This window comes from Pagrus major, chromosome 11 (genome assembly GCF_040436345.1).
Source record: "Pagrus major chromosome 11, Pma_NU_1.0".
Lineage (NCBI taxonomy): Eukaryota > Metazoa > Chordata > Actinopteri > Spariformes > Sparidae > Pagrus > Pagrus major.
The window spans coordinates 18,077,783-18,221,961 of record NC_133225.1 but is presented as its reverse complement, the minus strand read 5'-3'; the positions used below and the strand labels follow the sequence as shown (position 1 = coordinate 18,221,961).

The 144,179-nt window shown below is 41.0% G+C and overlaps 1 protein-coding gene across 1 annotated transcript; it reads left to right on the top strand.

Annotated features, from left to right (window-relative positions):
* The first annotated feature begins 35,066 nt into the window (after positions 1 to 35,066).
* On the top strand, positions 35,067 to 132,376 carry adgrl2a (adhesion G protein-coupled receptor L2a). Its single transcript, XM_073477040.1, has 22 exons — positions 35,067 to 35,131; positions 56,231 to 56,415; positions 75,651 to 75,864; positions 87,990 to 88,099; positions 95,020 to 95,820; positions 107,150 to 107,446; positions 108,242 to 108,345; positions 109,030 to 109,215; positions 109,787 to 109,825; positions 111,839 to 112,022; positions 112,759 to 112,881; positions 113,478 to 113,683; positions 114,334 to 114,507; positions 115,781 to 115,990; positions 116,720 to 116,940; positions 117,558 to 117,624; positions 121,554 to 121,645; positions 123,977 to 124,145; positions 124,343 to 124,471; positions 125,175 to 125,271; positions 127,008 to 127,136; positions 129,825 to 132,376. Exons 2-22 carry the CDS (start codon positions 56,340 to 56,342, stop codon positions 130,673 to 130,675), a joined length of 4,479 nt encoding a protein of 1,492 aa, XP_073333141.1. The 5' UTR covers positions 35,067 to 35,131; positions 56,231 to 56,339; the 3' UTR covers positions 130,676 to 132,376.
* The last annotated feature ends 11,803 nt before the right edge of the window (positions 132,377 to 144,179 follow it).

The following is a 144,179-nucleotide window of genomic DNA, read 5'->3' as shown; positions in this document are numbered from 1 at the left end:
CAGCTCGTTCCTCACCACACACAAGTCATCCTTGACAGTTTTCACTTTTTTTGAAATGGCTTAGCCATCTTGGAGCTACTGCCTTCAAAGTTAGACAAGTTGTCTGTCAAGGAGGAGAGTCTGAATTTTATTATTACTGCCTGTTCAGTCCCCTAGTAGAGAAACGTGTGCAGATTTAAGTAGGGCGCAACACTGCGTAATCAAGTTGGACAAAATGCACAGCGGGTTTTACTAAAGAGAAATATGCATTCCTAAGTGTCCTAAATTTAGAGACTCATTCTGGTTTCTATTGGCTGTTTATCTATTCAGTTACAGGATGCTGTTTGGGCCACGCATGCAGGAAGTGCTGACACAGAAAGATTTAGCTATTATTGCATATCATTACATGAATAAAATATGTGTATGATTACATGCAAAAGTTTGTTCAACGATTCTCCAATTTAGGTTTGTTGGGTTAGAGGGAGGGAGGCGGACGGGGGTGGGTTTTGTCAATAGCTTGAGAAGTAATAGGTCTATGACCCGTGTTAATAATGAATAGAGAAATTACAAAAAGCAGTTTTGTAATTTTTCAATAGACAAACGGTTGCATGAATTATAACTTTTCCTCGAGTCGCCTTGAACCTTGATTTGCATACATTTTCAACAATCATGTGGTTAGATAAGTATTAAAGAAAAAATCATTTGCACTCTGTATACCTCCACATGAGAACCTCAGTGGCTTTGATTCACCTCCTCATTGTGTTCTCCTCCTCCTCCGCTCCTTCAGCCTACACCCGCTACATTGTCATTCATGTTAGCCTGACTCTCGGGGCTCTAAAACACGTTCTGCTTTTATCTCATACACTCTGGTCATTTCCTTTAACACAGTAAAGACCTGCGGTGCTAAGAAAATCATTTATGGCTTCTTATGTCCTGTCCAGTCCTCGAGGGGTCCTGCAGTGTCAGGGGAATGTAGATGAGTCCAGCTTAGACCTCGTTTTGCCATTTTTTGATAGACCTGCAGATGGTTCCGTGCACACCGAGACCCCCGACGGGACCTTTTATCCTTGTTCTAAAAATGACCGTCTGAGCTCTTGATCATAGGTGGTTCAGGAGAGGGTGAGTCCTCATTTCAACCCATCATTTTTCTGTAATTCCAGTTGCCCATAAGCGACGTTTCACATTAAGAAATATTTGCTTGGACAGAGAGACATTATTCACCTGCTTTTTAATATCTTAATGCCACTGAATTTGTATTCAGCTGAAAGTTTTCTGCAAGGAATTCACACACAAAAGATTTATGTTGTAATTACTTGAGCATAATTACCGGGGAAACAGTTAATCAGCATAAATTAACGAAGCAAATAGTTTGGAACATGTACTTGAGGAATAAACATAATATCCATTATAATGAAAAACAGAAATTCAGGGTGCTCAAAAATGGCTTCAAAAGTCTTTGTTCCACATTTTTCTTGAGGGTGGAAAGTTGAAAACGTATCTGTATTTATTTGTGTTTAACTTTTTATAAAAAGTACGATAACAATTGTACAGACGTGCTTTCTTTTCTTTTGCTTGGTATTACTTAAACGTCTCTCTGGATTGCTGTTACTAAGCCTTTGCATCTTACAAGCACATTTTTAGCATTTACAGCCACACAACATCCCTGCATTTGATCCTCATTATTATTTAAGACCATATTAAATGTCTACAATGATGGGTTGTAAAGCTTAATGCATAAAATAGTTACTGTTATTCAATGTTTAATAGGTAATAAATATGTAATAAATCATATCCTATAAGTGTGTAGTTTGGGTGATGGAAGTTAAGACTTGAATGTGATATGAATACAGTTTTCATACTGATATTTACTATTCAGGTCACTGATATTTTGGTCCCAGTTTCTTCATATTTTGACCAAACTTTGTGCCCCAAACCTGCAAAGGTGCCACATATTTCAAGAGTCGAGGGAAACACCTGCCAGTCTGTCACAGGGCGACTGCATTCACATTCACACCTACAGGCAATTTCCAGTCTTCAGTCAACCTGAGCTGCATGTCTCTGGACTGTCGGTGGAAACTGGAGCACCCGCAGGAAATACACAAAAAACACAGGAACAAACACGTGAACCTGTTTTGCTATTAAGTGTCAATGTGCCTCCCCCACTGAAATCTAGACTAATGCAATTCTTTTACAACAGCCGTTTCTGTGAGGCATAGTGACGCGCCACGCCTACTCAGTGGAGATGCAAATTATGAGCTACATTATTGTCCTTCCTAGAAAAAAGAGTTTTTACTCAGCCATTACTGCTCACTCACAGTTCGGTTGACCACAAGCTGTAAAATGAAATAATCTCACATGTCCCCTTGCTAGCTTATTCTGGAACTTTAAATTGTATCTCAGTCTTATTCAGTGAAAGGTGTTGGTCAGGTCTCAATGTTTGTACTTTTACCCAACTACTTAAATTATTGACTTTTTGATCTTCATAAAAACTCCAACCAGTGTTTTTATTAAAAAAAAATAATTATACTATATTTTATTTTGATGCAGTCTAAAGCTGTGATTCAAATAAGAAAAGAGAAAGACATTATCTTCAACAACCAGAGAAAAAAAATCGGATATTTTCTCTGTTTTGTCGAATGCCTGATGCTATAATCCAATACATGACAATATGGCAGGATTACCACTGAATTCATCTTAAAGTAGGTCTTTGCAGCCTTCCTTTGCAGATTACAGAATGATTTTGTGAAAAAGGATTTAGAAAAATATTAGTAGATTAAGGTTAAATCCTGAATTGTAGATACACAGGAAGAGGATGGGCAGGGAAATGCTGGAGTTAGAAGTAACTTTCACATTTTAGATGCAGTGCCTCGGTGGCAATTTCTTGTAAATCCAACCATTTAACATGTTGCAAAAATCACCGGCTTTGTTCTTTTTCCATAAAGTGAGAACTGAGTGTTAGGGATGTAGGAGTCATGCCTCCCCCAAAATATGCTATCAAAGAGAAGTTGATTGAAACTAAAATTGAGGTAAAACGGTTGAAAGTGACTAAATGCTGATCAAACATGACAACCGAGCACAGAATATCAATTTTAATCTCTGTACCTACTCAGGAATTCACTATTTTAGAATATTAAAGGTTCAAAAGCATTTACTCAAGAAGTTGCAGTAAAGCGCTAAATTGTGGCTGAGCATGAGATTGGATTTCATTCAGCATAGATTTCTCTCTGAGTCAGGTACTGTAGCATGGATCAGCCCTCCTCAAGAGTACAGTTAACAAACTTCATGTGTGGCAGGGGTTAGCGCTTATGTGCTCAGACAAGGTGCTGTTTGTAGTGACTCCTAAAGGAGGCTGAGCACTGTGGATTACAAGCAACGTTTAGCTCCCACCCCAGACAACATGAGTCATAAGCTCTAAAGAGCTGCCGCATATGTCTGCATCGCAAGACCATTTGTGATATGACAAAATGACCTTTGGATTCAGACCCCATCTGCCCTGCCTCGAATGTTTACAGAAGAGCGAAGAAGTGCTTTGTGTTTGCACAGGCTGGAGTTTTAGAAAACATGCTCCGCAAACAATCCATTTTTAATAAATCTTGTCCTCAGTGTAACAAGCTGCGAAGTCAAGAAAGTCACTGTAGGAAAGCTGCGTTGCACTTTTGCCCGATATGGTCATTTTTCCTCCAGTGTTAGATCAACATTTCACTATGCTATGCCTTCTTGGCATCTTCTTCGGTAAAGCTGTGTCTCAGAGTTTAACTATGGCCGTGTATGCAGTGAGAAACTCATTAAGATTGGTTGTGTTTGTTGTTTCAAAGGCACAATGTTGTTGGAAATTTCTGCTTTAACGTATCTGGCCTCTTTCAAACACAGTCCTGACATGTTATCGCCATATAAAGTTGATGATGGTGAACCTTCCAGCAGACACAGGGCAATATAGGCACTCATTTGGAGTCATGATTCGGGCCATCTGGCCAATACAAGGCCCATTTTTACTCTCCTTTGCCTCTGTTTTTGGTCTCCACTGACTCCTGAGGGAATTGTCTGAAATATCTGACTTAGCAGCTACATGCTTAACTATTTTCACCAGCTAGTCTCGTTTAGCGCTGGGCAGGTGGCGTACAGTGGATTTACGAGAGCATTTTTGGGCCGAAAACAGCTGTCTGCTGCAGGTGTAAACAGGGTGAGAGTGAACTACAACATTAAAGTTGATGGCTGTAAAACCAAAAGATGAATTTAGTCTAAAGATTAAATAACTCCATATAGAATTAAGGGGAGCTGCAGAGTAGTGTTGTCGCAATACGGAAATTTCCAACTTCAATACAATATCTTGAAAAATCTAAATTCGGTGCCATATTCAATTATACAGGAAAAATAGACACAGCAAAATGACACTAGTTAACATTAAATATCACACTTTATTGGAAACTTTCATTTTTTCTCTTTAGATCTTTTGCACCAGCTATACCCGAGTTCTGTCTTAAGTTAGGGTGCAGAGTCTACACTAAACCATGCCATGAAACTAGTTAGTTTGATACTAAAGCTGTGCCGATGTTTGGTTGCACCACAGAGGCGTAATGTTCATCTTAACTACTCCTCACACAAAGATAGCCTGCACTGGCTAACTGTGTTGAAATAGTAGACCTAGTTGTTCGTAATTTTGGGTCACCCAGATATCAAATTTGCGTTGGTGTCTACTTACTCTCAATGTTTCTGTAATCAAAAGCGCATCCACTGTGTGGGGGATTGGCTCGCCCCGCTGGCCAGCTCGTTCGCATTGCAACTGTAGCGGCCTGGGTAGAAACCATACATACATACATACATACATCATCCTGCTTGGTAATCCCATACTTTGCCTTTCTCCGCCTCCTACGACAGGGATGTGGGGTTGGACTTGCGGGAGGCTTTAAAGGCTTTAAAGACATGATGAATGAAAAAAAATATATATCTAATCCTGTCTCCATGTTTCAATTATCTCCTAGTTTTTGTCAAATATATGTAAAAATTAATCTTTTTCATTATATACAGTACGTATATGTATTAAAGTCCTTTCCCTGCCGCTCACATTTTGAGGACTCCTCTTTAATGAGGTGTGTATACACAAAGTTTATCCAATTGAATTTCGGTTGACTGGCTTGAACCACCCATCATGACATGAAAAAAAACCTAATTCGACTGCGTGGGTTACCGTAGTTAGGTGTTTGCATCTCAAAAACTTTGTTTACGTCTCCAAAAGAGAGTGGTCGTACTCTGATTTATTAATTACTTCCTCACCCTCGTCTTAATTCAACACTGTGGCTGAAGTAGGGCAACAGTCCTCCACAGCTCCATGGTGCTGTGTATTTTCTAAGCGGTGAACACTTTTGAATCTACTTGAAAGTACTTCAGGTGTATTTAACATTAGTCCATGAAAAAAGAAAATCACTTTTTCTATCAAACTCTTATTTTAGGAGTTCAATAATTGAAAAGAGACATTTTAATTAAGCTACGATAAATTAATAAGTTGCATCCTTTTCTCTCCTCCTTGCCTGGACGTCCACCAGGCCCCCCTGTGCTTTTTATTTTCTTCTTCTTCTTTTTTTTTTTTTTAAATAAACTGCCCAAACAATAAAAACAAGAGACATACAAGTATTCAAATTAGAATTATGGTCTCTGCGGGCCAAGTGTAAAATTGCTTTCACCTCCTCTGTGTTGACCGGCAGGCCAGGTCATTACTGTAATTCCGCTGTGAAAGTATTTTGCTGCAAATCAACTTATAAACTGTGGAAATTAACAAATCAGTCTAGGATGGTTGAATTTGTATGGAGAGTACAGAGATTGTCTAAAACGTATGATAATTAAGGTGAAGCCAACCAATAAGCCTGAAAAAAAAGGCAACAGTCAAATTTTATATTCCACATAGAAAATACCTCGCTCTTACTGCTTGTTACTGCCACTGTGTTTGGTGTTGTTTACCTACAATATCTGTAACACTCCGCATATAAATACAAATATTACATTATTTAACTTATCCTCCAGATGTGCACTGGTTTGTGTATCTCCCTCGTTTTGACATTTGACATAAAGACTACACAAATTAAAACCTTGTATATCACTCGTTAGCACCATCAATCAAACGTGTAAAAAGGTTTAAATATACAACACTGCTGACATGTGGAACTAGCTGTTGACATAGCTCCGATACATTAGGCCCCTAAACAAACCATTCCTTGGGAAATCATCCGTTAACGTCATGCTTTTGGCAAAAATGTGTTTGCGTTTTTAGCGTAGGCGGGTGCTCTGCTGTTAAATCAATCGGTGACCATCATTATTCTTAACTGTGCTATAAAGGAAGGCTATTTGTTCTTGCCAAATATGTATACATTTCTCATAAACCACGACACATTTGTTTAAATGAAATGTTTCATATTGTGCAGAGTTTTGTAGTAAATCAGCTTTCATGTACCCCCTCATTTTCTGATTTGTTAGCATCCATTTGAGCATCATATTGCCATAAAACCACACAGTAGTTAACGTTCTCACTCTTTTTTCAAGGTGTTTTGAGTATACGGTCTGAAATACACACAAAACTGAGATAATAACAGTTAATCAGTCAGCAGTAACTGCTTTCCACTGACAAACGGGACTGACGCCCGCCCTGCTAAATCACTGGCTTGTCAGTTGGAGTCATCACAGTTTATTTGTTACGTTTATCTTACTGAGGAAACTGATAAGTAAATAGGTCTCAGGGGAACGAGTCCTCTGATAATAGAAAAGAGTTCTAATGGTTTTGATGCCTCACTGGATAGTTTGCTTTTGGACAGGAAGTGGCCCCCGTCCTGGAGAAATCTGACCTGGGCATGGGGGGTCAGCAGCTTGTCACAATTATCCTCCAGGTCCTTTGACTTCCACATTGGGAGAAAACAAGAGTCGGTGTCTCCTGGAGCTCTTACTCTGCTTTTGGCCAATCAAGAATGTCACAGGAAGGGAAGAATCCAGTTGGCAAAACCTTTATCAGCCCATCAGCACCACTGCATGACATGGGAAGACAGCCAGACATTCTTCTCACAGGAGATCAGTTTCTTGGCTCAGCCTGTGTTTAAGTGGGTCCTCTGCCACTTCTCTGTTGCTGATAGTAACCCATTTGGCAGCCAGACATGACTCGGCTGCCTGGAGGAGGGCTGAGGTGGAGGCAATGAGCAAATCCAGTCATTGTAAACTTCTCTGCAGTCATTCTAGGAATGTTTTGAGAGCACTTAATTTGGCCTATTACTCACATGGCTTCTCAGAGTCTCTCTCTTTACATCTCTCTCAGAGATAACGCAGATCTCTCTGGCCCAGAGCTATTCATTTAGACGGAGGGATCAGACGGTGTGATCACCCAGAAAGCTGTACACCTGTAGTGCGGAGGGCTTCAGTGTGTTAGCTGATGGACACTGTGACAGGGCACTCATGCTTTTGCCGAGGGCTGTCACTGCCCAGTCGGAGACGAGTGTTTCAGAGAACAAAGTCACATTGAAGCCCAGCTTTTCCCCTCTGTGCTTTCAGTATTTCTACAACAAATCTAGGTTCTAAATTTCTGAACATTTCATTAAACTAAGCTGCAAAATGTAAGGTACAGTAAACATGCGAAGACTTTAACATCAGGGCTAAAACGAGCAGATTTTTACGATTTTTGCTTTAAAGATGACTGAAATGATAAATTGATTAGTTGGCGGTTATTTATTTTTTTTAATCAACAAATCCATTAATCGACTAATCGTTGCAGCTCTTATATAATGTAATGTAATGTAATGTATACCGTCATTATCTTAAGGGATCGATAAGTAGGTTTGTTTCTCTTGGGTAAGTTTCACCAAGTTTGTGTTCTAAATCACAGCAGTCACAATGCAATCATAATAAAATGGCCATGTTTACTGCGGATGTATTTTGCATTTACGTATCTTTTGATGTATCCACCAACCTCTTTGCATTTTGTTTTCAAATCTGTATTATTTTGCATGTTTCATAAACATATATTCACATATACATATTAGCATTCAAAACGTTTATTTTTGCACTGGTTTCAATTGATCTATAGATTTTTGTTTACAGTAATTGAAAATAAACAATTTCATCACAGCTTTCTGTCTTCAAATTGCTTGTTTTCTGTCCAACCGAGACACCGAATCTCAAAGATGCAAAAAACTACAGCAAATCTTTACAACTGAAAAGCTGGAACCAGAGAATGTTGATGATTTAAACAATTAATAGAATGATCAGAAAAGCAGATTCATTTTCTGTTGCAATTAATTGACCATTTACATTGTTTAATCAAGACAGTTTCAATTTTATAAAGAATTGTTGCCAATATCCAACTAAAAAGTTGTTTAGTGTAGCTTACATTTCAAGCACACATCAGTTTGTTAAATTACGCTGAGTGAGACATTGTCCTCCCAATTCCTAGCTAATAAGCCAAAAAAAGATTATTAGTCATTCACTAAACCTTTACGTATTTCTGTAAGCTCTCAGTTAGATGAAGTGTGTCACACACTAAGCGTATCATTCACTGTGTGATGAGGCCATGATTATGCATGTCACAGCACTCAGTCGTTGTTAATCAATTTAAATTTCTCGATGATCCACATTACAAACGTGAAACAAACGATAATGGTTTCAACGTGGATAATACGTAAGATGTGATATCTTTCTGTCCAGTGTTAAATATATGATTGTCTGTATGTTCTTTTACCTAGGTCATGCCCATTTGTACCATGCGACGTTGGTTGGCGCCATGCATTCTGGGAAAATCTCAGTCCAGAAGAAGTAGGCAGGTAAAGGAAATGATTCAAATACTCCTTTTTCACAGCTTTAGAATAAGAGTGTGTGTGTGTGTGTGTGTGTGTGTGTGTGTGTGAGAGAGAGAGAGACTATACAGACTTTACTGCATCAGGATGGGGCCAAGTGCCACATCTTTTCTGTAAACAGTTTTTTTTGCTTGTTTGTGATTTGTGTAAACCTTATTTCATTGTGTCATCTCCAGAACAAGTTTGCTGCTTCAAAGCCTCAATCCAGAAGAGTAAATCTTTTTTTAATTTCCCTTATTTCCAACCATTGACCACTAATCAATAGGGTTTTGCCATTTTTCGTGGGAGCAACAGCAGTTTCCTTTGAGGGTGCAGTTGAGCAGTCTGTTTGTTTAACAATTTGTGGGCAGCCTCTGTTTATATGCTCTCGTGTGAGTGAGGCAGCTGTTTGCTACTGTGATTGATCAGTTTTAGACGGACTGGTCCGGGCAACAATGAAGTTTAGAAAGCTGTCTCAAAGATAAATGTGCCAGTCCAATGACTCCCAGCATACAAATGGTTTGGCTACGGCAAATTAGTGCCTAACAATTACTGAGGAGGGGGAAAAAAAGAAGATTCACTTGGATTCAGGCTACCTCTTCTTTCCACCCTGCTCTACGTCAGCATCTCTCCTGGCTCCACTTAGCCACACCATCCTGACTTTCCTCTGCCACTCTGCCCGGCTCCAGTGCCATCCTGCATCCTGCCTCTTTCCACTTCTCTGTCAGAGAGGTAATTATAACCAGAGCGGTGGGAAAGAGTCAGTGCTGGAGGGTTAGCCTTGGACCTGCCCTCTGAGTTGTGAGCCACGCCACCTTCTCTGTGTCCATCTTCTGGGATGGCTGGCAGAGCTTTATAAATGACCCTGCCACCGGCCTTTCAGAAGCAACCGAACAAGCCAGAAGTGAGCCAAAGAGCCACTTTACAAGTTGCCTTTTGTCAACGGCAGTAAAATGGATATTTCTCTGAGCACCAAGCCTAAATGTTGTAATTGGCTCGAGTAGTAAGTAATTTGCGAGATATAATTTCAGCAGCTGCGAAGCTGTCAGTGCTGAGGTGCTTTTACACTGACACAGTATTTCTCCTCAGACATTCCTTTAATGTTATTTGAAATAAATTGAAATGCAATATTGTGTCATTTTCCCAAGAAAAGACTAACCTACTTATCGGCCCCTTCAGGGAATAACACTATACATTACATTACATAAGAGCTGCTAGATAAGTCGATTAATCGATTTGCCGATTTAAAGAAAATTAACTGCCAACTACCAAATTAATCATTTCAGTCATTTTTCAAGCAAAAATGGTAAATACAGCAAATAAAAAAGATAACTGGAGATATGAGGTGGAATTACCAATACACAGTGATGGAATGTAACAAAATACATTTACTCAAGTACTGTACTTAATTGCAAATTTGAGGTACTTGTACTTACCTTAAGTATTTCTATTTTCTGCTACTTTATACTTCCACTACATTTGGAGGCATGGAGGAAAATATTGTACTTTTTACTTCCTTACGTTTATTTGATACCTTTAGTTACGAGTTACTTTGCAGATTACATGCTGCATCAGAGCCCAAGTCGAAAATTTTTACATTTATTCATTTTAACCGCAATCAGATAAATGAAATTGATTCTGTTAATCTGAAAAATGCTGAATATCAGATTGTTAATTGGTTGACCCATATTATACAGTATATGCATACATGTAAATATATGTATAATTATTATTATACAATAATGTATTATTTTTACGCGTACTTCCGATAATCCGAAGCCACAAAATAACTTTTGATAAAAATACTTTTACTCAAGTATGACTTTTGGGTACTTTGTAATATGTTATGCTATTTCCTGATAGACAATAGCTAAATTCATTGATATGATAATGTCACAAATTATTACTGTTTGTTTGCCTTGTCACTCAGGTGATTGTGTGTGTTAATAATTTGCTTTAAATTTTGTAGTACTACAATTAATGACATCCATTCAACAATGTGTGTTTGGTAGCAGTGCAGGCAAAGTGGCAGATCCAAACAGTAAAAAACTAAATCCTTCCACTATTTGCGAGACATCCATAGTCTCATTCCAATTTAATGTTCATATAAAAAAAACTTTTTTGATCGTAAACAATACTATATTAGGAATAAACCAAGCTAACATGGGAAATTATTGCTGCTCAGTGACATATATATTCAATACTGTGTGGAAACGATGCTTTGTTTGAGTCGAGCAGTCACAGGATTTAGTTACATAGCAAATTGGACAAAACCAAGCTAATCATTTTAAAGGTGAAATAATATTAAAGGGAGAATTGGTGCTTTGTCATAATTAAAATATATTTGAGTAGTAAAATGAAACAGGAAGGAGGGGAATGTTTACCTATTTCAACTTTAATTGAGGACAATATCCATTCACTCTTGTCCCCACAGAACCGAGGTGCTATAACGTTCTGCTACTCTCATGACAAGTTTAGATCCGGGGCCTCTAGATCTTAAACCAAATATATAGCTTATTAATAGAATTTATGTGCCATATACGGTCTTCTCAGGGATGGGCTGCCTAATTATCCCAGGAGCTGAATGATATTGGTGTGCTTTATTAATGTTCCACGGTATTGCCAGGGACAACCAATAAATACGGCACTGGGGATTCCACCAAATGAAATGGGAATACTTCAGTCTTTTAATGAAGCACTGTCAATGTGCACCACATATACCCTTATTTAAATATGCACATGATCCTTCAAAGACATATTATACAAAGGATGGGTAAGTGATGGTAGCTGACTTGCCTTTTACAACCCAAGAGCTGCTTTGAGTCGCCTTGGGTCCTTCCTTGTAAGAAAAACAACAGCATTGCATACAGATAAGATTTGCCGCATCTTTTTTATTACGATGATATTGTTTGCTAGGTGGACTTAATGAGCACCTCGGGGCCTTGGCATGGCTTAACTATCTTTTTCAGGTTCTCTAATCCTGTTGGAATTAATGGGAAAAGTTTACATTACGGACATGGGCACTTACAGCAGTCGGTCAGGACATGGAAGCACCAGCCCTGGTTTCTCTCACCTTTCATTGGAACATAATGGAAAATCAAACATCATTATCAGTACATCGAGCCATAAAAGACAAATGTGTGTATTACTGCTCACACTCTGTTTTCCTCAGTGTTTTATGTGCTCCCCGAGGAGATGTTAAGGCCTGTTGCAGAACGGCCATAAATCCCAAACTTTGTCTTTTTTTTATCGCAAAGGGAGGTTGCTGTCTGGCTGAAGATTGACCATGGCTCAGGGCTGGATAGAGACCTGTATGACAGGCCCCACTGAGGACTGAATGGACAGCAGTGTCTGATGAATGGCTTGCCTCCCTTCTTAATCACAAAGCACTCACACCAAGTGAGACACCAACAAAGGCAAGTGTGGCAGCACTAGGCAAGTCCAAGGTTCCCAATAGACCTTTGGTGACACACTTTGACTTTTTGTGGTCGATCAGTGCGGCACCTTTTTCTCAACTGGTCCTTGTTAGTCAGTTCACATGGAAAAGTTTCTATTTGAGTATGTTTCTTTGTGTGTACCTGCATGGCAAAATACATAAAAAGATCCAGGCCAGCAATGAATTGACACTACTAAAAAGTCCCGTCTGTCTAGTCAAAGCCTCACATAGCTTATTCCTCTGCACCACTGTGGATTTCTATGAAACTTGGATTGAGGATGGGTCTTGACCTAGAATAGACCCCAATAACGTTTGGTGCGGATCTGGATAAAGGGATGGATCCAGAATTTTTTTTTTCTCACTTTCTTTTACATCGTGTTTTTCAAGAATTTCATTAATTTCAACAGTAACAATGCATGGATCTTGATAAGTAAATACAATTTGAATCAGATCCTAGATCTGGTGATAAATTATGGGAAAGAAGTTGGGGTGGTTCAAAATTTAAAGTGATGCAGTGATATCGAGTTTGATATTGGATCAGGCTTGACTGAATTAAGGGGGACTGTAGGGCCTTGGGGGAGTTATGCCCTCCACTGAGTGCCATTCTAGTTTTAACTGTATTTTTATGGCATCAATAGGAAGGAGCATTGTTGGCATTTTCAGGGCATATATTGACATTAGGGATGCATAATACTGGAATTTTTGCCTACTCATATTATAATGGCCCACCAGCAGATGTAGACATACAAGACCTACTTAATCAATGCGTAATTAAAGTGTCATTTTATATATATATATATATATATATATATATATATATATATATATATATATATATATATATATATATATAAAGCATTTATCGGCCCATACAGGACCAATGGCGTGCCAGTATTTTTGTGCATCCCTAGTTGACATCAACAAAATTATAGAATAACTGCGGTCTTACTCTTTAAAATGCTTTGGATTTTCTTACAGATTTGAATAGTAGATTTGAACAATATTTCACAAATACAAGATGCATTTTTTTCTGTCTCCTCCCCTCCATAGTTGCTGTGTGTTTTCAAGAAGATTTTCTGGACTTGATGTGAAAATAATGTTATTCTGACTCCCATTTAACATTTATTGCAAAATGTAAATCCTAATAGTCAGAAAAAAGGCTTGTGTCAGTGGGAATAGGTGACCCTAAATACATCCTTCAGTGTCTGCACATTGATGAGTAGAAGGAAGCAAAATTGTCCTTCAGAGCCTTTTATTATTTGAGCAAGCTATTGCAATGCACGATGCACACTGAGCCCGGAGCATGGCTTGCATTTGCTGTACACTCCACTGCAAAATGAGACTAGTCGAGCCCTAATGTAACCAGCAAAAGCTGGATAAAAATCTATACAAACTCAATTATGAATCAATTTGAGTTTGTGTCAGACAGTCTGGTGCCAACAGAGTGGATTTTTTATTAACTTATGGTCTGGGAAGAATGAAACACTTTTCATTTGTGTACTTCAGTATGTTGCTTCATGATTCAGGGGAAGGGTGTTCACACTTTGTCTTAGAGGGACTTATCTCTCATGGTGGACTGGGGTTGAGAGGCACGCAGCGTTCTGTGTCCTAATTGTGAAATCAAAAAGGTTTATTTTCAGTTTGTTACTTCACTGCTTAAGATTGTCAAATTATAAAGATGTGAGGAGATAGAGAAGCTCTTTTCGCAGAGCAGAAGGTAGCTCAACAGTTGAATGAGTAATTAAAATTAAATCCCTCCCACACTGATTCATATTACCACACTGCTACGTTTGAGTTCAGATGGATTTTTTACCCTGCACCCCACTGTCCTGCTCTGGCGTATCAAACTAGGTCACATGCTTGAATATTCATGATCCTCTATGACAACTTCCCGCTATTCCATGTCAAGACCTATGTTAATTTTGAGATTTGCACATTTGAGCCCACTCGAAACTCTTTAACTTCACTGCCTCAGATTTCTGAGCACCCTGAGAGCCAGTTTGACAACTGTAGCTTCTCTGAAAAGAAAATATTGTGCTGAACAAGACTTCATATTATCAGTGTTTGCTGCAGTTATTTCTTTGCTTTACTGGACATATGGCTGCCATTTTGGATGGTCAGTCAGGCTCCCGCTGTGATGGCCTGAGATGTTATTGATTCGAACAAGATAGCCAGGTGGCCAATGGGATTTCCAGAGAATGCACATAGATAGATTGTGCTCCGATTCTCATGTGTCACCGGAGAAATGACAGTTGAGACTTAAATATTCTGAAGTGCAATGGCCAGTTAGACCCACGGCTCATCAACATCACAATTCATGTGTCAATCATTGTCAATCACGTCGTTATCATCAGCCAGTTGCCGTCTCTATTATGTTGTAGCGTGCGTGCACAGGGACAAAGCATTCGCACGTGCACACAAACACACACAGGTCCCATTGGTTCCATTAAAAGTTGCCCTACAGTAGTTTGTCCGTCTTGGTCCCTAACTCATACACCTGCCACTTGCCAGGAAAACCTGCTCCGTCCCTTAAGGTCAATAAAGCACGAAAGTATTTCCCAACAGAAATGACAGCGTTTTCTCCTGACATTTCAGCCCAGCGTCTGATGACCTCTCATTAGTAAGAAAGTGGGTCATATAGGATCTAGTGGTTATCTATTCTTAAGTGGGAAACAGAAGTTGTGTCAACTCCATCTTGGGAAATAAAACAACCCTCTTGCTAGTCATTTACTATTTTGCTGCCAAGAGCAGCATCATTAATTGGAAATGGTGTGGAATGCTTGGCATGGTCCTTTTCTAACAAGTTGACTGAGAACTGAGGCTTTCACAGCCAAACTGTGGGTGCGTTCAGCACAGACACAGTAGGGAGGGAAAGCAAAATGTGATGGGAACGCGCAATGTTAGATGACAAAGAGGAAAGCATTTTAAGAGGTAGTTAGGAGAACCATAATTCTATATACAGTACCGAGCGGCCTTCAAATATACTGTCCAGTTGTTTTATTTCACTCCTCTCCCATTTGCTTTCTTCCTCTATCGTTTCTGTTTTCGCGCTTTGCTTTTTTTTCTCTTCAGTCGTTCAAAATTACAACCGCCCTGTTGATGTATCTTGAAGATGATTATCCACTGAGATTGGGCTTCTGTAGCTGAACATGCCCAGGGGAGCCTCATCACCCCCGCTGTAATAGACAAGAACAAAAGGAGTGGAGAGGGAAGGAGAGGAGAGAGGCAAGAATTCCACAGAGCTACAACAAAGAACACAGTCAAATCTTCAAACCTCACCACCACCGCCGCCCACCCCCCCTCCCCGCTCACGCCATCTACGGCAGCCGTTCAACCTGCTTGCCGTGAAGATAGCTCGATCCTCATCTCACCCTAGGAGAGAGATATACTGAGGCATATTGATCATAGTCTGCTTACAGCTGTCATTAATTCAGACAACTCGGAGCTTAATGAGAAGTTTTATTTCTGCCTCTCAGTCCCTTTGTTACTCAGTTGCACGAGATGCCCCTCCACCCGCCCTCCTCCTACTTATTGTGACATAGATGCTGCCCCTCTCCACCTCCCCCTGCCAAATCCAACATTTAAAGATTTATCTCTTAAATGAGAACCTGTGGTAAACAGGCTAATCTGTTTGGCAGCACTCACGGTCATGGCTGAATAAAACATTTGACAACGCTAAGCCCCTGAATCTTCCTATCTCTCTCTGGCAAAAGGCCTCTCGCTGCCTCCCTTCAGGGCTCCTTCATTGTTAATCCTACCGATCGCATTCTTCTAGCTTTTTGCCGTGCTGCAGGGGTGTGGCCGGACTTTTGTCTCGTCTGACAGAGAGTTCATTATGTGATTGGCGAGGAGCTAATGCAATAACGCTCATCACGTGCCGCTACCGGGGCCAAGTCCAGCCATTCATGCAGCACTCTGTTCCTCTTCCTCTCCTCTCTCTCCCTCCTGTCTTGTGGAGGCAGTCTGCCACCTCTCCTGTGGTGACAGGTTCCCTCTGAGGTATTTAACCACTTGTCTTGCAAAACCCCTTTTAATTGAAATTACCCATTGGCTGATAAGCTTTTGGAGCCTTATCAGGGAGGAGATATAGTGGTTAGGGTCTTTCATGCTGGAAGGTTTTGCTGTGGCTTGCTCTTCTCACTCGTTTTCTAATTGTCTTCCTCAGGCTTCAGTTCTCACCTCCAGTCTGTCTTTTTTTTTTGTCCAACTGGACGATCTTTTATTTCTGTTTATTGCTATCTGTTGCTCACTTTGTGTCCTCCTTTTTTTCTTCTCCTCCACTTTTTTCCAGCTTTGAAAGTTGCCCAGTCAAGCGTCCTGTCCTGTCTCTTTGGTGATATAGGTGGTGTTGTCGCGGCCTCGTACCGTGCAATATACTCCATGATCCAGTAAGCACTTTCGTTTTTATCTGACACACACAGACCTATGAACCACTATGACACGCCTCCCCTGTTGTGAGCTGTCAGGAGTCACCGGTTAACACAGCTAATGCTGCTCCAGCCAGTCTCACTAGCCTTGTGTGTTTTCAAATCCAATAGCTTCGCAGCGGTCTCGTCAGTCAGCTCGCTCAGGCACATTACGCACTAATGCAGAAGTACCGTAATTAGGTCACTAACAATCTGCTATTTCAATGCTGTCACAGTCAAAACTTGACAAACCTCCCTCCCACACACATGCACACTACTACTACGAGTGAGACAGCAGAATCAGCAGCAGAAGACAATTTAGTGATGGCATCATTTCGTATTAAACAACTCAGTCAGCTTCTGCCGGGATGAAACCATCTCTATAGGATGAGCTCCTTGGATTGGGTTCTCTGGAGCATGCACACTTCTTTTGTGTAGGACTGAAAGAAGAATGATGTTATCAAGTCCTCTACAGTGCGTTGGTTTGGCAATAGAAAAGCACATGAGCTTGGTTCAGTATCCACTCTTTCTTGCTGCAGCAATGGCACACTGCACTTCTGAATGGGCTCCAACTCGGCAGGCTAGATTCAATATGAAAAATGCAATCTGCATAAAGCAAGGTAAACAACCTCACCCGTATTCTTACTCTCCCAAAGATGACATGAATACATGCGCGGCAGGACGTGCTCATGAGCACAGTACACACAGCTCAAAAGGCTGCTTCTATGTTTAACAAAACACATCGCAGCTACCTGGAAAGAAAGAGTCAGAGATTTCTATTTTTTTGTTTGATATTCAAATACTTCTCCTGTGAGTCAGTAAATAAACTTCAGCCCGTGCCCTGTTGAATATAATTTGAAGGCTATGGCCCGGCGAATACAATTTGATGAGTACTTACTATGCTGAAACCCACATCACTCTTCAGGCATGACACGAATGAGCAATTCAGTGGTCATTTATAATGAAGAGGCTGTTTTTATCACAACTCTTGGTACGAACAAATCAATGTGACACCAGTGTTACATCTGAATAATTCATCAGCGGTTATTAGGCCCTTTCATTTACATGTAATAATTGGAGCGACTGCTGCACAAGCGCCTGTATGATAATAGTTATGCTTAAGCTGTCAAGTGCATACAATGGCCAATAGATCTCTTGTACTTTGTGCTTTATATGTATGTGCTTAACTATTTGATTGCTGAAATGATGTGTCAGAGTAGGGGATGTTTGATTAGCAAGCAGCACATGGCAAATTGAGCCACAAATGAGGGTTTTTTTTCCTTTCAGATTTCTTTCAGAACATTAAACACAGATTGAGTTCAGCCTGTGCTAAGTCAGGATGACTCCTACAGTGAATTAGTTTATTTTCAAATTAAAATATTTAAGATTTAGCTAAAACCTGGCAAAACCAACACAAGAGAAGAATTACACAATATACTGTAGGTGTAGAGCATTTTATCTTAAGAAGTGCAGTCTCTACAAGTGATATTTATATAAAACTAGTTTAAAACAGCAAATACATTTTCACAGAAAAGATGTCTCCTGGATTGTATGTCCTATGAGCAAAAGCAGGAAATAATTGCTAAATATCATATTTGCCAAGTCACAAACTATTGATGTTTAACATATCATAGTTTTTGCATGATTGAATGATTTTTTATGGTTATGTTGAGGCACTCACAGCACTTGGTTTAGGGAAAGTTTGTGGTCTTGGTTAAATATTGAAAAACTGAAAAGCGACATTTTCACTTAATTAACATTTAACAACAACACACACACACACACACATACACACACAAACCCAAAACAAAATATTTTCTTAGCCTTAACCAAAGCGCATTTGTTGCCTCAAGCAAAACACTCGCTGGACAAGGAATAATGGTTGACTGAAGACATTATTATGTTTCTCCTCAAAACATAAGAATACACATTAAAAAATGAAAATGAGAGAGAGAGAGACAAAAAAAAACAACAAAACCTTAAGAATACACATTAAAAAATGTATCATCTCACCACCACCCATATTTATCTTTTGACCCATTGGTGGAGGCCTGACCACTAGGTTAGGAACCACTGAACTAAATTACCCAACTGTATAAAATGTAGTTAAAGGTGCAATATATAATCATTTTAGATTAAAACTAAAAAAATAACTAATATCAACAAGTTTCAACAGAACGTGAAGAAATAACAGTTTTCACATAATGTAAAATAAGACGTCTGTGTGTTGTGTTGCAGAGATATTACTGAGGTTAGTATGCTGACGACCAGGCCAGAGTCCGATGATATAGCTAAGCCCCTCCCCCATATTATGTAGGAGATGTGTGTGAGTGTGTGGTGAGTTTGCTACAATGTCAAACCTGTCTTAGCGGTCGTAATTACAAAAAAAAAAGACTCACAAGTTGTCAGGAAAGGAAATATTCTTACACCTGTTTTCTTCACTAAACAGTAAGTACAACCATACAGCCTCTCAATTTAAGTTTCTCTCTTTCACCAAACTAAGATGAGCTTAATTGTCATATTAATTGTCTTAATTGTCATTCAAACTTGATAAAAACAAGATAAAACTTACCAGCACAGTCTTGGTTTGTCTTTCCACAATCACCTCCGGTTTGGCCAAAATAAATCCTTAATTCACTGAGTAAGATGTGAAAATATTCTGGCTCTAAATGCTGTTTGCCCTGCTACCTGCCTCTCTGATGCCCGAACTCCCTCTCACTCCTCTCCCACTTCACGCCTCTCCTGTACCCTCCTGTGCCCTTCATCGTTCACGGAGTCCGACTCCTGGTCATATCTGCTATAAATCACCTTGGCGCTGTTTTATACTGTTGTCTAACTGGCCTGTGTTCACTGGGAGGCTGCTGAGTCCGCTTCCGTTGCCAGCCCGCTGGTTGCTTCGGTACTGGTGCCCATTCTGGTGGTGTTCCCCGCCATCATTCCCCGCTGGGTCCCCCACGCCGTGGGCCTGAACACTTCCGTCTCTCGGCAGTCCAAAGCTTTTGTACTAGCAGTGTAAACACAAACACTATACTCACGTAACTCAGCTAGAGAATTTCTTATTCTGGCATATTCTGATGATATGCCACCCCGTTGTTTGTAGGCCGGTTCTTACATATTGCATCTTTAAAACTACTGTAGTCCTACCTTGATCAGCTATAACAGTAACAGAGAAACATAATACTGTCATACATATGAAATAATAGATCAGTCACAGAACAGCTACTTTTGATGCTTTCAGTACATTTTGCGAGATTAAAATGCAGGACCTTTATTTAAGAAAGGATCTGAATACTTCCTCTGCCACCGAACATATCACACCACATACTTTTTTATAAAAAGCAGATTTGGTATTTTCCACCTGTGTGCATTCCAACAGATGAGCTTACAGCATAGTTGAAGCTGTGGTGGAAGAAGGTATTTTTGAGTGTGACCAACAAGCTAAGTGAAAGCCTTGGGCTTTCATATTTGCGATTTATTCAAGCATGTTGCACGGAAACCAACACAACTCAGGAGTTGAGGTGGTAAAATGAGCAGATTGAAGACAGGGAGGGAGAAGGAGCAATGTTCTGCAGATGGAGGAGGGTGTGGAAAAGCACCAGTGTACCGGACGGGCGTGACCTGAGGAACACCATGTGGAGGCAGAAGGGCCTGCTGGAGCCACCTGAGCCTTGACTCTGTCTGAAACAGGAGTGCTCCGTTGACAAGCCATCACTCAGAGACTCCGACGGAGCTTTCAGCAGACCCCCGTCCTCCCCACACCAGCCCCCTGACACACACGCTCGAACCCTACACCACAATGTATGTCAGCACAGCCATTAGGGTAATTGCTGATTACATACACAATTGTCTCACACAAGTCTGCCAGACGTGTGTCAATCCACAGCTAGGTTTTCTTACATTTGGTCTGAAAGACGATTGTTCAGAATGCTGACTTTTATTTCTGACAAATTGTGTTCTCTGGTGAAAATGGAGTTTGTTGTTTTTTTCTGGACAGAATTTGTTTTTAGTGCAATATTCTCACCCTTCCCTCGCTTGCAGAGTGAATTGTCGTGTGAGATATGACTGGCCAGACATCCGAGGCAAGAGATGAAAACTCACGGCAAATGCTTTCGTTTTTAGGCCCGCTGATGGATAAGTGGACAATGTGTCACGGACAGGTAGCTGTGAAAAATTGTCGTGTCATGCCTGTAGACAGTCAAGTTATCTGCGGAATTCAAAGCGGTGGAAGTCCTTGCAGGTTTTTTTTGAACAATGCTTTATATTAAGTTTGTTGTTTTTTTTGTTTTTACATGGTCCATCTGCTCTCTCTCAATTTAAAGTGTCAGAGAATAGTCCCGTCATAAATCTATTTTTTATTATATCTTAATTTTCTTCCAGAATCTGTTTTTAAAACTTTTAACCAGAGCTTTGGCAGACCTAGTATTGAATGTTGAAATTAAAATCATAACCAAAGAGCTTCTGTTCAATCAAACTCCAGTGCCTGAGTCAATTTAATTGTACATTTTAGGCTGATGCTCACAGAGAGGCTTACAGTGAGGAAGACATTCTGTGCCTTGTTTAGGGAAACTTTGAAACAACAAAGTCTTGTTTAGTTGATTGCACATGTGACCTTTTTGTTACAGGACACTCTCTTTTAATGGAGAGCAGGTTTGCTGTATGAATAAGGCAGGAGCTTCTTACATTCTTTGTCCAAACCCTCGGATTGATCAGCTATGTTTTCTTAAGGCTGGTGCAGTCACACCGATGAATATTTCACTTTGTATTTGGGGGCAAAAATCAGCTCTCCTTGTTAAAAATGCATGATTTCATAACAGCTCCATGATAACAATATTAACCCATTCAAACAAAGGCTCACCTTTGCAATTACACCAATCAGAGGTGATATGAAAGGGAGGGCATACTGATCTGGCCTCCTGCATTCAGGCAGCGTCTTCCATTTCTTTATCATGTTGATTTCAGATGATCATGCTGAGTTGTCTTCAAATGTGTTATTCATGGCTGTTTGTGAACATCACTTGAGTAGAAAATTGCTTCTGCCTGTGACTATGTGGTCAGGGCAAAAACTGATGCTGGTGGTGGTGATGGCGGAGGTATAGAGATGGCGGTTAAGGTCCTCCATCAGTACCAGGTGATGAGTTTATGCGTCCTCACTCCCCAGAGGCCCTGCGGCCATGACCTCCCATCCGTCCCCTCACGCTCTCATTCATTTCACTTTCATAAGGACCAGTAATGACTTCCCTCCAATGAAAGGGAGCGAGGAGGAGGCTGAAACACTTGTTGGGGAGAAGTGGAATCTTCTTCCTGCGATGGCAATTGGTCGTGCTCTTAGAAAACGCTGCAAGGGGGGTATATAGCTATTACTGAGGTCACACAGGACAGGAACAACAATCATTTTCACCTTCTCATGTATGCACACTGCTTTGTGCAGCTGGCATTCAAACAGACTGACACATGCCTAAACCTACACATGCATGCACGTAGACCGATAGCACGCACACTCACACAGTGGCTGACGGACCGATGGCTCTGTGCATTGTAATATGCTTGGGAGCCTGTACACGGATTAGCAGCTCATTTCAGTGGCTGCACAGTTGGCCTTCACAGTCTCCCAGAGGAGGGAGACAGCTGTGTGGGGGTGCTGTTTAGAGAGTGGTTAGCAGTGTGTGTGTGTGTGTGTGTGTGTGTGTGTGTGTGTGTGTGTGTACATTGTGGGGGAGGGGGGGCAAGGCGTATGCTTATCTGACACCAAGGGGCAAATTTGAGATGGTCCAATACCAGCTTAACCAATACACACCGCTGCACTTAACTGAAACGGGACCAAGCAGCTGACTCCCACCTCTCTGGAGATGTCTTATCATATTGCTCCTCACTTTAAACAAACTACAACTTTGCGAGGATTTAAAAAGGCTTCAGCACGGACTTGTGACGAAGCATGAACGCATGTGCCAGAGAGGATTTGTGATGATTAAAAAAAAAAAACGACCCTCAGAGATCCGAGTTAATTTTAAAGCAGGTTCCAGCTAATTTGAAAAGATAAACACAAACATTGGTTTCTTTTTTCAACAAAGTACTCAGGGGCGCACAAGGCCCTGACTTTGTTGTGATAATTACTTGTGAAACCACTAACTTTAATTACATTTCGCCCCGACAAACCGCTCTGGCGACTCGTGGTGATGGGATCCAGGTGGACCTTATTATGAAAATCCGAGAAAGGTCTTGAGTGACGAGAGGTCATGTGAAGATGTGCGGCGGTGATCTCACATAAACCTCGTCTGGAAAGAAACAGGAGTATCTGCAGACGCCTAAACACAAATAAATATTTAAGTGGAAGCTGGCTCCTCTGTCAGCTGGAGACTAGGCTTCATGACTTACAGCTTCTGAAGTGACGAGGTGTGAGTTCTTAGATTTGATGACCTTTACTTGAGCCTCTTTAGCTCTTCATGCAGCCATCCTTTCTGTCTATTTGGCTTGGCTTGTGCTGCTGCTGAACATTTCACTTATGAGGATTAAAAACAAGTTGACACTTTAACATGCCAACATGTTTTTAGCATCCACGGGCGAGGTTGTCAGTGTCGCCAGTGGTATAAATGTTGAATCACAGCGACTTTGTTGTTACAGGTTAAGATTTCATGCCTGCTGGTGGGCCGCTTTCTGGAATCCTAAAACGTCAAGTGTCAGCTCCAAAGCAAACACCGCCGACTCCAGGACGGAGAGGAAAAAGGAAACAGAGAACAAATCCAGAGTTTAGCGCTCCAAGAAAACCTCTAGCAGAGTAATACAGTATGACATGAGTCAGGGACTCACTCTTCTGGTTATTTCCCAGGCGCTCTGAGAGTTTTACAAAAGTGAACAAAAAAGAAGAAAGATCCTCACCAACTGATGTCACCGTTTGTAATTTTGCAGACAAAGGAACCCTTTACTGTGTTGTATCCATTCTATTATGTCGGGCACTATGAACTCTTGTGGCATTTACATGAGAAATAGGACTGGTGGTGAGCCTGGGCTCCATCTCACAGCCAGTTGTCTCTCTAATCCAATCTAGTGCTATGGTGTTGGCATTGCAGTACCAAGGCTGCAGCAGCAGGGGACTGCTTTGTGAAAGGAGGAAGGGTGTTATAATTTTGAGACCCCCACACCATGGAGAGGTCACCGGCTTTGCTTCTCTGGCTTCCTCTTACTGCGTCGACATGAGGCGTGGGATCGAGAGGGATTTTGAATTCAAAGGAAGGTTTGGCCAAGAAATCACTTGAGGTATCCAGATTAGAAATAAGACTAACATGAAAATACAGTAGAATGAAATGTTTTCTCCGTTGATTGTGAACTTTGTGCAGCATGAAAGAAATCGTCAACAAACGAGTACATTTTCATCTATTCAGCGTATTCAAGTAACACCTTCCTGTTTCTAATGCCTCTCGAACTTGGACACAAAGACCCATAAATATTCCTAAGTCCTCAGAGACAAAGTTAAGACACAGTCGCTTTCTGTCAGACCTCCCCCCCGCTCCAACAGCACATCCTTTGCTAAGGTTTTTAATGTTTGGGTGCTGGAGAGGTTTGAGAAGAGTCCTAGCCGCATTGTTCCACAACAACAGCTGTGACTTAATGAGTCCATTCCAAAGTGCTCACCCCTTTGCCCAAAGTCTGAGCTGCTTCCACCGCTGCCTCCTCATTGACCACATGACCATTGTCACCAAGGTATTCACTGGGTCTTAATGGTAAGACACACAAGAATGCAGCGGTGGCTGAGCCTTTGCCACCTCGGAGCGATGGTGGGAAAGCTCCTGAACTCAATTCCAACGGCTTATGTTTACCATGACAAACCAGTGACCTATGGGTTCACTCTAGTAATTTGGAGAAAAACCTCCCACACACACATACGCAGACAGACACAGACTCAACCATCTCTCTCAGTCTACAGCTCCATTTAATCGACCTCGTGTCTTTCTGTCTCTGTATCCTAACAAGGACATTTACAAATAAAAAAAGCATCTGTGTTACTTGCCTCATTTTTGAGAGCTAGTAGTGTCTGAAATGGAAAATTTGACATGGACAAAATAACAAGGGTGAAATCCTTGGCTCTTTTCCCGTCAACTACATAATATCATTACTCGAAAAACACGCTAGTTTCTAACTGAAACTAGATCCTCTGTGATCTTCTTGGCTGCAGTTTGTGTCGAGCTGAAAAGGAGCAAGACATGTGATGTAGTACAAAACCTGCAGCCTGGCAAGGGAAGTTAGGATGTTGCCATAGCAATTGAGATGAAATGCACAAGTAGTGTTTTAATTAAATCCAGCCTCTTTTGTAGATTTGACAGTGAGTAGCGTGGTGACAATAGGCGCCCATAATATTAAAAGTCCATCATTAGACAATTCTTGTGGAACCATGCAAGTAAATTCATTTTACTTCCTCGCTGAGGCGATTTGACTGGGGCGGCTGGAAACAAGCTTTTTACGAATGAATTATTCACACAGATGTGGTGATCTTATAACAGAGTTGCAAAACAAAAGCCTTACACAACCATAAACCCTTTATACCGTCTTTTATTCCGCATACACTTATTCAGTTATATTTATGTTACAAGGTCTAATAGTGTTGAGTGTTTGGCTCCCGTTTATCCTTGAGGAGAGAAAGAGCGCCTGTCAGTCCACCGCGTATGCATACAAAGCGGTGTGCTTCTTTATTAAAGACTATACAAACAAGACTTTATTAAGAGCCGGGAGCAAAGATGATGCTGAAGAGACTGGAGTTACACATCCTTAACCCCAGGAATAACACAGCATGGAGCTGTCATTTGAGTCAGGTATCATTATCGCGGCAGGTCTGACTTCTTAGTGAAGGCTGACAGCTTTATGATTTGAGCTGTGAAGTAATTAAAAAGGAGGGTAATGTTTGAAACTCTCAAATATGTAAAGTAGACACTGGTATTATTTTGTGTAAATCCTATATAAGCGCTTTGAAATTATCTGTGCAACCTGTTAACAGTAAATCTGTGTTTCTAACCATACTGCATGTACAGTAAAAGATACATATCATGACATATTTGTGGATTAATGGAATCAATTACTGGAACAGCATGCTTTGAATCTTTTCTGTTACACCCACCTCACAGCATGCTTCAAAGATGTTAATAATTACCTTTTTAAAGACATTTTAATTAACATCGACCATTTTCTGTCACACCACCGTCATTGGAGATCATGTGGGATTGAATTCCAGTCATGTGTCCTCCATACATACTCAGAATTAGCTGGGGCAAAAAGTCAGCGTGTTTGACCCTGGACATGAACCTCAAGAGAAAAAAGCTTGTTGAAAAACCAGACAGGCAAAATTCATGATAACCTTTCCCCCCTGAGGTGGTGCTGGAGAGGTACTTCTCTCCGTCTCCACTCAGTCGTCTCCTGGACATGCCATGCAAAGTGAATGACACGATATTAAAGCACTTCCTCATCAAGATTGAAAGGCGTACATTCTTTTTTTGCCTTCAAGCAGTCAATTATTTGACAAGTACACATAATGAACAATGCAAGACTAGTCGGAATTTAATCAAAAGGCAGAGACAGGGGCCCAGTGCAGATGGGAAATGATTAACACAGTTAATCAAACATCCCAGCGTTAGGTTAAACATGGCAAGCCTATCCCATCATCTGTGAGAAGGATGGAATCCATTGCACATTTCCATTTTTCCATTTCCTTTTGCCTGTGGAACATTTATTGCATTTATTATGTTGACCCCTATTTATTCAGTTTTTTTCATAAAGGTATTTATGTTAGTCTGATGCCTCTGACTAATTTCCTCTCTTTGGTGAACCCTAATGGAGGCAAATGTGATGAAGCAAGCTTTGAAGACATTGTCAAGAGCAGTGTAATCCAAGTGGTATTTAAGCAAAGGTTTGTTTGGTTTTAGCTCTCAGAGGGTTGAGTTGAGAAAACTTTTGGAAAAAAAACCACCCACACAGAGTTTATAACACAGGCTCTCTAGATAACATCCAATGCATCACGCAGGTCAAAGCATAATAGGTGAGAAACTGTACAAAAGCTGAGACGTTTATCTTTGATCCATAGTTTTTCTTTTGCATCAGACTGACAGAAACTCTGAACAAAGAAGGGTCAGCTTTCTCTGATAGACCAAAAACCTCTTTTTTTATCAGTGTTTCAGTAGTTCAGTGTAAGCATATACACTATCCTCAAGTTCTGACTCTATACTCACTTCAAATATGATTCACAGAGGGAATTTAGTAATCTTTTACAGCATTAGGTACTATATAAGACTGCTTTATACATGACATGTGATCTTGAAACACACTATTGTACTGTTACTATTACTGTTTTATATCATTGTTTATGAAACAATGATATAAAACAACTTAAAATAAAGAGTGATATACTAGTCTGTAGCCATGTATATGTGCACACATGACAACACTTCTCAGGTCTCACACATTACCACTGGTCTCGAGTGAAACCAGATACACAAGTGTGTATTCTTAAGAAATGCGCACTCCTTATTAAAAAGTCATCTTTTTTACATTTATTTTCTCTTGTCTTTATTTACATAGTAATCAAGTTACATTACTTTCATATTGTGATGTTTGGATTACGTTACTGACACCTTTTAACAGGTTATTAGTAATGGTACCGGAATCCATTTTTATTTTTATTTTTAATTTAACTTTAATTTTAAGTAACGCTCCCAAACCTGATAACATCCAATACTTTGCCAACTACAATAATAAATGCTACTTACACATAAATGGATCAGGAATAATTAGGGCTCCAGACTAACTTTTTCACCATCGTACCAAAACTGCTGCCTAAAGCAACCCTTTACTTTTTTTAAAATATCATCTATATCTATATATCTATAGTTAGTTAAAAGTATTATCATTTAAAAAAAATTTAATGTGTTAGTTTTTTATCATAAAACTTAATGTGTTGTCAAATTAAAGCTTAAAGTTCCTCTGAAAAAACCTCTTAGTCCCACCATGTTTAGCTCCATTAGCTGTTAGCTTTGTAAAATCTATTTGTCCCTAAATAATAATCCAGTGATACAGTATAACTCATACAGGAGCTTTTTCAATTTTTCAATGGAAAATATGTGTTAAGACATTGTTTTTTAACTTAAGGGATATTTTCAGTACCTTAACAAATTGCTCCTATTACAAAATTAAAGAATCTTCTTTTTTAAACTGTTTAAAGGGGCTCTGTGTCTTGCTGGAAGCTGGTTGTTAGTTTAGGGAAGCGGACTCCATTTCTAAACTAACGTTAGCTACTGTTGCTCTCTTTTAGCAGAGTGGAGAGAGGCACTGAGACGAGTCAATCGAGAACATGCATAAAGTCACATCCTTTGGACTGTCATGGAAATTTCGACCTGAGTCCAGCAGGATTAAACTACTTTAACAAATCGTCAACCTGCTTGAATAGGCAACCAAGAGAGATGGGAAGGGTCTAAATATTCACATCACATTACAATCCACTCACATATGGTCAATAAAAAAGTGATTAACACATGTAAATTACTATAAATTAAAAAACTTAAAACTGTCTTTCACTTAGATTCACTCTCCGTATCCTCCCAGCAGCCTTAAGGAAACTCAGACATCGTTAATGATGGCGGACCTCTGTTCTGTAAAAAGGTGAGACATTAACAAATCAGTGGAGATCTGATTTCATGTTGTCCTCTTCAGTGTTGAACTCGTGACAGTCTTGGGTGTGCAGCAATGAAACTTTTTGCAAATCTTCATAATATCTCTCTATTTTGCAGACTCTTGTTAAGTGTGGAACAACGAATATTGTTCCTTTCCCACTTTACCACGCAACAATAATTAGCCATGATTGCAAAGTATCTCTTGAGAAATTGGGACAGAACAATTTAGTTCATTGTCCTCAGAAATTGGAGTTGCCCTTCCTTTCCATGTCTCTTTCCCCTATTGGATTAATCTGTTCTTCCGTGTGCCAGGAAGAACACACCACTAATCAAGGAAACTATTTGATTGGCTTGGAAAGATTTCACTCGGACTAATTTGGCTTAATAAACAGTTGTGTTAAATGATTTGGATGGTTGCAGTTCCAGACCTATTAACGAATGCGTATTAAAGAGTGTACTTTCGGTCTTGGCAGTATTTACATACGACCTTGCACATTTGCAGAAGCCTGTGCTTCCTGAGGTGTGTGGCTGGAAACACACCTCTAAAAAAGTAATCAGCCCTCAAGAAAAAGTTGTTTAGTCATATGTGGAAGTTTTGACAAATTGAAAAAACCTTTAAAGATTGTTGTTGACTTGGTAATAAGTTGAAGCATCTACAGCAATAGCCAGCATAATTTTGGCCATGTTTTATGCCTTGGTGAGCAGCCTCTGTATTTAGAACGGTAATGTTTTATGGAAATAAGCTATATGTATTTAAAACTTATAATTGTGTTCCTTTATACTGGCACAAAGCAGTTACTTTTAAATTAGTGGAATTAATCGGAATGCAAAATTGAAGGGAGGAATGTCTGTCCACAATGATGAATGCTTAAGTGAGATTTTGCTTCAATTAAAATTTCAGGCAATTATTCTAAAAGATTATTGACCTCTAAAGGGACTGGTGAGGTCACATGTTTTCATCTGTCTTTGCCGTATAGTATTCATCTTCATTAGAGAGAACAATTGAAGGCGTTTTCCTCTCGTACTGGAGGGTATTAACACAGACAGATTATCCCCTGCACACTTCACTAATAAAGTTGATTTCTATTATTGTCTGTCCAGGTAAGCGCCGATTTTGAAGCATTGTCTTCCTTACACTGACCTACTCCTCCTCCTCCACATCAGACTTTCTCGTCCTTACAGCATGCATACGAAGGTCATTTTTGTTATGGTGTTGTGACTCCTACTTGGGGTTTAGACTTTGGCAAAATACATTCCAATACTGGCTAGGTTTAGTGGAAGTTGTGTATGTAGGGCTCTGCTGAAAATTTGTTAAAGTTAATCATGAAGAACCAGACATATTACGTCTTTTCAGTACATCTGATTGATGCAGTGCTGCAACTTGCATACCGTGTCTGGAGTCCTACACTTTTCTAAGTGCTCACAATACCTGTTACAATACCTCGAAAAATATTGATATTCCATACCACGTGCGGCACGACTGGAAAAAAATTGATACAACATTGAGGGCTTTGAGGAAAGATAAATATAGCAGGGCTATAACATGACAACTTGACAACTTTCCTATTCTGGGCTAGAAGCAGACAATAGCAGAAAGACAAGTAAACATTAAATTTCAAACTTTTTTGAAACATTTGTTTTTTTCTCTTTAGATCAGCATGTTTTTCTCAACTGGCTGTCAGAGAGATTAGAGAACAGGAGATTGAAGCTGGAACTGGTGTATCAATAGTGCCGAAAATGAGTATTTAACCATTCCAGAATTGATGTGTATCAACATATTGACATTTTCAAACACTCATATTAACTTGAAATCTGTGAAAGAGTATTGAAAAGCCACTAAGATTCAACCCAGTCATTTCAGAGTATACTTCACATTTCACTTGGTTTACAGTGAAAATGCCACATCTTTTGTTTGAAAAATATGTCCACTTTTACACAATACAGAGCACAACACAGCAAAGTGAAGCAAATTGGAACCGTTGGCCTCTGTTGAACCATATTACTGGTGACCATATATCATTTTTTTTATAGGTCACAAGTGAAGCACATCTGTTTCCACTTGGCTAAGTTTCCATACAAAACATTTGAATAGAGACTCCTCACCTGCTCAATGCTCTTTTTTAAACCGTCATGTGTCTCATACATCAAACCTCAGAAAGAGCGGAAGGCTGTTTGGCACCAGAAAGTATATTTCTGGAAAGATTTGATCAGAGAACAGAGTTTAAAGAGAGCTGAGATTCTTTAATGTTTACATCGAGACACAGTTTTCTTTAAATGATTTGTTTATGTAGTGCGGTCTTTTAACACTCAACTTATTTGACAGTTGTGCAAGCCAGAGCCCAACATGCCCACACTGGACCTTGCTTTTTTTCCAATTTGATCTCAAAGCCCCTCATGTGTTTGACTTCTTTTTAATTGCTTCCTGTCTGCTAGGTCAATTATAAGTCCTGGGCCCTTTGTAAGGGGGGACTGACTATAGCAGCATTTTTCAACAGACAGAGTGATTAAATAACTGAAATTTGAGCAGAATGATGAGATCACTCATTGGGGTTTGATTTGATAATATTTTACTTGGTGTGCCAGCCCACAGCGTACACATGTTGATTTACGTTCAGACAGCGGGTGATTGCTTGGGATTTCTGTCTTAGGTCTGTTTAATGAAAAAAAGGGTGGGAGACAAAGACAGTCTTACTCTTTAATCCGTTATTGATTTTGGGTCAGGTGCACTCCGGTGTAAACACCCCATTGGTATTGTATTTAACACAAAATATGAGCCTTGAGAACAACGCTCAAAAGATTAACCAGTAGTCAGTGAGCAAATTAAAAATACATAAAAACAGGTTTTCATTAACATATGGTAATTCATTCATTTTTAATTAACCCCAGCAGCAAAGTAAAGGCAAGACAATGTTTGGGTCGACCTGCACTCTGTCTAGTTTCAGATACTTGTGAAGGTGATAAGGCATTGTTTCAGAAATTTCTGGGAACAAGTTGATAAAATCTGCAAATGTAAAACGTGTCTTAACACGGAAACAAACCCTCAAACTCTCCATAGATAACACCTGTTGAATGAAGGTAGCATTCCGCTCTCCTCTCATGTCAAAATCCATATTTACAAGCAAAATTGAGAACAAAATGTCAGTAGTAGAGCCTTGAATTATATATTATTTATACAGCACCAGCCACAGGTTGAAACTCAACATCCTCAAACATAACTAACACAAAATTGCAAGCACTCAAGCTCCCTAAATTAGCAATATCCACCATGAAACCTCAGTTTTAAAAAGATTGACTGTATACAGGCCCTGTTGCTTCCCTAAATAAGCTCTGTGTCTAGTTGAGCCAGTGCAGAAACGGGGCAGCTCCTCGAGGTGCTGCAGAAGTGAGGTCAAAACTCCAAGCTGCATGGTTGCCCATGGCTACATAAATATTAACCAAGTCTGCACTGTGTGGAGAGGCCTTCTTTGATTATGAGTCTGCTCCGAGAGTTTGATATCCAAGGAGACCACCAAAGCCAGCTTGACAAAATTGATGAGAGAATACCAAGAAAGTCGGTGCAGTTGTGATGTGGAGGAGTTTCACTTGGTTTGGGGAGCAGATCAAGCTGCTGGATTTCATGCAAACGAAGCAGGGGGAAGAAACATCACTAGTTTGCAGTTCACATACTTGAAGCTTCACTTTGAACTTTTGCTCCACTGGTTGGGAGAGATGTGACGGGAGGAAAATAGGAAATTGAAGCCATTTTTAGTGTCCTGAAGCTGGTTCTTTTGTCTGAATAGTTCAGTAAACTGTACGCTTAAATAATGTCTCAATTATAGCAGCAGTTCGCCCAGTTTTTTAAAATTTTTTTAGTCACTTCAAGCAAACTCTGTTGATGTATGTCTAGGTCAAGCCCCGTGGCATTTAATGAAAGGACAAATTAAAGAAGGTCAAAAATACTAAATGAACGAGTGATTGAGTGATCCAGGTTGAACGTGGCTTTGTTAATTGTGCTCTGAAGCACGTAACCTGGCCAAACCTCTGTCCGTCATCGGCAAAAGGACACTGATTTGTCGGGGTCAGCAGCAGTCCTGTGACTGGTCATGTGTGCCTGAAATGTCAATCATGTGCAAATATTTTGGGAAGGAACCAATAAGCATTGTTAGGTTAACAACTGAAGGTTAAGAAGCAGGCTCGGAGCCGCATGGGAAATGGGGAGACATGTTTGCCCTCACCATGGATGACTGAAGTCCATCCAAAGCATCTGCCATCGCTTTCGACTGAAACGCCGCAGTCACATCTTTACTATCCTGCAACCACACGCTCAAGATTTTTTCAGATTTGTTGGAGCTTATGTGTAATTGATACTTTAAAACGCTGTCATAATTTCTGTCCTTGTTTTTCACCTTCTGCATGTAAAAGAGCCAGCGTTTATCACGCACCATTTGGCGAGTGATTACGTGCAATATTGTGCTGCGTTTGCAAGATATGATTATATCACAGTTTATCATAAACACTTGCACATAAACAATTTATGTGCAACCGCTGCGACTCGTCAAAAGAAATGAGTGCACAAGTGGGGGTCACACACACACCAAGGTGGTCTTTAATTAGCTAAATAGAATTGAATGAGTGCATGAGTCCAACAGATCTCTCTGCATTCACCTGTTTATATTTCTTCTGGTGGTGGATTTTTACAGTCCTGTGAATTATGATCATTCAGAAGAATAGCAACAAAAGTCTAATGCCCTCTGTTGACAATCTGAGGAAGCAGATTCAAATGAATTCATGCAAAATGGCAGTTTAAGCTGCTCAACGCCGCAGCCATGGAGTGACACCACATGTGTTTTTAGTCTCGGCTTATAAATAAACATTTCTCCAGATATGGATGCCTGCCACCGGGTGACCTTTTATTACATCTGTTTTCTCTTTTTTGTCCCTCGCAAAAAACACAGGCCATATTATTATGTAAAATTATGCTTATGAAAACATAAGTCTGCCCCTCTCTTGCATTCACCTTCACCTGGCTAGCATGACTCAACTTCACATTTCCCCCCGTAGTGGGTGAAAGACAGTTTTTATTGAAGCCAGGTGTGTACCCACGTCCTGCCTGATAATGTTTCTGGACAGAATTCCTCAAGCAGATCATAACACGCTCCAAGTTTTCGCCGAACGCAGAAACAAACATGAAACAGTTGTGGCCTGGAGTGTTTTGTTTATTTTTCTGAAATATTCTGATTTTGAAGATAGAGATGGAAATATGAAAAATAGCAGCTGCGTACTTGGAGACATAGATTTTTTTCACTTTTTATGAGGGTATAATAAAAATTAGAATTATATATTACATCTCAGCCTCATTTCAAAAGGAGTGTCCCTTAGAAATCTCGTACAGAACAGCGAATACCAATTGTGGACCGGCAACATAACAAGGAGCGCAGGGGTCAAAACCGTGGCAGCCTGACACAAAAAAACAATAAAAAACAACAACGACCCTTGAATGGTATAATGAATCATGGGAAAAGAAAAGAAAAACACAGGCTCAATATTGAAGAGAAATTCTTGGTTTTTGAAAAACTGCTTGGCTTCACACACCACATGCAGCAGCAGCAGCAGCAGCTTGACCACGGCTGCCCGGGCCAGTGTGTGATCCTGTGGGGCCAGTTGCAGAGAGAGAGAGAGGGGAGGAGGAGGGGGGGAGAGAAAAAGTCTATCTGTGCTTCCATGTTCCTTTTGATGCTTGGTAGTATTACAGTAGAATAAGTCCTCTGTCATTGGTTGAATAGGCTGGACTGCCTACTGTGACAGAGCGTGGGCCTCTCATGCCCAAAAGGAAGGCAGTGTTGCATCTCTAAGCAGAAAAAAAAGGGGCCAAAAAATGAGAGAGAGGAGGGGGATGTATTGATAAACTCCTTACTTTCTCTATGACGTAGTTGAATCTTCTTTTTGGTTTTTTTAAAAAAAAAAAAAGAGCTGATTCCTGCCGGGTATGATAATAAGTTGATGTGATTAGTCTCCTGCACAGATCCCAGACTCCAGAGTCCATGCGGGAGTCCATGCCGGGTTTTCAGTGGAGCTCTCCGCTCAGACGGCTCTTGCAGACGGCAGCCTGCTCTCCACTGCACTGGCGCTGTTTACTGGAAGCCCGCTCCGCGCTGCTTCCACCAAGTGTCTCAACACTGTGAGCGGGATCTTTTCCAGAGGCGAGCCGCTGAGAAAAAAAAAACAAAAAAAAAAAACTTCACACAGTCTCACTCAGGAGGAGCCAGGGAGAGAGAGAGAAGGAAGGAAGGAAAGAAAGAGAGAAAGAAAGAAAGACATCGGCGGGTGCGAGAAGTAGCGAAGAGCGGAGAGTCTTCTTCTTCTTCTCCCCTCCTCCTCCTCCTCCTCCTCCAAAGCCCCACTCTTGTCTGTCCCTCTCAGTCACTCTGTTTTCTGGGTCCCCGGGCTCCGCGTCTCCTCCGCTTGTTTTGCCGCTCCGGGAAGTGAAGGCGCAAACAAGGAGAGCCGATCAGTAGATGAGGTGCATTGTTAAGGTGTTGATGAGGCAGGACTGAGCAGCAACAGCATTTTTTTGTGTTATTTTTCTTTGCTCGGCCATGGAAGTGTGTGTCCGGTGCAGGGGAATGTACGGGCTGAGAGGGGGACCTGCCGCCTGATAACCAGCCTCTCTGTCCCAGATAAGGGGAGCATGCCTCAGACCTGCAGACTCACTCTCTTCGCTGCAGAGGAGTTCCCATCAGACTCTCTTTCCACAATCTGACGTTTTTATTTTTTTATTTTTTTTCTTATTATCACTATTTTCTTTTTTTTAATATATAGGCTATATAATTCACATCCTTACCGACTTCATCTCAGCCCGTTAGGCTCCACTGCTTTTCACGAAAGGTAAGTTGTATTTGCTTCTCTTTCTTTCCTCATCAACAGTTTATAAATCAGACCCCTAAGCAGCATTATGACAAGTTCGCCGTGGAGTGTTGGCAACTTTTCTCTCATAGCCAAAAAAGAAAACAAAAAAACTAGACAGCGCTCAAGTTGTAGCTACTTTTGTCGCCCTGAAAGTTCAAAATGTGAGATTTCATCGGGATAAACACAATTAGGTCTGAGCAATGAGTAAAGCAGGGCACCTCTTTAAATGGGGATTTAAACAGCCTGAGTGGCTCCGTGGTTGGTTGGGGGGGAAAAAAAGCTTAATCAGAACATAACCAGATGTGATTGATTTGTTCGGCTGCAGACTTTGCCTGATAGGAAACTATTTAAAAAAAAAACAAAAAACAAAACAAGTAGCGCATTCATGTGAACCAGAGCACTATTTAATCTGAATCTCTGCCTCGCTAGAGGTGAAGTGTAGTTTGTTGGTGGTGGTGCCTGGTCACCGTGGTCCCTTTTTCTTTTTTAAATCCACTGCTGCTGGTGTTGCTGGTTTGAATGGGGGGTGGTGGTGGTGGGGATTTATGCTGGGAGCTGTGACCTGAGAAGCGATGTCGGTGTGTGTGATTCCTGAGAGCATTCACAGGCTAATCCATTATAATTGGGACTGGTGCTATTTGTCCAAAAAGAAAGAAAAGAAATGGAGGAGAAAAAACACACACACGCACATACACACACACACGCACAGTCAAGCTTCGTCTAGCGATGTAATAATTAGTTTGGACCTGAGGAGAGCTCATGATGCAACGGCGCTACAAGCGAAGGAAATGTCATGGAAATCAATCAAAGAAGAGAGGGGAGGAAATCTAAAATGAAAACACGCACAAAAGAGGACGGGTTTGGCAGCTTAAACTTAACTCAAACCCGGTCGGCGCAGAGTGGCAGTAAAATTAGATCCTCTTACTGCACATTTATTATTTAGGCCGACCGATTCCGAACGCGTCTTGTCAACCATGTGTTAAAGAGTAGGCAGCGAGGAGCGCACACGCGGCGCGGTGTGTGCCTCCCCCGGCCCGAGAGACACACAGCGGCCAGCCGCTGATGCATGGCACCCTGGAGCAGGGCAGCAATCTCGTGATCGATCAGTGGATTGGGATAAATTTAGCCCCGGTCCTCACAGATGCATTTTGGTTGTTGCTTTTAGATTGTGCCCCCTGATCTCAACAGGGGGAAGCTACGAATTCCTGCTAGGATTAGTCCATGAATGTGTCTCATTTGGTCTCTAATGTCCCTGTAGGGCACATTTCATCACAGCTGTCCACAGCTACTGTAAGATGTGACATTTGTTGAGCATTTTGTCAAATATGCATTTTAATGATCCAGTCCTGATCGAACAGGCTCAGCCTTTTTCCAAGGCTGTATTTGTGACATGATGGAAAACAAAAGAATGAACCAAGTGTCTGCAGGATGAAGTGGCTTTATCTCCCTCTCCACACACAACAAAGTTGCATTCAGTTAAACACAAAGGCAGCCTGTTTGCGAATAAGTATTGAGTTTTGAGCAATGTGCAAGAAATAAGCCAATACAAGCTTTTATCAGGCTCCAGGAGCTACACTTCTAATTCAAGCCTCCGTATTGGGGGAACTCCATTTTCACGTGTTTGTGCATAAAAAAAAAATGTTTGAATTAATGCAAGTGCGAATTCCAGCTGTTTGGAAGGAGCATATTAGCATATCAAAGTGGTCAGAGCCCTTACACAATGCAAGGAGTCGTATTTTATGCCCCTGGTTTTTTGGCTGAGCCTGAAAGGCTTCGAGAAGGAGTGTGTGAGCTGCTAAAACTGAAAGACTTGTGTATCTTCGAGCCCTTTTCTTGTAAGTAGGTCCGTATGACATCTTGTGTATAACATAATCTCACTTGCATTTGTTTTCACACAACAGGGTAATTGTAGAGAGACCCATAAAGTGGTGTAATGCCGGAGGAAAACATTTGGTTCACAAGAAATTAAAAAAATCTAAAACATTTAATGCACAGCGCTACTTTTTTATTCTTAGTACAGAGCAGAATTTAAAAAAAAAATGTATTCATATTGCGAGCGGCTGTAAAAACAGGTGTGTCTACTCGCATTGGAAATAACACACACTACTTGTGAGAGCGGACAAAAGAAGGAAACTATCTTCTCGGATGTCTTCGTGTCCTTAGACCGAGCATGCCATTATGAGCATTTCACCGTCAAATCCAGCCAGAGAGAGTACCTTTTTCAGTCTATAGCTCGTTTCAGTGGAAGTACGTCCGGTTTCAAAGAACTACAGCTGCTCTTGATCTGCCAGAGCACCAGATTGCCCCTCTTTGCTTGTGCGTTTGTGTCTACTCGCAGATCAATACAGCCCAGCTCACTTCTATATGGGGTTTTTTGGGGGGAGAGACAGAGTGCTACATTTCACTCCATTCTCAACTCTTTATATCGCACTCTCGCAGCACATGAGACTCTTACGAATCACTGAGTGTGAATGGGCGAGTGGGTGTGAACGCATCAAAATTTGTTGCTTCATTTTTCTGCTGGCATATATTTCACCCCCCCCCCCCACCCCAGAAAGAGCAGCTGAGGTTTTGTACTATCGGTGGATATTGGACTGGTGCATTAAACAGATCATAACGCAGCTTTCATAGCCTCTCCAGATTTTTGAATTATAACAAGGAGCCAGGCACTTCCACTCTGGCTTTATTAAGGTAATTTGTTATTTATTTAATTTAATATAAGTGTGCACACACTGACCGGTGGCAACATTTCCTCACTTTATGTGTCGTACCCTCTCACACGCCTGCTGTCTTTGTCTGAGCTGCGATTGGCGAGTCCATATGATTGTTTTAAAGGTTCCGGTGTGGATGGATGGATTGTTAGTGCTGCTGTTACGCTGTAGGGTTGTCTTGCTTTTATCCACCACCAAATTCAAGCTCACCCTTTCTTTTATTATCTTCACCATCGCGGTCTTTGTTGCCCAACAGGAACAGGGACCGCTTTCAAGTTCTTTCAAATGGTGTGTTAGCTGCTCCATAGCAAAATCCAGCAAATGATGGACGTTGCGGGTGCGTCTGAAGTGGAGTATTGCAGGGAGTTAAAGCATTTAGATTTACATCCCATTGCTTATTTGCCGTGTAAATTGTGGGTTTGTGTTCTCAGATGCAATCCTTTCTGCTGCTAAACCACCTACATGGAGCCATACTGTGCGGATAACTGCTCGCCATTAAGGGGAAGAAACAAGGCTGTAAAAGAAAGCTATGGCAAATTTTATGTAAGGTGCAGGCCTTCAGTGGGCCAAAATACCTCCCCTTTCATGACTGATTTTATTTTACGATTGGCAATCAGTGAAATGTTGTGTGCGCCAGCGTGTTCCCCTCCCTGCCATTTTGTGAAACATTTGTTTCCACTTGCCAAAGGCCCCTGATGCAGCGGGGGATTTGGTGCCCCTGAAATGGCAGGTGAAACTTTCTGCTTGCCTAAATAATTTCCTAGCAGAACATTACACAGCAAGGACATAGGCGGTGGAGAGTGAGGGTCAATTCAAACTCCGGTGACAAGAAACAACATGGATATTAGCCGATGGCTCTCGCATAGCTCTGTGTGCACTGGTTAAGTGGCAGCCTCCCTGAGCTTGTCTGGCATCTCTTGTTCATTGCGTCACTTATTTTTGTGCGTCTCTGAAAGGTGTTTAGAAGAAAGGGAAGTGCAAAGTGCAGAACTGGGCCATAAAAACTGTCCTCCGGTCATAAAACAATCGGGCATAACATATTGACCTGGTTTCTGATTGTGACTTCTGCATTTTACAACATGTTTAAAACACTACCTCTGAGATATGTGTGTGTGTTATTAGCAGTGTGTGTTTAGGTCACTCCCAACACGAGAGAAAGAAATGTCAATAGCGTTGTGCGATAAAATTAAGGGATTTTTTTTTTAGTACTATTATTTTATGGATTAGAATTATGTCATCACATCAGTAATAATTTGTTTTTATCACTTTTTTTTAAATGATTAAGAAATTGCAAATACACTTATAATTATTGTAAAGTGCTCAAATTATATTTAATATTTTTTCATGTTATGCGATATTCTTTTTCTAATTTAAGGACGACTAACATACATAACACAACAGACACACACACACACACACACACACACACACACACACACACACACACGCTCTGACCCTGTCTCATTCTTTGTGCTATGTGAACAGGACTTGTCCTTATCTGTGCACAGCTGCAACACTATTTGGGAAAATATTCAATTTCTGTGTGACAGAGGAGAACCTGGGAGGCAAGGCTCTGAGCAAACAGCAGTTATTGCGGCTCTGCCATAGCAGCCGAGAGCAGGGCCTGGCTGGGAGAGAGGGGGGATCTGCGGACGTCTGCCAGGGGAAGGAGTAGTGTCTCGGCTGGATTATAGGAGAGCGAAGCACATCCACACTTAAAAGCCCCTTTTCCAACGAGACAGGGCTGTTATTTAGGGATGGTGTGGGTAAACACGCCAGAGCAATATATTTCCTCCATATAGGCTGCTGTTGTCCTTGACAATCGTGACTCATTGAAAGTTGAACTCCTTATTCCTTTTTTTATCTTCTTTTCTTTTTTCAAAAATAATTTCATGTCGGGCTGTGCTTCAGTAATCAAAGTCTATACTTGTAAGCACTGTTAAAATATTCTATTGGACACATTTTTTATTTTTAAGAGTGTTTTTTCATTCCCGTTTTTTTCCCGGTGCTGTACTTGCGATGTAGTTGTGGCTGTCTGTCAAATGCCTTACCTATGGTGTTGAGTTACATACGATTACATGTGATTCTTTAAGTAAAGTGCGAGATAGCATACGTAGGAAGTGACCACAACCCACTAAAAATATATATTCACTTAACACCGATTGTCTGCCTATGGGTAAAAACAAGTCAAATGGAGCTGAGACGGGTTCTGGTTCGGTATGATGTCGCTAGTTCTTCTTATGTGTGTGCATATTGACGTACTGAACGCACTTTAATTCATGAAACTTGAGTAGACAATGACTAGATTGACGTCTTTATGTTGGAATGCACTTTTAGAAGCGGCGTTGATTTGAGATGATCAAACACACCAAACAGCAAAGTCAAACTGTGAAAAAACATGAGCCATGAACATGAATGCACTCTAAAACACTGTGTACATTTGGGCTCCTGCCAGAAAAACATATTACATCTAATGTTTGCACTCACTTTTTTAAGTGTGCGCCCGGCCGCTTATTTCATGTCTATATATTCTTATTTGGTTGTCTGGTTGGTTTGGATGACTGAGGCTTTCACAAGTGATATTTTATTGTACAGTATTTAGTTGGGGGAGTGTGGAAGCTTTGTTCTCCTAATTTGGTTGCCAAGTCAGATGGAGTTGAGCGTCTGGTCTGGGAGTTTCAGAGGAATATCACAGGCATGGTAAGTTGCTAAAAAAACTAAGCTAATCAACAAAATAATTGTCTGTTCAATTGCTACCATGCCAGAGACATCAAACACAGCCGAGGTTGAGAAAAAAAAAAAAACAATCAAATTATCTCTTAATGATTGCTCACGCTGACAGACGAGTGCTTTTCCGAGTTGCTTTTGTTTGTAGGGGGACATATGTGAGGAAGAATGAAGTTTGCGGCCGCTCTCGCATAAAATTCGGCGTACATTTTCATAACGTACGTAGATATCCATCATCACCTGTAATGAAAACAATTTTATCTTATTATGTGGTTTTTGGCATGGAAACAGAGAGAGCTGTATTAGTCTATTAATTTCCTGCAGTTAATCATGAATCCTGCTGCTTTTATCCTCGCTGTACCCTCCATGTGTGGTCCACAAAAAAATGTTTCTGTTTCCTCTGCAGACTAAAGTTTGGCCCCTATGTCTGCTCTCTCTCTCTCTCTCTCTTTCTCTCTCCCTCTCTCTCTGTCCCTGCCTCCCTCCCTTCTCTCCCCCGTCTCCCTCCCTTCTCTCTCTCTCTCTCCTTCTCTGTCTTTCTCCGCGTAGATAATGTCTCTGCGAATGATTTAACCGCCCTCGTTGAGGCTCCTTCCAGTAATTGAACAAGCAGAGACTGGGTGCTTTACAGGAAAACAATAGTCATATTATCTCAGATCTCCACTACTCTGAGAATTCAACAAAACACCACCCGGGATTGGACTTTTGCGGACTACTTCGAGAGGTCTGAATGGAAGAAAGGAATCAGGTTGGCTTTCTTTCCCCAAAAAAAAAAAAAAAAAAGAAAAAAAAAGTCAAGGCAAAATGGATGCCATTAATTTTCTGTGTCGCATGATTGGAATGCATGTCTTGCAAAGATCCACCTGGGGGTAAAGTGCAGCCTTGGGTGGTACTTGGTTGACTTGAGAAGCATGCGCGTGAGAGAGGCTTGGCAATAATTAATCATAAATGTGTTTTGACAAACAGTGCTTGTAGCAATAGAAGTGCAAAACGTGCGCTAATTATTTAATCGGATGTCATTAGAATTATAAAATTATAAATAAATATTTTTACCATTTTAGCAGATTTTACACAGTGTTGTTTCTTTATTTAGTTTTTTAATTGTTTATTCTTATTTTGTTATTTTTTGCCTGACACAGACAAACCGCTTGACATGAAAATATGGCTTGAACGCCCATGTTTCAGTGTGATTGCTTCGGGTTGGAATTTGTTTTGTGTTTTGGCAGAGCAGGGGGGACCTTTGATTGTGTTGTTGTGGAGCAGAATTGACCTTGTGTGTCAGAATGAGGTTTTTCTTCGCCTTGTTTCATACGGAGCACTCTTAGACTGAAATGGCCTTAGGAGGAGCTGTTCTTGACAGAGATGCATTGTTTCAGGCAGCCAATAAACCACTGCACTGAGTGGCTACATCTGTGAACCTCATCTTGACTACAGTGTGGGGCTAGCAACAACACGGCAACTGTCACAGCTGCACCTGCTGCTGTCTCAGTACAGAGCCTCCCTCTCTGTTGCCCACAGAACCGCATCACTCTTCTCTCCGTGACAAGCCAGAGGCGATGGTCTCTGCTTGGGTCAACTAGAGAAAGGCTTCATGGGAAAACATTTGAAAACAGAGGACAAAATGTCAGTCCTGAAAAGAGATGTTAAAATAAAAATCTCTGCCCCGAGGGCCAGGATTTGGTTCTGTTGGAGCTTGGGTATAAAATTCCTGTCTGTAAAACAATTGGGGGGGGGGGGTTAAACCAGACCACCACTTGAGTGTTCACTCTCCAGCGCATTTGTCCAGCTACAGTAACAGTCTGGGGTTTGATATGACAGCAAGTTGTCTCTCCTTAATATTGTGAAGGATGAATACAGATAAATGGAGCTGACTCTTCTGTACACACACACACACACACACACACACACTGCCCTGCTTGTGTATTGAGGCCATTGAGAAGATGATCTGATCAGCTAAGAAGAGATTCAGGAGCATTAAAGGCTTTTAAATCTCATATGTGCTCATATTTGCTACGCTGCGTTTAAAAGTCACAAGGCTGGGTTCTAGTATTGGAATAATATTAACATTTTTGCTATCTGGTTTCGGTGAATACCTGACAGAGAAAACAAGAAATATCTAGCAGAAAATGACCATTGGATCATCATGCTGTCTCAGAAAAAGATTATTGGAGGGGGAACAATGCCGAGAGGATTTTCAGCCAGCAAAAGTGATGCAACATGTCCTCTTTCCTGCCAAATTGAACTTAGGAGTGTGAAAAGCAATGCAGGGACACGTCGAGGAGTGGGTCTGACGTGAATGCAGATAGTGTGGGATTAACACAGGGGAAGATTGAGCGACAGTGGCCGGTGACGTCTCTTTACAGCTTTGCTTGTACAGCTGTGCCAGGCCTGGCATTCAGTGCTGCATGTTGGATCCAACTCCTCCTCCACTGCCGGGGGGTTAGGTAATGAACATCTTAAATACTGCAGATAAGTTGAGCTCCTAAATGTGTGTGTGTGTGTGTGTGTGTGTGTGTGCGTGTGTGTGGATTGAGACATCAACTTATTGATGTATTTCTGATGAAAATTTGAATGCTTAATATTGACACCTTAGTGCATCTCTTGATTTGATCTTTTTGGCATTTGCACAGGAAAAATACATATACAGGCTGCCCTAATAATTCACCAGTCCTCCTTCTCAATGAGGTGTGAGGCGGCTCTGCTGGTGTGAATTCTGCTATAAATCACACGTACCCTGACTGCTTTATCCATTAGACCGACCTGTCTGTCTAATTCTGCTACTCAGTGCCTAGCAAACTGGTTTTTGTAATTAAGTCGAGTGTGAGAACTGCAGCCTCGACTTCACACCTGGTATGTTAATGCCGGACGCGAGACACATATTTGGAGATGCAAGAAGCAGCCACAAAATGACAATCCAGTTGAGTAGATATATGTGTTTGTATTATAGGTTTCTTGAAATCAACAGATTGAAAAAAGCACATACAAGATGCCATATGCATCGCTTGGCAGCGTGATAAGTATAGTTGATGTTTTGAATTGCTGGTCACCTTTATTCTACGAAGGTATTGGTATTGGAATTTAAATGACATTCAGTATCATTATTGTGTCGCTGTCTTTTATTTTAATAAAAACAGCCTCGTTTTCAGCTTTGTGCATTTTTCAGCTTCACCGATCCATTTCAAATTATTCATTATTTTGCTAAAGTAGAACATTATTTTTTTGGCTTTATATATTTGGGTTTTTTTTATGTCCTTTCTGTTCATCTAACTATTTTTTATGATAATATTAGGTGTTTAATCAGTCCCGGCTACCTTGTGACCCATCTATTGAGCAGTAGATGAATGTGTTACTCGCACTGCGGAAGTGTAATTGAAATTTTATTTTGAAAAGGTTTTACAGACTGTTTTATGAAGCCGACCGTGACTACATAAAACAACTCTATAAAACCTGACATTACTTTTTGAGGAACCTTCCTTATTTGGCGATAGATGACACTGATCAGGCATGATCGTCAAATTAATTAAAAGCAGAAAAACTGAAATCAAGCAAATATTCACATTTGTAATCTTAATCTGCATTATACTTGTGTTTATGCTCACATAAGAAACAACAGCCAGGAGCATTAAGCCTAACATATGTTTGTGTCCCTATGAATCACTCTGTGATAAAATCAAAGCAGGGTTAAATGATGACCAGACAGAATGCTCCAAGCAAGCTGCACAAATTCTCAAGTGCTGCATCTGTGCCCGGCAACACACGTTTCATTTTTAGCTTCAGCAGCAGCAGCTGAACCAATGTGATGAGTGCTATTCTTTAGTAGTTGATGGAAATGGGGGGAAGAAAAAAAAGCAGCGTAAAGAGGACAGTCAAATGTGGGGGCAGAAACGGACGCATTTTTGTCATTGCAGTGGAGCCAGTGGCACTTCCGTCATTCATCAGCCCGAGCTGATTACTAGTGAGTCTGGAGTGAGCTGACAGGATGCGGCTCCTGCAGCCATTACCATCAGAAATAGGTCCAGCAGGCCCGGGGGTAGGCGAGGGGCTGCACCTCGAAGAGCCCGAGACCTTCCCATAGGATGGAAAAGTTTGCTATGTTTTGCCTGATAACATCTATTTGGTGTAGCTATTTAGCATGACTTCAAAATATCTGCCGATGATGAACCCCATGAACTTTTGCTCTATAGATAGTTGTGTTGAAATGTAGCTACCAGAAACTGAGGCTGAGCCTTACAATCAGCGAGAGATGAGGTGAATGTAGCAGACACCGCAACGCCTACTCATTTTACTGCAAGGGCCAAAAAAGGCATCTTTTATTCTCTCACCTGAAAAGGCTGGTAGGCTCTGGTGCATAATGGAGGCAGCGTAGCAAAGGGGGGCTGTGCAAACATTTACTCAGAGAAAGTGCAAAAATATTCTGAAGACACGGCCACAAGACTCTCTCAGCTCCATACTTGATATTTAAACTTTACCAGAAGTTAAACGTTTTTGTGCCAAGGCAGAAATGTGTAATGAAGCTTTCATAACGCGATTCATACAACTGGAGCATGCAGCGATAGCCCGAAACAAAAGTGCTAATTGACGCTGTGGATATTTTGGTGTATAAAACTTAGAAGGATGACAGAGATGAAAAATGTTCAGAGGACAGGGCTGAATATTTATTAGCGAGACAAGAATTTCTCCTTTGAAGTTACGGTGGATCATTGCGATTGTTATTCACAGACTTTCTTTTTTGTTAGGTGACATTTTCGTAAACTTTGTGGAATGCAAATCACATCAAGACCGCATTTCTTTCAATTTTCTTTTCACTTTTGGAATATTGTAAGTCTTGATCGACTTTTCATGAGGCCGCACGTGGCCAGGGTGACAATAAAGATTAAAATATGTTTGTAGTTAAGCATAAACTCAATCTAGTTGGTGCTTTTTGCTGGTATTTTTCAATGATTGATTATCAAAAAATGTTTACGCTGCAGCTGAGGGTGGCGATGAGAAAGGTTAGACTAACGTTCTCATGTGTCTTTGATAAGCTTGAAACTTTTGAGGAAAAAAAATTGCAGCTTTGAAAGTCTACATTAGTAGAGATGGGTCATTGGAAGCGCTTGAATTGAATAGACTTGAAACTGGATTTCCTTTGAATTTTAATTTTTTTACTTAAAATGAGTAAATATTCTTCGTTATGCTGTCTGCATGCGTCTCCTGCAGTTACGTCTTGCACCACCTGCCTCGAGGAGGTGCCATGTCCGAATGCGCGCAAGAGTGATTAAAGTTGAATGATGCGGGTGACGGCAAGCAAGCCAGAAAGCTAACGGCAAGTGAAAACTTAAAGCCTGCTAGTGCTCATGAAAAATAAATAATAATTAACCTTGACTTGTGTCTCTAACTTTGCTGTGTGGGATTCTTGAATTCGGGGGACATGGGCCTTGAAAGTCCTTGAAAAGTCATTGAATTTCATGTTTTAGAAGGTGTGGAAACCCTGGGTTTTCAGGTCTGTGTGTGAGCTCAAAGAAGCATCTCATACTTACACTCTCATTTAACGAGACCATATTAATTGGGTTAGTCTTTGGACATTCGTAAGTGCATCTCACTCTCAAATGTCTCTTTTATGTTCTTACGCGCTCATCAGACCACTACGCTACACAATAATTGTTGATTATGCTAATAGATACTGGTCAAGGAATAGTTAAACCAATAACGGATCAATATATTAAACCAGCCATTTTAGTCAAATGAAACATTATCTTTCATGTGCATGACCTAGTGTATTATGTTGTTCAGAAACCACCTCACAGAGATGCTTGTTGTTGTTCAGAGGAGAATTTTCCTCCCCAGCAAGAGCCCTTGTCCAAGTATTACCTTCTCTCCCGACATGGGACTTTGTTATCACACTCACTTCATATTCATAGTGAGTCATACTCCCCTGTCATTATTTTGTATAACTTAGAGCTGTAGCAATTACACTTCAGTGGATTACCTATGCGGAGATACAGAGATTAAAATCTCTGCTTCAGACTACCTCCGGCGCGGCGGTTCAAAGGTGCGACCTGTACTGCAATCCGCTATCGTTTGGCAGAGCACGAAATTGGTCAACCTTTCAGAGTTTGTTTGGGGAATTTGAATCCCTTTGGTATTCAAAACAGGAGGGCCTTATGACAGCGAGATAATTTCCCAGTGAATGTTTTATCGCGGTCTGCTTGACAGTCTCCTGTATCTGCCTGCGTTCTCTCTCCTTGTGTCTTTAGATTCCTTGACTTTGGTCCAGTTATTCGCAGAGAAAAAAAAAAAATGAAAGAACAAAAAAAAAAGAAAACCCTGTTTGTTTCTCCCCCCCTTTTTGTTATCACAAAAGAGCAAACACATATTAAACATACACAAGGTGCAGAAGCAGTGATTGCTGTATCTGCTGTCCTACTGTGGGTGGCAGGGGACGATAACATAAGCCACAGAAACATTTACATAATTTTTTTAATCATGTCAGGCCTGAATCATGGTCAGTTGGAAGCGGGACATATTCTTCAAAATAATGTGACTATGACAAACATATTTTTTGGCCATTACCGCTTTTGTCTCCTGCCGTATGCAATGGAAAGTACAGCAGCTCCACCCTCTATCTGTATTTATTCAATGTTCGCTAAATGTTTGCTTGACGACATCGCTCTCACCCAAACTGAAGCGGAAAGTTTCCTCTTATTCACAAATCCACTCGTCTCTCTCTGGCCCATTGTACAGTGAGCAAGCAGGCGATCCTATAGCACCTAAGTTATTAAAAGAAGGGGGTGGATTGAGCCAATCTGAGCTTGTTTGCATCACAATCCCCCACACAGTACTGATGTTATGCTAATGAACACTGTGGAGAAGGCTCAGCCCCAAAACTGTCCTCTCTCTTTCACTCTTTGGGGAGAGGGCAAGGAGGAGTGACAGCGAAACTGCAAAGGAAATCTAATGATGCAGCCCTGGAATTCAAAGCAACTTAAAAATGACTCTATTTTGCTGCGTAGAAAAGTATGCTCCTTCTTTTTTCCCCCCTTTTTTCTTTTTTCGTTGAGGATACGCTTCGTGTTATTGTGAAGCCGAGCGTGTAAAACATTCATTTCTGAGCAGCGGCTAAATGCGTTTTAGACATTTTCTGTGTCTTTAAAAAAAATAAATAAAATGAAATGCCAATATACCTTCATCAGGTTTAACAAGCACCATTACCTGTCAGGGCAGTACTGAGGGAAGATTTAGGGCTGACAAGTGATCGCATTCAGGAAAGACTACACCCACTTCTTTTGTCTGCAGTTTCCTGACGAGACACGCGCTATACCTTGTTTTAGGTTGTCATACTCTGCTTCCCCTGTCTGACAAAGGCATTCATGCCATCTTTTAGATTGAAAATAGATATGGCAGCAGTGGGATAGGATAAACTAAGCTACAGTAGATCCTCTCCACTGCTGAAATCATTTCTACAGTATTGCTTGTCACTGTAAGCGTACAGTCTATGGGCCGTTTTCTATTTTAGTTAGGACTGAGATTATGTGACTTCCCTTAATTTGGCTGTGTTTGTCCTTCCTCTGAGCCACAGAAAGGTTAAAAGCCTCAATTAGACACCGAGCCAAGGTCTGCCACATTATGCACAATACTTCTAAAATGAAAGAATTAGCACCCTTCAAAAACCTAACTATCCACCACTCTATCCACACTCGCAGCTTTCCAAGCCTGTGCATTTTTAGGATTTTTTTGAATAATTTAAGGAATATTCCAGGATGGAGTGTCTTTCTTTGCTCTTTCTTCTGTACTGAGAGAAAAATAAATGACGCAAGAGCAATGATGGGCTGAATCTCGGTAAAAGCTATCTTTAAGCTGTTTTTAAATATACAAGTCACTAAGGAGGAAGCAAACAAAGGAGAGACGGATTTTAAAGCTTTTAGACAATTGAGATGCGGGTTGAGCAAAATGGGCTGTGACTCAATATCAAGATTGTGCATTCAGTGCTATTTAATGACACATCTTTCATACAAGGTGGAGTTGAAACGTCCCCCTCTACTTTTTTTTTTCATCCTTAAGATAACCACTCACTTTGTCTTTTGTTTCCCGTTGCACAAATGAGTAAAGACGTGGATAAACTGCTTATTTGCCTGCGTGCTCCGCTTCCTTTAAAGCGTGTCTCTGACAAGTCATCTTCTCCATTACCTTCTTCATGTTTTGTGTTGCTGCCCACTACCTTAAAAATTAATCATCCTGTTTAATAACGCCTCACGATCACAGTGCATTATTGATGGCGAGGTCCTTAATAGAAGGACGGAGTAGGATTTTTAACCATTCAGCTGCTCATTTTGAAGGGGGAGGAGGGTCACAAAAGCTGCTTACTGGTGCATAGCCGAGTAAATACACCACTTTATTATCATAGACTAAAACCAGGCCCCAGTGCTTAAAAAAAAAAAAAAAAAAAGCTTGGTCCCTTTTATGCAGACAAAGAAAATAGATAAATAAAAGACGTTACACAAGCTGCCGAACTCAATCATAGTTGTTCAATGAATGTGACCCCAGTGAGCCAAATCTCTGACCTCAACTGTTTATTTGTCCGCTGTAGTTCACTTTCAAGCATGCAAGCAACATGAATGACTCAGACACATGTGTGCCCGACACTCAACGGTTGTGTCTTGCTGTGAAATGTGCAGTCGTTCATGGTTTTGTCCCCACTGCTTGACCTTGCTCAGCCACATCGCATTGTATTATTTTTGCATGAACGCAACGATGATTGTACTTGTGCTGAAATTTAGAAGATGAGTTTGGGAGAGCGTCCCGGCCAACCAGCGAACTCTGATTGTATAATCCTTGATTTGTTTTGACTCATTTAGCCATGGCAAACCGGATCGCGCAGCAAATGTTTCTTTTATGGTGTCCTTATGTACACTTGGAGTTAAAGTATTTATGTGCACACACTAATTGGATTCTGGATAGGGTAGCATACACTACATATTGCATCCGCTCTGTGTATTCCAAGGTGAATCATGCCGTGTCAAGGACTTATTGGAGTTGATTGGCAGGTACTATCACCATGAGATGCCCATATAATGGCAGGTCTCCCATTCCTGACCTTCCTATTTATCTTGCTGTATTAATGTCAGCCTATTAATTCCTAAGCGGAGGAACATTTGGCAAAGACACCGTTTAACGGCCCCGGCTGAATCATTCTTATCTCAACAGACCTGAAAGGAATAGTTTTGTGCTATCAGCAAGTGGAAATGACATTTTGAAATTTCATTTGAGATAATCCACTTCACTTCCCAGTAAAACATCAAAATTACAACTAAAAATGTATGGAACCTGTATTAAAACTTTGTTACCATAGCAAATCATCGGGCTATAATCCGTGTGGACAGACAGGTGAAGGTATCTTTTTGGCACTAATAGGATTTTTGTTGCATTGCTAAAGTGATTATGAGGGTATGGATTCAATATATATGTTCAGGCAGAGGGCATCGTAGCACTCAGTGCCTACGGATACAGTGAAAAAACAACACCTGAGACCCATAAAAAACTTATTATATATTGACATTTTTAAATAAGTGGATATTCACTGATAAACGTGGGTGTTTCACATTTAAAACGACACAAGAAAAAAGATTTTATTTGCCTTCACTTGAATTTGTTTTTGAAAATGCCTCCATTTTTGTCTCCATAAATGTATTGATGAGCGACATGTTCCAGAGTTTGGCTCATGATTGCTTAATTTAGTAGCCATATGTCCTGACCAGTGGGGAGTACTCTAATCGATTAATTGAGTGGCTCATAAAAATGATCAATGGTGCAAACACTAAGAGCAGTGAGCATGACAAGCCCCGCGCTTATGTCACACGCTCCGGCTCCCTCTTGCATACTGCTGTTATTTTCTGTGGAAGTGTGGCTTGCAAAAAAGCTCCTGTAGGTAGTGATTCATTTAATCCAAACATTATGATCCACAGATTCAAAAACAATTGTGTTTATGTAGATTCAGATGATGAAATGGGTTAGGTAATGCTTGAAAACTGCAATACAGTGTAACCAGAAGGGATGTGAAAAAATAGCCTTCCTGATCAGACCTCTCTGCCATAATAGTTTTGAACTATCTGAGATATTATTTTTTGCTAATAATGTTCTAATAAAATGTTATATAACACATTTATTTAACAGAAAAATCCTCATGCTTTGCTTTTGTTTCCCCCTTGTTACTCGTGTAGTCCCCCTTCTCCCTCCTTTATCCCCAACCCTCCCCTCCCTGAAGCGGCCAAGCTGTCCTGTTGCGCAGCATGCGTGTTTGACCTGGTATTTCACTGGCTGAGCTCCTGTCAGGGTCAGGGCCTGCGTTTGGGGCCTGGGCAGTCATACAGACTTTGGTTGGGTGTCACTCAGCTCCTCTGGCCCTGTGCTGCTCTCAATCATTCCCCCCAGCAGAGTCAGGGTCAGCCTCTGATTCCTCCCTGCCCCATATCTGACTCAGTGGGGCTCCAGACTCATCCCATCACCGGCCCAATCTCTCCCCTCTGGAGTGCGAATTTTCTGATTTACGCTTGCAAATTGTACATCTTCAGCAGTGTCAAAGCAGGAACACAATCTCTTTTGGGAATGTATTTCCTCTGCAGCTGATGCTGAGTGTTCTGTGCCTAAGCCCAGTGTCCCCAGGTAGTTCAGTTTTTCCCTCAAAGTGGGCAAGAGAAACAGAGATAAGAGGAGTCTTATAGTATGTATGAATTCATGTATGAGGATGCTGTTGGGAAGACCCAATAGAAACCAAATGTGCTCTCCCTACATTCAACATGTGGTGGTCTGTTGGTTCTGATTTACATTTCAGTGGATCTCCGGCCCCATATTTCCCTTCCTTTGCATCCCTGTGATGTTCCATGACAATTAACATCCCAACTCTTTCTTGAGGTTTGTTGAAAGCTTGGGGGCTAATTCAAGGGTCAAGCAAGACTTGCAAGCTGTCAATCTTTCATTGTAAGTGGAGCCCCCCTCCCCCACCCAGGTTCTTTATTCCGGGCCCCCCCTCCATTCTCCCAGACCTCGTTTGTAGAATGGCCCGACTCTTCCTCTATTCTCCTGTGGCCCTCTAACAGCTAGAGAGGGACAACCGGGACCTTTGTCTAAGGAGCCCGGCATTCTTTCACATCTGCCTCTTGTTTTCAGACCCCCGCTGCATTCAAATTTCAAACTGTCCTTTTCAATCAACCCTCCTCCCCTCCCTGTTAATAACCCCCTTCCTCCCAGTTACTAAGCCATTTATTTTTTTTAACTTAAGAAGACCAACTGAGCTCCTGCACTTCCCAATTTCGTCACTCAGTTGTCGATTATAAAGCATTCTGTTGTATTGCGACTATATCAGGCACACATATGTTTAAAGCCTCCGGGCTCATGCCCCTGTGGCTTCTCCATTTCTCCGAGTGCTTCAACATCTGTCTGCAATGACTTCATATTTAGCCAAAACAGTGTGACGCCTGTTGACATTTTAGCAATCTGTGCTTAACAGTCACAGAAAATTGCCCTGATCATTTGTCTCGAGCATTAGAAGCAGCCATGTTGACGATGATGCTCTTTCTCATCTGTCCATTCCCCCGTATAAACTCCAAAACCTCCAGCGCCAGGATGCCAAAACATGCTCTGAGATCACATCCAAGTCGAGTGCTATTTAAAAGAAGAAAAAAAAAGTCAAGGTATGATCACCGACGGCTTCTGTTTCAAGGCGGAGGGAGAGAAAAGAAACCCCCAGCTGAGAGGGGAGACCTCAGCACGTTTAATGAGGAGAATGGCAGTCAGGCAGTCTCCCTCCAGTCTGCGCCTTTGGTGTCTCAGCATGTTAAACACTCACAGCATGATACAAAATATATTAAAGTATAGGACTGTTATCATCGATTTACAGAACACCCATCCCCATGTACTAGGGATCTACTTTCTGCATTTTTTTTCGTGGTAGGGGGTCTCGACTGCCCCGGAGGTAGAACTGTTTAAAGGCATTCTGCCTTTGTCTTCACATTCTAACACGAGGTCTGTTGAGCATGCTGCCTCTGTGTTTTTTTCTAACACTAAGCAATGATGACAGGCAAGAAAGAATAATCATATTGATTCAACACTGTTATCTCAGGCTGAGACTTATAATAGTTTGTTTACATGTGTAAACACGAACACCTGCAGCCACCAAAGACACACAAATATACTGAAAAGCTGGATTTTAACCTGTTCCAGTTTAACTAATTTTGCTCTCAGGTAAATTCAAAACTGGGAACTAAAATACTGCCTTGAGTTGATAGTTTCAGGTTAAACATCCAATATGTAAATTCTATTTAATTCTTCTAAAGGTCTCTCAGTCAAAACAATGAAAACAAAAGAAGGAGTTTGATGACATTATCAAGTAGCGTGGGATCTTGGGAGTTGTCGTCTTAACCAAACAACCACAGTCGCTGATGAATATGTATCCACATGACTTAGGCAGAAATGTGCACGGACGAGGTAACGTTTTAAAGTTTTATTCCCGTTCCCCTGTTCTCTGTGTTAAGTATCGCTGGAAACATTTGGTATGATATATAAACACAACTCTACAAAATACGTAACGAAGGTCCTTTCTTAGACATTTTAATGCAGAAGTGTAACATGTGATAGCTTCAAGGAGGCAATGTGATGTGATGGACGACATTTCACCAGATAGACTTAAACAAATTTTAGGTAGAGCCCCTAATCCACTGCATCCACTGCTGAACAGTGATGAGAAAATCTCTGTGTATACGTCCACTCTAATAATTCAATTACAACCAGAGTAAGGCAATACACCAATTATTGCAATTATCATGTAAAGACCTTAACCAGGTTATCTTAACGTGAGTCAAGGTCGTAAGCCGAGTAGGCGCAGCATCAGTCTTCAAAATTGCACTTGGCACGAATATCCCACAGAGTCTGTGTTTGGATTCTGTGCACGCACCACAGAGGTCACGGAGCGAACCAGATGCAAAGTGGGACTATATTTGATAAAAGAGTGACAAGACTAGGGATAGTGGGGAAATAAAACTCGTTTTTTTTGAGTGACAGTGAAAGGGATTTAATGCTACAACCAGCACCTCAAGTGATAGAGCCTCGGTGAATGCGCTCTGTAAATTTTGATGTTAAAAACAATCATTACCAAACATGTTGCTTTATGTTCATGTTATATCACTACTTCCTGTTAGCATGTATGCATATGGATATCAAACAACTCATGTAAACATCACTGGGGACCATGTAAACACCTTAGTCCAACTGCTTCTTTAATCTGAGTTTTCACAGTAAATTATCTTGTGCATCTTACATCTTGTGAAAATGTAATGATTGAAGGGGATTAGCATCACTCAGATCTCAGCACATGCAAATGTGTGTTTGATCCAGGTATTGTCTGTCTCACCAAGTGGACAAAACAGTAAGACTTTGTGCGAACGGATGAAGATCCTTAAGCCTATATGCTCACTATGCAGCTTTATCGTGGAGACAATCAGCTTAAGGCCTCGTTATCCTGTGTGGACCTTCAGTGTAGGCTGATTATTTGTTGCCACTTCCCTGATGAATTTAATTCCTGCCACGTGCACGGAGCAGCTAAAAAAGACGGGGGTCAGGATTTTGCTGGAATCCAATATGTTTGGTCTCAGTGATCAACTTTCATTTGTCGAGTCTCATGACTGCATATTATTCCATTGAAACTAAATACACTGTGGCTGCGTGTACTCTGCTCCTGTTAACCTCTTTTAAATGGCTCTAAAATTAGAGGTCTCAGGTGAGGCGTAATGTCATACTAGATGAGCTGATTATGGCAGGCTTAATTATAACTTTGTTGGCTAATGTGTGTGCTCTGCATGTTTTCCTCGGTGATGAATTATTACACTGTCTGAGATCTCAGACAAAATAGATCAAAGACTCTTCAGGCCGTGGATATTCTCCAGTGTGGAGGAGCAAGCCGAGGCTGATTTCTGCAGCTCTGACTTCAGATGACAATAAGAATTCCTCACTGTGTTCTGTCGAGTTCTCTTGTTAGCTGGTAGTATGATGGATAACATTCAGTCCCTTGAATCTTAACAAACAGTTGCAGGCTGTAGACAAAGAGAAAAAGAAATTGAATGTTGTTTTTGAATGTGCTAAAAAAGAACACCAAAAAAAAAAAAAAAAAAAAAAACAGTTTCTAATGGGGTCCTATGTGTCTTGTTGCCAGAGTGATGCCATATCCCATGGTGAATGTGCTAATGGTTCATGGGAGTGCGAGGACTGAGCTTAGCCCAGCAGTGTAAACACACAGACAAAAGGGAGCCGTTAGGAGTGTGAAACGCATGCCTGGGCGAGCAGGTAGGCATTAGGTTTCACCCTACACAGCCCCGGCACTGTATCCATGACAGGGAGGAGGCCATTTGCTTTTGTAGCGAAACAGAGCAAAAACAAACATTCAAACAGACTAGTACTAGAGGGACAGGTATGGATGAGGCAGGGAGAGAGGAATTCTGGTTTGGAGAGATGTAAGAGAGGAGGAGGGGGTGGGGAAGGAGGGGAGAGAGAGATAAGGTGGTTTGTGGTCAGTCACAACAGAGCGAGGTGACCATTTGCTTGGTACTGTTTATTTGTTTGTTTGGCAAGGCCGTGGGGGTGGAAGGAGTCACAAAAAAATCAGTCAAGTAGAAGCAGTGTTACTTTTGAGGCTCTGCTTAAGTAGAAATGAAATACAGGCAGCAGGAAAATTGTACTTAAGTAACACCATACTCGAGTAAATGAGACTGAGCTACCTACATTATTACACACCGTTTCCACATTTTGTGAAATACGTGATGCTGGATGTTTCTAACAACAACTTCATGTTAAAATAACTTCAGTATTTGACCAAACAAGACATCCTATATATCTCCTCTATTATCAAATAAGAGTTTTTCCATTGATTACTAAAGACACCAACCAAGCTAATGCGAACCAATATGACTGCAGCAGGATGAGAAGCTCTTTGGCTAATGTTCACCAAGCTATTACCACGGATAATTTTAGCATTTAATGTTACTGTCAGTTAATTTAACATTTCCGCCCTGTGGTTGTAGACTTTTGATGTCGAGTTACAATCGCTCAGTCCCTGATGCCACTTTTCTGGAAAGTTGAGCGAATTCTTCCTCTGAAAAGGGTTGATATGAAATGTTAAAGCGCAGGGGGCTTTTGTTGCGCACTACACCGAGAAACTTTAAAATCGCAGATAATGTGCCACTTTATAGTTTCAAGATTTAAAAATGATCTTCGCAGTAGGTAAGGGAAATCTGATTTGACACAGCGCTGATAAGGTTAGCATAACTTCTATAGGTCACGAGGAGATGAAGGAGAAGGGTGGGCCTGATCTGTTTGCTGGTCCCACCCAGCTCCACCTCCCTGCCAGTGAAATGGTGAGCATTCAGCTACCATTAAGGGATTCCCCTTCTCAGGATTATTGACCTTCTGGGCTTATTTGGATGGCTTATGTGGGTTTGTAGCATTTCACAGCTTAAGGTTTGTCACATTTTCTGCTGTGGCATGTAAATGCAGCATCAAGTGCCTTTTGAGGAGAGTGTGACAGGGCGAATTCCTCAGTAAAATCACACAGGACAGAGCTCGCACGTGGACTAAATTTCAACCATGAACTGAACGTCTCTGTCGGTCTGCTCCACAGGTGACAGGATCAATGATGAGCATCTCTGAGACCAGCTGGCTTGGACTTTTTTAATCAGAGCCTTTTAGTCACAACACAAACCTGCCACAAACCATCAACTCCAGGCGCCATGGCATGCTCCCTGTGGAAACTACAAACCTTCTGCTGGTTTCTCATCACACTAGCCCAAGTGCACTCCACAGAGGGTAAGTACATGAAACAGCCGTCTTTGCTTTCTCTGTAAACATACCAATTTGTTCTCATGCCACTATTTCTAAAGCAAATTTTGAATGAGTATTGTTTCCAGCTCACTGACAGCCAGTGGCAGAAAATATTTCTTGCTATTGTCTTATTTAGGAATTTAGCATGAGAAGTGAAATTGTGACTCAAGCCAAAGCTGCTCCTCTGAGTGCACGCAGCGCTTGTGTAAGTAATGCAGCTCTGAGGACAGTGGGCACAGGCGGATGGGGGATAATCTTGAGTGGTTTCATTAGTTGGTAAATTGTGATTTGTCTGAGATTTTCTGCTTGAAAGCGTCAGTTGTTCCCAGTGGCATCAGAGCTGGATCCATTTGTAAATTCCTTGCTGAAAATGTTCCATCTCATGGCATGCACACACAGATTTCACACCTCGAAAAATATAAAGCCTGAATGTGTTTTAATCATAGTGCATTTAGCTTTGATTAAATCACTCTCAGCTGTGTCGTGATTCCAAGATTTATGCATCAAAACCATATCTCATAAACCGTATCCTCAACATGCCAGTGTTTAATCACAAGAATCGAGGTATGTTATTTTGTAGATGTTTAATGATTGGATTGAGAGTAAACCAAAGTGGGCATATTTTCAGTGGAATATATCAGATGAGCCATTACCGATTCGGTCCATTGGTGCCAACTGTTTGATCTCGAGCCAACTGTTCACTATACCCGCTTTATTGATTTCTAAAAACCTCAATCATATAGGATTATTGATTTAAGTTAGGAAGGTAATGATTTCTCAAGATGCTTAATTTACACTGCAGCAGGGCGCGTAGCCACGATATATGTTCCCATATGTTTAATACCTCACAAATCTTCTGGCTTGGATTTGATCTTCCATATAAGAAGTGTGAAATCTGATGACTATGTGGCCTCTATAGACTTACATGAATTAAGGAAACCCAGTGGGTCACAGAAATCATTTAAAAGTGTCCGAACATGATTATATGTATTCTATATATGTTTGCACTCTGACATATCATTTTGGCAGCCGCATGCAAAGATAAGAGTTTGCAATTTCAGGGGCTAGGTGGATATAAGTAAACCTATTAAGGGGGCGGAAAGATAGTCGTCACCCATGAGAGTTTCTTCCTCGGTTGCGGCGCCTCTGGTTTCACCAGGTGCTCCATAGAACTCACCTGGCAGCGTTTGAAGGGTGGGAAGCCAGTGAGGGATCTTGACATTACAGACAATGTGTGGGGAAAAGCTAATCTTAGATGCATCTTTTTGCAACCACCTGATCTTTTTCTAGTTCTACTTGTTCTACCTTTTTGGTGGAAAAACAAATCTTCTAGTTGTCTGTTACTTTACTGTTCTTGTGTTTTACATCATCAATAATCGTTTTATAATCTTAGCATAGGCCACTGAATCTGAATCAAATTGATTTGTGAGGTGCAGCGTTTCAGGTGCATGAGGCCAATGAGGGATCTTGACCCTACACTAGGGATGGGGAAATATCGATTCTTAAATGTGACGTTGAACTACATCGTCAATAATATTTTTTTAATTGACCTATAGCTCTCTGAATCGAAATCGAAATCTAATCTAATCGTGAGGTGCCTAGAGATTTCCACCTCTACCCTGGGGATCATCTACCAAAGGAAATGTGCCAGGGTGAACCTTCAAACATGTTACGAGACTCCTTGGTGACCAAGTGATTCAGAGCTGATCCATGGCAGTCTAAACATTTCCCCAAAAAGGGGGAATAGGCAGTGACTGTAGTAAATGAGGAAATACTTTTTCCAAATCAGGCTAAAGAAGGAGTAAATGCAAAACAAATGAATAAACCCATTTATTGATGACATTTGTCATTCACATTTTCCTCTCGTTGGTTCCCCTCCGCCCTCACCTCCTTCCCATTTCCCATCTCAGCCGCAGAGATCAGCCCAGAAACAGTTCATTACAAACAATATCCCCAAGTAAACATGCTTCATTAAACTGCGTCTACCCCTAATATCTTTTTAATGCATTTTTATAATTGAATTAGATGGGTTAGTGGACTGCTGTAAATAGTTTAAAGTTTGTTTCACCCCCTCCATTTTTTTGGTGCGTTGGAAGGTAAAGATACACAGACACAAGACTGAAACTGTAGCAGTGGGGGATGGTGTTCCCCCTGTGACCTTCTTCTATACAATACATATCGCATCCTCCACATTTGATCGGTTAGACTCGTGTCCAACATGCATACATGTCTGTGATCTGTGTTTGCTCAGCTGACTCACTGCCATCTCAAGCCTTTCATCTCACATTTTTTTTATTTTCTTCTCATCCCTGAAATCTCCTCTTATGCATCCATTCAGTAAAAATTGTTTCTGAAACTGTTTTGGCTTATTATATTAATTAAGCTATATATACACTGTATAAATATATATATATATATATATATATATATATATATATATACATATATATATATATATGGCATAGTTTAATACACATCAAAGGAACCCTGGGGCCTAGGGCTTTTGAACCTAATGATATGGATGTGGAGTTAATGTATTAATGTTATACTCTGCTGTTTTATTACAGTCAGTACAAAAAATAGGTTGAGATATGTGGAGATATCTTGTGAACAGCTACTTTTTAAGTGTCATATTGTATAAAATCGTGGTACAACTGCTCAAGCTATAATAATTATTTTGTCATAAGACAATCTTGGCACATAAATTTGAGCCAGTGCTCATGCAGTATATCGGTAATCCTACAAAAGCCCAGGAGGGCCATGTTGTGACACAGATACTGTAATCAATATCAATATCAATATGGACACGATGATATGAGACTGACATATCATCTGGGATTTTGTTTTAAGATAAGACTTAAAACATACACCCAGTTTTAAAGGGTCAACTTGTGTAAATTCTATGATTTGGCCCTTAGTTTCATTGACTTTTACATTTCAGCCATTTTACACATTTAGGTCAGTTTACTCATCAGAAAGAGTAATTCACAGCCTGTTACAACATTTGTATCATGTCTTCCATGATACAAATGCCCATGATTCAGGGCTCGCGATGCTTTTCTTTTCTCAAGGCTCTTTTTGTGACATTTTTTATTTGTTTTTCTTCTGCAGAAAGTCTGCGTTTCAAACTCGGGGGTGGAGTTTGAAAGACATGGGTATTTACCAGGCAGGGTAACAAAAGATGTTATTGAGTTGCATGAGGGAAGCAGTTTTATTTGGAGCGTGACTCATACTAGGGACAGGATGTCTTGGCTTCTGCTGAATTGATTTGGACGTTTTTTTCATCTGTGTCTTGAATTGGTGGAGAGCCCCTTTAAGTGTAATCGCTAATGAGAAGAGCAATAGTTGGATTAAATAGTTTGGGAAATTTTAAATAGTTAAATTTTAAAGTCAGTAATGGTGTAAAATGACATTTTTTTCATTTTAATTTTCCCACTTTGTGAAGGCCTCATTGTATGTCAAATCTCTGAGCTGGGTTATATTCAGTACTCTAACACGACATTTAATAATTGAGTCATTTTGAACACAGAAGACCATTTCATGTACGTGAGATAGGTCAGGAAGTAAAAGACCTCTTTGTCGATCACTTTAATCAGTCCGCTTCACTCTGACCTGCTCTGATATTGTTTTGCATCAACACAAGTTTGCCCTCTGGCATTCACACTGATCTTCTGTGAAGCAGCAGGTTTATTTCCTTTTTGTCCTACTGGTGTCCTCTGCGGATGTCACCATAGCAACCCGCCGAAAAAATGAGGTGAGGCTGTAATTCATGAAGTAATAATCTGTTGTTTTTGTGCAAAATGTAAAAACTGTGGTGATTTTCCCTTGGTTAAATTGTCTCACATGTCTTTCCAAAATAATTTAGTTAACTCAGGTGGGGTTGAAAGGATTTGTCTGTCTCAGCGACAGAATGACAATCCACACCTAGCTCAGCCACACGCTCTCTTCAAAGGCTTCCCCCAAGATTGTTGGAATTATGGTGAGACAGAATTATAGAGCAGAGCGTCAAGAGGTAGGGAGGGCAAAGTTTGCAACACTGCTTCACAGATTGCCAAGAATATGTCAGTGAAAAATATGTCTGTGGTACATTTCTCCGGCATTTGCATCTTTTTGTGATTAACTGTCATAGTGGATGCTTTTTAGGAATTGCATTTTTATTCTTTTTATATCATGTGGCATTGATGGCTTTAGAGTCTGCAAACTTAACAACACACTGCTCTATGTAAGTACAATAAAAGCAGAGCAGTGTCAAATAGGTCACAGGGATTTTATGTAACAGCGGATTCAACGACAATTTTCTCTCTCTAGATTGCATGTTGTCATGCTATTACTGTGGGGCCTGGGATAGTTTGTGAGCTTAAGGTTAGAGGATCCCAAGATATAAAAGCTGCATTTCAGTTGCAAAACTTGTGGGAACATGTCTGTCACAGAGAATTCTGTACTCTGCGTACACCCTGAAACCACACTATTGTTTCTCCTCAAAGCTTGAAATGTTTGAAGTACTTGAGATTTCTCAAGGGCAACAGGGAAGGACACCTTTAAAAGTCCTCTTTTTGTGCCATGTGAAAGGGAAATAGACGAGACTTAAAGCCTTCATCTCAAAGTGAAAGGATTGAAATAGACAATCAAGGTGTTCTGAATGTAATTACTGGAGGTAAAAGCCAAAGGCTTATTGTGAGCCAGAACCTGCAAGAACAGGATCCAGCACACCCCAGTTGCTGTGCCACCACCTATTTGCTCTGGTTAGCCTTTTCTTGTAACCCCAAGAAGCTTATTTATATAGCGTAGTGAATTTTTCTTATACTGTGAGAACTTTGTCATGCCACATCAAACTAAATTAGGCCAGGCTTATCATTGTGATGGAAAGCAGATTAGTATCTAACAGGTAAATCTGATCAGGTAGAGTTTACATCCAGATAGCAGAAGCCTATTCTTCAGAGGCAAAGAGACTCCTGGTATCTCTGCATATACTGATAATCTGCTTTTGCAGAGTGTCTGCAGGACCTTACAGTTTTATAAATATTAGGCCTTAAAAGTAATGGGTTAGTCTTATATTTGAATTTTTAAAGATTTTAATCACAAACATTTTTATCTCATTTCATTTATCCATCTTTTAATTTTTCTGAACCTGTGAACCTACCACTGAACATAATACTGTCTTTTACTTTGCACTTATACTTAACTGTTGGCAAAATGTAGTTTAACCTAACTCACTCTGATAACCGTATTCTTCATAATACATAAAAAATATATTAGTACCATCAGTACTATAAAAAGTACATGGAATATATACTACATATACTAAGCTACAATGCTTGGAGAAAGAAAAAAAAAATGATTTGTCCAAAAAATCTAAAATTTGGTTAAGAATAATCTTGAACAGGTTTTAAAAAGCTTTAAATGTAAGTGTCTGATACCTGTAGACACCCTGTTTTCATTCTTTCCACTAGGGGCCTCTTTCTCAGCTGCTTGGCTCGTGTGTGTTATCTTAAAAAGGAAAACCAAAAATACTGTCTGTCAAGTAATTGTTGTGGAACCACGGGCAGTAGGCCTATTCTTTTGAAGCGCTAATTTGTGCCAGAGTTGTGTCCGTGGAAAAGAATAGTACCCCACTGCGTCGTCACTCTCCTGTTCCCTGACCACTTAATTTGGCATTTAAGGTACTTTGAAAAGGCTGGCCCATAGCTAATTTGTTCATAGAAACAAATAATTTGTTAGGTAATTATTTTATGAAATGCCTATAAAGTTTTTACAGCTTCCAATTTACTTCATATTGGAAGCAGCCATTAAACAGATAAGGCTAAAGGGTGAGTTTTGTCTTTGTCTCGTGTGCCTTAGTAAACAACTTCTGTTGGTTTTGTCTCTCCACCTCCCGCTTGATGTCATCCCGGTTGTTTGCGGCAGACTGTGGAATCTGGCTTCCCATAGAGCCGGGCAGGCGTGGGGCCTGTGTACGAAGGCCCACCATGCTGTCATGTCTCTTTCATCGCCAGCCAGGCTTGGCCAATAAGGAGATAAGGAGACAATGACTGGGAGAGCAAGCAGTGGCAAGGTGTAACCACAGCCCCTGGGTCTCCTCCCTGCCGAGCACTTCAAATCCTCATTAGGATTTTCAGCAAAGGAAGGAGGGATTTTCTGGATTAGGGCTTTGTCACTGCTGGCTCCAGGTTGGTGTTTGTCATGCAAGAGCATGGCGGAGCTCTTGACATCTTGCCACCCTCCTACCTTCCACCCAAAACACGGACCCTCCCTTCACCTGGCTACTGGGGCAGTTCAAAGATGTTCTACTAACCCAAAATGTTTTAAACTCATAATTATAACCTCGCTGCCCTTGCCAAAGGTTTTTAATGCCATTCTAGCGGCCGATGTTAGGGTGTGAGTTTGGGCTGCAGCATCAGCATTATTCTTAATGGTTATTTATGCACAGATAACCTTGGGAAGCATCATTAGTTTGTTGTGTGCTGTCGCCGTCCATAACTCCTGGTGAGATCTCGGCCGTGACACACATACAGCAGTTCAGACAGGAGACACCGTGCCTTGTTTCAACTCCAATTTCTCTCCTCCATGTGCTAGTTATAGCAGGGGCACTTTATATTAGATTTGGTGGGTCTATTTATCCCTCAAATTCTCACGTACTTCTAGGTTTTCTCCTTTATAAACCTCAGCAACGAGTTTTACTCTTGCAAGGTTGTAGCTATTTGTTTAATTAAGGCGTGAGTCTCATGGACCTCTCTTACAAAACAACAGGACTGTGTTTCCCGACATGGCGCTCGACCTCTAACATGGTCCTTAATTGGGTTTCAGACCTGTCTAGGAGAGTGGTTCAGCGTGACAGAGCATCAGACTTAGTGTGAAACCTACCTTTTCCCATCATTCTCGGTGCTGATCTTTGTGGATAATGGGCATTCACACGGGTCCCGCGAGGCCCTCGCTGGGTGGGATCTCAGGCAACTTAGATTAGTCATCTACCCACATGTCCCAATCTGACTTGGATTTTACCGTCATGCTTTGTCTCACTTTGTTCTTGCCCAGGTAGAAACATGTGGGCTCCTAACAAGTATATCCCAAACAATCTACAAAACATGTGCTGATAACCCGTCGAGTCTCTTGTCTGAATCACAAAGTCAGACAAAAACAAATATGACTTATCAATCTCCAGTGCAGTGGTCTATAACCAAAGACCTATTATTCATGGAACATTTATTGTTCTGTGCTTCTGTTGGTTGTCTCTGATCTGGCCGTGGCAGATGTGACGAGCAGTATGTGGGCATCTTTGTATAAGCAGGCTTCAATTTGTCAGAGATATGCCTCCGTATTTAAAGTTGTCTTTTTGTTTGCTCTTGTGTTCTATATTTGTTACTTGTTGTGGTGGAACGAAAGACTGGCTTTAACTTGGCTCGGCTGCAGGATTTGATTTCAAAGGTTCTGGTATATGTGGCTCAAAAGGAGATTGTGTGTATGGAGAAAACACCTAAAGCTACCCGTATGATAACAGAAATAGCACAGCCTCTTTAGTTCTTTAATATTTTTATGTTGCTGGAGCCTGTGCAGCCGACATCAAGGACTACAGACAGACCTCATGCAAGTACTGCTGATGAAGTGCTGTCTGGAAGGGGCAGATGAGGAGAATGTTTTTGATTATCCAGCCTAGATGGTATTTCAAACAGGAACCAGCATGTGCACCTCGCGCCAGACAAATGAACCAGCTCAGCCGGTCAAAGGGCAAGTGTAGCTTGGTTTCCTGTTTGCTACTGTAATGCTGGGGAATTTTAAGGTGATTACACTGCAGCGTTCAGGTCACACGGAGTGCAGCAATGCAATATTAACTTGTTATTCACATAGGCCTCAGCTTTCTCTCTGAATTACAGACTGATGCCAACTGTTGTGAGTGAGCTGTTACTGTGCAGTAGTCCTTCATACACTAAATTACATGTATTTATCAGTGTGAGCAATTTAGTCTCTCTACACCTTCTGATTTGAGCAACTGAAGAATGAATGCATTGAAGTGGCCTGACAAGAACCGCTATTTATGAAACCATTGACTCGTGCATGTGAGTTTTCGAACCCATATCAGCTGAAATACCAAATGTAAACAACAACAATCTGCAGGTGTTCAAGGGTGTGTAATCACGTTTTCATTGTGCGGATGCTGTTGAAAGGCACGTTTGCTGGAGCACAGCAACGTGTGGTTATGGTTCGGATGTCACGGAATGAAACCTGATTGCAGAACATGTAATGACAGATTCTGTTGCGAGAACGTAATCCAAAGGCTCATGATTTTGCAGATTTTACAGTTCACTTTATTTCAAGAGTCAGATGCAAGATATTCCTGCATGCCCTTAGTGGAATCCTCTTTGTCCTCTTGCTTTCAGTCCTGATTTAGAGCAGCTATAAATCCTGAAGAGGCTCCTGTAAACGAGGGGTGGTGAGACTACGCCCATAAATATAAAGGATTTAGAACCAGGGCCTTTTGAAGGAACTCTGAGTGCCCATTTACGAAGCTTGTTAACTTACAGAGTTTCACTGGTACATTCAGTATTTTTCCTCTTTTGTTCAAACTTCTTATAGCCTTTTCTTTATAGTGAAGCTTGACCAAAGGCAGGCTGCAAAAATTAGCTGCGAGTCCATAACAAAGTTACTTTAGCCCATTGCCTCATTGTTGGTCATCATTTAGTGTGAAGAAGTCATGAATTTCGGCTGGTTTACTTGCTGTTCAACTAAACACACAACAGGTCGGGCCATTTGTGCTCTGGCAGATCACTACCACTTGACCATGTGTGACTCAGCTTTTGACCTTTTGAGTCATAATGACCCCTGAGTGCGTCTGTATGTCAAGGGCTTGGGCCTCTGCTCTCAAGCAAATAATTTGCTGAAGATAATCGTCATCAAAGACAGATTTGCCCCTGCGGAAATGTTACAAATCAATATCAAATGAAATGAGCCAGCCCCTATTAGTGTATAAGGGTGTCTTTTTTAATACAGACTCAGCTCAGCTGGACCACTGCCTCTCGTATTCCAATTGCCATCCCATACACACCCCCCAACAAGTCCCCAAATTATTTGTAGATAGCCAATAAGCAATAATTAAGGCCGATAAGCATGAGAGACATCGGATAAATCATTAATTGAGAACTTCAAAGTGCCCCTGCTGTGGCGTGTAAGGACTGGAAACAGATGGAGGAGTGACAGTAGGCAGGTCAATCCATATCTACAATTTATCATAAAAAAAAAAAAAAAAATGTCAGAGGGGAAACTTCTTTTGAACAATATAACAATCATCTCACTGAAGGGGAAAAAGTACATATGAGATGGAAGGTCATCAAGATAATTTTCAGCCTCTGGATCATAATAATTTGGATAAAAATTCAATTTTAGCTTGGCCAGCTTTCTTTTTCAAGTGTAATGAGATGTAATCCTTGAACTGCATGAAATCTAAAGATAATAGTCCCTTGATTAAAAAAAAAAATCCTTCATCAACAAAATAAATAAATAAGTACTATTGTTTCCCTCGTGTTGCATTCATCAGATAAGTACTCTGTAGGTGTGCAGGAAATGTGTATAACCTTGAGTGAGTCAAGACAGGAGACAAAAGCCTTGGCAGCCAGTGTATATGTAGTAAAATAGCATTGTGTCACATAACAATCAGCCTAACCTAGAAGGTGGCAAGTCTGCAGTCTTGTCTGAATAAGAGCTGCATAAAGTATTCAGCTGGAGCAGCAGTCGTGTCATCAGGGCATGACTACCCGGTTGGTCAGGGAATTTAAATGCCAGGTGGGGGTCATTTGAAGCACTGGCTGAATAATGTGGCACAAATGCATACACATGAGAGCCGAGTCTCGGGAAGAGGAGCCACTGCTGTGGTCTGCTTGAGGAAGTGCACTTTGGGAATGCAAACCAAGCAGATGGACTCTTCTCATTTGTGTGTACCGCCACTGGTGACCCATTGGGAAAGGCTTCCTTATTGAATAGAGGAGCATCAAACGCTTCATTGGAGCAGAGAAGGAAGTCTGGGCTACACAATGTATCTGAGTCCATTTCTTTCTTTTTTTTTTATCATTTGTAATGGAAAATGATATAGACCAGAGGAAGCGCACACATCGAACACATCCCATCTGAAAGGTCTTTTGCAAAAAAAAAAAATATGACTTGTCCTTATCAGGTTTAAACTCTAGCTCATTTTATATTGTCTGAAATATTGTCAGTGATAAGGCTGAGTAATGAGGTCCAAAGAGCTCGCTGCTGCTAAAAGGCACCGTGACTCTCAGCAGGGAGTGCCCTATATCAATTCTCTTCGGGAATGACTCATTGGATCAGTCCACTACTAATTAAACAAAACACGTTTAAAGTGCAGTCAGCTCACTTTCAATTTGTGAAATTTAAAATCTAAGGTCACAGCTCAAAAAATGCTGACAAAAATCATTCCTTATCATTTCTCATAAGGCTGGGGAATACAGCGTATCGACATTGAGACTATATATTGTCTTAAATTTAGGATATTGTGATATCGTGATATGGCATAAGTGTTGTCTTTTCCTGGTTTTAAAGGCTAAATTACAGTAAAGTGATGTCATTTTCTAAATTTACCAGACTGTTCTACATCTAATTCTTGCCTTTATCCACCCGTTCTTAATCTAGTTCTGGTTTGAAGGATGTTTTCTTCCCGAAGTTTTAAAAATGGCACAGAACATCAACATCTCAACTCAACATCATCATGACAAAATGGTCATAAAGCCATGTCCTATCCTTGCTGATCTGAAAATGTATCATAATTTAAGGTTCGAATGTACCAGTGGACATTTGTTAAGGACCGTGGGACAAAATTTACTGGTTGATGGTCATCGCAGCCATTTCATTACCAGAAGATGTCCTTGCATTTTTTTTTGTGACCTAAAAAGCACCCCCCCTCCTCTCTCTCTCTCTCTGTCTCTCTCCCACTCTCACACACCGCCCGGCCCCAGGGCTATCCGATATTAGACAGTGAGATGACATTGTGTGCTTGTGCGAGTGCAGTCAGCCGACATGTGCAGATGATGTGAAGTCAATAATGCATTATGAAAAAAAAGGGGATTTATGACCTTGATGAGCCCCATAGAGCTTAATTAGGCCTTAAGGTTGATTTACATACAAGTGTACATGAAATTTGATGAGGCTGTTTTTTTTTTTTTCCTGCTGGTGCAGTACATTTTTTTTATCTTGTCTGCCACTAACACTTGATGCCTCATCTCTGTTCAAATTCTTCCGGATTAGGAAACAAAACATAAACCTTTCCTGGCTACCAGACTTTGCTAGTGTCCATGTTTTGTCAGAACACAGTAAAATCATCACGTACTAAGCTGCGGGATCATATTCCTTTCCCGTGCAATGATGGTATTTCCTGTGCAGGCTTATGTGCTGGTTGAGGATGAGGAATAGAGTAAATGCAAAAAAGAAAAAAAAGTCTCTGACAGGGTAAATTTCTGCTTAAAGAAACCCACCCTAACACCAAAAGGGGGGGAGTCTTTTTTTTTCATGCCGTCTATTCAGAGAGAAATGACGAGATCTTTTTCAGAGTCATGTACCTATATCAAAGATGCTTCTGATAGCCCCCCTGCTGTTGCTATGGAAGTAGCGGAGATGTAAATGAACTGGAGTGAATTGGATGGTGGAGAATACAAATGAGGCTGGATCGCTCGTTCCCCTGCTGCTCTTTGCCTCTTCCTCTTCTTCTTCTCCCAATATCTCTCTCTGTTCCTGTCTCGCTCTCTCTGTGCAAGTAGATTTCAAAGACCTTACATTAGCCAGTATTCCGCATATTTTGACACTACATAATGCCATATAGGATCTTCTTCTTTTTTATGTTTCTTTTTTTTTTTTTAGAAAATGTCCTTAGATCTATTTTTCTTTTTAAATATTTCTTTAAACAAAGGCCACTGTGGCTTTATGAAAATTCCTTTTTTTTGCTCTTAGTCTCGCACTGTGCATGGAGCCGATGGATCGATGAAAAAAGAAAGTAAGAAATCAATGTGTTTTTCTCCTACAAAACATTATAACTCTGGGCTGTCACTGATCATCTCTGATATAAATATGAACTTAGATTTCGTGGCAGTGTATTCTGTGCCACATAAGTCATAGTTTCAACATCAGATGTCGACGAGTTTAATATTCTACAGATGTTATGGGCTGAATTACAGAGGAGTAAAAACCTCTACATAAGTGACTGCTGTTTGCTGTTAGCCATGCCCAGAAAATGACATCAGCTTTCGACACACAGAAAAGCAGAAAAAATAAAAACACAGTCTTGATGGAAAGTTAAGAAATTCAAAAGTATGTTAATATCTGTCAGACCAGTAGTGTAATTCTTTTTTACAATGGCCACACAAAGTCAGCAGTCTACCTCATACCCTGCTGTTTGCAGGATATATGCAATATTTTCTTTCTTCCCCTCCCCTGTGTGGACATGACTTCTTAAGAATACATGCTGTTGTAAAGGATATCTCTGGATTATAGAATCAGCACTGTGGGAAGAGTCTTGACTTAAAGGTTTCTTTTCCTTCTCAGACTTCCTTTGCTTGTACCGTAGAGAGGGGGGATATGGGCTGGAGTGGAAGAACCTGGAGGACTCAAGCTGTGTTTCCTGTGGCTCCGAGCTAATGCTATAGGCCATACTTTTCTTTCACCCCAAATCCCCCCAGCAAGCGACCTTGTCGGCTCAGGAGTGCAGAATAATGGCAGGCCGAGCGGAGATGCTAGCTCATTTACAAGCAGCTGTTTAGCTCTCATCAGAGCGGCGAGGAAAATCAAAGGGCTGCGTTAACGGCAGACGACAAGCATCGGGAGCGTCCCTGTCACACTTTGCATTGGCCCTCGACAGAAAAATTATCTGGTTTCACATCAAAATAATCTAGAGACCTCTTTTGTGCTCTGGCCACAATGATGGCACCGTGAGTGGCTGAATGGGCCTTTTGATCAGCCTCTGCTGTGCCCCTGGACCAACTCTGGAAGCATGTGTAACTCAAGTTACAAAGGGTCATTTTAATATGAAAACCATTTACTGGAAGCTAGACAGTCTTGATGAAAAGAAAATAGTTCCTCTGTCATTTGTGCTGCATAATCAGCATCAGGCAATAGTGGAATAATTCTGTTTAATTGAAAGAGATTCAAGTTCGTTGCCCTCAGTAAACACACAGCAGTTGCTGAAGCTACGTTGTGACTTTGTAAACTCTACGTGTTCAAAGTATGCAATGTGGGGGGGAAAATATCAGCTCTCAAATGCAAAATGAAAAATAATGTTCAAATATAATGTTTAAAACCCAATTCATGACATTGTGATCGCCTGTAATAATTTTGTAAGATCGGCAGTGTTGAAGTCACCAATCCCTAAATCAGGATGAAGACCAAGACTATTCAACACTCCTTATCCATGCTTTGCCATCAACCTAACACAAAACTGTTTTTATGCAAGCATCAGATTTTAAACATCATTAAAGCTTCTGTTGGTAAGATAGTTGATTTTTGAGTCTCATTCAAAACTCGTCACATAAAGATGATTTGAGTTTCCCTAACTTGTCAAATACTTGCGCTTGCAAATGGCGCCCGACCCGAAACTCGTCAGTGTTACTAACAGGAGCCTTAAGTACAGTACTGTATGTATCAAACAATTATCCAATACAGTGATATCCCTGCTGTCGTTGCCTTGAATGGTCTTGAAATACATTCCAGAGTTGTCTTTGAGACGAGGCCGAGAAAAAATGTGGTCGATTTCAAGACAAGGCCGAGGCCTTCATAAGCGGTCTTGAGACCATGACCGATCTGGAGTACTACGTCACTAAAGATCGGGTTGCCTCAGGCTTAACCATTCTGTATTCTAAGCGAGGCTACTTCTTCAAGTTTTGGTGAAGATGGCTGTGCGTAAGCAAAGATACTTAAAGTAAATCCATCTGTTTATTTTAATGTGTATATATGCTATGGATAGAAATCGAACATTTTGATGCATCAATAATTACACCACATTCTTAACATATCTTAGACCCGTGAATTGGAATTGAATCGAATCTTGATATGCACGGAGATTCCCAGCCCTGGTATGCTCTGTAAGTCCCTGTGGGTTTTCTCATGCTCTTGTCTAGTTTCTTGGGACTACATGGTACAAGTCCCCACATGGCTGATGAAGATCCTAATGACTACTCGTTTCTGTGAAATAGGAAGACATTTTGTTCATTACCTCTGCTTCAGTGATACTCATATCCTACCAGATGGTCACTTTCCAATTGATTTGGCTCATCTGTGGAAAAAAAAAAAAAAAAAAAAAATGAATTAAAACATTACAGCACCGGAGAGACAGTGCATAATGGGTCCCCTTTATGTACAGGATGTTCTCACACTTCTTCAGGTGCAGATTCTGTATGCGCCTAATGTAATCGCAAAGGTTACACATGGTAGTAAATGCCAGCCTGGGACGCTTTAAATAGAGCTTCCTCATTGGTGTAATAAAGTGCTATAACCCATGGAAATAGAGGTCCTTTGCACCAATCAAAATCAATTACAAGCATGTGATAACAACATGTACAATAAGCGTGTGTCAAAAGGTTGAGTGATCATGTGCTTTAAAATAAACAAGCAGCTGTTTTCTAGTGGGCAAAACAAAAAGCTGGCTCTGATTTCAACTTGATGGTTGTAATATATGCAGAATTTTCAAGGCTTACATTTTTAATTTCAGTCAGTGGAAAAAAAGAGCAGTGCTTTGCTTTTGTACAATGGCCTAGATCTTTTGTCAATGCTCACTACATGGCTGCTGAAGAGGATTTGAAATGTTTTTCTAGTGGTGGTGGTGGGTGACCAGAATGCCTGATTAGGAAGAGCGTAAGCAAGGCCATGATAAGGATCTGACCAGTAATGTCTCTGCTGCACCATGTTGCCATGGTCACATAGCTTTCCACATAATACTGTATGCCCTCATGCTTCCTGGTGTTTAATTAGCGCAGAGAATGAAAAGCTCCTCCTTTTGGGTTTTTGACTGATAGGCATCTCTCTCTGCGGCCCACGTGTAGGTTTGGATGCGCTATCAGAGAGTGGAAGTACATCAAAGCTAGTAAAATAACATCTAATATTTGGAGGAGGTGTCTTGAAGTGTGTGCTTCCTGTGAAGAGGAAGATGCTGAGTTTTCTGTTTGAACGTGAAACAGTGTGTCTATGTTTGTGCCGACCTAAAATGAACTAAAACTTTCTCTCACTCATGTGGCTCCGTTTTAGCATCAATGCGACCGTGGTGTGCGCTGTGTGTGGCGCCATTTTGTCATTTCTCCCATCGTAGAAAGCTAAGAAGTAAAAAGAGCCCCGAAACACAAAATAGCAACAAGTGCTTTCAGCTGCTCCAGTAAACTGTTGAGATCGTTCTAGATGTGATTTCGGGACATTTATCAGAAGGAAAAAGCTGTGTAAACCAGTATTTGAACACCTAGCACATATTGATATTCTTGACGTGGTGTAGTTTTACCATATGGAAAGTAAATAATTTTCATATCAGACATTCCCTGAATAATTATGCTAATGGCTTCATGAGCAAAATAATGATTACTTTTCTGGCTCATTTGAATAATGAAATTATTTAGTTAAGTGAGACAGTAAGCATTGGATTTTGTTTATGTTATATCCAGTGTGATCACATTATTCTGTTGTAATTGCAATGCATTGTCATACCGGAGCATGATCGATGGTGTTTTGGTGTCTTCATATTTTCCGCACGAGTCACATAAACCCTCTGGTATATAATATAAAAGAACTTATGCAAAACAATCACACAAGGAGCAGATTTTGATATGTCATTACAGCAGTGTAAATTACTTTTTTTTTTTTAGCTTGCTTTGACCACTGGATATTTTTTGTAAAGGAATGTCGTTGTTGCAAATTATTCTGCTGGCTCACACCACTGCAGTGTGAAATTTGTATTTCAAGAGGGGGATGTTTTCTGAGGAATCTCATTCTAAACAGAATACAAGAGGGAGTGAACTGAACCAGAATGATGATGAAATAAGAGTACAAAGCATTAGAGAATGCAAAATAACATTGTTGACTTAATTTATCTATTGCATTGAAATTTGTTAGCAGGACTATTGGGTGTCCCCGTATCGATTTGCCTTTGTCACTCATCTCCCCATGTACCAAAAATACCATCCGACACCAGAGTGAGAAAGTAGTCCAGCCTCGGGCCTAATCAATGAGAGAGGCTTTTTGAGGTTGTTTACGACCATGCTTCTGGTCCATGATGCACAAACCCAGCTGGTGAATAAAGTGCGCTTAGAGGAGGGCAATTTTGTTTGATTTCCAGAGATTTGAGCACGAAAATGTACTGTTATTACAGGCCCTGTCATCAGCATGGTTAAAAAGTTGTGGGTGTATTTCAGTAGGAGTCTTACAGTATTTTTGAGCATGCATTTATCTCCTCATTGCTGCAGTCTCTGTTTTCCTACTTAAGCAGAGAGACCGCATCAGTTCTAAATCATAAAACCAGAAGCCGGGATCGTGGCGGCTCTGCAGAGTGATTTAAGTGTTATAACAGTGTTTCTGGGACATAGAGCATCGGTGGGTTTGGCCACGGACATGGAGATCAAACTTGGAGGTCTTGCGCATGGCCAAAGAAGCAGCTCAGTTGAAGCCACAAAGTAGGCCAGTCCAAGGTAATATATCCCAACCATACGTAACTGCTGCCTGATCGATCTAAGTGAAGTCTACGTGACCTCCAGAGGAAGACGAGCTAGAATTCAGTCTGTCTATATATATATATATATATATATATATATATATAGATATATATATATATATATATTTGCAGTAAAATTTAAAATCTGTGACTAGAGTGGTGACTACAGCTGCATCAAAGCCAAAATAGTCCTTTTATATTTATTTATTAATTGATTTTATCGGTAATCTGACTAAAAAACACAGATTGAATATCTGATCAGATAACTGCTTGATACCTAATGTGTATTTTCTTCTGCTTCCACGCTGGTATGGGTAGCCATTTTAATTCCTCTACTTATATATGTTGTTAAAAGCTGTTAAAATGTGTTCACCATATGTGGATTATGTGAAAGCTGTCTTTTTCTCTGATAAGACTAAGTGGTGAGATATGTGTCTCCATTATACATGTGCTTATCCAGCCATGGTTTGAGTATAAAAGTTGTAATGTGGCATTGACTGATGTTTTACATAGGTTCTTATAGTTACTACACACTGCACTGCTGACTGTTGATGGAGCTATGCTGGAGTGCATTGACATGAACTCAAGATTGGCTGTCAAGTCGTGTTCCTAACACGCCGTGTTTTCATTTTTTCCACTTGGGCTTTTTCTCTCAAGCCAACGTCTCTGATAAATTGTTTATCACCTTAAGCGTTTCTTTTTGACTCCAGAGAGAAAAGCGGCTGCAAAAATGAAATATGGTTGAAACCTATCATATTTGAAAGCCTTTCTTTTTTTTTCATGCCCATTGGTCACATGAGAAACTTTGCTGTCAAAAAGAGCAAGTAAGGGGAAAAAAAAGATCCTTCCCTGATGATTGTATGCTCCCAAACTAATCTTATAGAGGTTGGATAGACCATCTGCCCTCCTCCAAACAGACACACCCTTTGTTTACCCTGAGCTCTTCACCGAGCACCTTTAGAAGTCGTACTTTCACCTGATTGGTGCACAAATGGAGGATCAGCCAATACAAACTGACATTAATCTTCCTTTGTAAAATACCACAGTAGTATCTCCTGGAGAGGGGCACAATACAGAAAGCTAATCCCCCTGCCATTGTAGCATAGCATTTTAATCAGACAAAGATAATTGTATTGGTAGTTAATTGACGAAGCATCCAATAGGGTAAAATGAACTCAGCCTTTCCAGACTAACTGAGCTGAGCTGAAGTCAGTAGCTTTAAGCGAACTGTTGCCACACAAAGACCAGTTCACAGGATGACTCACAAGATGCTTTTTAATTATAAACAACTGCACATATGGATCGGTCTGACTTGTCCAGGTGCCAAACAAATTAGTGCAGGAGAAGTAGTAACAAGACTTTTTTCCTTTCTTCTGTGACTGTGAACTAAACCTCATTAGGGAAATAAAGGCTTTGGAAACACTAACAACATAGACATCAACCAAGTTGCAGGTAACAGCACCATTATTCAACGTCAAAGGAAGCTGTAGTTATTATTATTCAGTGCCACCACTGCTTTAGTCAAAGTCCACGGAGGGGCAGCTGGCAATCTCTTTAAGCTCTGTGCTACTCTTCTCTAATATTGACATGTCATGCTGTGGAAAGCTTCTCGGACTTAAAAATATCCCATATTTGGATTGTTATAGTTTATGTACATAGTTCACTTTTAGTTTAAGTACGGCCTTTGGCATTGTTCACATTTGCAGAGCACAAAGCCACAATATTGATTTCTCTTCTATTTTTCCTACCCCCTAACCCTCTCTGACACACAAACACACACACACGCACAAACTTCTCTTTTTTTCCTGCCTTCCAATAGTCCGCCTTTCGATTGTCGGCACGGCAAAGTGGATTATATTACACTCATGTTGTACAGATGCTCGTTGCAGTTTTTCATTTTGGATAGAAAAATGAGCTTTGTGAGTAAACCACAAATCTCCAGATAGACTCTGCGATGACAGTGTGTCCCGATATTGAAATGAAACAAAGGACAGCAGTATGACAAAGAAAAAACTGTGGTGGCAGACTGTTAAAAAAAACAAAAGCGTAATACAACATAAATTCTTAATGGAGATAGCTTCTTTTTTAACCATCACATCAGCTGTCGGGTTCGGTTATTAGTGTCGTATCGGTGTGCTTACTGTACACAGGCGGCCGTGAGGGGTTACAATGCTCCAGACATTTTAGCCGACAAACTGCACTTTAATGACAATTATCGATTTTTTCAGGACCAGTTAGACACAGGGATGACATACTAGCACCATTAGCTCACTGGTGCGGTTCAGATCTGAAATGTTCACTCAATATACAGATGTATGTAAGGCTCATGGACCAATCCACATTTCACTATCCATATGATTCATCTTGCTAAACAGTTACAGCCTTTTGATTAACATGGACAAAAATGCTGCTTTTGTGTATACACCCAGCTCTGATATCATGTGTATTCTACCTTTCATACCTTCTTCCTCCTCTGTCAGCCCAACTACACATTTCCCTTTGACTTGTACTGATAAAGCTCTTTCTCTCTTCTCCTCCCCCTCAGGGTTTAGTCGAGCTGCCCTGCCATTTGGCTTAGTACGGAGAGAGCTGTCTTGTGAGGGTTACCCCATTGATCTGCGCTGTCCAGGAAGTGATGTCATAATGATCGAAAGTGCCAACTATGGCCGAACGGATGACAAGATCTGCGACGCCGACCCTTTCCAGATGGAGAACATCAACTGCTATCTTCCAGATGCCTACAAGATCATGTCACAAAGGTAAAACTGCAGACATCTCTGTGCAGCACCCAAAAAACTGATTCCAAAATTAGGCATCTGCCAAAGTTACAGGGCCCTTAGAAAATAATTGACAGGACTCAACAGTGGTTGCCTCGTTGCCCCGAGCAACCAGATATGGACCACTGTCAACCGTTTTCATTTTGTCTGGTTGCCCCTGTTGGCACCTCTTTTTCCTGTGCTTTAAAAAAATCCTCCACATCCCTTTGCCTTTGGAATAAAATCTTCCGCCAAGGAGAATAACAGGGCTGGCGTCTGATTGATTTACTCCATCGAAAATAGCAAACTGAATGCAAGTGTGGAGTAAAAAAGAACAAGATGAAGAAAAAGGCAACCGTAGTCTGTCAGCATCAATAACCTGAAAGACATTAATGTTAGTGCCAACACAGAGGCAGCTGAACCTGATCGAAAGAGAATTACAAACTTCCATCTGAACTTGGGAGGTTAAGCAAGGCTGATAAACAAGAGGAAAGAGGTTTTTTTTTTTTTTCAAACAAATCAGTCAAGAGGCTGTAGCAACAAAAAAAACAAAAAACAATACGATGGACGTCAAATTCACATATCAAAATATGAACACAACAAATTAACTTTCAACAACATCCTCAAAAAACCAAAGAGCTATTTTCAGTCTTTTCTTATTTGACACGACAGACAAACTGCAGATCTGAACCGGCCTGCTGGAGCTAATTATTCTGTCTGTTGTAATTTACTCTGTTAAATACATTACCTTGCAAATGTGCACTCTAGATTAAGTAGGCTAACATTAGTCTATCACTATTAGCTTTGTTTTGCCGTATTAGTTAAGCTGAGGTACTTGCTTTTAGCTAAATCCATGCAGTGTGTGTGTGTGTGTGTGTGTGTGTGTGTGTGTGTGTGTGTGTGTGTGTGTGTGTGTGATTGTGACACAAAGAGAGGAGACGCATTTGTTTGTTATATAAAATGCAGTATGTTATACTTTTTTGGTAATAGATTAATATCTTGTCAGTCCAATCATGATTTTTTATATTAGAGCAACCGTTATCACAACTTTAGCCAGCAAAAACTGATGACTGATGGCAGCCTCACGTGTGCACACACACACACACACACACACACACACACACACACACACACACACCCTCTGACTCCAGTCCTGATTGACGTTAAAAGTTCACATATGGTGGTGATGTTGAATTTTATCTTCTATAGTTTTATTATTTTATTATGTCTGACAGTTAAGTGCAGAGCCTGCATCATTCAGAGCATTTCCCTGTGTTAGATTCCATTTCCTCAAATAGTGTAGATAAATACATTTTTTAGGTAACCATACTTTAACTAGTATTTCCATTTTGCAACATTTTTGTGACAAATACTTGACTTTTTGCTATACAGTAGTTATTTAACAGCTGTAGTTTTGATATCTACATCTTACTTCTTATTTTACTTTCCTTAACTTATGATCCATTTATACAATATTATACCCCATTAGAGTGTAGATTAAATAATTATATAAAATAGCTGAAATTGGCTTCAGTTTGACCAACTACAACTTAAAATTCTGCTCATATGAATAATATATAAATCATAATATATCATAGTACTAAATTATGAAAACATTTCTGCACATTAAGAACTTTTAAATTTGATACTTAAAGTAGATTTTCAGAATTAGAATCGGCTTTACTGGCCAAGTATGCATACAGATGCAAAGAGTTTGACTGCAGTTTTACATTGCTCACAGTGTACTTACACAGAAGTAGACATAAAAACAAAAACTAAACAAATAAATTAAGCTTAAGAATAAAGAATTACATAGATCGGCACTGTATACTAACATGTGCGAAGAAAGTAGGTGTACGTACAGTATATTTAAAAACACTAATGGTCAACACCATAATGAGTATATACCAAAAAGTCCAGCATCTCTTAACTTTAACATACTGTTCTTCTATATTGGCCTGTGTTGGTCAGATTGTTTGCAGGACTGACTTACAGGTTGATCGCTGACAACAGAGATGCCCCCTCATTCCAAAGCCACTATCTCTGTGGCTGTCACTCATGTTCAAAGAAGGATGATTTAGTGTGAAAAACAAACCCACTGAGGTGCATAGACTTGTGCACACGCACACGCACACACACACACACACACACACACACACACACACACACACACACACACACACACACACATGCTGCGCAGTGGGGTTCTGCTTGTAACACCGTATGCATGAGACCTTATACATAGACCAGTTGTCACATAGGGATGCCAACTGAGCCAAAGTGCACAGGATGGAATGACATATGAGTGCCACAGAGAGAGATATTGGACGGTATGAGACTGTCAGCAACTTTGGCAAGCTGCCTTGGGAAATCAAAAAAATAATGAAATAAAAGAGTGGAGCCCTTGTATTCAGGGGGTTTATTGTCAAGCCCTATTTGATGAAGTCAGATAGCTGACTCACATTGTCTGTCTTGAAAGGCTGCAGCCTGCATGCTCCCTGCTTGTGGCCCTGTGTATTATGCTGCTCTCAGCCTCGCAAGTACAAAAACAGTCCACTGAAGCACAAATACTGACCCAGCAGGAGCCACCTGACAACAAATTCCAAACAGTCTCGAGGAAAAAAAAACACCCTCTCACCACCGTCTGTGGACGACCTGGGTTCATTCCTCATATGCATATCCTGAGAGTGCCAGGGGCCCAAGTTCAGATGTCGTTTTAAATGTGTTTTTAGCACTTTAATGTCACTGCTGAGCTATTGTATTCAGAGCAAAGAAAGAAATCTTTGTGTTCTAAGAAGGAATCATGTGATAACAAAAGGTGTCTCTCGGCTGCGTAGGTTCAAAAATCACACAAAAGGAACCTTGCAAGATTTTACATCTGATACTGCAGGGAGAAATCCAAAAGAGATCATCTGACGCAAAAAGTGACTTGCATATATTATATATCAGTGTCATACAAAGATATTTTTTCAGTCAGTCTCCAAGTTCTTGTGAAATATATCACCACACAAAGTGTGACAGCAGATATTTGCTCATATTTATGTGGAAATGAGCCAAAGATTTTAAGATGCAGTTTAATACGTATGTAGATCTGCATATGTCATGAAAGAGTGTTCGCAGAATCAGTGCAGAAACTTAAAACAGTCCACGATTCAGAAGCTTGACAAACGCCCAAGATTGCATATGGGACTAATTAGTGATTTTTTTTTATCTATTGTCCCTTTATTTACAGGAACAGACTAAAATAGGAAGCAAACGTAATGAAACAATGACTCCGCTGCCAAAAACAATTATCTTCAAACGAGAAATGTGGTGAATTTCTTTGCATGTTTGGATTGAAATGTTTGTTTGCTCGGAGGTCTGAGCCCTTCACTTCTCCGAAAGTCAAAACTCCTGCTGAGGCTAACCCAGCTGAAATTTTCCATATGTGGGGCAACCCATTGCACATATACACGTACACACACACACACTGTGTATGGAGGAAAACTATATTTCTTACTGTACAGTCTCCATCAGTGAAAGATTGAAGAGCCAAAAATATTTGTTGCCATAATTACCTTGGCCTACTAATTTAAGTGTTTGGGAGAAAAAATTACATTAGCACTTGTGCTCACTTTTTAAACACCCAAAATTGATGTGGTCCTGAAGTGTGGAGAATTGGATTGAGGCTTCGCTGAGTTTGATAGATCCTGTTGGCACTCCAAGTTGTTTTTATATCTGGCTGGCATATTATATTCATGAGCACAATGATTTTATGAAAATAGCCTTAGGACTGTTGTGGCTCAATTAGAACATTCAGCTGCAAGCAATTAGTCGACTCAAGTGGGTGATAATCTGTACAGGAATTTTTCACGTGGACACCTCCCCAGCAGATGTGAAACTGCACGGCAGTACAGTTTGAAATAATTAATTCATTGATAATAATATTCAGCGTGGTGATTTTTTTCATGTTCCTCTTTTCAGGATTTTTTAATAATTACATTTCTTCATCTGCACTGATGATAATGATAATGACTGCAACCACAACACATTCCTGCCAGACACATAACATCTACGAGATTAAAACTGTAATTCAAAAGCATTTGAATATCATTTTGTAACGCATTCAGTTGCACATGCAACCATCTGGTGTGTAGTTATTATTGATTTAAATCTGACCAGCAGGCCTTATCCCGGTACCTTGAGGAGTAATAAAGTGGACAATGACACGTTTTGACTAATCATCCTCAAAAAAAGACCACACTGAGATATACAGTATGAATAAGTGGCTTACATCTATTGATTTCTCCTCGACTAATGAGCTTCATTGTAAGTATTCGATAACGAGGTCATTGATTGCTGTAACATAACATGGTTGGGTCCTGCCGTGCCTGTGGATCATGAGTATCACTGACACGGATGATCAAAGCAGAAAGCTCTCTAACCGTGGACGCGGAATTCATTAGTCGGATAGGACATCTACGAGTTAGAACGAGTTGATTATCATCAGAAATGATCATGATTAAAGCTGCAATATTTAATCAATTAGCAATCAACTATCAAATTAATCGCAAACTACTTTGATAATCAATTATTTTGTGGTTTCTTTACTCCTGCGTGACAGCAAACTGAATATCTTTGGGTTGTGGATGAAACAAGACATTTGAGGATGTTATCCTGGGCTTTGGGAAGCACTGATCAACATTTTTTACCATGTTCTGACAATGAATTTACCAAACAACTAACCGATTAATTGCAAAAATAATCCACAATGAAAATAATGGTTAACTGCAGCCCTAGAAATGATCACTGCCATTCAACATTTCATGTTGTGATGACACATCTCAAATGTGACAGGTTTTTCCTAATATTATTAACAGTAACAGCTGACTTATAATGTTGAAATGACCCGGTAATATTAGCATGTCATCAGCTGTATTTTTCAGCTTCTTGCCAATAAATGTGAGGCAGTTCTGGAGACTAAATGATGCTGCTTACACTATTTATATCAGTGACAGAACTGCTAGCGAGGCTCTCCGAGGAGCTCCATTGTTGCCGCCTGACAGCACACTGCCTTGTTCCTACTCTCTGTACATACACTGTTAGTGTTTATTTAAAGCACGGTAGATTAAGATTTTATAAAGATCCAGATTCAGCTCGGGCGTTTCTGAGGGGTGCACACAAGTTCATGAGCCATGAAACTGCTCTCAACTCAGGGCTATATTGGAGACGATGTGCTAAATTAAAATATGTAGAAACAGTCGTCGTCTGTGGTCCTCATTAGCCAAACAACTGATCATACCAACCGATAACAAGTAGTATGAAATTACAAAATATAATTAAAACTTTTTCACATATTAAAATGTGGTGACAGGATTTTTCGAAAGCTTACCAACAAACATGTTATATCATGTTATATTAAAGATAGGGTTGTGCAATAGGACATAGGTCATATCATATTTGCAACTTTTACTGTGGTAGCTGTCACTTTCACATGTGTGGATGTATTAGACCAGGGATGTCAAACTCAACCAGTGAAGGGTCCATCTAAAAATAAAAATGATTATGCGGCTCAGATAAGGAGGGGCATTGCCAGAACTTTCATTTAGCAGGAAATTTAATGAAGAATAAGCTCCCCCTGTGAGATCTCTTCTTTCTGTAACAAACTGTGTGAGTAGAGACAACCTAGAAATAGTCTAAGGGCATGCTCCTTCATTTTCATTTTGGAAAATAACCTTTTAAATGCTCATTTCTAGTTACTGTTGAGTTTGTATTTTAGCATCTGCCTGCACTCCTCTTGACTCCTGTTTTGCTTGATTGATTGTTGGCTTGTCAAGACTACATTTTAAAAAAATATGTAACCATGGCGACGTCTAACTCAGAGCCCACTAGTTCGGCTGTTTTGTAACACAGTTACATTTTCAGCAGGAGACCAGGTTTACTTAGAACGGTGGAGATTGTATAACGCTGCACATTGTTGACATTATGGAAATGCGCCAGTAGCCTAAAGGCTATTAAAAGAAAGTCAAAATCATCTCGCAGGTACTGTAGGAAGGAAATTGTGCCCCGCGAGCCTCGAGTTTGGCACATGTGTATCAGACCATTGTGGGCAGTGTTGGAAGTCAATGAGCAAGACTGCATTATGCTAAAATTGTTTTTTTTTAGGGATTTTTGCATCAATGTAATAATGGACCTCAGGCATTTAATCGGCCAAAAACAGACATTCCAGTCTGGTTATTTTGTCCAAGCAGCTCAATTCATACGTTAAATATTACAATGTTTAATTATGAACTATGAATATTTTTTTTTCTTCCATATGGTCCACCCCTATTTGACAATATTAATTATTGTGTGAGATGCAAAATTTTCCACTAACATTTTTAAATGATCCACTTTAAAATGTGCAACTTGTAATAATCTCTTGTGGTACATACAGTTTATGAATTTTTAGATAAATCATACACCTTATATCACTTTTAAACATCTTTAACAACATTTATCTGTAAAGAAAAGTACAGATACACATACGGTGTCTGTACACATTCACCACCATTTATGTTCTATTGAAAGTAGGTTTTAATGTGGCTTTTTTAAAATTCTGATCAACAGATAAAGTTCGTTTATTGTGGAAATAAATGGGGATTTACCAGCAATGTGATACAAATATGATAAAATGCAAAATATGTGTTTGCATACATACTCAGAGTCAAGTCCCACCACAAATTCTTGATCTGGACTCTGACTCAGTCACTCCAGGAGGTTAACATTGTTGTTTCTAAACCATTCCTGTGCAGCTTGGATGCTTGGATTAGCCAGCCTTGCATTCTGCAGTCTTATAAAGGTCACATCCAGAGCTGCAGAATGTCACAGTAGTATTTCCATTGATTTGAGTGGCATGACAATATACCTTAGCTGGTTTTAAAATCAATAGGTGAGATGGACGGATGTGAGTCAGACTCTGTAAGAGCCTGGTATCCCCCCGTCGAGCACCATTGGCTAGCTCCAGTAAATATAGCATAAACACAAGCATATGACAGTAATTACAAGTTGTACCCGGATATTGGGTCAGACCTAGAGTTGAAAGCAGGATGCTCATGGTTAATTTCTAACGACCCATTTCCTGAAACATTATTGGGCCACCCCCTTAGAAAATGGTCTAAATATACAGATATTGGAGGTGATTATACATCTAACGTGTGTGTGTGTGTGTGTGTGTGTGTGTGTGTGTGTGTGTGTGTGTGTGTTTTGTGTCCCTCTTGCAACAGATTGTTTCTATCGCTGCCATTTTGTGGCCCTGGAAATGATTTAATTTTTCAATGGCCTGTCTGCTATCAACAGGCTTGCCTCTTGAGAGAGATGTCTGCCTTGATAATTGCGCCATGAACCTCATCAGCATTTCAGATGAAATGGAGCTAGACGGGTCACTTTGAGTTTAAGAGACGCTAATTTGATTGAAATTCAAACTGGGAGCACCAGGAAGTAGATTGTGCCTTTTTCTGTAATGTGCTCCCCTCACTCATGTCGCTTTTCTCCTCCAGTTACACAGCCATTGTTTTCGCTGCTGATGTTATTTTTCATATTGTGAATTCCAAGTGGCTGCTCAAGCTGCCTGAATGCTGCGGAGTGTTGAGGGATAGAAAATTGAGCAGTGGGAGCAAAACAATCTAGGATTCAGCAATTAAGGAGCATCTCCTCCTTCACCTAAAGTGATCGTGTCCCATGAGCAGCACGTGACGTGTCACATTAGCAACTTTAAATGAGAGACCGGCATGTTTTTCCATCCTGGATCAGTTTAAAGACAGGCGAAAGCATGAAGACAAGACTATTTACAATTTTTTTTTTTTTTTTTTTTGTTTAGAATATTGATCTGTGCGACACTGTAAATTTTAAAAGATGATTTTACTTTTAAAAAGTCAGGAAACCGATTACCTCAGAATGACTCAGAGGTAAAGTAGACTATTAGATTTAAATTGTATGAGCTAAAAAGTTTTAACAACTTACAATTATTAGTCTTCTGTACTTACTTACTTTCCTCATTTCTTTTTAGTGAAGTCAGATTTTACAATTTACTGTATTAAAATAAAATCATAATACTAATGTTTACCTTCTACAATACAGTCATCCTTTTAAACAGCCAAATATTCATTTTTTTTGTTATCAATACATTGACATAAACATAATATTGTAAATCACAATTATTTTTGCCAGGATAATCTTGAATTTTTTTCATATTGTTCCAAGCCTAATGTTCACACAGGCTAGAGTAGCGCACCCCTAACCGAAGCTGAGTTGCAAGCTAGCCCTGATCTACTGCACACAGCAGCGTTGATTAAAACAATTGTATCAGTTCCCAAAGACGGATTAGTGACACACACATCTGAACTACAGGCTTTAGACCTAACAAATGCCTTTTACCTAATTTGTTAGCAGAAATAGAGATTTTCATACTCAAGGCAATTTATTATTCATTTAGCACATTATCTTCATGTCCAATTATTCCTCTGACATGCTTTATGATGACGGTGGAAAAGGTTAAATTGGATGTGGATACGCTGTACCAGGAGTGCTATCAGTTACACCTTGTTGGCATCTTATCGCACCCTTTCCCGCTGTCAGCATGGGAGTGCTCATTTTTAAAGGAGATTTGCATCAAATCCAAGCAGCATTTTCTATGACACTCTAATTGTACTGATGTCTGCCTCTCCCAAAAGGTCAGAGATGTGATGGGATTACATTTAGAATACTGCAGCATGATTAACTGGGCTTGTAGGGCAAATGGAGGCAATCAGAGCAGAAAGTAGCTCCGTCTTATTTTTTTTAGTTATACCTCAAGAAAAAAAATGTTAAGACTATTTTTGACACTTTGAGAAAGTAATGGATAGATAGATGCAGCTTTGTGGAGCTCTGGAGGTCAAACTTTTATTTTAATTTCTTAAAATTGGACAATCTTTTGTTAAATCAATTTTAATAGGTTTGTTAGACAGTTGAACCAATTTGTCAAAACTTTATATTTTTTCTTAAGATAAGCTAATACAGACAAATTGCCAAACAACTGTCCCTCCAAATAAAGGTAGCTTGCAACATATTTGCCTCAAAAGTACTTTATACTGAGCCTCTTTTCCAGCTGGCTAATTATAATAAATGAGTCCTCTGTCCGCTTTTTTTTTCCAGTAAAATCCTGTTGAACAGTCAAAGTATTTATAGAAATAGAATGTTTCACTCTGGAGGAAAGTGAAGAAAAAGCTTCCTTTGACTTAATATTCATTATGTACATGATTAATTACTATATAGCCTCAGACTATCAAAAGATAGTCAGAGATATCATATTTTACATGTATTTAATTAGTGTGCACTTTGAGACCTATGCCCTAGCAGGCCCGAATGCTGAACTTTTTTATGGGGAGGAATTTCAATTACATGCTCTCTCTCAAATTGAGGGCTAGGACTATGCATGAAAGAAGTCATTAGGGCTTTTGCAATTGGTCTCAGGAGATGCCCAAGGTTTCACAGATGAGAAGGAATCAGTCACAATCCCATAGATCAGGGCACCCCTGCTCCACAGCTCTAAAATTAGGGCAATATATCAGAAAGAGCTATCAACACTTATGTCAACATTGTTTCAAAAGAAATATGAGGTTTTTTTTCTTTTCCAGTGCTTACCTCCTGTTGTTTAATACATTTCCCTGAGAAACGATGGCAGGTCTGTGTCTCATTAGTGTCATGAATTTTATTTTTGATATCATTCTGTTTCACACGCCTAATATAAACCAGGCATTCATTTCCCCGTCTCATTGGAATCTGCTGGATAAAGCACTGTAATTTATATTGCTCCGGCATGATATGCTTATGCATGAGCAGAGGGGACAGAATCATCAAAGTGACCATATAATATATGGAAAGCGCTGCCGAGTCATGAAATATTACCCCGCAAAAACAAGCGGCGTATTATGGGCCCAGCATGAGGTGCATGTTTTAATTCCAGGACAGTAATTCATTTCCATAAAAACAAATACAATATGCTGATATTCTCATCTGTTATCACACGTGAAGGTCATTAATAAAGTGAAATTCCCCTGAAGACCTTCGCTAAACACAGATGCGCACACACAGATGTAGACAGAAATATGTGTCCTTATACATGGCTCTATGATATGATGGAATGCTTTAACATTGCCAAAAGACAAAAAAATATAACTTTTGTATCTGCAAAAAAATGTGTGAAATAATTTAATTGGCATACATGCTGATTGGGAGAACTAGAACAGGAGGAAGAGGGGGATTTATCACCTTTGTGCTTGGAAAAAAAAGGAAAAAGCAATGACTAATTCCGTTCCCTACCGTTATTGTGATTTAGGAGGGTTTTTATTTGAACACAGGAGCCGTTTGTTTAAGTTTTGAGCTGTTAACCATAATTCACTTCGTGCATGCCTGCTATGCAGCTAAAATGTGCTTGTTTTCAATCTAAAACCTAAACAGCACCAATCTCCAGCTCCTCTGTGTCTGTTCGATGCTATACACCTCAACAGTAAGCAACTCTGCACTGTTCCACTGCGCTGCCCGACATTATATTAATAACATTTGAACACAGAGCAGTGATTACCTCAGCAGCCCAAAACAAAAGCCAAAACCCAAAGCAGAATTCAATGCAACCAGTAATACATTTTCCAATGATCTGCTGTAAATGGGCACACTGGTCTGTGATAAGAAGAAACAAATATTATCTCTGGTCCCTGCTAAATCAGCAGAACAGAGTTATTGATCTGGCTCCTCGCATTGCCAATAGAATTTTAAGTCCCCTTGGTAGCAGAGCCGGCTTGCTCGGAGTATTGATGTCATTATCATGATTTCAGTACAGCAAAAGGGTGGTCACCTGCTATTCCCCGAGCTTCAGAGCACACCACAAGCTCAATTATAATGTCTGCTCTCCAGATGTTAAAGGCAGCGACCGAAATTAACTTTTGACACTGCTGCAATAGGCTGGTGAAATGAAAAACAGAATATGTAGGTACTATATGGTCGCTAAAACATGGTTTTGTTTTCTTAAGAAATCGAATTTTATATCCTTTTTTAGTTATCAGTAAAATCACATATAGGCCGTCTCAGTTGTTTATCTAATGTGTACAAATTCAGCACAAATTACACACTTTTTGCTAACACAGAACTCGTTTTGATATTCTTACTTTTTTATTTTTTTTTTATTTTGCAAAGATGCCTTGATGAGTACTGGGTCGAGAATTATGGAAGCTGCAGTAGAAATCATTAGCGAGACCTTTGATGGCATTTTGGGTGCAAATTCAAGAGCCTCATCTAGCTACTCAGCATGTCGGCCCATTCAGAGAAGGAGAAAACTCAAATCAATAAGCCAGGACATTTGAGTGAAACACACAGACTTTGTTTATCCCGTGCAAGAGCGCCCCACGAAACACAGATGTGGGGGGTAGATTCCAAAAAATCGCATGAGGTCCACATGCAATTGTAGTCCAGTGTGAAAAATGCTTGATCTGTTTCCGTGTTTATTTGTGGCATTGATTTGTGCTGTTTATGTACATTTAATTTACCAGCACCAAACAAACACACACATAAACAGTAGCCAGGGACGATGTTAGAGAAGAGAAGGAGCCCAAAATGTGTGCAGCTGCAAGATTCATTCTTAAAACCTGAGATGTAATATTTCGCTGGCCAGTTATTGAGCAGAATGGTAATATTGCATTGTAAAAACACAGCGGAGCCTTTTGGGCTTCTTTCATTGGCCTACACACAGTCAGACAGATTATCCAAGCTCTTCAAAAAGACATATAGAATAGTACAGTGCACAAACAACCTCTCTCACACTGCACATATAGCAGAAAGAAACCAATATGAGAACGTTAAGTGAAAAACAGCGGCGTTGGCCCTGACTTCCTCGCTAACAGAATGAATAGCCTTGCAGCTCGGTAACAGCGGTTCGCTGTTCTATTTGCTGAATCGATTAACTTCTTGGGGAATCTGAATATTCCCCATGAGTGAAAAACATTTGTTTTGTGTGCTTGTTTTAACGTTTATGCATTTAATCCCTTTGACTGTTTGCTTGAGAAGGCTTACACAGATGTATTGATGCACAGGAGTTATCGTTGCTAAATGTGTTTCTGTCTCTTTTTTTCTCCCGTCAGATGCAACAATCGGACCCAGTGTATTGTGATCACGGGTTCAGATGTCTTCCCTGACCCCTGCCCAGGGACCTACAAGTACCTGGAGGTCCAGTATGAGTGTGTGCCCTACAGTAAGTATGACCCTTCTGTCATGAATTGAAAACTCTCCCTCCCCCCTCCCTCCCACCAGCCCTCCCATCCTCAGTTCCTCTCTTCTTCTCTGCCTTCTTCTCTCTCTCTCGACTCTCTGCATCACACCATATCCAGTCCCATTTCTTCCTCCTGCCTTGTCCTCTTCATGTGCAACACCTATCAGCACCCTTTTCTCTCTGTCTCTTCTTCCATCTGTGTCACACCATGAACTTTTCATGAAATATGACCTGTAAAACCCTTTGGTCCTCTCCTGTACTGCCTTTATTATTGATGTGCTCGCCGTGTTTCCAGCAGATCGACGAGCCTGGTTATGGGGTAGCAGAATAGAGGGAGGGTAGAGGAAGGAAGTCGTGCTGACTCTCCGTGACAGCAAGCGAGTGTTTCATAAGTCCATTCTTGCGCGGAGAAGTCTATCAGGCGCAAGAAAAAAAATTGCGGCTCACCTTGATGGCTTAATATACATCTATACAACAGGTGTTGGAAGTATGTTAACAGATGTTTCATTATGTAACAGAACAGAATGGCTCCACTCATAAGTCAACAGGGTAATATTTCATCTGAAGAGATAGTGTTAACATTTTGTCTGCTCCTCGGATGCTAAAATATTCATTGCCATTAAGCTCCCGAACAATCTTTAGATTGCCCTTTGTCCTTTAAGCTGCCATGTTCATTTGCAATTTGTGAAGTAAAATTCCTCCGTGTAACCTTTGCAAACTGATTAATGACAAAGATTTAGATGAATTGCCAGAATCACTAATCAGGTGGAACTGGAATAATTAGAGTGGGAGTGATGGGTTGATTAAGAATATTTGGCACCTCTTTTGTATTGACTGTTTTGTACACGGACGTCTTTAGATATGTTTTGAAATTTAGTCCAGATACAAGTGATGCACCTTTCTTCATCTGTACATTTTTTTAGATTTCTACATTGCTCATTACCAGTATACCTGTCCAAGCTGCCCCCGTTAGTGTTGAATCAGAATGCGTTAGTGCACATCATTAGGTGGTGAAACTCATTACAACTTAAAGGTTAACCTTTCCAAAGGCTTTGAGGACCTGTAATTAAAAATGGAATAAGCAATAATGAGCATTTGCGTCCATTTTATTGAGCAAAGCCAAATCCTGTAGCTTTTCACTTAAACGCCTAACTGCTTGTTTTCTTTCTTTTTTTTTTTCTTTTGCCTTTTTTTTTCTACTTGCCTCATAGTTAAGTGAAGTATCGATCCTATGTCTTGCTGTGTTACCTCAAACCTTAATAGCAGGATTAGCCTCAAGGTGCACTCATGTCCACCCACTGTTATGATTGTCTTTTGCCTCCTTCTTGCACCAAGGAAACAGTCAAGGCCGCCGTAGCGTGGTCTTGACTGAAAAACTATGGAAAAAGAACTGTAGAAAAATAAACTTCTGCCCAAGGACTCTCAGTCCTGTGAAATGTCTGTCATAACAAAAAACTGCAAACAGGTCCTCACTTTACTCTAAGCAGTTTCAAGCATGCATGTCTGTAGCCCCGTCTTTTTGCTTCTCAAGGTCCATGCCCAACCAGAATAGGACCAAGAACACAGAATGTATCCTATCGCAACTGCCCTGGTAAGTGCTTAGTGTTCTCCCAGTCTGATCCAGTCCACACAAAGCCCAGTCCAGCCTTTCCCACTCAAGCCCCTGTTGTAACTGTGATAGATTGTGATTTACAGGCGAGTTCTGTGTTATGTTTCTTTCCCTTTACCAGTCCTCTGTCTCCTCTCCCCCAAAATAAAATCCATATATACCCCTGATCATTTTGTAGACTCAGACTAACGCAGAGAAAGGCAATCATAGGGGAAGATTTACTGAGCTTTTCCTCACCAGTGCAAAACCACTTCAGTTTTCTAGTTTTCAGATGGAATAGATCATATGCCAAATACCGAGATTTGTGATTAAAAACATTGCAGTGGTTCAGGAGCTTAGGATCCCTTGGATTTGCTGGGATACAAGACTTGAGAAGTTGTTTTGCAAGAAAACGTACTAAATCCACATTAAGCTGATCAACGTTGGGACCGCAGACAGTGTCCTCATTTTGACTTGTAACCGCTGCCCCCTTCAAGTCTTATCCGTCCCGTGAATTATAGCCAGCAGTTTAATAACATAATATAACAAACAGTTGTTATTAATGTGCTATCAAATTAATTTGTTCTATTGTCTGAGCATTTGCATAATCACACAAGCAATTTGGGATTTTTCACTTCCATGCGAGTGGCTTTTGCAAGAAGTTGTACACATTGCCACCATTTTCATCCTTTTGGCTTCATAATTTGGTTCTTGTCATGAACTGCCCTCATTAGCGAACATTATCTTCATATTCCAGCCAAGGATGTAAATTTTGTCTTCACCTGGCACTGAATTGCCCTCTGAATTGGCTTGAGTAATTGCTCGAATCAGGCAACATAAAAGCCAAGACATTTTTTTTTATTAAGACTCTGCTCTTTGCAAGCTATTTTAAAATGGTGGGAAAAAAAATAAGATTCTAGCCTTGCAAAACTAGAGAGTCATGCCAGTGGGCATAAACAGTCCTCAATGCTAATGTTTTCATTTTTCATCACACTCTAATGCCAGTAAACCCCCTGCCCCATGTGACAGTGATGGCCAGATTATGAAAATTATGAAGTTAAGCTGTGACAGCATGATTCTTGGGTCCCCCTCTGATGTTTTTGTTTATTTTGTGTGTTCAGTTTTTTCTCCTTATTTATTCAGTGTAGTTTACATGATGCTATAATTTAGATTAAATACTGGAGCCACTAACTGAGACTGCAGACGACAGCAGACATCCATCCATATCGCGATGGAACACCTGATTATTAACAGTGATTATTTATAGTCATTATAATTTGAGTAGTTCATAGACAGTAGCAATTCCCTAGAAAGCCTGTAATGTCTGGTAGAGAAAGTTCAGGGTCTTTGGGGTTAGTGTGGGTTGTCTCATGTTTGTTTGTTTTTAATGTTGCTATATTAAAAGTGACTGACTCTCTTCCCTTCCCCCTGTGCAATCTGCAGGAAACCTCCTCGGCTATCTGACTCACTCTCCCCATCCACTGACCGATTTCTGATCACACTGATTGCTATTTCTATTTTTACACTTCTACTAACATCTTCAGGACTTCCGCCATGTGTTTCTCCTTTTTTCTTTCCAGGTTGCCTTCACGCCATCTTTCTCTGTCTTTTTCCTCGCCCCCCCCCTTCTGTTCTATGTGGCTGAGGCGGCTTCTGAGAGCTCAACTGTTTTTGTAATTTGTGATTTGTTTGCTTCCTATCCGTGTTTGATCTCTTAGTTAGCTGCGGCACATTTAAATTTCTTCTCCAGACTGCCGTGCATTCATTTACGGATCCTTCTGAATCTCTAGTTTCCGCTGCTTTTCCTTTTTTTTTTTTCAGCCACTGAGGCTTAGGTCAGACTCGACAATTATAACAGATTCAAATTCTAATCTGAACCTGCACTAATTGGAGCCAGAGGGTTGCAGGATTCAAGGGGAACCTAATTTATGATTGCTCACATTATCCCATGGTGCAAACTGGCCAACAATGTGTAAAATTAGTATTTCAACACTGATTTTCGCAGGCTTTCTATGATCGAGCCTTTGTATTTTGAATCCATCTGATACAGAAATCCGAGAAAGACCAATAGAAGTGCAGATCAAGAGCAAAAGAACTGACGCAAGCAGTCTGTACTTGTGAGATTAACATCTCCACCAGTAAACACTATAGTGTTGAAAGAATATATCTGAAATTAGATTCTATCAGACAGCAATGTGCCGGAATCAGTCCACATTTGGAGAAATTACTTTTTAAGTCAAAGAACTTTCATAACAATGAATTAAGATAAACTTCATTTCTTTTTTAATATAAACTGCAGCTTCAGTGCCACGTAATAAAAAAGTTGTTGAGCATTTTTTTAATATCTTTACTGAGTTTATCTGCAAACATAGTAAGATAAGTGTCACTGAATGACTAAATACATGTGATGCTTATCTTTGTCCCCTTTTTTGCCAATTGAACTTAAGACTTGAACAGTGTCCTGGTCTGACCTAGGCTTTAGACTTACCTGAGAAACGTCTTTTCTGAAGTTTTTTTTTTTTTTGTCATAAATTATCCTCAGTCTTGTTGTTGGAATTAAAATCAAGCTGTTTCTTGTTTACTTTTTAAATCTTGTGAAATGTTCGATCAGTCATTGACGCCTCAGATTAATGAATGAGCTAATGCTTTTTAGCACAGTTATCTTCAGAGTGCCTTGTTTGAATACGCCCATGTTGGCTCATTTATAGCGGACTTGTATTTGTAGGCACAAAATTGACGAAGATATGAAGTGCAGTGTTGTACTGTACTGTACTTAGATATGCTTCAACAGGGAGTGCACAAGCACAAGCTATATTAATGCATTTTGCTCCAGTGATTTACACTGATTACCTGCGTCCTTGATAAGGCCACAGTTTAAATACATTAATTACATAAATACATTTTAAAAGTGGTATAATTGGAGTGTGACACAAGGACTGTTGTTGGTATCAGTCAGGTGTTACATTGTCCAGAATTATAAAATGGCATATTTGTTTTATTCCAATCTGTTTCAAAGATATAGCACATAAGTACTGTATACAGTAGACTACTCTTTATTTAGCTTTCTTTTTTATTTTTTTAATGCACTATTTCTTGTGGAATTGGACTTGGTTTATGGTGGTGGGTGGATTAAAACAGACCACAGTTTGAAAGCAGCTTGGTTTGGCTTTTCTACAAAACCAGAGTCAAATTATTCATTCACATAAATAAAGTGATGCAATAAATGTCACTTTACTGTAGTATTTACACGATGGCTTTGAGTTTCGAAAAAGGTTTTTATAAACCTATAATTATATTTACAATATTTATAACTTTAAAGTAGATCATTGTCGCAGAAATGCTCGCATATGTATCAAACAGAAATCAAAGATCTTCTACAAAACACCAATTCCAATAAAGTTGGGACGCTGTGTAAAACATGAATCAAACAGAAAGTGATCATTTGCTTATCCTTTTCGACATAAACTCAATTGAAAACAGTACAATGATGTTATGATTAAATAATATATTTAATGTTTTACCTCATCAACTTTGTTGATTTTTGTAAATATATGCTTATTCTCAATTTGATGCCAGCATTATGTTTCAAACAAGTTGTCACAGGGGCAACAGAAGTCTGGAAAAGTTGTGGGGAATGCTCAAATAAACAGGCTTATTGGTAACAGATGACAGTATCATGACTGGGTATGAAAGGGGCATCCTTGAAAAGGCTCAGTCATTCACATGTAAGATTGGGGTGAAATTCACTACTTTGTAAAACACATGAATGTCTAAAGGATGTGGGGCCACATGTGCTCGTTAACACTTTGTAAAAAACATTGTTTGGTAAACACAGTCCATTTGCAAATGATTTCATTTTGTTTTTAACCACATTTTACAAAGAGTCCCAACTATTTTAGACGGTTAGCATTCTGTCAAGCATAAAATCCATCCACCACTGCTCTATAAACCAGTTGTTACAATTTCAATGTTCTAATCAAACCCTTTTTCTAAGACAGGACCTTGACGGCTGTGTGTCACCTCTCTCACAACTTTCCTGCTTTCTCTGCATAGGTCTACCCGTCTTTGTCCATGTCTCATAACATGTTTCTGCATATGTAATCGTAGCGATGACAGTTAATTCATATTAACCTCTTTTTTTTCCCCCTTGCACCCCTTTCATTCTCTCTTCCAACGCTTAAAATAGAAGTGGAGCAAAAAGGTAAATAACAGACACGATCCAAACCCTAGCTCCTTGTTTTGTGGCATCTGGCTGTAAACTACCTATTTTTCCCATGGTGGCCCCGACTAACGCATCGCAGACGTTATCTTCAGAATCCCCCTACCCTAATGTTAACGGGCCAGTGTAGTGCAACAAGGGAAGTGACTCTGGCCATAAAACAGACAGCACACAAGCAGCCAAAAGATGTAAATGGGGGCGTATTGGCTGCAGTCCATAGGGGCTTCCTCTACTCATTCTCCCTGGGTGCTTTTGCTACTCAGCAGAAAATCATATTGCCTGGCTTCCAAATCCCTTTTCCATAGCATGCCATGGTAACAGTGTTTCTTGGCCCTTTTTTCAAGCTATTGATTTCTACTGTCCCCTATCTCTCAGAGTCTCCCCCCCTTTCTCACTCTTCTCCACATTATTCTCACCTGGCCACTTGCTGCTCTTCTCTCTGTTGGTTCGAATGCCTCCAATGCCTCAGAGCAACAGCCAAAACACCTAAAGAGACCCGTAACAAAAAGTTATTTATATCTTAATGGTTGTGACATTTGCACCACTTCGTAATGACAAGCCTCTCAGGGTATATACCGTAGAAATGGTGGTGTTACTGAGACACATCATAAGTACACACAAACATTTTGCAGACTCCGCTGACTCCTGCTCTCTCATAACCTCTCCCGTCTGTTGCCAAGTGACTTTAGTTGGCTGCATTTTTTTTGTTTACAGGACCAATTGTTTCGTTAAGTTTCGTTTCTGTTCTATTTCCCCTCATTTGTGTTCTACTCCCAACAGTAAATGTCTATGAGGCCAAGCTTCCTTTTGTTTCAGACTACTTTTTATATTTAAACATTATGCTTAATAACTTTCCTTTTTTTCTTTCTATGCACAAAACCAAAATCCTTATACTGCTTGTGATATTGGCTATAGTTGTTAGTTGTGTTTTGGCCACTCTTTAATGTGTGTCTGTCCCCACTCCTCGTGGATGACCTGTAAAACAAAATGAAGACATTAGAGATTACATGGATGTTACATATTGTTTTTGTGTGGTTTTGTTTTTCACATGTTAACCTGTGCCTGTTTCTTATTCTACTCTTCTCCCATTGCTAGTTTTTCTTTGTCCTGGGACTCTGAAAGCTGTCGGTGATCCTTCCTTTCTGTTTGAAGCGGAGCAACAAGCCGGCGCCTGGTGCAAGGACCCACTGCAAGCAGGCGACAAAATCTACTTCATGCCTTGGACTCCTTACAGGACAGACACTCTCATTGAGTATTCCTCCCTGGATGACTTCCAAAACGCCCGGCAGACCATCACCTACAAGCTGCCCCACCGGGTGGATGGGACCGGATTTGTGGTCTACGACGGGGCCGTGTTTTTCAACAAGGAGCGTACCCGCAACATTGTCAAGTTTGACCTGCGGACTCGAATCAAAAGCGGCGAGGCGATCATCAATAACGCCAACTACCACGACACGTCGCCCTACAAGTGGGGTGGTAAAACAGACATTGACCTGGCAGTAGACGAGAACGGGCTGTGGGTGATCTACGCCACAGAGCAGAATAACGGCATGATGGTCATCAGCCAGTTGAACCCCTACACGCTCCGTTTCGAGGCTACCTGGGACACGGCCTATGACAAGCGCTCAGCCTCCAATGCCTTTATGGTTTGTGGAGTACTCTATGTGGTGCGCTCCACCTATGAAGACAACGAAAGCGAGGTCAGCAAGAGCCTGATCGATTACATTTACAATACCAAACAGAACCGTGGGGAATACGTTGATATCCACTTTCCCAACCAGTACCAGTACATTGCAGCTGTGGATTACAATCCGCGAGATAACCAGCTCTATGTGTGGAATAATTTTTACATCCTGAGATACAATCTGGAGTTTGGCCCACCTGATCCAGCACATGGTAAGAACCCAGCCCCTTCCCCCCAGTCATTTCTCTTGCAGACAGTGTCGTTAGATTGCATTGCTGAAATCGAGATTTTAGTTGCTGTCAAGTGTACTTTGATATTCCCCGTCTATGTATGAAGTGTCACAGCTGACTGATTTTTAATTTGGAATCTAATATGTGCTAGATATGTTACGGAAGCTTTGGAGTGTAGGAAAGCATCTCGGGGGGTGAAGTGAGTGGGGCTCTGTGGTAAACAACACCTTGAAGCCAGTTACCATATCATAAGGGATCAGTATCTAGGGGATTTGGGGAGGTTTACCATCCGGGCGTTCCCTGAGTCCCTGGTGCTAAGGCTCAAGGGACCCCTGCTAGCATATCCCCCTTTTTTTTTTTTTTAGAGCGCATAAGACAGGGACAGTGAGATATATTTTCACTTCTGGAAACATACATGCCCGGACAGGTGCAAAGTCTAGCCTGGGGCAAGGTTAGATCATTCCCCAAGTGATGCTGAAACTCCATTGGCCATTAAAAAAAATACTTCACAGTCTGTAGGTGTACTGTAAGGATTTGAGCTCCTGCCTAAGAGAAAGAGATGGTAAACACAGGGGAGAAGGATCAATCATCCAGGGTCACATCAGCAGCGTATGTTTTTAATTTAGCTGTCAAGAGCTGAGGGGAGGCTAGCCTAGGCCTGCGATAGTCCTTACAATGAGAATATAATAACAGTAATTATCCTAATCCCCTCCACACCCAGAGTCCTAAGTCCACGTAATGCTCGACGCAGTCAGTGATGAGCCACAGAGGTCAGGCAACTTTTCCACAGATTATCCACAAGCTCAATATTTATTAATGTGTTTGCTCGTCCACTTTTCTATTGATAGGCCACGAGCTAGGGCTGCTAAATTGGGTTCAGCCAGTGGAGCAGCATCAATCCAGACAGGCCGGGTTGAGCTTTACATTGACAAAGAACGTAGTCCAGGTTGGAAAGCAAAATTAATATGCGGAGGGGGCGTTAAGTGGAATACTGCCACAATCATGGAGCGCAAGATAAAATATGTTTTCCTTTTTTATTTTTCCAACTCTGAATAACGTTGTTTGAAGTTTCTCCACAGCCAATAAGACAGACACAAAAGGTTTTTCTAATTAAACATTTGCATACTGAGAATATGTTAGAGTCAAAAGGTGTTTCCTTATTTTAGTCATGTCCAAAACACTGTGTCACACGCAGAGAATTCAGATGAGCTCATTTTAAGCAGCACCCTGCATTTACACATAGCTCCTGTAAAGTGGTCATAATATCGCCTTTTTCTGCTCTCTAATAAGACTATATTGGAGCATGTCTTTACATGCCATTTTGTGTTTATGTACAGTAAACTGATGATGAAGCAGTCATGCAACAGCCTCCACAACAGCCTTTAATTTCAGCTTAGCTGTTATGGATTCTTGGAATAAGCTGTGTATAGACAGGCTGCACGCTCAATTGATTTATTCATTTTCTGAATGGACACTGATTACTGATAGAGAAATCTGAGGCTTTAAAAGGATTCTGAAATAAGACTGCATTACAGTTATTTGTATGTGTAGCACCTGTGTGCGTGTGTGTAGAACATGCTTTGTTTATTCACACAATCAGACCTCCCAAGCACCCAAAGGGACCCCCCCTCCCTCTCCTCCCCTCCCCTCCCCTCCCATCCCTTCCTGTAAATTATGTTTAGAAACAAACACTACCTGACATACTGTATGTGCTCCTCGGGGCTTCTGTATTCACACGTCTTTATTTTAATGTCAACGAGGACCCAGTCTCTCTCTCCTTGACAAACGAGACATGAGCTCGGCTCTGCTGCTGACTAATGTATGTTGAGTTGCAGTCGATGAGTGCAAGGGAGAATGGTCCAGGATGATCATCAGGATGTCAATAAACTTGTCCTCCCACATGGCTGATGTTGACACATAAATGATGGCACTTTTTTCTGGCTGTCACCGGTTGCCCTCTCTGTGATATCTTGATGCTCGTTTCAGCGCCTGCCTCACTAGGCTCTGAGCCAAGCCATCAGACTGTTTTTGTGTTGTTAAAAGTTGAAGGTAAATGTAAAAAAGAACGACAACTAAAAATCAAAAGAAATGCCTTGTTTATGCAACAGAGCATGGCTAATTAATAATGTATATGCCGGAGCTAAATGTTTGACTTTTATAAGTCAAACTTCAAAGGAAACCACAGGTTTTTAATTCAACCACAGATTTTTCTCCAGAGAATTTCAAAGCTTGCACATGAGGATGAGCCAACGATGTAATTGCGGGGGTGTGAGATTGATAATATATGCATTTGTCGCTTTACATTGCACGCCCCACTCTCTTTTTTTCCCCGTACTTCAAGTGCACAAACAACCCCGTCACACGATTCGCTCCGTCATGGAATGCAATCACATCAAACTGATGTTGAGACCCTCTGCGGCAGACAGTTGGGTTCTTGTCAAGTCCAATAACGCTGCTCGTGTCAAGGCAAGATCATCTGTTGTAGGATTATGGGGGAGTGGATGGGGTCACATCCAACAAGCGGCTCCACTGGAAGTGGACATTAAATGGGTCAGTAAGTCCCTCTCTTGGCTTTGACCAACAGCGCCATAATCCACTCATTTAACCATGGCTCTATGCCTGTGTTCCTTCTTGCATATAGGAGCTCATAAAAAGACATATTCCTTTGTCGCATCTTGTAAGAGAGATGATTAAATTGATTTAAATGAGGTATTCCCAGAGAAAACTCATTATGCACCCATTTCTATGGAGCGTTTATTCATGCCAAGCTCCAATATGTGGCCTCAAACCACTGGGTAAGCATATCAAAAGCTATTTTTTACAACAAGTGTGCACAAACAGACTGTATTCACTGCCTCAATGGGACACAGGTGAGCCCTGGAAACCTTTTATTCATCCCTTGTCGGAAAATTAGATTCTGAATAACTTCCATATAAAAGCCCCCGGCGCTGTAGTTAACACCCACACAAATCAAGACCCCCTTTTTAATTGTTCAAATGTCAATACATTTGCATGCAGTTTCAATCTTCGCTGCATCCTCAAATTACACATTTGCAAGTGGGGATTGTAGGGGGGAGAATGACCCAATTTGTTTGAAATTATAAGGTATGGCTCACTATGCGACTGGCCAATTAGCTAACAAAACTCTGCATGTGGTCACAACAATGCCGTGTAGTTTGTGTGTTACCAAAGTGCTTCACAATGCAGAAATGCTCAGCTGTTACGGATCCTTGTGAGTCATATGCATTAGCAGTCACCCCAGAGAACCTACCTCTTATAGTCTGATGAATATACAGCTCCCTAATAAGCACCACTGTGATTCATCCCTGTCTTCTGCAGTGCTTACATAGAGGTCAACCTGTGCATGGCAACATTTAGAGAGAAAGCAGGGAAAACAGAGAGACATCTGGATACTTAAAACGTCAACATCAGCCATCTGAGGTGCTCAGGTGAAATGGCAAGAGACTTCTGTCTACTATATGCCCACCAGCAGTGCATGAGCAGGGATCAGGATGTGTTAAAAACGGCCAATTTGTTTGTTTGCCTTGACAACACACAGCGGTGTGAAAGGAGAGGATATTGATGTGGAAAATCACCCTTTTTGTTTTTGTTTTTCTGTCCTCCTGTCATATTCTCGTTGTTTCTTTCTCTGTCTGCTTCCATCTTATTGCCGCTCTCTTTCATTTAATCTCTTTCATCTCTCTATTAGATTCAGTCTTGCTGTTTCTGTCTGACTTTCTCTTTTCACGCACCCTCGCTCTGTCATTTTTTGATTCTTTAACCCTTTTAACCCTCTGCCTGTAGACTCCCAGTCCTCCACCGCCATGATCAAACATGAACTGTGCCCTACATTTGGATATTTGCATGTCTGTGTGTGCGTGCCTCAACATATATGCGCCTGTTTGGCCTCTTTCCTGAAGTCCGGCTAAAGCTTTGGTCAGACTGTTCAAATCATGCCCAATGAGAGCAGTGCACACTAAATGACAGGATTTAAGTAAATCCTTAGCCGTGCCTTCTGGAAAAGAGCACACACAACAACAGAACAAAGACGGCCATCATGCACATCATACTCTAGCCACCTTATAACAGAGTTTAGATTTCAGGATAGATGCTACAGGTGAATAGGGTTAAAAAATAAAAATAACCATAGATATCACCATTAATCTTCCCCAGTTGATTACTTATATCAAGTTTCCAGGCTATCTAATGAAAAGATGTGCTAATTTGCATCAATGAACAGAATTCAAAGCTAAAATAAACACCCAAATGTGTATTTTGGACATTTTCTTTCCATCGGCTGAGAGAGGTCATGTTATAAAAGCAAAGTAGCCCAAAATTAGTCAGATCGTCCACAGGATGGAATAGGCAACAGAGAGAGAAGAGCAAGGTCTCATTTTTCATTTCACGTTACAATCCGCTCACATACGGCCAATGAAAAAGTGATTAATACATGTAAATTGCTACAAATTGCCCCTTTTTAAGTGACATTATCCTAATTAAAAACTTAGCATGATTGCAGACCTTTTTGATCAACTTCTTCCCAAGTGCAGCCTCGAACTGCTACTCATAGAAACTGCCTATTTGAGTGAAAGTTCTCTCTGGTTCTTTCTCACCTTATTTACTCTCAAACAAAACTCCTGTTGGTTGTTGTCTGGATCACACGGATGTTGACTGACTACACAAGCCCAGCCTGCTAGGACCAGACAAAATCAAACACCTCACTATACACAACAATCTGCAGAAACCCACCTAGAAATCCACTAAATTGATCCATAGCCTTAAACCCGTGCCTTGGTTAATTCACCAAGTCTCTTTTTTTGTTTTAGTGTCCCCCAACTTACTGATAAGAGGAAGAATTTCTGAGATGTTAGCGCACTTCTGGGGAGTGTATCTTTAACTAAGAGCCTCATTCTTCAATGCTGGACTGCAGAATCTCCCTATATGCCAGCTTCCATTCTTTATTCCTCCCATGTAACTTTTTTAACCACCGTTTTATGATGCACTGTGACGTTATTCCGTCTGCGTCGTGACCCACTGGTCTCATTCTTGGTTACGATATAGGGGTGAATTTAACTTGAGTGATAAAAAGGGGGGAAATCCCTCGATGGGGATTTACAGTCTTGTTCACAATGTCTCTGATATTACATCGTGGGATAATACCTCACCCCCCTGTGTCTGGTGGCAGTGAAGGCCAGGAGGTCACCTGTTTCCTGTGAAATCTGATCTTGATCTCTGCCGCTCCTCCTGCACCAAACGTCGTAACACATGAGGGCCAGTTGTTTCCAGACAAGGTGGAACATTTCACCCCTCGTCCGAATACACACTTCAAGATAACATTTTCTCATATAGTCACCACTGCTGCTGCTGTACACAGCGCAGACCAGTGATCTCCGCTCTCAGCGTACAAGCATGTGGGCAGCGACGACAAACCGGGGGTTATGATTTAAAATGCCACAAAGAGTTGTTTTACATAAAAGAGAGAGAGAAGAGGGAGGGGGGTGTGATTATGGTTACACTGAGCCCTATAGCCAAGGGGATCCACACTCTCTTGTTTGATTACAGTCTGACTGTGAAACAAGGCGTATTAAAAGAATTATTACTCAGACATCACAATGGTCCCCCATCACTCCCTGACACACGCCTTTGAGGAGATTTATTTCACACAGGCCTGATTATTGTGTCTGTGTGTGTCTGTGTTTCTCTAATCGGGTTCGCGTGCTCGCATGCCGATGTATGTGAGTCAGTTTGGAAGTATATCTTGAGTGCGGCTCAGAAATAGTCACCCTCCTGTGTGCACGGCATTAAATATCATCCTGCTCGGCACACTTAGAGTTAATGCTTGAAATTTGAGGCACGTACAGTACAGAGAAAGCTGCAAGGAGAGAAAAAAAACGCAGGCTGTAGTCTGGCAGCTGCTATGTCTGTTCTCTATACTTTGGTGTCATTCTGTGTGTGAGGGTGTACACGCGCTTTAAAAGCGTGTATGTGCTTCCGTGTCCGCGTGTGTGTAGGAGTGCTCTCTGCCTGCCTGTGTCCATATGAATCAATGCGTCTGTATTGTGGGACAGAGAAATATTGGAGACAGCAGTAAATAACATAATCCAGCTATTAGGTTTTGTTCCCTAAGACATGGACGTGTACAGTACTGTACACACCCTCACAAGGACATGACTCATGGGAAATTATATGAATTTTCACCCAGCTTTCTTCATATTTACTGCTGATACACAAGCAATCATACACTGTTCCCCTCCACAGCAACAAACGCAGCGCAGAGTGAAAGACGTGTAATCCAATTTCCTTTGTGTATTATTGTTATTATTGGTAGATATCAAAATGCATCACAAGCGTGTTATAAATCATCACACTATTTCATACTCAAGAACAGCTCCATTTCCATATGAACTTCCAAGCAAGGGTGCATCCATGGAGGACTGAGCCAAATGCATGTTGGAAACAGAGGAAATAATTGACACGTTTTTCTTTTTCACAGTTCAACACCTTATTTCAATTAACCTGCGCTCTGATGGGTTACTCATTTATTTTTCCTTCCACCAGATCCTCTTGGTCTCCTCTCAGAGGCCGAGCGTGGGCCCCCTTCTGATGGCAGAAACAGGCTTTGAGTTGTTTGAGGTTCCACTGACTTGTTAACTTTTGCTGTTCCTCTTCCATTAGGAGGTGATTACCACCCGGGAGCCACATTTCACAGTGTTCAAAAGACACTATTCTTTTACTTTACCCACAGAATGAGACAAAAAATCCCCCAAGCAGCCTCGCTTCACATCATCTCGAGATTATTCCATGACGGAGCAGACTATAGAGGACGGGGGACGAGTGAGATCTAATAATTCTTTTAAACTTTTTAATGTGGCAAATTAGCTGAAACAAATGCTAACTGTGTGTTCCCTCACCACTTTTCCCCCCCAAGATAAACAGCACCTGGTAATATGTATGAAACATTACCCTGATGAACAGCCATGCGGTGCCTACTGAAAGTGAAGCCATTAAGCATAATATAAAAGACACACACGCTGTCGGTTTTCATTTGTCACCTCGGCATGACTACTGAGTCCTGGTGAGGTCTCATCTTGTCTGTGTGAGTGCGCGTTTGAGCGTGGGTGTTGTGTGTGTGTGTGGTCCTGAGTGCTTACGTGTCAAGCCTCTCCTGGATTCCCATCCCATTGTCTGTCATCAATTCCAGACCTGTAACCCCAGTGGTAATAACAGAACCACTGACATACATGTAAATGCGACAACGTGTGGGCGTCGAATCACACAAAGAGGTTATGAATAAGTCCGTCCTGACTATCGGCGGGACTTGCGCTCAGACTCTATGACAGCTAATTGAAGGTTCCCCTTGGGCTGAGTGCAGCAGAGACATAATAATCAAGGATCCTGCCTCGGTTGTTTCGCTATATAGCCCAAATGTGGGATTTGCCTCTTTTGTCATAATCAAAGGAGCATTGCTCGGGGAAGGTATTCAGCGGTGTTGCCACAGCTGAAAGCAGAAAATATTTGCTTCATGTTCCGAATCCCACAAAGGTGTAGAAAAGGCTACTGCAGCACTACCAACAGATCAATACCCATCCCTCACAGTGACTGCTTATAAACTTATCCACTTAGACATCTCTGTGAAGAAGTGACTGCCCGAGAGGAGTGTCCATGTTAATGCCTATGGGTTAATTCCTCACAGCTTTCATTGGATTAAATCAAACTAAGCGACAGCATAAAGGTAATAAAATGATTGTGTTGCTGGCAGGATTAAGAGGCTGACACGCTATGTACACAGGAACAGTAGTGGTCAGAGAGCCCGCTTTGTTTATGCAGGAATCTCTCTGGGAAGATTCACATTAGCATCTTTTTCACAAGCGAAAGAGGATTAGTTTGTATCAAAAACATGAAACGAAAACCCCCAGCAGGATTATTTTAGCAATTTCACTTGTGTCCTTTTCATAATATTTCTTGTTAATGAAGCTCTTTAATGTACAGCTGTGTTCTGCGATGGCGCAGCCCAGACGTTGGCTCAGCAAATCCAACCCCACGCCCCTTTCCCATAGCTAAAACCATCCAGTTTGCCTTGGGCCAGCTCTCTCCGATGGAACGCTTCAGGAGAGCCAAACCCATTAATTGGTATTAACCAAGTCTAACATTAATTACCCTCACACTTTCACCGCTGATAGCAGGTAGCACAATGACAAATGAGAAAAAAACAAAACAAAACTCCAAAGTGATTTATTGGAACATGTTGTAACTAGAGCATGTAGCTCAACGTCCCAGCGAGCCATGACAAGCAGGCCTCTTGAGTGAGGGGTGTAAACAAGATACAGTTGTTAGTTGACATGCAAAAGGAATGTGCTTGGATTACAGCAGATGCCTCTTTGATTTATTGGCCGAGGTTGCCAGCTCCTTTATCTTAAATCATGTTGCCGAACAGCGATTCATTTTCATTTTTATTTCTGTCTGGATTCTAAACTCCCCACCCATGGAGAGCCGGGATCTTATCATTATCATCTTTCATACTTTGGAAATGAGAAACCTATAAAGGGCCCCATGGTTTCTTGGGAATCTTCTGGACGTTTGCCAAACCACCCCGACCCAGATGTTTAAAAAGAAACGATAATCATTATAAACTATGTCGACACACGTTCATTTTCTTCAGACGTAGCAGCAACATTGCATGTTGTAGTGTGTAAGCTTACCCAGAAATTTGCCAAGCATTTTTTGGCTATTACTTTCAACCTTCTGTGAGTCTTCTCAGTGAGTCATGAAAAACAACGGTTATAGCAATAAAGGGGTATTGGTGCAGAATAGAGACAGGCATTTCTCCCAGCCAGCTAAATGCTAGTGCTGAAAGGACACTAAGCACAGGTTGTCTCTCAACCGCTGTGACAGGCCGTGCAGCCGAGAATTTCACCGTGTTGAGTAAAAGGATACAGGTGGGGGTGGGGGGGACGAGAGACGAAGAGGAGGCTGAGGTGAAGCCAGCCAGCCAAATCTGCCTTCAGCTCAGTGTCAAAACAGCCAGTCAGCTGTGTACACCTTCATGTCGCCTGTGTGTGTGCGTGTGTTTGTGTGTGTTGAGTTCTATACCCCCATCACCAGGAGGGAGCACACAGAGTCATCTCCTCTGGTCAATAGAGCCTAATTCGCCACAGGTAGCAGCCAGCCTCAAAGGCGATTTCCCTTCAGCCTACCTGTGCTGAAGCCTCTCATCCACACCGTGGGGCCTATGGTGATAATAGTGTGTGTGTGCGTGTGTGTGTATGTTTTGGGGGGGTCAGTGGGGGGTTTACTGCTATCAGCCAGACCCATTATCCAATGGAGGCAATAGATATGGAGGTGTTGCTGCCTGGGGTTTGGCTGCCTCTCCTTCCAATCCACCGGAGGACAGAAGCTGTCTTCTCATTCTCCAACTTGGCCCCATTGTTTCTGAATTTTCCTGTCGTCGTACACTTCATGCGCCTCTATTTTCCACCATCCCCCCCCCGCTCTCTATTTCCCCCTTGTTTTGAACCCAACTCCTGACTTCTTCTCTTTAGCTGCGCTTCCACCAAAAGTAGCTGGAACTTTTAGTCCCAGGAACTTCTTTTCAAGGAACTAAAAGGTTCTTCCAGCTCTTTGTTGTCTGCGTTTCCACCGCGGTCTTCCAAAGTTTAGGCCAATTAGTCCACTGATGATGAAAAAACAACAGCTGTTTTTCTGCATACGACTATGCAAAAAAGACCTTGAATACATCATTGGTTCATCTGATGTTTGCTTTCTTCTGTAATTAAATGTTGACGTGTCAAAGCACCATGAACAAAAAACAAACTGGCGTGCGTCTGCAGATTTTTAAATGGCGTCTGAAATAAAATGCTACAAGAATTTGACCAATCAGAATTGTTCAACTCCAGAGTTCCTGTACTGGCAAGTGCTACCCTCTGTGCAGGGACTATTTGGGGGGTAAAATAATGCCCCTGGAACTGAATCTAGACCCTGGTCCCTGTGGTGAAGTTCCTCCAAAGGGTCCTTGTGCCTGGGGAAAGCTCCTGTGGTGGAAACGCGACTTTAGACTCTCTGTCTCTTCGATGTTTTCAGTACCGGCTGTACTACCGCGAACGACTGTGCTCGGCTCAGGCAGTGTAACAGCACCTCTTCACATTCTCTGCATGCTCTACAGGCAGCCTAATGGAGGAAATCAAAGTACTCAAATGCGATTAGATTCAGTATGCACATTGCATTCCAATCAGAGCTCCTTTCATTGATATAGCTGATCCTTTTAAAACTCAACCAACAAATACTTTTAGGGGGGGGGGGGGGGGGTTTGTACTTGAGGATGTGGAGCAGATTTATATCAAATAGTTAGTGTTTATCAACATTTCATCTATGAAACTCCCTCATGTGCAACTTTTATGAAATGTAATTACAGTGCTGCTCACACTTTGCTGGTGTATCACATGAAAAATGTCTTCATAGTTTTTCCTTAGTGGCTCATGTTAAATGTAAGGAGTGCACTATTTCCTCCTTTTCCGGGACTGAAACATATTGTTTTTGCCTGGGGCATTGCATGAGTTACTGCACACCTGCTTTATCAGAGTATGAGTTGTAGCAAGAAACAAGTGAAAAAAAAAAGGCTGTTCAGGCACCATGGCTGCACATACAGGTTCTGTGTTGCTCTTGTGAAATTTAATCAGCCATGCCACAAAATCTCCCAGGCAAGAATGATTGCCAGGCAGGAGGATGTTACTGTAATTATTGTCTTGTTCACTGCAGACTGAATGCCTTGGATAAGCCATAGTCAACGGGAAGGCAAATACGCTTGTTGCACAAAGCACTTAGCAGCAATTTACACAACAGGATACTTGGATGTATAAGCATTACAGTGTGAACATGTTGGGGAAAAAAACTCGGGATGTAGCTTACAGGGGGGCAACTGTTAAGGTTTAGTGGGACATGAGGGCGTCTGCCCACCAGAAGGCCAGTGTTTGAATACCTGCCAAAGTACTTTTAGCAAAATACTTGATTTAGTCCACATTATGCATCCCAGGGGTGCCACACTAATGAGCTGACCTCACACTGCAACTGTGGGTCAAACTAGTCATGTCAAATCAATTTTATTTAAACAGCCAAACATCACAAACTAATATTTGGCTTTTTCTTTTGCATTTGTATACACAGCACTACATAATGTATTCATAATGACTGATACATGTGTTTCCCAGTGAGAATCAAACTCCATAAATCATGGAGGAGATAATGTTTTCCCCACTGGGCTGCACAACATTACATAACGGTGCTCCACCTAAACATTAACACCTGTGTCTCTTCACAGCTCCGCCGCTGTCAGAAGTCACCACGTCCCCTCAGCCTCAGAGAACTACAACAACCACCACAACAACCACAGCGCACTGGGGTGTGGCCAACACTACCACCACAACAGGGCTCAAGGAGGGCAGCAGGGGAGCGCCCAAGCCGCCTCCTGTGATTCCACAGACTACTTCCCCTCCACCTCTGGAGTCCTTCCCTCTACCCGAGCGCTTCTGCAAGGCCACCGAGGAAAGGGACATAACGTGGCCCCAGACCCCAAGGGGCATGCTCGTGGAGCGACCTTGCCCCAAGGGAACACGAGGTAAACAGGGCTCCCTCTCTCCTCAGGGCCGAGCGCTCACTGCTTTCAATATGACCCAAGGCGTCCCAAGAGAACATCCCAGAGTTTGTTAGATTTGTCTGATACTCGTGCATACAACAATGTTTTTAACTGTAAGAGCACCAGTTTAAGTATGTGTTCAGGCACTCGGAGAAGACAGTTTTATAATGAAGTTTTAGCTGTGTCATTCCAGGTCAAAACATGATTTAGCAATCTGTAACGGCTGCGTCGCAGAGGAGCAGGCTCAGCTGTTTCTCCTGCAGCTTGCGTGGAGACGCGCATCCCTCAATTGATTGTGTGTGAAATCGTGTTAGCGCTCTGAGTTCATCAGACACGGGGCTAATTAGGACGGGGGGAAAAATTGTTGCCACTTTGTAGCAAAAACAGGAGCAAGCTGTTGAAGATATTTCCAGAAAATAATGTGGCAGAAAGAAAATTGGTGACTTTAACATGCTTGGTGTTTACTGTATCCAACAATTTCAGTTTAATTTGTCATTTGACGGTGTTCAAACAGTTTACCAGACTAGCATGGTGAAAAAAACAAAATATCCTTCAGGGCTGATGTTTTCTGTGTGCACACACAAACAGACATTCTCTGGCTTCATATTTGTGTAAGAGATAAAAAAATTTGCATGTTTGTAAATTTCTTGTTTGCGTGCAGGCTCCTCTGATTATCTCTATCCTTGTCCTGTGGTGCCCTGTGAAGGACTTCATGGGAAAATAAATCTGATTTGACTTGATTGAACTTGACTATTCTGTTCTTGTTTTCCCTGTCAGGCACAGCCTCTTATTTATGTGTCCTTTCCAATGGGACCTGGCACCCCAAGGGCCCCGATCTCAGCAACTGCACCTCCCACTGGGTCAACCAAGTAGCCCAAAAGGTTTGTACGAGCTCTGCCTCACTGTTTTCCCTCTAAGTGGAATGTGCAATGTGCTTCTTGAGGACATGGAGGGGGGTACACAAAATAAGGGAAACATGTCCTTGCACTGTAAAGGACGTGTACGCTGATGTATCTTAATCAAAGTTGCACATATGGCAGCAAAACTGGGTCTGATTAGCTTAAATGCTGCATTTCTCAGCTATAAAAGAGGTCTAGAAATGAGCAGTTTGATATGTGTGTTTTTTGACTGCAAAGTCTTTATGTTGAAGAAAATTATGATTCAGAAAACTGCGAGTTTGAGCTTAAAGCACGGGCAGAGATGTGACTGGCATAGATTCTGTATAATAGTATATGTAAGTTATCCACGTTTAAACCTTTTTACATGAAACAATATTTTTTCTCCTCTCTGCATAATGTGTGCCAGAGATGTAACAGCAGTTGTAGCACGCAGCTCTCAGTCTATCTGTTTTTTTTAAATTCTCCGCACGGTAGAAAAAAAAAAAAAAAACTGCCACCATGGCAACTTCTCCTACATGAAGAAAACATTAAACCCCCTCTTCACAACTGGTATTTCAAGGACTCATTCAAGTGTGATTTGATGTCAGAACCAGAGCTGTAAAGAACACTCCAAGTCTGTCTGCTTGCATTCTTGTGAACATTATTCATTTGCCCCCCCCGCCGCAGATCCGCAGCGGTGAAAACGCAGCTAACTTGGCCAACGAGTTAGCCAAGCACACCAAAGGCCCCATCTTCGCCGGTGACGTCAGCTCCTCGGTACGCCTGATGGAGCAGCTGGTGGACATCCTGGATGCTCAGCTGCAGGAGCTCAGGCCCAGCGAGAAGGATTCTGCAGGGAGGAGCTTCAACAAGGTAACCACATCCACCAGAAATATGCCTCCTTTGTATTTGCACTATACCAAGGTAAATACTGAAACAGTTTTCCAAACAAAACGCCCTTTACTGACAAGTTTATACTGTTGAATGAGAAATACAGAAGGGAATAAAGGGTTCCCCAAAATAATGCAGTGATATGTAAAGTAGCTGTTATTGTTTGACACACTTTGTTTGCACTCTTTCTTTTTAACTTCAGGAAAGCTGTGAGACAGAAAAAAACAGTTGTTGCTATTTTAGACTCGGTAATCATGGCAGTAATTGTAGTAATGGCCATAATGTGATATTCCTATGAGGTGTCAGAAGGCTTTGAGAGGAAAATACAGCATGCTATGAATGTGATTTCAAGCCCCTTTACTCTTCGACCTCCAGGAAAGCAGATCAGCGCCACATGAGGCCGTCGGGGAGTGGCTGTATCAGTCATTCAGTAGTTAGTTTGTGCATCGACCTCACAGTCAGTCAGGGCCTTGTTTCTACACAGCTCATGAATTTGTGCAAATTACGTGTCTCTATTTTTTATCTGTTCTTTTTCTTTTCTAATTAAAAAAAGCTTCAAAAACGAGAAAGGACATGCAGGGCATACATGAAGGTATTGGAGCAAAGATTCTGCCCACTCTGCTTGCTGCCGCCCCTCCCCTCCTCTATCCTTGTGCAACTGTATCTGCCCCGGCCCAAGTTCAGCAGCATGTACCCTCTGTACCGTCGTGTACTCCCCTTCTCCCTGTGCTTCCTGCTTTTTTTGAGTAATTGCCTTACACAGAGACACAATCACACCCAAAGTGCTTTTTCTAAGTCAAAGAGAAGTCATCTCCAATTACTGAGGCGGCTTCTTTACATGGATGTGTCTCTGTGCGCTCCCCACCTCTTCTATGCGTTGGCAGCGATGGTGTTTTTTGTTTTTCATTCTGTTTTTTTTTTTTTCCCTATTGTGTGTTTTAAGTGTTTACTCAAGATTGCACGCCTGTATGCGTAACACCATGATTCAAACAACCATCCTGTTCTTAACACTCCTCTCAATATTCATTTGCTGAAGGATTTACTGCTTTGTTACAATCTTTTGCCTTTATACGAGAGTCCTTCAATATGAAACAGTCCTGAATATTGTATCAAACACGGACCACTTGTATTTTATCTTTTATTATAACAAGGACCCTTACCTGACCTTTCATCACGTGTTAAGTAAAAACTGTGTTTCACAAGGACATAGGTTTTAGGTCGTAGAAGTCATTTGTTTCATAAATTAAAGGTACAAATCGTCAGGTCTATCTGGTTAATAGGGTTAGACAGGTCAAACCATTTTTTCCCCCTTTTTCCTCGAACGCTATCCGGTCGAGTTCATACCTTAAAGTATTTTGGCCATATATATCCCTCAACCATTAGGGAGAACAGTGTCCTCCGCCTGCCACCAAAGTCACCCCCCTCAATCCAGATCTCTCCTTCGGGAGGGTATTAAAATGGATCGAGCTAATTAGCCAGTCAACGGCTGTGCGCTCGTAAAAAGAAAGGAGGGAAAAAGGGAAAAAACACATGCGTGTAGTCACAGCACCTCCCCAAAAACGTGACGTCATCATTTTGTTTTGTTAAGTCACAACATTTAGATTTGAAGTCAGCAGTAGCGACTGCGGTAAGGTCGCGTCGATGTAAGTGACAGCACCTATTTGACTAATGACAGCATGACAGGATCTGTGACAGAGATCGTTGAGTCAGCAGTATCTGACATCTGCCATACTTGATGCAACATCACTATAGCTATAGCCCCCCCCTCCCAACACACTTTCCACCAGCAGTCGGCGGCATTGATTACCTGATTAGACGCATTGATTTGATTATTTCCTGAAGAAAACCCAGAGTCGCCTGTCTCCTCTACGCCCAATTTATCCGCCGTCTCTCCTGAGCTGTTCAGGTGGCAGACATTGCGAGGATGGAAAAATGTTACACTTCATTTAAACAATTTAACATATCATATTTTGTTTCGTTTTGTTTTGCACACATTTCCTTGTCCCTTTTTGTTTCAGTTTTTTGGAGGGTGACTTATTAATCACCTTAATGAAGTATTTGCACTTGAGTTCAAATTAAAGTTGAAGGAAAAGAAAGTTTCTACATGACGGACGTCCAACTTTGCAATTACGGAATTTTAATTGAGGACGGCTTTCTGACTTTCATCAGGCCATCTCTTAATATCCTGCTACTGGACAGACCTGATAGGCTCAATACACTGTGACCCTCAGTGTCTGCCCTGATGCAACGTCCTTGAAAGAGAAACTGAATCCGTACCATCCCCAATGACGCTCCTGCTCTTCCCTCCCTCTGCAGTTTCTCCTTCATGATCAATACAATTGCAGAAATTATGATTTCCTTATACATTAAATACCTGTAATTAATTTATCGTGTCACATATACCATCAAAAAACCAATATCCTTTAAGCTTCTTTTTTTCTCATCATGTTCATTTTAATCCCAGCAGATGTGATGCTTCAGCATTTCATCCATTTCATTTCATCGTTTGCATGCCATCACTATATGCCTCCAAACAAACTTATTTTGCAGAGTAACGCGAGTGTCTGTTTCTGTTTTTTGTGCGTATTTGTCTTGTTGGACACAGGCCATTGTGGACACAGTAGATAACCTTCTGCGACCGGAGGCCTTGAAGTCCTGGCGGGACATGAACAGCACGGAGCAGACGCACGCAGCCACCATGTTACTGGATACCTTGGAGGAAGGGGCCTTTGTCCTTGCCGATAACCTCATGGAACCTGCCATTGTCAAAGTTCCTGCAGACAATATAAGTAAGTAAAACCAGAGTTTGTGGTAAGCAAATGGCAAGCGCTTTCAATTGATGCAAGCTCAGTTAATTTCATTACTTCCAATTCATTGAGAGAGTAACCCTTGTGATTGGGAAACAAGGCCGCCACATAAAAAAAGGACTTTGTTTTCATAATAAGCATTTAAACCTCGAGGGAAGAGAAAAAAACAAAGCATATTGCGTTTAACGAGTCGCTTACTGACAAAGTGATGAATATCAGACAATTAAAGAGACTGGATTCTCTGATTGCGCACGCTTAGTTTATAAATGTGTGCGTCTAGACCCTGTAACTCTATACATTAATGTGAACATTAGCCTGCTGTGGAGTCAGAAAAAGAGCACTGTTTATCCACAGCCTCCTTCTCTCATTTTCTTCTGCTGTAAAAGGACAGCTTCTTCTTAGTCGGCAGTGTTGTTTTATTCATTATAGTAAGAGCCTCACTGCGCCGAGATGATCACCGTGTGATTGACGTTTTTATTGTGAGGCTCACTGTCACAAAGATTTAGCATTTGAGTCGTAGTTGTGTCCTTTGGTCCATGCCAACGTTTCAGTTTCTGTTGAAATGTCAGGAACAAAGCTGTCGCATCAGTATTCTCCACCGTTCCGTTTTTATGCCCTCAGGTCAAAGTCAAACAGTCTGAAATGACCAATATCTCATTCTCTTGTCCCTTTAATCTCTCTTGTCTAACCTGTCCACTGCCATTTCTGCACTTTGCAGTCCTGGATGTGTATGTACTCAGCACTGATGGCCAGGTCCAGGATTTTAAATTCCCACAATCCAGCAGGGATGGCATCTCAATCCAGCTTTCGGCGAACACCGTCAAGCTCAACAGTCGGAATGGTAAGCTGTCCTACAGAGTGTCTGCAGGTTCCGAAAAAGTCTTGAATTCAATGCGATATTTGGCCTAAAAAGTCATTGAATAATCAGAGGTGTGGTTTTAATCGGCTCAAACATGTTATCAAATTTCATTTTGGCATTCCATTTTTTAATTGCTGGAAGTCCACATTTCTGTACATTTTTGTCTGATGCTTCTAGACACCCTGTCGTAAACCAACCAAAGGCAAAGAAAAAATAGAAACTTTAACTGAACATATTTTTTACTCTTAGAGCAATGTGTGAGAAACTGGAAAATGTAACCAAGTGTACTTGACTTTTGCTCCCTGTCTTGTTTCTGTGCAAAAGCAAAGAGTCTGAGCCTTTTGATTTTGGCTGTAAAATGATAGGTCACTTCTTTCTTTCTCTTATTCTTGTAGATCCTTTGTTGCATATTTTAAATTGAATAACATCGAAATAAGTTTGAGTCTTTAAATATGTATAGTCCTCTTTTGCTTCAACTTTTGTCACCACAGTTCTTTTCAAATTCATACATTTCCTACATTTTTCCGGAAACTTTTTTTCTCATCCTTCGCCATCTGTCTGCTTCTCTCGCTCTACAGGAGTCGCCAAGCTGGTTTTTGTGCTCTACAAAAACCTGAGTCAGTTCCTCAGTGCCGAAAACGCCACCATCAAGATGGCCAACGAGGCTTACGGCCGCAACGTGTCCGTGGTCGTCAACTCTGACATCATCGCCGCCTCAATCAACAAAGAATCCAGCCGTGTATTCATTAATGACCCGGTGATTTTTACCCTGAAGCACATTAATGTGAGTCTCCCCGCTGGAGTGAATGGAGAGGTCATATTAAAAACACCAGGAGGGAACATCCAGAGTAGACAGAGATCTGCAATTTGAATTGTAAATGTCTGGCTAGGTCAGTCGGCAGTTTATTTAAGTCATTGAACATCAAATTAAAGGAGTCTTTAGAACCTAAGTGAATTCTTAATGAAAACTAATTCTTTAATCAACATTGGGATATAAATGATACCCATTTTCTTTTATAGTGGGGGAAATTAACTCCTAGATTAGCCGTACAATCTAGGATGAAATTACTGGAGCGCCAATTATCTTTCGTCTTTTAAAGTTGTCACTAGAGTTCCCAGAGGGCCACGCGTGACTCCATTCTTTATCAGAGAAATTGTGCAATTCCGAAGACATGCCGTCAAACAATTATGCCTCTCTGTTATTAAGGCCTCATATACCCAACTATGCTTCGGTTGATTTGGCAAGCATGTGCCAAATGAGATACAACATATGAATTGCTTCATAAGAGCTGTGAAGTGAAAAATCCTCATCCATATCAGGGCAGAAAAATACTTTGTATGAGTGGGGGGTAAATGGCCTCTGTGTTCTACATGTACTTCAATTTCAGGCAGTCAATTATTTGGACACTTAACCATATCTCTTGTTATCTGCAGATGGATAACTACTTCAACTCCAATTGCTCCTTCTGGAATTACTCTGAGAGGAGTATGATGGGCTACTGGTCCACCCAGGGCTGCAAACTCCTGGACTCCAATAAGACACACACCACCTGCTCCTGTAACCACCTCACCAACTTTGCCATCCTCATGGCGCACCGTGAAATCTCAGTATGTCACGTCCACTTCTTTGATCGAACTAATCTCAGTGTTTGTTCACAGCAGCTAACCCCTGCCTCACATGCAATTTCAGTTTCTTTTTTTCGTTAAGTTATTTCAAAGTGCGTACATCTCATTTATCTGAAAAGCATGTTGGATGCTTTCATATGATAACAACACTTTGGCTAACGTCACGTTGGAGATGTAATTTACTTGTTGAACCACAGACAACAGGAAATAACAGTTGGAATTCACCAAAAAACTAGCAGTTAGTCCAACCGTTGGTGAGATGTCACTGTTGGATATGTTTGGTTTATCAAATACGCTACCAAAGCAGCACACTGCATGAACATAATGCAGAAAAAGATGCTTGGGGTCCCAGTTCAGTTTACCAAAACAGGGCACTGATGTCTTTTTGGCCAATAACGTTTATTCGTATCTGGTAATATATTCCAGCCTCCATTACATATCTTTATCACAAGTGATTGGGCTGAAAATGAAATGAACAAGTTTTTTTCCATCTCAAAAGCAAACCCAAAACTTTCCTGATCTAAGTTTAAATTGCAATCTTGCAAGACAATAGTATTCACAGCGAGGTTTTGAGAGATGCCCTGTGCATGATGTCTTTCTACTGACAAGTATGTCCCTATACATGCAGCATTAACTGACACCACACCCTGCATAGCCTGAGCTAATTTTCAATGCCCGTCCCTAGATGGGCATTTAAAATACATAAAACAAATACAGAGAAGACACAAACTCACACACTCAATAAATAAGCACAATAAAATATAAATAAGTACAAGAAAGTCCAGACAGAAAAAAACAGTAAAATAAGGAGCACCAGATCATACATAATGCTTTCATCACCTCAGCAAACTAAAGCAATTTTTTAAAAAATGACAAAATGTAAAGACTTAAATTTACGTTCTGTAGCACTTTTGGTTGGTGACTTCCTAAGCTGAAGCAATGTCTACCAAACAGTTCAACCAAAAAGTGTTTTTTGCTGCTCAGGTTCTTGAATTTGAAGGCCTGAACAGGTCAAAGTATTCACTATCCCACCAGAAAAATAAATGAGACAAAAGTAAAACTAAATTAAGAATAAAAACATAATTCTGTTTCAGAGAAAGATGTTTTTTGTCCCTTTTAATTATGTTGTGTCCGAGCTGAAAGAAGAGTATGTCAGTTTCTCTCCCTTCACAAACATATTATATACATATACTGTATAATATATTATTATATCATTATATATTGTAATTTACCATTTATTTTTAATTCCTTCCAGGGTACCAACATCGTGCACGACCTGCTTCTGACCGTCATCACTCGAGTCGGGATCGTGGTGTCCCTCGTCTGCCTCACCATCAGCATCTTCACCTTCTGCTTCTTCCGAGGCCTGCAGAGCGATCGCAACACCATCCACAAGAACCTGTGCATCAATCTCTTCATCGCAGAGTTAATATTCCTAATTGGTATTGATATGACGAGACCCACGGTAAGCCGGAACGATTGCACCCCATTGATTTGGTTTTGATTCATTCCACTGCTCACTTTATCTGCTCTCACCCCAAAACAAAATAAAAGACCCCTTCAGACGGAAATGGATGAGACTTAAAGCATTGTTTGTTTCTAACCTTCCCTGCTTGTCCCTGACATGACATGAGTGGGACAGCACCATTAATATAGATTACTAAGGGGCCATGTCTACCACTTGACAGGTCTTTTTTCCTCTTTCACTTAAAGCTACGGTTGCCATGGCAGAGCCTGAATCCATACTCTTTTTGTTTTTCTTTCACCTATTTTTTCCCTCCAATCTCTCGGAGACCAAAAAGGTTTTTGAATCAAAGCTTCGAATGCTGAGCTGTATGATTAAATCTCCTAACTCTAACCTTACAATAGGAATGCCATTTAAATTTCTACCACGCTGATGGAAAGTTAAACCTGTGCATAGTCAGAGCCCATGTGGTGAATGAATATTCATTACCTTTTTCCTGCAGTTTCACTGATATGTGTGAAGGGGTGAGGCAGCAGCGGTGAATGTCGTCTTTACAGAGGGTTTTAATAAAAGATGGGGTGTATGATATACAATTTTCAATAAAGAAAGTGCTTTGGAGAGTCCTCTCGCCATGTTTAAATCATTTTTGTGCCACGAGTTAATCTAAAAAAATCTCCTAATTTTATGGAGACTCTGATCGTATTTATTATTTGATTGTTTAAATCTTAGATTGGATGCGCCATCATCGCCGGGATCCTCCACTTCTTCTTCCTGGCTTCCTTCTCCTGGATGTGTCTTGAGGGGGTCCAGCTGTACCTCATGCTCGTTGAGGTCTTCGAGAGCGAATACTCCCGGAAAAAGTACTACTACGTCTCCGGTTACCTCTTCCCTGCCATCGTGGTCGGCGTCTCCGCAGCTATCGACTACAAGAGCTACGGGACCGAGAAAGCGTAAGTGCAGCTTCCTGAACAAATCCCAGGAAATGCAGAGCAGACATGCTGGATGCTACACTGTACGGGCCTGCCCGCTGTGTCTGTACGTGGCAGCTTTTTGAAAAGAAATCTACTCATCATTTCTGCCAGCGCCTTATGTGCCTCTCTGGAGACTCAACCAAAAACATTTGAGCTCCTTTTTGCCAGCAGTGGACAGCTGTTCAATTTTTTATGTCATTTGAAAGTGGCTGACAGACTCAACACTGTGGTTTCAGGGGGGGCCGCAGCTACATTAAAGCCTTTCTGCTTAAAGACCCTCCTGTGACCTCTTGTTTGTAAATGCTCTCTTAAAGAGGAGAGCACTGTGTAGAAAAAGCCTTTTACGTAGATTAATGGCCATATATCAGCTAAAACCCGGGTATCAAGAGGGGCTACACAGGGTCTTCCCTCTGTTTTGTGCAAGTGCATTAATGTTCAACCTGCCAAAGGAGCGTTTGAAAGCACTCCAAGTTAAATATTGACGGGAAATTACACAATGTCATCAGCTCAAGTAACCAAAAATGAATGTCTTTCCATTAATATTTGGCAGCAGGAGCATGAAGACAAGACTGAGTGTGTGCGTTTCTTTGTCCTAGGTGCTGGCTAAGTGTGGACAATCACTTCATATGGAGTTTTATAGGACCTGTCACCTTTATCATCATGGTAAGCTGTTTTATTTTTCTTTGAATACCGAGATTGACAGAGTGAGGAAGGGACTGAGAGGCTCAGATGAAAGAGATGAAGGAGAGCGATAGAGGAAGTGAGATAGTTGAACTGAAGGGGAAAGTCAGACAGATTTTTGCTCTTCAGCCTCTGCTGTGATGACAGGTTAATTTTGCACCAAAGACAATTTTTCGAGGCATCCAACAATCCTCCCTGCCTCTCACCACCTGACAAGGATCAGGATTTCGATAGTTTACTCTAACCTCGCATTTCGCGTCACCTAATGGCCCTTCAAGTTTTTTATGATAAAGGAACAAAAGCAGATTAAAAAATGGCCTTGAGGTGTGCATTTTGCAGCACATACTGTAGGGTTTTAAGGCTCCTTTTTTCCTCCTCTCCAGCTGCTTCCTTGTATGTGTGTATGTCTGCCTTTAGTAAATAGCAGATGACAGTACAGGGGAGAAGACGAAAAGCAAAGGCACCTCTCTGTTTGGTCAAGGACCGTCAGGGTGAAGGACATATAGCATATCATGATGACATATGTCCCATTGAGGCACGCAATTATTTACTGGTCATGACATTATTATCTCCCGCTCCATCAGAGAGGCTCAGAAGAATGAGACCTCAGGGAGTCTTGCCTCCCTGTGCAAAAAAAAGGAAGAAAAAAAAAAACAGAAAGAAATAGCAGGTGGTATTCCTTAGATATTTCCTCTCAGCCCAACACACCGTGTATTGCTTTGCCCTCATGCACACCCAGGGATGAGGAAGCTCTGCAAACTTGTCTTGCTGCTGTGCAGGGAGGACGGGTGGTATTTGTTCAGCACTGTGTTCATTATCTAGCATAATGGTCAGTACTGTATCTACAGATGCAGTGACCTCTGTTGAACATCAAACTGACACTGAAAATATACTGGAGAGAGGGGGCACCCGTGTCAAATTCCAGCAAGTCTCTGCACACCATCGACAGATCGCTAGGAGCTTTCAAAGTAAAGATATAGTACAGCTCTTTGTCTGTGTGGTAACAGAATAAATAAAAGACGAATGTGCTGGACTGCATTTCACAGTTTTCACAAAGAGAGACACTGCCACTCCATGTAGCATTTAAAAATGGAGGAGGAAGTGCACAGAAAACCTGTGTCGGATTGAAAATGTCTCTCAGTTAACGGTAAAATGCCTGCGTCTTCTTGTTTTCATTGATTTTATTTATTTGTTTGTTTTTTTTTTGCTCAGCACTCACCATGCATGTGGGAGCTTATAATTGAGGAAAAGCTAACATGGTATTAAATAAAAAACATACATTTCTCCATGTCTCAGCAAATGCTCTGTTAGCCACACAGGAATACGTTTCCTCTCCCTAAATTGGGCCCTCATTGTTTTCCAATCGCGTGTTGCTTCTATTATGATTTGCATGAAAAATGCGTTCTGCAGTGGAAATGATGATCGGGATCCCGGTGGTGATGACCGGAGAGATAGAATCATGACCCTGTGAGGAGCTAATGTATTGTAGCAGAGCTAATGTGTGACAGGAATGAGGTTTCGCAGCACTGTGCTCAGGCATGGCACACTGCTCCTCTGATTCTGTGCAACAATTGACTCAAAAAGACAAAGTACTATGGAAAGGGGTGTCTCGGGGGAGCGTGCAAGAGCAAGGTTTGTCTACACCATCCGTGACCCTGGTTTCTCTACAAATTGGCTTTGTCCTTGTCAATGAGGGAGAGAGAAAGGAGGAGAAAAGGCACATGAGCAAGAGAAAAGAAGAAGCAAACAGTGCTGCTTTGGCTCATGTCCGGATCCCCACCCGCCACCCAAACCATGTTTATGCCAAGAAGCATTGGTTTTAACCTAGGGTGGTCGTGTTTTTTTTCTCATCCTTTTGTCTCCTCACCCTCTTTTCTCGCTTTCCCTGTTTTTTTAATTTTCACTCCTGGCTGACACAGGTCCTAAATACTGACTGAAAACAAGAGCTAGTGGGAGGCATTTAGGTCCATGTTCCTAGGCAGAGGTTGCCCTGTCTCTGGGCACAGGGGGGTATTAGCTCCATGAAAGGGGAACATGGAAGTAATGAGTGGGGGGGGGGGGCCATTAGTATGCTTGAGATAGCTTCAACACGAGGCCTCTTGGATCATGACACGTCGCAAGCAGTTCTTATCATCTGGACAGCTCCATCTGCACCTTTAATATTTTATCCCCGGCAGTTCATTCGGAGTTCAGTGTGTACACACACAGTCCACTTCAGAAAAAAGCTTTCTCCCCGGTCCCAGTGTGGCGAGGTGCTTCTGCATGGCTTGCAGTGATGATTCAGAGACAGGGAGACAAGAGTGAAGGATAGAGGCGAGGCAGCTCGGCTCTAGCAAAAGGGGAGATCCCCCCCAAGGAAGGGCTGCATGTCGGTGGGGGTGGGAACATGTGCCGTGCTGCTAGGTTACTTTTAAAGTACTGTGTCCCTCAACTCTGTCTCATTGGATCCATGTCACCACTCCGGGCTGTGTGAAAGGGTTTTTGTTTTTGTTTTTTTCGAAAAAACAAAACAAAAAAAAAAGTCCTGTCCCCTCCCCCCGCCTCACCCACCGTCTGACTCATGCAGGCGGCTGATAGAAATAATGGCTGATAGCTGCGAAACAAAACACAGCTTCAGCGCCGTCTCTGATATAAAAGCAGGTTCGCGATTCAGGATTTTTTTCCCCCAGTCGTCCCTCTCTTTTACTGCCTGGGTTATTGTGAGCAGCTCCATGAGTTGATTGCATGTGGAGGAGTGATGTATTGATCACAGGCAGTCTTTTGATAGCAGTGTGCACCAGAAACATGGAGAATTTCTGTTCAGGGGTGAATGGCCGTGGTCTGAGTCCGACTCACAAAGGTCATTCATTCATTTCACACTGGCAACGCGTCTGCCTTTTTGTCTTGCCTATGTTTTGGCATTTTAAAGGTAACATGTTAACACTGAAATGCACTGTTCATAAGGCTCACCTTGAGAAAAGCTTTTGTCGTTGCGGATGTTTTCTTTGTTACTGCCATGCCAGCGATGCAGTAGCTCACATGTATTTGCTATCTTTTTGCATTTTTCTAAAGCCTTGATATGCACTATTGGAGACACACATTTAAATTTTCCTTTCTTAGATATTCCTTGACATTATTTATACATGTCTGGCTTGCAGTACAAACACAGTCTGGTTCCTCTGCCGTGTGAGTGCATGTGCAGTACACGCTGTGTCAGAGACTAGTTTGCCCCAGAATAAATGTTTTTTGAAGTAAATTATTTGAAGCGGCTCCTTGCTGGCCCATCCAGCCTGTGTGTCTCTAAATCACGGTATTGATTTTTAAGGTAGCGAATGAATGCGCTCTGAAACACAGCACATAGTATCCTTGTCTCAACCTGATATGTGCCACTGGCTCCCTCAGGAGTTAATACATTAAAACAAGCAAGCAAACGCCACCTCCCTCTCCCTTCTTTCTCTGCATCCATAGACGCTAGAATCGAACAAAACATACCATGTTCCCTCAAGCCTTTTGGAGCTGGTTGTAACTTATAATATTTCACTATGTGCATAAAATGATATGCAGTTGTTTTGTACAACAAGAGGGTCTCTTATTTCTCCTGCTACTTCTCATTCCCTTCTGCCAGACGGCTGCTGTGTGGCTGTTTCTTTCCTTTCCTTTTTTTTTTTCTAACTGTGATGGATTTTAATGCATTTCCATGCTCTTATTGATATAGAATGACACTAAATTTGGCGCCAGTCGGCCCGTCTGAGCCCAGGCTGGAACGATAGATGTTTATTGGATTAGTCTGTGGACATGCAGAGAACTGAAGGCTCTCCTCTTTTAATACTTATAGACAAATTAACAGTTTTTTTTCTCTCTCTCTCTCCGTCTGCTGTATCTTGAGTCATACATCTTCATGTATTAACACTGCCATTACTCTGTTTTGACAGCTCAATCTCATCTTCCTGGTCATCACAATGTACAAAATGGTGAAGCACTCCACCACCCTGAAACCAGACTCTAGCCGACTGGAGAATATAAAGTAAGTAAAGGGTCATAATGCTGAACCCGTGCATTCTCCTGCTTATCAGCAATATAACACTGGTGCTATTCTGCCACTACCCCCAGGAAAACTAAAGCTCTTTTACTCTTGAGGTAATGATTTTATTTTTTTTTTCTAAATAATGTTTCATGGGAAAATGCCTTACCTCCCCCACCTCCAAGCCCAATTTCAGACCTGGACCAGCAAGCGACACCAGACTATAAGATTCCAGATCAGATGAAACATCCTCATTATTCTGACTCGCTCACACAGTTTTTCACTGAGACATTTTGCATGACTTGGCTGTCATGATGACTGTGCAGACTTTGTGAGTCGACTTTTTCGTCCCTTTTTGCTCCAAGCCACCGGCCGCAGAATTGCACTGGCATGACACACATCACTCACAGGCTGCGACTTAACTATGCACTGTTAGCTCTGCTTGGGTGGGGTACAGTGTAACAGCTACCATGTGTGTTTCCCGCTGGAACATGTCAAACCTTTTTTTTTTTTTATAGATCCCAGAAAAGCAAAAAATTCCTTCCCTGCACAACCGCCACCACCCGACCACCACCATCTCGCTCAGGCTTTCTGAGTCGCCTCTACATTTATGACGTGTCTTGCTGTGGGAAGGAGAGCGATGTTTTCTGACGCACTAATTGTTTCGTTTTGGTTTTTTCTCTGTGAAAACAATATTCATTGCTGTTTCAGGGCGTCTTCCATCTGGAGTTATATGGTTTTGTTGCTCGCAGTAGCAAGGCCCCATGTTAGTTTGCACCATTATATCACGTATTTCAACTTCTGCTCTCCACTCTGCGGAGGAGCGTTGCTATTTTCATCCGGTGTTTGTTATTTTTCATTTTTCCTTAATGAATGTGTGCAACATTACAGCGCTGTGGTGAAACTGCAATCAGGAAGAACAGTAAGAACAGGGCTTATTTAGACTTCTTGGTTTATTTGAGATAGACTACTCCCTTATCAAGGAAACCACAACAGAACACATTTACCAAACACGGTGGCTCATGGTGAGACTGGTGCGCATTTTGTGCACAAATGTTGGAAATGATTTCTCAGAAATTCATTGTGTATCAGAAGCTGTTTCCTTGTGGTCCTTTTCTGTGTCTTATTTGGTCTGAAAGTCAGTTTAGCACCAGTGTCATTGCATGTTGCATGTGAAGGCGAAGTTAACACATTCCCCTCTCCTGTCTCTTGTGCTATCGCTCTCCTCCTCTCTCTGCTCTGTGACCCACACCAGTACTTATCGCGTATGTGACGGCTACTATAATACAGATTTGCCTGGGTAAGCTTTTACTATACACCTCAGACAATTTCAATCCACACACACCACCCACGCATTGCAGGGGCATTAATGCAAATTCAACCACAGACAATGTGCTAGTCTGCCCGACTGCTTTATACACTGAATTTTGTAATTGAATCATCAACAGCAAAACATACAACTCTCAGTTCTTGTTAGCCGTTAATTTCATTGCCTCTCGTTATTTTCCCTTGGATCAAAGTTGAAGATATCTTACTCAAATGCCGACTAACCCACGCTGTTCTGCGCTCTGATCTAATTGTGTTTCTCTCTTCCTGCTTATCATGCTCTCTAGCTATGAAGATAATAAACGGTTTATCAAGTAAGGACATGTTGCCCAGAAGTCTCCTCTTCAGCTTGTAGTTGATTCTCTCTCTCTCCTCGTTTATTCTTTCTTTCTTTTTCTTTCTTTCGCCGGTTTATCCTCCTCTCTCCCCAAAATGCAGCTTCAAAGCCACTCATCCACTGTCCTTGTGACTGTTCACTTCCACCATGTCCATCATCTTGAAATCCAGTGTCGTTCGTGTTGTTGTTGTTGTGTGTTTGAGCGCCGGACTGTGACCGCTGCTGGTGTCTGAAGGCTCCACAGGACCTTCAGACACGACGCGGGGGAGTCTCCTTTTTTTTTCCTTGAACTCTGCCCACATCTGCCTGGTTCTCCAGTTCTGATTACACACTCACTAGATAAATATGTAGTGTTAAACTCCTTTGCGTTTTCTGATTATGCTGTTCTGTTTGTTCTAACACATTAAAAGTTATTTGCAGAAAATCAGATCAAGGCATTGCTTCCTTCTGGAGCTGCAGTGTGTGTGTGGATGGAGGGGTGGGGACAGAGGGGAAAGGGGTTGTTTATCATTTTATTGTTTTCCTCTCACCTGGTTTACAGCTTTTTTCCTAGTTTCTCATAGTTATGGTGATTGCAACTCCCACTCATCATCCTCTCAGATCTCTAAATGCCTCTCACGCTGGATTTGTCCTTTTCTTCTGTTTGTTTTATTTGTGTTGTTGTCCTTCAGGTCCTGGGTCATGGGTGCCTTCGCTTTGCTGTTCCTGCTGGGTCTCACGTGGTCCTTCGGCCTCTTCTTCATCAACGAGGCCTCGATTGTCATGGCATACCTCTTCACCATATTCAACACCTTCCAAGGAATGTTTATCTTCATCTTCCACTGCCTCCTTCAGAAAAAAGTAAGTTTCTCATTGTCTCTAGCGCTCAAAGATGGCGATTTTTCTTTCAAGGTGAAACGCTCCTTTGCACTGGCCTGAAGAATTCTCAGAGCACCACACGCTGATATAAAGAGCAAACGCTGCGTGCTGCGAGATCTCCTCTAAGTCATATGTAAAGTCCACAATGTATGTAAACACTCGGCTGTTTGCTCGCGCAGGTCCGCAAAGAGTACAGCAAGTGCTTTCGCCACACGTACTGCTGCGGAGGGCTGCCGACCGAGAGCTCTCACGGCTCTGCAAAGACTTCTACTACACGGACCAGCGCTCGCTACTCCTCTGGTACACAGGTAGACCAGCAGCTTCCTACAGTCAAAGACTCACAACACAGTCAAAACACAGTGCACACACACATACACTCATTGTGCAGCTCATTTGCACTGTTATGACCCCTGAAGTTTAATTGCTCATGAGTGTCTACTTTCATCATGAGCATATAGGTAAAAAAAATGCACATCACGCATTTTTAGAAGTAGATCAAGAGACACAAACATTATACCACATTTTTACAAACAGCATCTGCTGTACTGCATGAGTACCTTTCTTCTGTTCTGCCCCCTGTAGCACTTGCTTTTATCTTTTTTCTCACTAACGTCATGTGCATGGGAAATAGTACTGCGCTGCTTAAAGAGCATTGCAAGCACATTTTACTATGGGGAAAGCCGAAATTGCAACAAAAAGAGACATTTACTTTATCCCTTTCTTATTAAAGGCTAATGGGCCTTATTAGACGATACCTCCAGATGTACTCTGCTTATAGAGAAGCATCGCTATCACACTTAAACCTCCAGCCTTAGTGAAGGTAATCATGACTGGAGCTGAAGTCAAAAGCTGACTTACTTAAAATTAGTTTTGAGCCTCACTGCAAAACTTAGTGTCCATGTGAGGAGTGATAAAGTCAGTTGAATGTACATATAAAGTAAATGAAAGATGATCTGAAAGGTGAGCGGGCTTGTTTAAAGTCCTAATGAATGTCCCTTGTTGACCTGACAGAGTCGTATCAGGAGAATGTGGAATGACACCGTAAGAAAGCAATCTGAGTCCTCCTTTATCTCAGGTGACATCAACAGCACCTCCACCCTTAACCAAGGTCAGTTCACACCTCGTTTCTCTCCACATGCACACCTATGCACACATTTTATCATCCAGCTAAAAATAACCTCCTTCAAGTTCCAATGATCCCACACCGCCACAGAGGATCCTACTCTGGTAATCGTAATAAATGCCTTCAGCTCGAAAAGACAGAGCAGTATGTTAAAAAAAAAAAAAAAGAGGAGGGGAGAAAAAAAAAAGATCTAGGCCTTTAGTTTAGTCCCTCTGTTCTGCCAGAGGAGGATTACAAAAATCCGTCCTCAAATACTGTGCGCTGTCATTCTGGCCGCTAACGTCACTCTCAAATTGGGGCAAGGCTAGAAGAACGTTTTTTCATTTAAGTGCTGGCAGTCTAAAGTTCATACCCAGACTCAGGGGAAACAGAGACAAAACTAAAAACAAGGGCTAAAAAAAAAAAAGTTTTATTTAAGGAAAATCTTAACACGCAGAGCGAGGCCATTTGTTGCCTGGCATATAAGGTGACCTCTGTTACTTTACAGGAGGATTTATGAGGGAGGGAGAGAGGAAAAAAAACTGTCATTTATTATTTAGTTTGAGCACAAATATGATGATGAGAAGATGATGTTCAACTCTGGCTGACCCGGAGTGCTTAGTGTGTTGTTAGGCTTTCTGCTGCCTCGGAAATGGCTTTCCAAGCATGCAAGGGAAAAGAGGGTTTAGACCGAGGTAGTCTGACTTCACTCCCTTATCTACCCTCCTCTGACTCCTGTCGCTGCCGCTCTTTGCCTCCTCTTTCTTTTTTTGCTGTCAATTCCCACAAGCTAAAACATTACACACCAAAGGCTTTGAAGCACGTTTTGACTCGCTGATAAATCAGTGACAATACAGAAGGTGGATTTTTTCCCCCCCTGCAGTACCGATTCCTGGAGATGTTAATGTAAAGGTTGGATATTGATCACTCCGGGGTGTAGTAGCCTAGTTACCCCGTAGAGTCAGTGCACTAAAGGAGGGCTCTATCTCCTGGAAGCACTTCCCTGTCATTAAAAACATCCCTGGAGACCTCCCAACATGACAGATGGCATTTAACACAGGTGATAAATGGCAGTGGAAATACCTCAGATCCTTAAAACACACCGCAAGCTGAACTGAAAGGAAGATGAGGTTTGAGAGTATGTGGCCAAATTTGAGCCTAAATAAAGATTTTGGTATCAAAACTTGGAACGATTCCGCTTTTTGTCTTAGTGGAGATTATATATTTGGACCTTGTTCACACAGTGAAATCTCAATCGAAGAGATGCCGGGTGCTATTTTTGAAAACTGTCATTTCTACAAAATGATAAGTAAATATGACTTATGAAAAGCGCTAACGACAGGATGCAATAATGAGCTCAGTGGGTTGAAAATTGGTTCGTAAATTAATGGGTTATGAATGATCTGCAACACACGTAACAAATTAACTTGAAAGTTGTAAAACCTGCTACCTAGAGTTGATAAATGTGAGGACGGCCCCGCACATAGTGTAGTTTACATGCAGAAGTAGCTGCTGCTTTCTTGCCTTTTCTCCCCGGTTGCCTCCTAAACTTCACTCTGCATTCTCGAGATCAAAATAAACAGCCTACTTTCATATTCTGGCAGACACCCTGGATGACATCACACGCCTCAAAAGACACACTTGCTGAAAATGTCCTTAATTTCTTGCTTCCATGAAACTTTCAATCACTGTCGGCCGACTGCGCCAAACTTATCTGCTCCTCTTCTGTCTCGCCACTCCAGGAATGACCGGGAATTATCTACTAACAAATCCTCTTCTTCGACCACAAGGCACTAACAACCCTTATAACACCTTACTGGCTGAGACAGTCGTATGTAACACCCCCACGGCTCCAGTGTTTAACTCGCCAGGTGTGCTTGCTTAATACTTTCACCTGCATTCAGGCTTTTCTTCTCTCTCTTCTGTCTTCCTCTCCCTCTTTGTCTCTCCAGTTGAGTATACAGCAGGCCAAATGAAAAGCAGGATGTTCTGCAGTATCGCCTTTCCTTCTCAATCATTGTCTCCCAAATACTTGATACAGCACTGTGCGTGTGCATGTGTGTGCGTGTCGCACATAGACAATATACATCATGTGTGTGTCTGCGTGTGAAAACCCACACATGTTTTTTTTCATGTCGACGGAGATTTCTGTGGTTGGTCTCGCTCCAGCCTGTGTGTTCTCAGATTTCTCTTATCCAAACTCTGAACGGGACATAATGATTAAGATGGGAAAGAGATACTACACGTTCTGCCCTGCGTTAATGTAAACAGTGGTGCAGAGCTGTAGCTGTAGTATAAACTGCATGCTTATTAAGATTAATGCTCCTGAATTTATCAGGCGATTTGTTATTTTTTGTGTATTTTAAAGGGAGCTTTCCCCTTAAAACGTGTTAAATGCAAGCAAAATCTGTGATACAGATCGACTTAATGCAACGTTTGCATCAAGTCTTCTATGTTTAGATATATTTGGTAATAAATGCTACCCATAAAAGCTTTTAAAAAAACCACTATATCTCAATTGCACATGGCCTTTAAGCATTTATCACTGTTAAATATGTGCTGCCATTATGTATGCTATTCTATTTTGATACTGAAATGGCATCTTTTGTCATGTTTTGTGCTTCTCCCCTGTGCTTCCCTCTAGTGACCTACAGAGAGACAAGTATGGGAGTAAAACTTAACTTTGCCTATCAAATGTAAATTTTTTTCAGCATGCTTATTAAAAACAACCAAAATCCCCCCTGGCACAATCACTGGTTTTACTTTAGGCCATTAACACACACTCAGTGAGCAAGTGGTTCACAAAATTATCCACCCCCAAATTCTACTCCAATCTGAAGAAGAAATCAAAGATTTCTTTAGTCATCTTCAGGATCTGACAGCTTTTTTTATCGCACAATGCCCACTGCTCTGCTTCTCTCTCTTCTGCTTAATTTGTGATTTTAACCGACCAAAAAGTTGTGTTGCTTTTTTTTCTGGCAGAAAGGAGCATTTATCTGAGAGGTTTCTTTTTTCCTTTTTTTTTTCTTTCTTTTCTTTTTTTCTTTTTCTCCCAAAATGTCTGTCCTCCCGTGGCATTCGGCGCACTCAGCGTCCAGTAGTATTCCCCTCACACCTCTCCAGACAACACCTGTCTGGACGCTAAATTGCCTCCTAGCAGGCATAAACACATGGATGTCATGGCAGCAGCTGTTTAATTTTCCCTTTTTCTCTTTTTTTTTTCACAATTTTCTTGTCATTTTCTCTAATTTCCAATAGGCTCTTTCAAAACAGCACCTTTAACATGCCTCTAATAATCACAATGACTCCCACACTTTTTTGACAGAGACATTTCATCTTAATTTTTTACCTCTGCCGTTCTACAAGGAGGCACAACCAGAGCACATTTTTCCTTTATCTCGTCTCTCAATCACAGCATAACTAATATTTATCCTTTTCGCTGCTGTTTTCCATGACCTCCATGCTTTGAGAAATTCCTAACATGACTGCGTCTGACCTCTGCAGCGGCTGTGTTATTCTTGAGCTGTTCTGCTAGTGACCGGGGTCTCACTGGGAACTGTCACTGTGACGGATGCCAAGTGCTGGGCTGCGGGCAAGCTCTGACCTTTGCCAGCTTTGGGTACACAAGCTGCCCACTAATGGACAGAAAGTGTACCAACACAAACTGAAAAAAAAAAAAAAAAAGCAAAGAAATCTGTTTTTAAAAAAAAGAAAAAAGTAGCTGTTGGAGTTTAATCCATAAAAGTAAAAGCTATTTAATGCTTGTTTGTTTCATTTGCTGAACCCTTGCTCTCGCTAAGTTGCAGTTAAGACTTTTACTTTACGTTTTGTTGTTCTTTTCAGTGATTCTTCTTCATGTTACAATAAATCATTTTACTTTCTTTTGTACATCAGCTGCTCTTAGACCAGATAGCCTGAGCAGACAGACATGATGTGAGTTGTCCAAAGTGAGTCTTTTCACCTGCTGTGTGTGGTGATGGTGGAGTGCTGCTTGTGGGCTCCCCTTGTAGTGAGAACAAAGATGGCTGTCCCATGTTGATACATGACTACTTTCCCTTTTCTGTCCGTGTCATCTTTTCCCATCTCTGTCCTTTTCTTTCCCTTTGGCACATCCAACCTATTAGTTGCTAGAAAACCTGTAAGTGTTGTAGCTTGCCCGTTTGTGGCTTCATACATGTGAACATCTACCTTTGCCCGGTGTGTTGTGATGGTGATTACTGTTTCAGTTTGTTTTTTAATGTTGTTTGGGATCCTTTTCATTGCTTTGTCACTTTTGTGGCAGGCTAAAATGCACAATGTCCTGCTTACTATTAAGCAATCTTCAAAAGGGAAAGTAAAAATGTATATGTGAGAAAGTAAAATGATTTCTCATCGCAAATAATGCATGCTTCTATACTGTATGTGAAGGATTGTGCCTAACTAACAGATATATGGCATGGCTTAATTTGACTTGAGTCTTCTATGTGAAACTGCATCCTAAACAGCATTAAACTTTCTTTATGTAATGTTCAGTGGTGTTGACTAATGTGCAATCCCCTCACGTGTTCCTTTCTTTCCAGGGCACTCACTGAACAATGCGGTGAGGGATACAAGTGCAATGGATACACTACCGCTAAATGGTAACTTTAACAATAGCTACTCACTTCGCAATGGGGACTTTGGCGACAGTGTGCAGGTAGTAGACTGCGGCCTCAGTCTGGACGATGCTGCCTTCGAGAAAATGATCATCTCCGAGTTAGTACACAACAACCTGCGTGCCTGTAATAAAAGCCACCAACAGCAACAGCAGCAGCACCCCAGTTTACATCACCCGCCCCACCACCAGCAGCCCCCGCAGTACCACCATCACCCACACGTGGAGCGGGCTCCGCCAAAGGTGACGGTCGTAGGCGGCGGCAGCAGCAGCGAAGACGACGCCATCGTCGCTGACGCTTCGTCTTTGGTGCACGTGGGTGACACAGTGGGCCTTGAGCTGCACCATCAGCAGGAGCTGGAGGCACCACTCATCCCCCAGCGGACTCACTCGCTTCTGTACGCACCCCAGAAGAAGGTGAGGACCGATGGGGGAGTTGACACCTTTGTCAGCGAGCTGACACCCACCAACCCCGACGACAGTCTGCAGTCCCCAAACAGAGACTCCTTGTACACTAGTATGCCTAATCTGAGGGACTCTCCATTGCCAGAGAGCAGCCCTGAAGTGGTGGAGGACCTGTCCCCCTCCAAGAGGAGTGAGAACGAGGACGTTTACTACAAGAGCATGCCTAACTTAGGGGCTGGCCACCAGCTCCAAGCCTATTACCAGATAGGCCGAGGGAGCAGCGATGGTTACATTATTCCTATCACTACAGAGGGCTGCATCCCTGAGGGCGATGTACGGGAAGGACAGATGCAGTTAGTGACAAGCCTTTAAATGTATTTAAATCACCCCCAAACCTCCTCCCGCCCTTTTGCAGTCCTGACCTCTTGGAGGACACACGAGTGAAGGGAAGGGAAGGGAAGTGTTTGTTTTATTTTTGAAGAGAGCCTCGAAGCCCGGTCATACAAACCCTGCTCCTCCAGCTGCATCGCCATCTCCCTCCCCCTCAGTCATGCCTCTCTTCTTACCCTTCCTACAGACCAACAGACTTGGTGCACAGTGATGGCAGTGCAAAGTTTCAGTGAGACTGTACATAAAATGCAGAGTCGAATTTCAATTTTAAGAGACAAGCCAACTATGTATTTAAATGTGCTGCTGCTGTTGAATAATTGAGAAAAATTTAAGGTACGAAAATTTTAAAAAAGACCAAAAAAAAAGGCTACATCAGATCAGCAATTTCCCGGTCAAAAGGTTGTACATACACTCCCCAACATCCTCGTTGAAGCCTGTTTTTTTTTATTGTAAACAATACAACACCCCTGGACCAGGACATGGACTCTGTTTGTAAAATGTTCCTGATCAGACTGTTAGAAAAGGAATATAAGGTCCCGGCTGCCCAGTCTCCATCACCATGAAGTTTGGATTGTATAACCACTAGCAATCAAGCCCCTGGCCTTATATTTTCTCAACTGTACATTGAACTGTTGTCAAGGAAAATGGCTAAAATATATATTTTGTTGTATTGCTAGTGTAAAATAAAAAATCATGGGAAACCGTAAATATGAAGAAACCTTTTAATTGCAAAATTTAACGTTTGAGAGACTATTGTGTAGAAGTTGCACATATGTTATCCAGTGTGTTTATGGTTCCAACACTTCATTCATGGTAGTACGTATCAACGTAAAGGCTTAAGAAAAGTAAGGAGGATTCAACAATCTACAAAGATGCATTATCACTTTTTTCCACTTGTGAACAGTGTTTTTTGCTTATTGAGTTCCATTGAGATCGCCCATTGAACTATTTGATTTTGCCAAAGTACCATTACTTAGTAGGATGGGAATGCAGAAACCCAGTTAAAGTGATTTATGCATTGCACAGTTTTTTTGTGTAAATCTGAATGAAATAGATCTTTTTAACAGTCATGGCAGAGCGACGGGCGAGCGCAAAGGAACTTTTGACAATAAAGTTTCTATCATAAATGTAGTTCTTCCGCCTGGGTTTGGACATTTTATTTATTGAAATCTTTCCAAAAAATAAATGGGAAATGTGTGAATGTTTTCCAGCACTGGTATACATGCTGTACTGTAGCTCATGTTTTCTATGTAAACATGTTACCAAGGGGCTCATCACTTAAGACTGATGTAAAGTTCAACACTTGTTTAACAAATAAAATAAATGTGAGATTTTTTGTCAAATGCCAGTTGCTTTTTAATGGTTTGTGTTTTTGGTACTATTTGAGAAAAACAGGTTTTAATTATTTTGCTATGGACAAAATACACTTTTGACTCAGGTTATAAGTAAGTCCCGAGCACCTTGAAAGGTAAAGTGGTGAATTTGTGTTTGCGGGGGGATTTATTTGCTTTTTGTTCTGCTTTTTTCTTCCATCGCTGCAGAGTAGAGAGAAACTCATTTCACCGTATGTGTTAGAGAAGCCAAATCTTTCCATGTGATTCAAAGATGAGAAACTCAGGTAGGAAAATTGCATTGTAAATGTTCCTCTGTGTGGTTGTAACACTAATAAAGGTTCGAAAATGACACTGGTTCACAGCATTGTCCACTTAGTATATTATTGAATGAGCACTCTATAGTCCTGGCACCATTAAAAAAATCCTGCACTACAGAAATCTTGTAAGACGTCGGCTTTAATGCCACGTGGGAGTGGAAACGTGTCCACGGACCTAACAAGGGGTCAATGTTACAGTTGGCTGCGGTTGTAGAAATATATTATACATAATATGTCCGAGTATGACACATATTTGCTCTAATTAATGTCTTCTGCTGCCGAAGCCCGCAGTCAGTTCTGGTACGGTTTATGCCTCAGGTAATGCTAATTTACGAAGCATTTTTAATACAACAGCAGTCGAGGCAGAGTGACAGCTCTCAGCAGGGTAGCTGGAAATGGCACTGTTTACCATTTGGCATTGAAGGAAATGACTCAGAACTTAGCAAAAACGCACTTTATGTCAGAGTCGGTGCACATAATGCTGTGTGGGCTGCGTGTTGTTTTGACTTTTTCCACAATTATGTGACATTTTGTGCAATTATCTGAGGCTACAAATTGTGTTCTTCTTTTGTGTGATCTCTTGTACAGACCCCTTAAATGTCAGTTAGGAATCAAGTGTTGAGGTGATTGTTGACTGTTGAAAATGGCAGACATAATGACGTGCATAGTAATGAGAGGGGAGAAAAAAAATCATATTGATTTCCATCCTGCATTGTAAAATGTGCAGCAGCATTTTTATCTGTGTGAGACAGCCCAAAAGGTTGAATATACATTGTCTGTTTGATAATTACAGATATTAGACATTAGAAATATTCTTTTTGACGGGAACAAATTGTGCTGTAATTGTAACAAAAGTAATTATAAAGAGAGACTTCATGTTAGGAGAAAGGTCATTCCACACTTACAGAGGGAAAACCTGCCTTTTTGTGTACAGAATGATGTAAAAATGTAACTTAGTAAACACTAAAACAACGTCTCATCGTCAGAAGTTATTCTAACCTGAGAGTTTGTCTTTGTTCCTTGTTGTCACATCTCACCCACAGTTTGTTTACCCGAAACAGAGAACACACCTCTTCAGTTCAGACTGTAAAATCCACATTAACAAGTAGGTAGTCACTCTCCTCAAACACACACAAACAAATAATAGCCAACCCCTCGCTTGCCTCGCCCCTCGCTCTAACTACAGTTTGTTTATCCTCACACAGTGACCTCAGACGTGGATAAACTCAGCCGGTAAGCAGGTTTATTTTCGTTATTAAGGGCAGGGAAATACGATCTTGGATTGGCTGTTTGTCTGACAGGGAATGTGGACCGGGCACCCTCTAGCTTTGCGTGTGGCCCTCTCACCAAGCGAGAGCCTTTCTAATTCCCCGTCTTTTGCTCAGGGAGAGACTCGCCCTTTGTCAAACATTGATTTAGAAGTAGGCCAGGAGCCGAGGGGCTGAGAGCTCGGCTGCTCCCACAGAGGAGCGAAGAGTCGGCCCCTGGAAGCTGAGGTAGAGAATACTGTCAGCAGAATCGGGGTGAAACTGCTAAAGACGGATGTGTTGTTGACTAAACACAGGCATGAGACTAATGTGTTACCAAACATGGATATTTATGATTGTTGAGTCAGAGGTAATTTTCAGGATCCAAGGAATCTCTGCAGGATGTGATGCAATTGCATGAAAGAGATTTTCCTGTTGATGAAAGACTTTCTATGTGTGTGTGTGTTTTCCAATCCCATTATGCACTGCAGGTCTCCCATATGTGTCCGTGTCCTCTCAGGGAGTGAAAGCAATGAGACTTTTCCTTGAAGCACGTGCATTCAATCATAATCATGAGCATAACATCAGGTAACTTTTTGATTCTACATCCCCACGTGAACAAACAAAAAATGAATGTGCCTCCAGTTCAATTAAGTCAATATTTTATTCAAAAATCTAGAGGACATAGGCCATTTTTGCAAGTAATTTATTGTTGAAAGTTCAGTTTAAGAAGTTCCATTTCAAACCCTCAGGATTTCTATGAGGTTATCAATAGCGGCTGCAATATAGAAACTGCGGCAGTTACTCCTATGAGCGGAAAACACAGCCAATTATAGATGCCATCAACGTGGATGAAAGCGATTGTGTACAAGCAAAGGAAAACCTCTCAAGCCACAAACACTAACTGGCAGTGCAAAAGTAACTTCCCAAACTCTTGAAGTCAAAGGGGACCCTTTAACTATTCACTCTTTTCTTCCCCCAGCCTCTTTTGTCCTGTCCCCAACTTCAAATGTGCAGATTTGCGGCCCATGGGCGACTTAGATCCGGTCCCGTCGAGGTGAAAAATCCAATTAACCTGCAGCTCCAGCTGCCTTCGTTATAATTCCCTCCCATAATTATGAAATTACCAGATGCAGGATTTCAAATGAAAAAAGGATGAGAGCGACTGGCTCAGGAAAAAAAAAAGATGAAATAAACTATTCCCTGCCAGTATACAGAGTTCCAATTTACCTCAAGGGGGAACAGCTAATTCTTATGACTGGGTTTGAAGGTGAGACCTGCAGAGGCCCTTGTAATCAGAATAAGAAATGCCCTAACAAATACACCAGGATGGTTGGACCTTGAAATAGCCATCGAGATTTATGGATAGGCTCTTGAATGTTACGCCTTCAGACTTTTGCCGTGACCGTACAAAAACACTGACAACTCATATCAATGCACAGTGACGCTGATCTCTGGTGGTACAGACAGCGGCTCTTGGAGGACTGTGAGTATGAACTCTTTATTTTAAAATGAAATTTAAGAAACACCTACATGTTTCAGCTGCCTTATGCCATCTTCAAACCAAAACAGAGCCAGACAATGTTAGGTAAAGCAGCAGTTAGGTTAAGTATGAATTAAATAATTTAAACAGTTAAATGAATGAGCTTTGGAACATTGAAAGTAATAATGACTGTTGCTACAGCTTTTCTGCAAAAGTACTGCGAAAAATCAACTCAACAAAGACAAAACAACACACATCACATGTCAGCCATTCTTCCCCAGACGTTTGTACTTTTTTTTAAAAGAGACACTGTCTTGCCTTGCCCTTGGTTCAGGCCCTTTCATCTCAAAACTCAATGAGATTTGAGCCATAGGCAGACGTATTGTTAAATCTCTGGGCTACAAAAATCATTGATTCCTCTAGCATGAATTCAGGGTCAGCAAACACAAAAATAATCTATTTAAATTGTGTCTAATGAGAGACATGATGATTTAAGTGGCTGTACTGTCTGACAAGAACAAGTTGGAAATATTTAGGTAATTTAGAGACCTGCACAACTGACCCTTTATTTTCTGATCCAATAATTATTCAGAATTAATCATTTAATTCTCCCTTTCTGTCTGATATTATTTATGGGCACACTTTGTCCAATATATTATACATCAGACACGGAAATAGTATCACACAATGTTCTTATGTAATGGTGTGAGTAACCACATTGTTTCTTAATAAACAGGGACGATACATTCAGCTCCTTCGCAGCAGAGAGACTCGGTCTCATCACTAAATCTAACATTCGTCTGATAAACTCATTGGCACTTGCTGGAGGGAAGCCTCGAGCAATAACTACAGGATCTCCTGCCTCGTACAAGCTTCCGCAGGCCAGAATAGATAAGTCACCACACGCACCACACCTACAGTATGCTGCGACTATCATGCAAACTAATTCATTATGCTGCTGTATCACACAGCATCAACATCTGTATTCATCATACAGCTAGAACAGAAGCTACAACTTAATGGACACTCACCTACACTATTTGCGTCTAATGGGTGACTACTTCCATCTTAACACTCGAGGAGCCGTTGTCATTGTAATGAACATGTTCTGAGATATGAGAAAACTATTTAACTCTTAAATTGGACCAGCAATCACTTGAGATGCATCACAACAGAATTTTTAGTCTTGCCTGTGATAAGATATGATTGTTCCAGCCCCAGAATAGACAAAAAAAATAAAAGGGACTATCCTGCGACTGAAAAATCAAAGGCTCAGTAATCAATGAGTACCCATCAGTGGCCATTTCTCCTATCAAAGAAACCTTGAGCAAGTGCACTGAAAGCCTTCACACGAGCAGGTAATGCTTGAAATATTTATGAAAAGAAAATATAATTTCATGTGCATGTAGCAGCCATACTGTCGAGTTCTGACTTCCAGTCATTGCCCACCATTTAGTTTGTCCTCCGACAACACTTCTGCTCTCTACAGCACATCTTGTCAATGCTTTTGCCAAATAAAAGGGAATTAATAACATGTAAAAAACCTGCTCAAGGAGCAAATCATGAATTATTTAAAGCTCGAAAGTCTTTTGTATTTCCATGAAGAACACTTAAAAAATAAATTTAATTAAATGTGTGAGTGAATTGTAAATGTTGGAGGAGTCTATATGCTAAAATATACATTAGAGTTTCTGTTTCAGATGATTAAGGCATTAAGATCTATTGATTTGACTTTGGCCACGTCTCATGGAAGCCTTGCCTGGGAGCCTCAACCAATCACAGTGGGACATAGATGAGATCCATAAAGCAGACACAGGGCCCAGTATTGTGTTTATAATTGATAAGTAGAGGGAAAACAGTTGTAACCTTGAGTACAGGTGTGCATTGCAACTGAATATTGATTCCAAGTTTCCTTGCTGGTGGCGAACGAGGCTATGAAGACAAGATATAAAATATATTATGAATGTCTCCGTTGGACTGTAGTTTCTCATTAAGATTCAGAAAGGCCTTTGCAGAGGAACCTTGTCATGCTAATCCTGGCCAAGTGGTCCCACAGGGTCCTGGCAACTGTGAGCGAGCATACATCTCCAAGAACATTTTTTCTCTGTGATCTTTGTTATATTACTTTCATTGCCTTTGCGTTGTCATTGTCCTATTTGTATAGTAGTTTGTCTTAGTCAAATAATTGGTCAAGACACCAGAATGCACAGCCTGCTCCACTTCTCTTCTCAGTTAACACAGCACAGAAGCACAGAGGACTGTCCACATGTGCAAATGTAGTTTTTTTAAAATTAGCAATGACTCAACAAGTGTTTGAGAAAAATGTAAGAAACTGCTGCTCTTGTGTATAAGCTACTCTGTTTTATTACCTAAAGCAAACACCTAAAGCAATGAAACAGGAACAAATGAACCCATCTGAGGAATACAGTGTGCTGTATGATTTAATGTCTACTGAACTGCAGGTCAGTTTCAATATAGCATGAGTGAAGTGTTGTGAGATCTAATCTGATTTCATTTTATTAAAATGAGAATGCATTTCCAAGAATCAATCGCACTTTTTTGATTCATATCAACACTTTATTTCACCCAGGGCCAGCAGCACCAGCACACAGCATCGCTTTGTTGTTGACTATTTGTAAATATACATTGAAGGTGGGAAAATTTGATTTAAATAACCAACTTGGAGAATATAGAAACAAATTGTAACTTTAAATACGAATTAAAAACAGATCATACATTGTGTGACTGTGAATGAAGGTTCCTGTACTCTGAAGCAAACTGGATAAATCCAGGTGTCTTCATAAATATGATTGTGTTTTAAAAAACAATTGTGTGTCATATGCTATATCATCCTGAAAGTATCAGCCCAATTGCCAGAATAACCACTGATACGTTGACATTTGTATGTGTCAGAGGCTACATATTATAGCCATATATCTACAAAATGTGTCATATCACATTTACATTTCATGTTGATGGCCTGGCAGTGGAGTTGGGTGACAAGTCTGCCAAGCAGGAGACTGCAGTTAGAGCCTGCATTTCAACATTTGTATGTGTGAAACAACTGGATTTTTTTAGGGAGATCTTAGGACAATTTCCAGCCATGTTTGTGCCAACCAAACATGTATCTTTTCCCAGGATGGCTGCATAGGAAGAGAGCGCTGTTCAGGATGGCATTTCAACATTTGCAAGTGTGACTCCAGTGGATATTTTTATCAAGACGTCGGTTCATTTCCAGCTGCGCCTGTGGTGATATTGCCAGGAATTTAAGCCAAAACATTTTTAACAAGACATCGGGACATTTCCAGCTGTACTTGAGGCAAATTTAACAGGAATTTAAGCCAATACATGATCTTTTATTAAAAAAAAAAGAAGGCTGACAAGCCAGAGACCGCTGTTCAAGATGATGTTTTAACAGTTGAAAGTGTGAAACTGACGGAAAATATTTAACAAGCTGTCTGGACATTTCTAGCCATGTTTTGTAGCCACAAAACCAGGTATTTTAAGCCAAAACATGATCTTTTCCGAAAATGGCTGCAGAGCAAGGGACCGCTGTTCAAGATGACATTTCAACTTTTGTGAGCCTGAAACTACTGGATATTTGGATAAGATGTATGGACATATTCAGCTGTCCTTGTTTTACCAGGAATTTAAGCAAAAAATGACTTTTTCCTAAGCAGGCTGATGAGTGAGAGACCGTTGTTCAAAGCGATGCTTTAACAGTTGTAGGCATGAAACCACTGGATACTTTTAACAAGACGCCGGGACATTTCCAGCTGTCCTTGTGGCAAATTTACCAGGAGTTCAAGCCAATACATGATCTTATGCTAAGAAGACTGACTAGCCGGTGTCCACTATTCAAGATGTTTTAACAGCTGTAAGCGTGAAACCACTGGAACATATTTAACAAGATGTCGGGACATTTCCAGCTGTCTTAGTGGCGACATTACCAGGAAGCCAAAACATAATCTTTTCCTAAAATTGCTGTTGAGCAAGATACCGCTGTTCAAGATGCCATTTCAACATTTGCAAGCGTGAAACTACTGAATATATTGAAACTATATAGAAAATTTTACCTAAAGACCTAAAGTTGCAACATAAGGAAACATAAAGTTTCAACATATCTGTGGTTTGCAGAAATGTATACTGCCAACATTAATTGTGGCGATAGGGTTGGAAAATATGAATGTTAAACCTTATTTCAGAAGAAGTAGGATGGTGCTACAGAGAAGTATGACAGGGCCATTGCTTCATTCTAAGAGGAAATCCCTGAAATCAATCCACCGTAAATTTCTGCGCTGATGTAATTACAGGCCTGACCTTTAAAGCTTCCTCTTTAAACTTTTTATGTCTGATGTCTTCCAAATGACAATAAGATGTCTTGCCAATCATGTAAATTACATCTAAAATTCAATGGATCACATTGCAGATACTGAAGGGGGGAAAAGCATTATGTTGACTGAAAAAGGGAGGACAAGCAATTAATGATATCTGAGCCGGGGTTTCATATCTCCGGCAATCAAAAATAGATTTAAATGATCAGATGGTCTAATGTCAGCCATGCTTCCGCCTTCCCAACCATTTCTCTGTTAATACAAAAGGGTAAATTGCTTTGAGCTTATTTGTGATAATCATAGTATTGACACTCAGTGCTATGAATGGTGCCTATTACATGTTCTAGCAGAAGCCCTGGAAATAGACTTTTAATTTGAATGTATTTCAATAACGCGGAGTGTAATGGATTATGGTGGCGCTGCCGCCTGATTGATTAGTTTCACCCTTTATGTTCAGCACAAGTCTGGCCACCACCGCAGATGTCCTTCCTGGGAGAAAACTTTAATAGCAGACTGTGGCCTGATTTTTCCATTCAATGCATAAGCCTACAGTGCAGTGCAATCATTACGGTAAATGCTCATTGTGCTGTCTGTCTTGTGGGGACCTACAATATTTCCTCCCTGCACATGCACTGTTGCATTAAAGCAGAGCCAGGGGGATCCCAACAGATGTTGAATGGTTGTTTTGTCTTGAGTACATCAGGGGCTTTTCAGCTTGAAGGTGATATCAAGTAGGAGCCACATTACGACTCACTTTGATGTTATAGCTTACAGCTGTGGCTGGCCGATCAGTGAGATGAGATCTTCAGTAGATATTTGGAAAGAGCATGACCATATTTTCTTTTGTTTAAAGTTTTGCTGGTTCAATGGAACTTGGGAGACACTACGATTAAAATCCAACATCCATGTCAAAACTGTGGGTCATTTTAAAAGGGTTAATTGGGGCAAGGCGGGAACAAAGTATGAAGCCACCCAGGCCAAAAACCAGATGCTGTCACTGCCAAAACTGAAAGGTGTTATAACAGTTGGTATAGCAGTAATGACTGATGGACATAGACAGTTCACTGGCTAGGTGAAAACTGTGCTTTAAACAACACACTCTCACTCCCAACTCGCCCGATACTGCAGCTTGATCTGGCCTAAAGCTTCAAACTATGATAGTTTGATTTAGGCTTCAGAACTACTTAGTTTTGAAGCCTGAACCTAACTATTTAGTTAGGTTTAGACTACAAAAACTACTTAGTTAGGTTTAGTCTACAAAACTACTCAGTTAGGTTTAGGTTTCAGAACTACTTGGTAAGGTTTAGGCTTCAGAACTACTTGGTTAGGTTTAGGCTTCAAAACTATTTAGTTCAAATCTGCTCGGTTAGGTTTGAAAAGATCGAACTTTGGGTTAAAATAACTAACAATAACATTCAGTCTTGTAACAAGTGACGTTACGCAATGTACATAAGTTACATTATTTACATACATTGATTTACTCATGTAAAAAAAAAGTTAAAAATCACTACCACTCAATACCACTGCACAGAGGGACTTCAAGAAGCTGGCTTTAAAAAGGGGTTATTTCATAGCACTAGCTGTTAACTCACTCATACTCTTACATTTGTATTCACAGTGCAGGTCCAGTATCTGCAGGGTCTGTCTTTATGTGGCCAATGTGCCAGCAGCATTGGAGGACTACCAGACGCAGAGAATCACAAGATGAACCGACACCACAGCCAAAGTATCAACATGTGTCATCTGGACAGAAGTGTCAGTGTTAGTGCGCCGCTTGCTTTGTGCTGTGCCTTGAGCTGCGCTCCTTGCATTAATTTCCTGTTGTCTGAGTTCAAAGTGTTTGTCACCCCGGTGTCAGTCACATTGCCGGTTTCTCTCTTGCTGCTCGGGGACCTCGACACGGTTGCAGGAAATGTTGTTTTCCCTTAATAGTACACTGGGTCACTTGGTCGATTGTGGCAGAGGTCCGCTGGGGTCAGGCCTGCTGACAGGGGTGCCCACTGTTGCCACTGCATGATAAAATGCTCCGAGGATTTACGGCTGGAGTCTGAATGCACCCGGAGAAAGCAATGATGTAGAGACAGATGAGTGAGGGAGAGAGGAGGTAAAAAGCAGCCAATTCAAACACCATAGTTTCTCTGTCGTATTTCTAACTCTGCAGTGATCAATACATAACAGCCATGTAGAAGTGCAAGACTGGTGGATAAACTGGATGGCCGCACATAACAAAGGTCCATCTGATTAGAACAGCACTGCAGATTAACTACTGTGGGCCCTCTGTACATATTTGCTCAGAGGCATTAATCAACAGTGGATGGACTACTCTGAATAATAAGCGAGGTGATTATGAAGCATTGAAATGCCGCTCTTGTTCTTGATTCTTGGCATGAGTTGGTTTACAAGCTACTTGTTGGTTGAAAGTGATATAACAACACCAATTGTGAAACACAATAGTAAATCAGTGAGCAATCAGTGTGTTTTATTTACTTTAAATTTTGCACCTTCCACAAACACATGATTTGATTAATGGCTTCGTTTAGCATCTGCCAGAAATCAGAGAAAGTAAAAAAAAAAATGAAGCTAAAGAGCGACATGTAAGTGTTTGAGTCCATGTGTGCCGAATTTGAACTTAATCAACAAATATGTTCAAATTGCTGTGCCATTCATTTTTTTTTTTACAGATAAATCTCTTGAGTGTCTCGCCAAATTTGAGATCAATGACATCTCAGACTCAAAAACATGTTTTAGCAGCATCACAGAGATTAATGGAATATGTTATTGTCTTAAGTACTCATTGTGCAATTGATTAAAAAAGAGGCCATTCATGCTGTTATTGTTTAGTCTAATAAATTGTTTGGTCTTTATATTAGAAAACTCTCATTAACCATTAGCTAGTTGTTTATTAGCATGTATATTAGTAGCACTGGCCCTTTATTAGTCATTATAAAGCACTTATTAATGCCTTATTCTGCATGACCATATTCTACAACTAAACAGCCTCTAATAGTGAATTTGTTTTGAGTGAGACCTCACATTAGAATGGGGAACATATTCTGAGTTTTAGGGATTTAGACACTATTAATGTGTGTACCCGATTGTTTCTTTTTTTGTAGTCACTGAAAAACACTCTCCAGTTGACTGTCTGTATTATGAATGACTGTGTATTCACCTTTACCCAACAGCTGTCCCCACACCTCATTTCATCTTTTAACACCCAGTGCAAGCTGATTCACAGTGGAGGTAACAAACAGTAAATAAAAACACTCTCCGACAGCAGACTACAAACAATTTAGTGTACTTCAGTGTGCTGCACCACAGCAAAAACCTGCCAACCTAAGAAAAAGCATTGACTCGTAATATCTGTATAACTGGCACTGATTTGTAATCTGACACCTTTCAGCACTAGTTGCTATTTGACAATGGGCACGATAATGAAAAGGTATCATTTTAGCACATCCTGTAATTAACCTCATGAATATATATTGGTTTGTTAGTTTTTTTCCAGCATCTTAGATTTTCACCTTTGCATCTAATCAACACCCTCAGCAGCAACTCAATGTTATTAAGCCACAACCCAGAAAGAGAAACTGCTGACTTATCCTTTCATTTCTCTGCATACAAAAATGACTTTTTTATTGCGAGTAAGCCAAATCTCTCCAGATAAAGTTGACGAACTGAGACAGTGTCATTCTCAAAGTTCTTTGACGTCTCATACTGACTGACAATGATCGTTTAAAATCCGCCTCACGGGAGTGCAGCGCTCGAAGTAATGGAGATAAGTGCTAATTGGGGTCACATGCTCCGTGCTTAATTCCCCAGCCTTTACAATATCATGTACATGGTATTATGAGTCTGCTCCAAGTCAATCTGGAGAATCCATTACATCATTTAGAAAAAGTTGACAGCAGTCAATTAATATTAGAGCAGCCACGCCGTGTGCTCACCACTTGTCCGTCTTAAAAATGTTTGCGAGTGAAAGTATTAGCAGGGATTAGGAAATTAATCTTGTCACAGTGCGAGCAGGTGGCAGTGCGCTCCCATAACTCGTTCCTAGAGAATTTCAACCGGTCATAGTGGATTAAAAGAAAAGTTACATATTACAGACCTTATTCAGTGTTTCAGTGTACTTGGTACATAACCTTGTCTTCCTGTGATATACAAAATGTCTGATAATTATTATTATTAATCTAATAAGAACATTTAATATAGACAAAAAGGAAAAGAAGGGCGAAAGGTCTGGAGCACTCACTCACTGTTGTTTTGGAAACATTTATGATTTGATTTTACACATTTCATTTTCTTGCTTTTGGTGGGCGGAGCATTATCAATACCTGGCAGCGTGACAATGTTCTGATCAACGGGAGCAAATATATACAACATCTCAACTGTAGGAGATGGATTCAGAGGCTGACTAATATGACTAATATTAAAGTTGGCTGTGTTTATCTGTGACCAATGAGTTTTAGACCGACAGAGTGAGAACATTGTGTGTTCACAGTAAAATCTGAATAGTGAGAAGCAGCCAAAAAAGCCACTTTGCACTTATCAAGACTATCCAACAAAACTTTATTTGGACTCAGTATTTACTTATTATTTACTTACTAAAAAGATCCAGATGTGTTTTTTCTACTTTATGATTTCACTCAAGTCATTTGACAAAAGAAGGCTGGATACTGTTTTTGCCCGTGAATAACTTCTACATGGAATATGACTCTGTTGGTGCTGATTGCTCATTGATTTAACTCACCTGTCCTACACCACACAGGTCACT

Coding starts and splice junctions, on each gene's coding strand:
- adgrl2a (XM_073477040.1), top strand. CDS start 56,340: ATGGCATGCTCCCTGTGGAAACTACAAACCTTCTGCTGGTTTCTCATC. Junction 115,991..116,719: donor TTGATATGACGAGACCCACG/GTAAGCCGGAAC, acceptor TTTAAATCTTAG/ATTGGATGCGCCATCATCGC. Junction 125,272..127,007: donor CACCTCCACCCTTAACCAAG/GTCAGTTCACAC, acceptor TCGCCACTCCAG/GAATGACCGGGAATTATCTA.